This window comes from Carcharodon carcharias, chromosome 28 (genome assembly GCF_017639515.1).
Source record: "Carcharodon carcharias isolate sCarCar2 chromosome 28, sCarCar2.pri, whole genome shotgun sequence".
In the NCBI taxonomy this organism is placed as follows: Eukaryota; Metazoa; Chordata; class Chondrichthyes; order Lamniformes; family Lamnidae; genus Carcharodon; species Carcharodon carcharias.
This window is the reverse complement of record NC_054494.1, coordinates 25,041,744-25,173,703: the sequence shown is the minus strand read 5'-3', so window position 1 is coordinate 25,173,703 and position 131,960 is coordinate 25,041,744. Positions and strand designations below refer to the sequence as shown.

At 42.3% G+C, this 131,960-nt stretch overlaps 1 protein-coding gene across 1 annotated transcript; it reads right to left on the bottom strand.

Moving 5' to 3' along the window:
• Window positions 1–12,179: 12,179 nt before the first annotated feature.
• Window positions 12,180–115,861, bottom strand: LOC121270852 (elongation of very long chain fatty acids protein 6-like). The gene is made up of 4 exons (XM_041176391.1): window positions 115,678–115,861; window positions 28,614–28,745; window positions 15,444–15,595; window positions 12,180–12,601 (listed from the first exon to the last, which is right to left on the bottom strand). The coding sequence occupies exons 1-4, from the start codon at window positions 115,764–115,766 to the stop codon at window positions 12,180–12,182; spliced, it is 795 nt and encodes a 264-aa protein (XP_041032325.1). The 5' UTR covers window positions 115,767–115,861.
• Window positions 115,862–131,960: the final 16,099 nt, after the last annotated feature.

The following is a 131,960-nucleotide window of genomic DNA, read 5'->3' as shown; positions in this document are numbered from 1 at the left end:
TGGCCTTTCAATAGTTGGGTAGGTGATGGGCCTTCATGAACTGCTGCAGCCTTTGAGGTGATGGTCTGCCAACCATAGTGTTCGAGTAGTCTAGGATTTCTACCCAGAGATGATGGAAAGATTGAGGATTGGCAATGTATATCCAAGTCATGGTGGTGTGAGATTTGGAGGCGATGGTATTCCCCAAACGTTCATTCTCAATGGTAGTGTTGCAGGGGAAAGAGGTCTGTAGTGTATCTGGTAGATCATACAAACTACAGTCAGAGCATGCTAGCAATTAAGATGATGTTGAGTCCATTCTCAACCATTATTTTCCCATGAAATTTCAAGTGATTTTTTTTGTGACAAACTATTTTCATGCAAGAAAATTGCCAGGCTTTTTAAAATATTGGTCAGCAACTTTTTTTTCATCAGCTTATTATATTTGTGCATATCAAAGTATTGAATAGGTAATTCTATAGACTTTATCCTAAATCACTTTACACTACTAAAGATACACACCCACTCCTCTCCTGATTAGTTGATTATTGCCACCTCTCCTGATTAGCTGATCATTGCCATCTCTTCTGATATGGACACGTCATGTACCAACTCCAGTCTAATCTTGCCAGAGCATTCAACCTTAAATTACCACCAGGGAAGAAGTCACATAGCAAGAACAAAATGGAAGGATGGCAAACAAGTGTTCTGATGAAGAGTCATACGGACTCAAAACATTAACTGTGTTCCTCTTCGCAGATGCTGTCAGACCTGCTGCGTTTTTCCAGCTATTTTTGTTACTGTTTCTTAACAGCACTGGCCTATACTGCTGATGCAGAGATGAGAGCGTTGAACTGCAAAAGCAAGATTATGCTGGGAGAGATAATATCCTCTTGTGAATAATTCCCTAGATGATATTAGGAATTGCATTTCCAGATAAAATCAAACAATGAAATCTCACAGCTTTGAAGTTTTATAGTATGTATGTACTTAAAAGCAAACGTAACTTTCGCCACAAACACACCTCTTCTATAGGCTATTTTTTCTATATAACGGTGGGGATGTATAGTAATAATGGAAATTGAGCCTACAATATGTTGCATTCAGGGCCATCTAGAAACCACTAGTAATATTTCTGCAGTCCAGATAGTTAATTGTCAGGATGTGGGTTATGGTCTGCAATTTGGCTCTGAGCAGAGTGCAGTGGCAAACCTGGCTGCTGCATGGATTCATAATAATAACTTGTATTTAATTAGCACCTTTAATGTAATAAAACATCCCAAGGCCCATCAAAGCATTATAAAGCACCATTTGATACTGCACCACAAAAGCAGATAGTTGGGTAGATAATCAAAAACCATGACAAAAAGGTAGACTTTAAGGAGTGTCTTAGTGAGGAAAGAGGGGCAGTGTGCTTTAGGGAGGGAATTCCAGAGCTTAGGGCTTCAGCAGCTGAAGGTGCAGCCACCAATAGTTGAACAATTATAATTGGCAACTCTGGGCCAAAATTAGAAGGGTACAGATATCTCAGACTTAAATTTTCTTATGTTAATTGGTTGAGTAAAAAACAAATTTCCTTATATTCTTTCGTCCCTCAGATTATCAGAGGACTTATTTCACTTTTAGCTCCATCTTGGCGCAAAATAAACAGTCTGACTCTTCTGGAAAACTTTATTAGTTTGTCAGATTTACAAATTGAAGTACCCAACTTCATTTACAAAGCAAATGAATCAATCCCAGAGAGACAGATTCATTGCATTTCATTCCTTTAGTTTGAATGGACTGATATCACTGGACTAAATTGTGCTGTTCTGCATTCTTTTCAAGCATTTTGATTTATCACTCTAACTGTCCAGCATACATAGAACAAGGAAATGTAAGACCGAAAATATATTTAACACCTATTGCAGGACACCAGTTACATTATATTAATACACTATTCTTAGCTTTAGTTGGAAACAATTGTTTAACGTATCATTGCAACCTGAGTAGTAGCTGCACTGATGCCTCAAATACCTTACATTGTCTACTTTGTCTAGATCTGGTCTTGATGTCTTTGTTATTTTGTGTGTGTTTCATTATCTTATTTCTGGTGGGCCTCAATTTTAAAATTCTCATCCTTATTTACAAATCATTCCATGGCCTCACCCTGTCTCTGTAAACTCCTCCAACCCTATAACTATCCCAAGTTTCAGAATTCCTCAGATTCTGGCCTCTTGCAGAGATTTTAACCGATCCACTATTGGCAGCCATACCTTCAGCTGCCTAGGCCCCAAGCCAGTGCTTTGGGTCATGTTACTACATTAAAGGTGCTATATAAATGTAAGATGTTGTTGGTGGTGTATTGTGATAGCTATGAGACTTCTGGTCCCTTCAGGTGTTTGAGTAACACCTGCTGGTAGCACATGTGCAGCAGACCCTGGATACTAAAATTGTATTTGCATAAAACTTTTGATCATAATTATTATAATTCTCCACCTTCAGTTTGGGGAGGGTTTGATGTATCTGCAGGTTCTACAAAGCATTTCTGGAATCTTTTGTCCTGAAACATCGTTGGTTCTTTTGTTTGCGATTTTTGGTTTTGCTGATACACTGGGGCCACTCCTTCAACAGCTGAGTTTAAAATAGTTTAACTGGACTTACACAAATGTTACACAAACAAGGTTGTGCTTCTGGTTTTAAGAACAAATTTGGTGCTGCAGTTTTTCCATTTACAGGAGATTAAACTTGCTTGATTAAATATGCTTGAAGATGTAAGAGGTTTTTGCCAAATTGGGATATTTCTGCTCTGAGCTATTACTTTAGGACATTAATTCCCTGCAGTCTGTTTTGTTTCCATTGTGTTAATAGCTCCCTTCAGCAAATATATTTCATACACACTGACCTTTAGTCATTGTTAACATGTCATCGTTGCTTGCTAAGTGATCGTTGGTGCAGCAAAATACAATATTCTCCATTTTTATTCAGCGACTAAAACTTCAATTGCGTAAAAACGAAGACATCAAATCTGCATTGTAATTTCCACACCTTATTAAAAGTAACTTTAAAGTTGGATACCAATTATTCCAACACCCCATTGAATTGTGTTAATCTGAATTATAAACTCTTGTCAATTTATGACCTGAATTGCAAGGTTTGGAAATGTGCAGCCACAAAATCATACTTCAGATAGTTTGTTAAAGGGATTTTTCTTATGCTCAGGAAAACCAAGAAAAAAAACAGAACAAGTTAATCTTTGAAAAAGTCCAGTCTTGAAGCAGGAGCACACTTCGTACATGTGGTTTAGCTACCAACGGAGCTCAGTGCTGTAGCCACCCTACTCAATGCATTGCTGGAGGTTTGCCCAGGCACAAGGGGCTTAGATAACTTTGAAGCCCAGAATTATTGATGTCAGTAGGTGAGTCCTAATATAGTAGTGATTCTGGACAAGGGTCCTTGTTAGTGAAGTGTTTTATCGTGAGGTTTTGATTTCTGCAACACTCATGTTTGCTGACTTTTGCTCTGTCAAGCTCTCACCTACTGCTCAGATTTGTTTCTAACTGAATAGTATTGGCATACTGATATTATTGAAATTAGGTGCGAATAACTAACCTGAATGCAGCAGCAAGCAAAACTCCAGTTATACAGAAATTCTTGCATACAGCACATGATTCAGAAATACTTGCAATTGCTGCTGGAGCGCTTGAATTGTTGATGCTGTCAATGCGTAGGTGAAATAATTAGCAGTAGCACACAGGGTGTCCATACAGTTTCAATGTATTCCAACTGTTTCTTAATATTCAAAATAAATGTAATGAAAGAAATCCAGAAAGTTTTTTCTCTTTAAAAAATAAAACACGATGAAATTGTTTTACGTTTTAATGAAGATATTGATGACAATGAATTAGCCATTCTTAAAACACAAATGCATACAGAATGGATATGTACAGAAGTTTTAGTACATTAAAACACATTTGAACAACATGTTGAACAGCAGATTTAAGGAAATAAATGGTGTTGTCTTTGTGGACGTAATGGCACATTAAAACAACATCTCTTGGACCAGCTTATTTCCTGACAATTTGTGACACTAAGACAGACTCTTACTGAAACAACCACGTTTAAACATTTTTTTCCCCTGGCTCCATTGATTGCCGAGTGGGCTGGAGTACAAGATGCGGGGGAGAAATTGGGCTTTTTTTTATTTCTCCCATTTGTGTATTCATCATTTTATGGTGTGTGTCTGCACCTGAGCTGGTAAGGCACCACACTGAACAAGCTAAAAAGGGTCTACGTTTATAATTTGCAACTTAGACAAGAATTATTTCCAGATTTAAAATGTTGCTAGGTACACAGTATAAAGTGCTTTTCCTTCTGATTGAGAGCGATTTGTTTATATAATTGTGATGACATCTGATAAGGAACCTCAATTGGAATGGAAGATGGATGTGTTAGAATACTTAGATGATAAGATCTGAGCTCTGAATTTCAGTGATCTGTTTAAAGATATGGGGGGAGGGGAGTTGAAGTAGTAATCTCAGGTTTTGAAATATGATTTTGAGACTTTTCTCAGCCCTCTGATACTTGATGCAGGCTCAAAATGCAGTTTTTTTGGCACATTATATAGTGGGAGGGCAACACAGTGTTCCTCACACATGGTGTAGGATCCAGGTTCTTTCTCCCAATTCACCATAGAAAAGACACCATTTGGTATCTTTAGCACATTGATCGGGAGTCCTGGCTAGTGCCTTGGGCAGCAGGTAAAGAAATCTTCAGAGAAACTAAGGATTCACAGTACATGTTTAAATAAAATTACCAAATATGCTGTAAAGCCTTTTCAGGAGCTACTTTGGCATTTTAACATTCAAAAGATCTTGAATATTCTAAAAGGAATGTGAAATTATAACAAAGACTAAAATAGACTGTACTGTGATTAGTACAGGGATGTACATGATTCTGTGGATGCCTGGTTTTCTTGTCCACAGTGGCTCTTAGTTCTGAGGTTCTTTATTTGCTCCTGCAGAATGACCAAGTCCCAAATAAGACACATGGACTAGGTACAATAGATGCGCATTAAACATTTCATGTATATTTGTTCAGAAATATTTCAAGTCACCAGTAAGATTAACAGATTCAACCATTTGTTTACCTGTGTATTTATAAACATTTGGCTTTCGTACATACTATTTTCACTTTGGTTTATGTTGTGAGTTAAGAACAGATGATAGTTATACTGCAAATTTAGTGTCAACTGGAACAGATTGACAATTGCTCCATATCTTGGGCATGAGATGGAAAGCAGTCCTATTAGAGATGATACTATATTGAAAAGCTACAGGACATTGAAGCTGATCTCAAAAAGAAAACAAAGGTCATCAGAAGAGTAGCTCTACTAGGACAAATATATACTGTACAGAATGGAATAAGACAAGGTGGAATATGAACTGTTCACATAAGCATGGTAAACAAAATTATTCTTAATCAATTTTCTCATTGTTTTAATTTGTTTTACAAAAACCATAATCCAACTATTTTTCAGACTGATTTTTGTTAAATATGAGCTTGTAGAGTCGTTGAAGGGAAACTGAATAGCTCTAAGATGTTTCCAATATTCACATTTAAAGGACCATAAGCTTTTTGGGGAGCGGATAGGAAAGGTGTCATTTTGACTTTGTGATACAAAGTTTTAATGTCACCAAGGGAATGCAGATCAGGAGGATGGAAGTACCAAACACATTTTAGTTGACGAATATACCCTGTTAGGCGTTCTTATTTGAGCACCAATGTGCAACTTGTATAATGTAAAATTCAGTTGTCTCTCCTTTGCAAATCAGGAATATTGAATAGTAACACTGCCTTTTTAAGTTGTTTGTATTGAAGTTTTAGAAGATATGGCTTCTTGTTCTCCTGTTACAACTTTTATTTTCAGAAATTTAAAAGTTCATCTCCCCTACTACAAAAATCTGTTCACTGAAAAACCACATCCCTTCCTAATAATAGGCTGCAAGATACAAAACTGGGGTCAGGTATCTGTGTAACATATATTTAGTGCTATGCATTTAAGCATATGGAGGAATAGCTTTGTGCGTGCTTTTCTCATTTCCTGTTACAGGTAATGTTAGAGATTAATATTTGACCAATAGTTTAACTGCCACAACCTCACACTGTCTGAATATATATGATATTACACAGGATTCACAATACAGAAACAGGCCATTTGGCCCAACAGGTTCAAGCCAGTGCCTTATGCTTCACACAAGCCTCCACCCACCCTGCTTCATCCAACACAATCAACTTTTGCTCTCTACCTCAGATGTTTATTTAAATCATCTATGCTTATTGCCTCAACCACTCCTTGTGGTAGCACGTTCCATATTCTGACAACCCTGTGGCTAGGAAAGTTTCTTTACTTACTGGATTTATTAGTGACTGTCTTATACTTATGCCCCTAATTCTCATGTCACCCTGCAAATGGAAACATCTTGGTCTATCCTAACAAACCCTTTTATCATCTTAAAGTCCTCTATTAATTTAATAACTTCGTGCTTGATACCAATGGAGCTGCTTCATGAACACCCACAGCTATTAATAGTAAACCTATGTAAAACTGCAATATTTTATGGCTTTTATATTCCAAAGAAAGGTATAAAACTCAAGTATAAACTCTGAATTGGCCAAAAGCCCACAACCCATAAAACAAAATATCAGAAACAATACACAGTTCTGCATAAATGCATTCAAGTAATGAAAATTCACAAGTTTCATAGATTTAAACAAACCGTGCAATTTGGCATGAGATGATTGCAGACAGGCTGTGGAAATACTGACTTCCTGTTGATAGGTAGCAAGTTGTGTTTCATGGCAACCCTCTGTTATATCTGTGGAAACTTTCCTTTTCCTTTTTGGTTCAATTACTCTCAGCATTCATCAAGTCTCTTGAGGTGCATTTACATTTAACCTGTATAATCTGCAATGTAAGTTGAGTCAGGCCTGAGCTGATTCTAGAGAGAAGTGATGGGAGACTGTTGGAAAGGTTCAGTTTCAGTCTGACACTGCAGGGAGTGCAAATTCAGTGCGGTATCAAACTGGGTTCAAAAAGTGTCCGATCAGGAGTTTTTTCTCTTGGATCTCCTGCATGCTTTGTAACTGCACTTAACATAAACATTTAGACAGTACAGATATGTCTTCCCACATAGTCTAACCATTTAAAATGTGACTGCATGCCTGTAACTACACAGGTGAAGTATTCTCTCCTGGGCAGAAATCCAGTCAGACAGAACCCAGACAGTGTGAATGCAGTACTGTCTTGCTGAAACTTGTACCAGCTTGCTAGCTGTAGTGCAAATGCTCCCTCCCTCCCTTTCTCTCTGTCTTTCTAGCTGTATGTGATAACTAGCAGAATTGTTATGTTAAGTTGGTAACTACAATTCTTTAGGAGTGTATGGTTACACATTGTGTGTGTCTGTTTATTCTGTTACTTTAGGACTAACTATAACTAATTCAGACAACTGTATTGCTGTCAGCAGCTAGTGTTGATCTGTTGGTTCGATTTAATTTTTTTCTTTCAGAGTCAATGTCTAGGCATTGCTTTTGTGGTGCAGTAGTAGTACATGCAGGCACAAAGTTGTCTCAGGACAGTGGCCTTGAAATTACCCTGTGTATGTTTAATATGGTCACATAAAATTTGTTCATGGAATTTCCAAGAGGCAGTTTAAAAGAAATAGCTTCAGTTAAAACAGAAGAAATTTCACATGATCATGTTGTGTTTAGACACTAATATCCTCAGTCATTTTAAACTGTAGTGTGTTTTTTTTTGGTTGTCATGAATTGTTACGGTTTAGCATCGTTGTGGTGGATTTCAGATAGAAGAACATTACATCTCCATTCTGGTTATAGTAATAATCAGCTTTGAGTTTTCAGGACTTATTCCAGCACCAATGCAATAACTGAACTCATTTCCAGGCTCTACAATAGCTTGAAGTTTATATAAGATACATAGAATAAAACATTTATTACAAGGATATGTAAAGATTAGGGCAGTCATTTGACTTATTTCGCTCAGCCTCTCAAGAGAGCTATAATTTATCCCATCACAGCAACAAACTACCTCCTGAATGATTCCAAACTATTGGCCTTCACTACCCTATCTGAAAAGTTATTCTAGGTGTGAATCACTCTTGGCATGAAGCTGTGCTTTTTCACATCACTCCTGAACCTGCCTTTCACTGGCTTGTAACTTCTTTGTTACTTGTTACTGAACCTCAAACAATGTATCAGATTAAAATGCCAATTCCATGTGTTACCTTCTACCCCTCCTGTAAAGTCCCCTCTCATTTGCCTCCTTTGACAGCTGTAGAGTCATGGGTTGCAAACTATGTGTCTTAAATTAAAATAATTGCATTGAAAAGAAAAGAGTTACATTCACCTAGCAACTGGATAATACAAGCTCTTTTTTTTAAGTCGGTTACTGTGAAGCTCTTACAATAAGTACACACATGTTATACAGAAAATCATTTCTTCAGATTAGAAAGAACTGTTAATGTCTTTAAAAAAAACAGTTCAGTCCTTGGAAACCTTTTTTAATGAGATGGGAGAACACAGTTACTTTGTTCTGGCTAAATGCTCTAGCTGCCCTCACATATATAAAAAAAATTGCAAGACAAAATTAACAAGCTCTGGGTATCAAAGCAAAAAGCACTTTTTTTATATTTTTACCTTTTATTTTTTTCTGTAAAAATAAACAAATTTTTTAAAACCTCTTCAAATGATTTCAACATAAAGAAAAATACAATAAAAATGAACCCAAAACTAGCAATAAATATTAAATGCACATTTGTTTTCAGTCAAGTGTCTATTCTACCCCTATTGTTGTTCTATGGGAAAGCAGCTTTTAAGAATATTCAAAGGGACATCTTCTTTGCACCTTAAGTGCAATTAGCCACTATTTTCATGAACCAAGATGCAAATTTTGAAACTTATATGTATAATGAGAAATTGTTCTATATACATCTCATGTTTATAGATTTGTCAATTTCTCACCAAGAATGCTTTTTCCTCCTGACTACTGACATGGCTTTTGGTTATATCATCATTCTTTACACACCCCACAACATGGATATTCACCCACAGTAACTCCAGCCACTGACAAACAAAATTGAAATGGAAATCAGCTCCCACTCTGGCTACCGGCACATGCGTGATTTCTCCAACTGCTTTTGCCATTATTATGCATCCTGAAACCTCAGCTGCCGCTCTTCCTGTTTCCCTCGTCATTCTCCTTGCTTGCCCCGCCACCCTCCATTCCAGAAGCAAGCTAGTGGAGAGGGGACATGTGGGGAGATGGAGGGAATAGTGAGATGTGAGGACAATGGCGAAGGAATCAGTTGAAGTGAAGAAAGTGGCAGGGAAATCAAGGAGAGTGGCAAGGGGAGCAGAGGAAACGGTGAGGGACTGTCAGTAAACGCTTTTAAAAGCTAATAAAACTCTCTTATGTTTCCAATTGGGTGTCAATTGCCAGTTCTTCAGGCAGCATTGAGTCGGGTCAGTGCTTGCACTGGGAAACTCCCTAGGATTATCCAAGTTACCGTAGCTGCAGTGTTTGATGTTACTTTCCATGACATCACAGGCACTAACACAGCATCTGTGCATGTGCAAGAAATGTTGTGGCACAAATAAACACAACCTTTTCACCTATGCCATACACTTTTTGAAGTACATTTAGTTTAAAATCATTGTTTTCTTTTTCCTTACAGTTAACCACTCCTAATAATTCATTTGCCAATAAAATCAATTTATAACAATCTAAATTGATACACTTTTCACTCCAAAAGGACTCAAAAAACACTGGAAAACCACCAAAATGAACTAACAGTGGCTAATCACAAAATTATACAAGAGGTTATTTCTTAAATAATTAAACCATGGCTGTTGCAAAATTAACAACAATGACTACAAAAAAACTGCAGTTAGAGGGCAACTTATCTATTTGTGGGTTTCTTCAAAATAACCCATTAAATCTGTTATCATTTGCAGGGTTTCTCAATCCACTGAGAGTACAAAGGACAGAAGCGCCCCCCCCCCCCCCCGCCCCCAAACAAAATTCCAGCAAGTTTTGTGCAGTCATTTCTGACAGGAAACACTTTTGTTGCTTTTTAGCAAAATCTATTTTGTCAAACTGCTGCTGTACAGCTAAATCCATCTTTTGTCTGAATCAGGGCTCATAGACTTCTTTGGCATGGGAAAGTTAGCTTGGCACAATGAGCAATGGACTGCACTGCTTTACGGACTGGGAGACCAGCTTTCAACTCCCAATCTCAGATTATATCTGCATTTGAGTTTCCTCAATAATTGGCTCAAGAACCCAACAGAGTTGAGATGCTTAGCTCAACTCGAGTATTGCTTCAGCACCTTGCACTGCACAACCATGTTAGGGCATTGGTGGACATACGAAGATCCCGCAGATTCTCTCCGAGCTCACTGTTAATAAATTACAGTGAACAGGAATGAGAATAAATATACTGAATGATCTTTTGTACCTTGTCAGGTTGATTAAATTGTCACGAATAAAGTTATACACTCCGTCCTTAATATAAAAGTTGTCAGGAGCTGACCGTTGTACCTGGACTACTGAGAATGTTGTACTAATGAGTCCAGTACAGCAGTGCCTGTCCTGTAAGTGTCAAAATACGTCAGGAGGCCAAGCTTTATAAGGACTAAGACTTTTATAATGAGGGTGCATTTTTGGAAATGAAACACAGACATCTACATGATTTTCTTTTCTAAAAGATGACAGGTTGTGGTGGGTGGGCAAGACTTAGTGTATTAAGTGAATGATATTAAGAACACTGCATTGGAATGACTTTGGCAAGTCAAAAGATGGCAATTTTTATACTGCACGGGAACATTTCCAGGTCTTTAAGTCAGCATGTTAACTATCCAATAATTAAAGTATACATATTACTGTTTGTGATATTAGTGGATAAATGCTTAGTATGTCTATGTGACAATCCTTTGTCTGCTATTTTAATGGATTCTAGCCTGTTTAGGTTAATTTGGTTGACTCTCCACTAAAAAAGCAGGCAAAGGATGTGCTATGGATTTGTATACTAATGTAAAGTGTAATGTTGCCAACAATAATTTATTAAATATTTAATAAGTTTAACTATTAAAAATAAGCAAACTCTGAAGTGCTTCCTGACCCTCCCCCATTCCAAGATAAAAGCTATTATTTTAAAAAGGTTTTTATGTTTGGGCTGGCAGTTTTATATAATGGGGTTTGGTACACTGGAAATCTATGTATAACCCAACTATTCATTCACCTAGAGTCAACAACAAACATGACAAGGGATATCTGTCTTGTATCTGTTGTTTGTATAAATAGAAGAAAAGCCCTCTAAGTCTTGTACAATTGATTACCTAAATTCTGTTACAATGTCAAACTTATGAAGGACTAAATCCAGTACCCCTTGAAGATATCCCCAGTCAGCAGGACCAACACTGTAGAATGCTAAATCCTGCATCTAATTGCCTCATACGAAAAGGGTCTATCATAAGTATCGGGAAAAATGACAATGAGATTTCGTTGTGGGGAAAGATTAGTGTCTTCAGAACGTTCCACACACGATAAAGCGGTTAGTGCACAAGCTGGACTGCAGTGAAACTGGAAGTCTCTAAAATCCTGAACAAATTATTTTTGAATTTGTCATAAATTCTCTATATTTCCACTCTTCCCTGTCCCTTATCCTTGTGCTTTGGTCTCAAATAACACAAGAAGCTCAACTAGGCTTGTGAAACAAGTCTAAATATGGCTTCTTCCAATCTTTCATTTATAATCTCCATATCAAACACTCTAAATCCATAACTAAACTCCTCTGCGTGCTTTGAAATGGTCCCACACAACTCCACTTATTGCTTCTCCACCTTTTGCGTGGTTCAAATCGTGCAGTTTGTACAAAACAGGGGAAGGATAAGGTTCAAGTTTTCTGGGATCTGCCAGCACTGACACCTTCACTGTTTCCTGGAGATGGTGCCAGTTAACAGGCTCTAATGGAGAGAGCAGTAGGAAGTGTGAACATGGAGAGTGTGATCCTATAAAAATCTACAGCATTCCACAGTTAATATCAAATAACTCCATACCGTTTTGACAAAACCACAACACCATCCATGTTTGTGCATTAACCACTGACTGACACTACTCGTTCAATTTGTTCATCACCCTGAGATTAATCTGCCTTTAAACCCTTCTTCCTATTTAAGTAGGTTTCGTAGAAGAAACAGCAAAAGAGAAGGAAGTAGCTAAAGTACATAATGGAAGACAAGACGATATTTGCAAAGAAAGAAGGGCAATGACCCTCGTGCATCCACATGTAAATCAGCACGTTCACCACCATGCCCATTATCATCTGCATGATCTGGGTGAGGGTAATAAACATGGCAAACCTACGTGGCACATGAAAGCCTGCAGCGCGAAGGGTATAGTATGAGTACATAAAGGCATGGACACCATAATTCATAGTCATGAACCAGCCGCCACCAGCTACCATATCTTTGTAGGAATACCAGGAGTACAGCAACACTGTGATGTGGTGATACCAGTGCAGGAATATCAGCTTCTGTTTCCGTAAAACGATGAATATAGTGTCACCTGTAATAGAAGGTATCAGACATTTCAGCAAATCTTAGCAAAATGTGGAGCCTGGCTGTGAGATGAGAGTGCTACCAACTGAGCCATGGCTGCCACTTAAGTATTAAAAAATTGCACATTTATACTTGTGAAAAAAACCATATCCAAAATGTGCCTTAAAGTGCTAACAACATAAATCACTGTTTATAATTTTGGTTACATATGTTACAATAGAGTTGCCACTTTGGATGTAATTGGTGATCTGGATGCAAATTGCACCCAAAGTTTCACTAGTTTTAATTGTTTTTTTTTCTTCCATTTCCACTCAAGCTCGTTTGCATTTCTCTGAACGTAAAGCACAAAGCAATAAAAAAAATGTTGATAAAAAATATTCCTCAGTATACTTGAATGCTGGTAACTTGTTTCAATTTGATTACTACAGCAGAAAATGGGCTTATCACAAAATAAGCATTTTAAGCAGAATATCTAGTCTACAACCTGGGAGTAAACTGACTTTAAATAGCTGAAAATGACTTTTAAAACACTATGCAGAACATAGCAGGAATAGTCCCCATTCGATAAGATCCTGGCTTAACTTCTGCATCAACTCCATTTTCCCAGATTATTCTTACATTGCTTGATTTCTTTGAATGGATTCAATAACTGAGTATCCATAGCCCACTGGGGTAGAGACTTCTAAAGATTCGAAACCCAGTGCGTGAAGAAATTTCTCTTTATCTGAGTCGTGAGTAGCCTTACGCTGAGACTCATTCTTGACTTTTCAGTCTGGGGAAACAGCTTCTCAGCATCTACCCTGTCAAGTCCTCTCAGAATTCCAATAAGATCACCATTCATTCTGCTAAACTCCAGGGAACATAGGTCTACGTGTGGTGGTGTAGTGGTAATGTCACTAGACTAGCAATTCAATTAATAAAATCTGGAATATAAAGCTAGCCTTGGTAACAGTGACCATGAAACTATCGATTGTTGTAAAAACTTCTGGTTCACTAGCGTCCTTTAGGGAGGGAAATCTGTCATTCTTACCTGATCTAGCCCACATGTTCCTGATCCACAGCAATGTGATTGGCTCTTAACTATCCTCTGAAATAGCCTAGCAAGCCTCTCAGTTCAAGACAATTTAGGGATGGGGAACAAATGCTGGCCTTGCCAGCAACGCCCACATCCCTTGAAAGAATAAAATACTCTACTCAATCTCTCCTCATTTTCAGTCTTCTCATTCCAGAAACCAAAATAACGAACTACCTCTGTACCCCCTCTAAGGCAAGTATATCCTTCTTTAGGTAATGAGACTAAAACTATACACAGTAATTCAGGTGAGATCTCAGACTTCATACTCTCACACATCTCAACTCACTTGCATTAACGGCTAGCATTCCATTTATCTTCCTAATTTCTTGCTATACATGCATGCAAACTTGTTGTGCTTTGTGTACATGACACACAAATCCCTCTAAATGCCAACAGTTACTGGTCTCTCATCCTTAAAAAAAAATTCTGCTTTTCCATTCTTTCTACCCAAATGGATAATGTCTCATTTTCCCACATTGTACTCCTTTTGTCACCTTCCTGCCCAATCATTTAACTGGTCTATTTTCCTTTGCAGCCTCTTTGTGTCCTCCTCACAGCTTACTTTCCCACTCAATTTTGTATCATTAGCAAACTTGGACATATTATGCTCAGTCTCCTCATCTAAGTCAGTTATACAGATTTTAAATTGCTGACCCAAGCACTGAACCTTGCACCACTCCATTAGTTTTATGCTCTGCCATTTGAAAATGACCTGTTTATTCCTACTTTCAGTTTTCTGTCCTTTAACCAATTCTCAATCCATGCTAATTATATCCAATATCATGAGCTCTAATCTTGAGTAACAACCTCTTGCGTAACATTTCATTAAATGCCTTCGAAAAATTCAAATATACTACATTCACGATTTCACCCCTATCTACCCTGCTAGTTACACCATCAAAAGACTAATACATTTGTCAAATACTGTTTCCCTTTCCTAATACCATGTTGATTCTGCTAATTATATTGGTATGCAGCAGTCAGTTTCTTAGTAAGTTTAAAAAATATATCCAAAATCTTTTGAAATGCATCTATTAGTGTCCTTGCATCCTAAAAAAATCAGTTTAATTTTAAGATCCTCCTCAAAGGTTTGCAAACCAATGCAATTAATGGAAACTCCCAGTGGTGACTGATTAAGTCTGGGGGCATGGCCAGTTTTGCTTCTTGCACAATGTTCTGTAAACTAGCACAAAAGATTGCAGAAAGTTGACTTGCGCCGAATGTAATCTGCGCTTAAAGTTATGTGATATTTTGCACTAATTTGGCCAATTTTGGGCGAATTATACCATAACAACACAGCTGAGCGGAAACTCCAGGCCTTTGTTCCAGCATGCACAGAGGAGAAAAGCTGTGCAACATCACAATGCAGCGCATCTGCTTAAAAAAATGCTGCCAGGAAAGGCAAAAATCAGGCCATTGACAACTTAGTGAAATAGGGGCTTTTCCCTACTTCTACGGCACACTAACTGTAATAAACAACATAAGCAGAGACTACACCAAAGATATGTTTGACTGCACTGTTGGGAGAGTTTTTTAAAAAAAAAATCAAACTTACTTGGAAGGAGGAGGGACAGAAGAGAGGTAGAATCATTGGCTACAACCTGAACCCAAAGGTAGCTAATTATTTGTAGTTTGCTCATTTTACCTTGCAGCAAAGGGAGAGTAGAGGTTTATCTCACAAAATCGGGTGAACGATTCTGACAAAACACACAAAATCAGAACAAATGGGCTGGCAGTGACATGGACACAATTCTGTGACGTCTTTTTTTCTCACCTAGTTCTGGAGCCTTGCTCAAGACAAATGCATATGCCCAGAATTTGCTCACAGGTCCATTGTAGAAGCTCTGGTCACACACGGATTGCTTGAAGCCACTGGTGTACAGCACATGCCACATATACCACCCTGTTCTGAAAGCACCAAGTATACTGTGGGGGAAGAAAAGTTTCACTATTATTTTCACAACACTTCATATCCCAATTATTGTATAGGTACAATACATATTTTAGTTATAGTGAGAGTTAGTTAACTGGTAATATACTCCATCTTTTTCAGCCTATTGTCTCATCTCCTTCTGGAATTACCTGTCTGACACTTCACAGCAATGTGCACCTTCTTAATGATGCAAGTTTGTAACATTATTAAGAGGTGTACGTTAGGCCTGTAGGATTTTTAATTGAGCATAGGAAGGCAACAGCAGAACAGATTTTTCCCTGTTGAGATGAGGAATTAATATGTTTCAGGGATAGGATCATGAGCTTCTTTTAGCATATTGCGAAGCTTTATTTCAAGTTGGACCTACTTCTGATTTACAATGGCTTATTTTGAATATGCTATGTAGACGCTCAGTTTTATTGTTAGATTATTTGCTCATAGAATTTGTAACTGATCAAACTATTTTTGAAATCTGAATGACTCATTCCTGTTCAGTCTTGTGCTCACTTGATATTTTCAAATATAGAACCAGTTGTCAAAATATTTGGGTGATTTTACTGCGTGTAAGTGCAAGCTCCATTACCAGGGAAGCAACAATCACTTGCATTTATATAGCACCTTTAACACAGGAGTAAATCCCACACCAAGGCACTTCACAGATGTAGAGCTCTGTCCTCCTTTTAAAAATATTTTCTCTGTATTGAAAAAGGAATAAAATCCATATTTCAACATAAAAAAACCTTGTTAAAAACTGATAGCCAGAGAAGATTCCAATTCAGAGGGTCATCTTATACTTAAGTGCCAACACTCTCGCCTGAGTCACAAAGTTGAGTTCAAGTCCCGAGCACAAAAATCAAGGCTGACGCTCCATTGCAGTAATGAGGATATGTTGCACCGTTGAAGGTGCGGTCTTTTGGATGAGTTGTGAAACAGAGGTCCCATCTGCCCCCTCAGGTGAGCATAAAGGATCCCAGGGCCTTATTTTGAAGAAGGGAGTTTTCCTGGCCAATATTTACCCTTCAATCAACATCACAAGAACAGATTGGTCACTATCACATTGCTGTTTGTGGGAGCTTGATGTCTGCAAATTAACTGCTGCGTTTCCTACATTACAATGGTAGCTACTACTTCAAAAGTACTTATTTGGCTGTAAATCACTTTTGGACATCCTGTATTCATAAAGGCACTATTTAAATACAACACTTTACTTTTTTGAAAGATCTTCTAAACTACGATATGCTATTCCACTGCAATAGCTTATTAAGGGCAACAGGACCATTTCTTCCCAATTTAATTGGGTGTGCTAAAGTAAAAGCTTCAGATTGTCCAACAGATGGCTCATTTATCACTCAATTAAACTCCTTTCACACAATTAAAACAACACTAAAGTCACACTTTGTGTGTGTGCAGTTTTACTGAAATGCCTTGGTGTTAGCTGGAATATGTGAGCGACATTCAAAAATGCTGGTTGTGAAAGCAGTTACTGCAGAAAGTTGTCAAACTGCTCCAGGCAGTCAATAGAGAAAAGGTCGAACAGAGAATTGCAGATGTTCATGTGAATCCAAGTTTGCAAAAATTGTCACACCAATAAATAGGGTTGCCATGTTATCTGCTCTGTGCCAAGCCTTTGTACAGCCTTATCACGTCACTTATTTGGGTATTATTTAAGCAGCTAGATGCAAGCTTAACATGATGAAAACCAGTAGTTTCAATGTCCAGTTTCATTTTAATGTTAATTTTATATAGTAGCCAAACTGAACAGTGCACTTTAATCTCTCCTCCCCATTAATGAGAGGGTGGTTCGCTACATAACATTCTACTGTACAAAGGGTAGGGACAAGCATATTGCCACTAGCCCAGCATTTTGAACTGCCACAGCCCTAACATTACAAAGCATTCTAAACTCATGACTCTATGGGCCTTTGGGCTGCTTCCAGCATTTCCCTGCCTGGTGCCCCTGACTGAAAACAAATGACTGCTTTGAAACTACCCGTCATTTTGAGATAATTTCTCCTCTGCTTTCACACAACACCTACGTCAAACTAGGAAGAATTATTTTGACCTACACTGTCATCAGCCCTGATAGAAAATTAAACACCTATGAATCGCACAATACTAGTAAACTTCAGCCCTAGGCCTTTAGCTTATTACGGTCCCCACTGTGCTCAGACTGTAAAAGAAGTCATTATGGAAAGTTATAGAAGAGCATCAAAATTACAAATAAATGCAAATATTGAAAAGAAATATCAAAATATGACTGTAAATGGCTTTTTATTCTCTCATGAAGTGTGTTGGGGCATATATACACAGACACACACAATATATGTAAGCAGTTGTCATAAAACAAGAATTTCACCTCTCAATAACTGAAGGAAGGAACCAGGAATCTGCAATAAGTATTTCAATCAGACGTAGTGAAAATTCAGAAAACTGAGAGGGTCGTCTGGCTGAGAATGATTTAGAAATTAACACTACCTCAGAGAGAGAGAGAGATAAGGGAATATTTTACAAAGCCAGCACAGAGGTAGGAGGAATGAAGCATTGCTGGCTTTTAATTTTCACAAACTGTTCCCTCCGGACATTCCAGAGTTGGCCCGATTTTGTATATCAGGCACTTGCTAAAATGGGGTTTAAGGACAGTGTGGGATGGTAGTTAGGAAGCAGTACGCATAAAGAACCCTTAAGGGCTGCAAGTGTGACCTCAAGCTTCTCAGTAATTTGATATTAATGGAACAGTCAAAAAAGAAAATAAATCCAAAATGGTACATACCAACAAAGTGGCAAAACTGCCATTATTTGAACAATGGTAATCAAAACAAATATCTACATCTTTCTTTTTTAAGGCATGTCTAGGGGGAGAAGTTTGATCATGAAGTATCTCCCTTGATTTCCTTCCCCTGAACAAGTATCACTCAACATTGAAAAGGAACAGATATCCAAAAGTCTTGGAATCTGATAGCCTGGAATTGTTAAACAGAATTATTGCAAGAAAGCGGGAAAAGAAACATCCTGCACACATTGCAACGGATAGCAGCGTAAACAAAAAACATCTTTATTCCAAGAAGAGAAAGCTTACATTGCTGCTGTTATACCAGGTATGGGCAGGATGTGTCAACCTATATGAAATGCCTCATCCTGCTTTATTTGAGTGATGCACAGAATTGGCACTTATTTAATTTGAGTCAGACCCCTGTCAAAGTACAGATAAGAAACAATGATGCCTCTCGTGATGTGCAATGCATTCAGGGCATTATGTCACCTTGCATTACATGACAGTTGACTTAAAAATATTCCATTGCTTTAAGCATGTTTGTTGGAGCAAAGGGACAGCGGGCTCACTACCGGGATCTTTATGCTGTATTTAGGATCACAGCAGACACACAAACACACCTAGAAAAAAGCTGTGAAGTCAATACAGCTATCCAATCCTATCGGAATTCAATCAACTACAAAAATTCAGATGCATTTCATTAACAGGCACCATATCTACAAGTTTCTTTCTACACAAAATGGGATGTCGGCAAATAATTTTGACTGACAATTAAGTCCAATTTTGCCATTATGAGGATCTGTTGTGGCCACACAGACCTAACATTTGCTAATGCTGGTTCATATGGTGAAAGGTTTACATTTGGTTAATCTTACAAATCAATTCTTATCAAAGCATAATTATATTTTTAAAAGGCTGATGGTTGAATGTGGATCCACAACAGCATTTTCTTACTGGTTAATCCTAAGCGTAGTGTTGAAAAAAATCAACAGTTAAGTGCCTGAAAAATCACCAAGTTTTGCTTCTTTTCCTCAAGGTGAGCGAAGGTCAGTGCTTTAACAACAAATGCTGATTCTTTTCTCTCCTGAAAGCATTAGCTGCAATTTGCAAATAAGTTAGTGAAGTTGAAACTGTTCCCTTTCAGTATTTTATATTGAAGTCCAATATTTGCCAAAGGAATAAGTAAAGTGAAAAATGTAGCTATGTTTGTTTATGCTTTGAACAACCTCTTGAAATCCAATTGGTGGATCTGTTTTTCTTTGCAGAATCTGACGATCTGTGCAGGAAATCTGACAAATATTTAATGGAAATATCACACATGTACTGCAATTTATGTAATGGGGCCTTTATCAGATTCTTTGTTAATTACACACAATTTCTCAAGTTACTTCTAAATGTTAAAAATTCTACTTGGCACTCCAGTTTAGATTATTGGTAACTCTATGAAAGCCATTATGAGCTTGCAAGCTTTATAGTGTGTCAACCTGGAGTGGTAGGTGTAACAGGGAAGATGTAAAAATATTTATACTGGGCAATGACTGACTCAATTGGAATGTGAAACCAGCTCTGTGATAAATTAGCTTTTGGTTATTGGTAGCTTTCCCAGGAATTGTGAGGAGGAAAAGGACACTTGAGATTGCTTCCATGGCAACAATCTAGTGACCAATTCAAATGATGTCCTGAACTGTTATCTCCACTTTTACATCTATTACCTGGAACATTATTATTCTCCTGTGCCAATTGGTTAGTTTGCTGACACACAATGTGAGATGTTTAATGTTATTGTGTTCAAAGACAGCAGTGCTTTCTCAGGGTATGTTTTTATTGAACTGATTGTAAGAAAGCAGCTTACAGAGGTCACATGACTGTAGCAAGCCAGGTCAGACATATAGAACTATTGCATTTCAAAACATCCCACTTTACATAACGAACAAGAGATCCAAACATCCCCCCCTTTTCCTATCGAACAGAAGACACACTTACATGCACGTTCAGGTGTAACTGAGTTACCCAAGTTACCCACTATTCTCATGCATTAACAACTCTTTGTTCTACTAGTCAGTCTCTGCATCTGCATTTCATACATAGTCTTTAAATCATGCAGGTCTCTTAATGGCACACATGTGCATTGTCATTGGCTGTTTTTCTGGGTGATGTTCCTTGTCTGGAGAGTGTCATTCCTGTAGCACGTTTTTGCCGTGGTACCTGTGTTATTCCATGTCCATTGTTGGGATCAACTGGACCTCTGGAAGCGATGGTCGTTCTGTGCTCTGTACAGCTGATGAGATCCCATCTTCTTGGCCGACAGTGAAGCAAGTGAAGAAACACCTTTGTTATTTGTTCGTACGTGCCTGCAGTTGCACCAGTATATTTGGTCGTTAGCTTCCACTGCATGTGATCAAGCTGACAATTTCTCTACATATATCCCAAGTTTCCATGTGGGCTGGCTACTGTTGAGAGCTTTGAAGTTTTGTACTCTGACTGGCTCTCCATTGCTCAGATCTGACAACGGCAGTCTTCTCAAAATGAAATTTGGCTTTCTGCTGTTTCAGCTTGATTTTTTCACTCAAGGCTGTTACTACTTCTGGTTTCAGTAGCTTTTTTTGCTATTAGAAGAGTAGCTTAGGTGCAGTGCGACATTAGTCTTTGGACTCAACTACTTTCCATACCTTCAGTCAGTGCATTTGTCCCCTCAAGGATTGCCTCGTGTACATCTGTGCTAGATTTGCTCATTTCTTAATGATTCCTTTGGCAATTTTCAATGCCACCTCAGGCTTTCCATTCAACTGGGGATAGTGCAGAAATGATGTGTAGTATTGAGTTTTCCAATCCTTTGTGAAATGTCTGAATTCTTCACTGGGGGCCACTGTCACTCATCACAATGTCTAGAATGCCATAATGGCTGAAGTGTGCTTTCAGGCATTCTGCTATTTCTCTTGTCGTTACTAAAGTCAGCTGGTCTAACTCCCAGTAGTCAGAATAGTAGTCTACAGTGAAAAGATAATCAGTTCCTGTTATAACACAAAGGTCCACTCCAAGCTTCATCCATGGTCTGTCTGGGATGTTGTGTGTCACCAACAGCTTTCTAGCTTGTTTAGCATGGTAATCGTTACAAGCACCACACTGGCCAATATGGTCTTTAATTTCATTGCTCATGTTTGGCCAGTAGAGCAATTCTGTTGCCTTCCCCAGACTCAATTCAATTCCTTGATGGCTTGCAGGATGTGCTGCAGCATATCTCCTCTCATCTACTGAGGAATGATAGCTCTATTTCCTTTGTACATTTTGGGCTGTTAGTTCATCTCGGTATGCCCAATATGCTCGTGACCATAGTTGTGTCCTTATGCTCTCAGGCCATCCTTTCATTACCACTTCCCATAGCACTTGAAGAATTGCATCTTCTTGGGTAGTTCACTTGATTTGAGCAAGGCGCTTGTATGTCAGATTCGATGCTTCTGCTGGGTTGATGACTTCCAGATCAAGCTGCTGCTTCACATTGAATCTGGAAGATTTCACATTCTGTTGTAGCATCCTCAACTTTCTTCATGGGAAGTGCTGCTCTTGACAACATGTCTGCAATGTACTTTCCCTTCCTTGTATGTCACATCCAGATAATATCTCTGTAAAAGGAAGTAACATTCTTTGCAGACGCTTTACAGCAGATGGCAGCAGTTTGAGAAAAATGCTTTGAAGTGGCTTGTGGCCAGGCTCCACTGTTACTTTGTCTCTCCCAAGCAGGTATTAATGAAAATGTTCACAAGCAAAAACAATAGCCAGGAACCTTTCTCGATCTGAACGTAGCATCATTCAGTCTGCATTAGTACCCTAGATGCAAATGTAACTGGTTGTCCTTGCTGCATTAGGGTTGCTCCAAGACCTGTCTCACTGGCATCATACTGCAATTGATGTCTTAGTACTTCAGCACAGGTCTGTGAAGGTCACGATGGTTGCATAATGCCCCACTGTCTATTGACATTTCTTGTTTGCTTGATACTCTCCTTCTGCCGTCATCATTGTAACAGGCGTCACACTGACATTGATGTCTTAGCACTTCAGCACTGGTGTGGTCATCACTAGCAGTTTGATTTTAGCGAATGCTGCTTCTTGTTCAGTGCCCCAATACCACTGCACCTCCCTGGCAGTGAGCTTGTGTAATGGTTCATACGCCAATGGCAGATTAGACAAAAATTTTGCTAAATAATTCATGAATCCAACAAACTGTTGCACCACTTTCATATCTATTGACCACTGCATCGCTGCTACAGTTCTCACCTTGTCAAGATTTGGGCAAAGACCTTTTGCTGTCAGTAACTGGCCTATATACTTGACTTCAGGCATCTTTAATTGCAATTTTTTCTTGCTCAGCTTCAGGTTCATCTGATGAGCTCTCTCTTGCAGTCATATTAAATTCTGATCATGGTCAGCCATGGCTTTTTCCATTGTGTCTCCACATCCATAGACTGGAAGATCAACCACAACTGCTTCCACTCCAGGAAGATCACTGGCTATCTCATGCTGTCTGCGTTAATACTCTTCTAGTAGGGATGGTTGGCAGGGGGTAGTGAGATCTCTTCAGCTCTTTATTTAGATCCTTTGGGTCTAAGCGTACTCGCAGCTTTCCAGGTTGTTTTACTGCTACCATTCTGCTAATCCAGTCTGTAGGAGTTGTCACTTTCTTGATTACTCCTCTCTTTTCCAGCTCTTCTCTCTTGTCTTTTAGGCTTGACTTAAGGGCAGCTGGAACTCTTCCTGACAGATGCTGAATTGGTCTTACATTCTCATCTACTTCTAGATTACATTCTCCTGGTAGACATCCCAGCACTGTAAACACATCATTGTACTCCTCCAGGAACTTTCAGCAGTCATTGGTTTTTGCATACAGCGACAGGTTGTAAACCTCTGTTGGTATGTTCAAGGTTACCAGTCCAAGCTTTAGACTTGCTTCAGTTGAGGTGAGGGACCTATGATCTGGAACTCTAGAATTCCCTTCTTGCTACTGCATTGGGCTCTCAGATTAGTGTGTCCTCTTGGTATGAGTATCATGCCAACATTTAGCTTCAATATTAATTTCGAGGACTTCATTTTTGGATCACCATGTTGAGCCACTTCACACAGGTCTGTGAAGGTCATGATGTGGCATGATGCACCAGTGTATATATGATACTTCTTGTTCACTTGATACAACGATGACCACAAAGGAGAGTAACAGCCACAAGCCATTTATCACCTATAGACTTGATGGAATCAACCTGTTGTATCATACATAGTGCTTCATCAGAATCTTCTGCTGATATCTCTCCAGTGGTCACCTGTATAGGCTTGTTTCAACGCCAGCATGAAAGCGCGGAGCGGAGCTGATCGTGGGTAGTGGTTGGCTTCCTGCCCACCCCCGCCGAGCACTCCCGCCAAGGGCAAAATCCTGTCCGTGGTTACAAGGAGATCAAAGCTGGGATCTAAATATTCCAGGGTATGTGACTTTTCAAAAGGACAGGCAAGAAGGAAGGGGTGGTGTGGTAGCTTTGTTAGTATGAGATGGAATAAGTACAATAGCAAGAAATTATCTTGGACCGGAAGATGTGGAATCCATATTGGCAGAGTTAAGAAATAACATGGGGAAGACGACACTGGTGGGAGTAGTCTATAGACCCCCTGGCAGTAGCTATACTGTAGGACAGAGAATAAATCAGGAGATAATGAGGGCATGTAAAAAAAGGCAGTACATTAATCATGGGTGACTTTAATCTTCATGTAGATTGGGAAACTCAAATTGGCAGAGGTAGACACAAGCAACAATTCATAGTGTGTATTCGGGACAGTTTCTTGGAACAATATGTTGTGAATCCAATCAAGAATCAGGCTATTTTTGATCTGGTAATGTATGAGGCAGATTTAATAAGTGATCTCAGAGTAAAGGATCACCTAGGAAACAGTGACCATAATATGGTAGAATTCAGCATTCAGTTTGAGTGAGAGAAACTTGGGTTAGAAACAACTGTGCTAAACTTAAATAAAGGTAATTACAATGGAATGAGGGGAGTTGGCTGGAGTGGATTGGGAAAGCAGTTTAGCAGAAAAGATGGTTGATGAACAATGGTAGACGGTTAAGAAAATAGTTCATGACTCACAACAAAGATATATCCCAGTGAGGAAGAAGGATTCAAGGAAGGGGATAAACCAACCATGGTTAACCAAGGAAGTTAAGGACAGCATCAAATTGAAAGAAAAAACATACAATGTGGCAAAGATTAGTGGTAAGCCAGAGGATTGGGAAAATTTTAAAACCAACAAAAGATGACCAAAAAAAAAATAAAGAGGGAGAAAATAAATTTTGTGGGCAAACAAGTAATATAGAAACAGACAGTAAGAGCTCCTTTAAATATATAAAAAGGAAGAGGGAGGCCAAAGTGAACATAGGCCCCTCAGAGAATGAGGCTGGGGAAATAATAATGGGGAACCAGGGAATGGCAGAGGAGTTAAATAAATATTTTGCTTCAGTCTTCATAGTAGAAGATACTGATAGCATTCCAAAAATACTAAAGAATCATGGAGCAAAAGGCGGGGAGGAAATAAATATAATAGCTATCACTAGGGAAAAAGTACTAGGGGAACTAATGGGGCTAAAGGCCAGTAAGTCCCCTGGACCTGATGGGTTGCATCCTAGGATATTAAAGCCTCAGAAACAGTGGATGTACTGGTAATAATCTTCCAAGAATCCTTAGATTTTGGAAAAGTCCCTGAAGATTGGAAAACTGCCAATGTAACGCCTTTATTCAAAAAGGGAGACAAAAGCCAACGGCAGAATTTTGCCCTTGGCACGTGGGCTTGGTGGGAAGCCGCCCACGATCAGGCCTAGAAGGCAATTTCACGCTGGCAGGCCAATTAAGGCCCGCTCAGTGTGAAACGCGAGCAGCAATGCTCAGCACTGCCTGTATGGGCAGGGGGAGAATGCGAGCATGCGCCCGAGTACACACTACCTAATCTGCCTGAGGCAGAACTGTCTCAGGGAGATGAACTGATTTCAAAAGAAATATTAAAGATTTTAAAAATTTATGAAACATGTCCCCTCATGTGACTCTGGCACATGAGCAAGAACATGTTATTAATGAAAAAATAAAGTTTTCATTTGATTTTTATTTGCTATTCCGCCTGTGGAATGAGGTTTCCAAAAAAGTCTTTTCGGCTGCCTGCCAACCATAAGGTTGGATGAGCAGCGAAATATTTCTTTTAATTAACTTTTTAATGGTTTTAATAGGCCTTTTAATTGTCGGTGGGCACGCTGCCAACTCCGGCGTGTGCTCACCAAACGAAATACCGCGTGACATTATACACTCGGTCGGGTCGGGCCTAGCATGCCCCTGCCTGCCGAGCCTAAAATTTTACCCCAGGTAACTATAGGCCAATTAGCTTAACATCCGTCGATGGGAAAACGTTAGAATCTATCATAAAGGATATGACAGAACATTTGGAAATGCAAAATATAATCAAGCAGAGTCAGCATGGCTTCATGAAGGAGAAACAATGCCTGACAAATTTATTAGAATTCTTTGAGGCGGTAACAAGCAGAATAGATAAAGGGAAACCAGTAGGTGTAATATATTTGGATTTCCAAAAGGCGTTCAATAAGGTACTACACATAAGGCTACTTAATAAGAGCCCATGGTATTGGGGGTAGTATATTAGCATGAATAGAGGATTGGCTAACTAATAGAGGACAGAATTGGGATATGGGGGGCATTTTCAGGATGGCAACCTGTAACTAGTGGAGTGCCACAGGGATCAATGCTGGGACCACAATTATTTACAATATATATTAATGAGTTAGATGAGGGAAGTGAATGTACAATTGCCAAGTTTGCAGATGACACAAAAATAGGTGGGAAGGCAAGTGGTGAGGATGACACAAGGAGTCTACAGAGGGATACAGACAGGTTAAGTGAGTGGGCAAAAACTTGGCAGATGGATACAGGCCTGAAATCTGAAATTTTCCCGCGTCAGGCAGGCTCAGCGGGAGCAATCGCGGAGCCGACCGCGATCAGCTCGGCGCCGCCATTTTACACGGGCAGGCCAATTAAGGCCACCCAGCATAATATGCGAGCAGTAGCACGCTATTTGTGCAGGCGGGGGGGGGGGGGGGAGGGAAGAGAGTCGGGGCCAGCGCTCCTCTGTGTGCGCTTCAATCTCCTTGAGGCACAGAACTGCCTCAGGGAGATTGAAGCGCTTGTGAAAACAATAAATAAAATCAATAAAAATTTAATGAAATATGTCCCCTCATGTAACTGTTTCACATCAGATGGGATATGTTTTTATTTTTTGGAAAAACTTTTAAAATTTAATTCATTAAAGCTTTAGGAAACCTCATCCCTCTCCTGGATGAGGTTTCCTAAAAATCATAAAGGCCGCTTGGCCGTTTCGCCTGCCTGCCAACTGTAAGGTTGCACAGGCAGCGTAAACTTGACATTAATTACTTCATTAATGGCCTTAATAGGCCAACGATTATTGGCGAGCATGCAGCTGACTCCGGCCGCGCCTGCCGAACGAAACAACACAAGACGGCGCCTGACGTTTCGGGCCCACGCCTGCACGCCTACTGTAAAATCCTGGTCATTATGTTGGAAAATGTGAGGTTATGTATTTTGGCAGGAAGAATAGAGGAGCTGAATATTATTTAAATGAAGAAAGACTGCAGAAAGCTGCAGCACAGAGGGATTTGGGAGTCCTTGTGCATGAATCCCAAAAAGCTAACATACAAGTCCAGCAGGTAATAGGGAAGGCAAATGGAATTTTATTTCAAAGGAAATGAAGTATAAAAATAGGGAAGTCTTGCTAAAACTCTACGAGGCACTAGTTAGACCGCACCTAGAATACTGTGAATATTTTTGGTTCCTTTATTTAAGGAAAGATATATTGGCATTGGAAGCGATCCAGAGAAGGTTCACTAGATTGATCCCAGGTACAGAGGGATTTTCTCATGAGGAGAGGTTGAGTAGGTTGGATCTGTGCTCTTTGGAGTTTAGAAGAATGAGAGGCGATCTTATTGAAACATGTAAGATTCTTAGGGGGCTTGACAGCATAGACATTGAAAGGCTGTTTCCCCTTGTGGGAGAGTCTAGGGCCAGAGGGCATAATCTCAGAGTAAGGGGTCACCCATTTAAGACAGAGATGAGGAGGAGTTTCTTCTCTGAGGGTAGTGAATCTGTGGAATTCTTTATCACAAAGGGCTGTAGAGGCTGGGTTGTTAAGTATATTCAAGGTAGACAGATTTTTAATCAGTAAGGGAGTCAAGGGTTATGAGGAAAAGGCAGGAAAGTGGAATTGAGGATTATCAGATCAGCCATGATCTCACTGAAAGGTGGAGCAGACTCGATTTGCCAAATGGCTTACTTCTGCTCCTAAGTCTTATGGTCAATGCACCAACTACAGCCAAGAGAGATTGGGTTACTGAACTGCTTCCAGGTTGTCACTTGGGCACATCCAAACCAACAGCAGAATAGTGCTCCACTTCTTGTGGATAAGAGACTTCCTTTTTCTTGGCACTTTCCCATTGCGAGACAGCTAAAATCGAGACCTCAGTCTTGCCCAGTATGATGGGCACAAACCTGTTCTCCATTTGGAGGCCTCTGATATTGATACCGTGTGCTTTTCCAAAGAAACCTTAATGTAGAATCCTTCAAATGCAATCCCCACTTCTGTTAACCTAATTGATTCCCAATGCCTAATTTGTTAAGAATCATGTGAACTTCTTAGTAAATTTAAAAAGCCAACTGGACGTTAAACCTCTACCCTTCATTCAATTTGTTTACTGCTTCTATCAACATTTTTATAGAAATTTATGAATCACTGGACCTGACATAGAAAATTTTCATTACACAAACTACCAGTTTCACAATTTTTGCAAACTGATTATGTTACCCTCTGATGAAAACAATAATCTTTTATCAAAACTCTTAGCTGGTCTTTCCTTGGGCCACTTAACTGCTATGTTCAAAGAACTGAGTGATCATCAAAATCTCATAAACCGCACTTGGCCACTCCTGTCCTTACAGTTGGCCCGTGGAGATTCCTTTACTATTTTCTCTCTTAATTCTGCTCCACGTTTCCCTTCTCTATTCAGCATGTCTGAGACCGTAATCTCAGGAATAAGGGATCGATTCTTTGTCAGCCCCTGCGCAGTGGAACACAATGATCTGTGCTACTTATCATTTAAAAAAAGTATAAATTGCTATGACATTTCAGTCACCCACCTGAATAAAGCAAGGGTCAGTGACCACAAGACTAATGGTTTCCGAAGTTCAAATTTCTTCCGCTCTCTCATGTAATACTGCCCTGCAAAGATCAATGCAGCATAAACTGCAGAAAACAGGAACGACTTGCTCCTAATAAGAAACAGGGGAAAAAGTAATTAATGTTAGATTTTGCATACAGGAGCCTGTGTATACCATCAGCTGATGCCCTGGTGACTTCAATTTCCAGCAAAATTGGAATAACAAACACACCATTCAAATTGATTTGACTGTATTTTTAAGCTTATATATGCAATGAGATACAGGAGTGCCACAGCTCATGGGAGCACTGGTAGGTTGGACTACAGAATAGCAAACTGTGGGCTCTTCGATGGTGATTTACTGATCTCAGCTATTCTGTTACAGGAAGGTGAAGAAACGAATAGAGGCCAAGGACTGCCCGCAAGGAGAAAAATGTTCTCTTCCCCTTGACCTGGTAACAAGAAAAACTTATAAGCTTGAGGTATTGTTCTCAATTATGTCCCATGCCTGAATATTTTCAATCCTTTCCAGTCTAATTTTTATTAAATTGTTTTTCGAGCAGTTAGGTAACTTGGTGTTAATGTAAGCGCAATAGTTACATCTCTCCTTATTACTTTGGTTTTTAACTAAGTAATTTGTTAGTGTCAATGATAATGGTACAAGTCATCATTTTCCACTGTTTCATTTTTAATAGTTTTATGGCATTGCTTCAGGTATGTTCTCTATTTGTTGGCTTCTAACTCATGCGCATCACATTAATTCCAGCAAGTAAGTTGCCCAGGAATTAAGTTAAAATTTCCAATGTGTTTATCCATAATTCTAAACTATTCTCTTTAATTTTCCTCATTTAGCTGTTTTAATTGTAACACATCCAAGCTTTCCCACCCGCACAACCACCCCCACCCCCAAATGGTTTAGTAATTTATCCAGTAGGTATCTGAACCATAATAATCACTGTTTGCATGGCAACTTTTACACTGAAATGTCTCAAAACACTTGGCACAAATAATTATTTTTTGAAGTGCAGTGACTACTGTCATGTAGCCACACAGACTTTGAAGGCAAGTGGTATAAAACACCTCTAGCACAGCCTCACCTGCCAGATACCATTCAGTAGATCTGCTCCATTTTTTCCAGATACCTCAGATAGAGGGATTTCTAATGAGAGGCCCACCCATTACCAGCAAAAGGCTAAATGTCTAAAAAATACTACAACACACAAAAACTATGAGGGGTTTTGATAGAGTAAATAAGGATAAACTGTTTCCACTGCGAACAGGATCAATATTCAGAGTACAAAGATTTAAGATAATTGCCAAAAGAATCTGAGGAGAGATCAGGAGACATTTCTTTGCCCAGCAAGTTGTTATAATCTGAAATACAATGCCTGAAAGGATGGTGAAAGTAGATTCAATAGTAACTTTCAAAAGAGAACTTGATATATAATTGAAAAAGAGAAATATTTATGGGGAAAGAGCAGGGGAGTTGGTCTAATTGGATTGCTATTTCAAAGTGTTGACATAGGCACGATGAGCCTGTGTTGCTTGTATGCTGTATGAGATGATCCTATGAAAGGCTCATGAGAACCTAACTGCTGACGGAAAAGTGGTTAATGATATTCTTCAGGCATTCTAATTTGTTCAGGCAGAAGTCATAAGTGAAATTATATAGCAGAAGGGTGTAATTCCATTGACTGGTGAGATGTGGGTTCTTACTTCCATGTAAGTCCTAATCCCAGTTGAGCCATCAAGGGAGATAGAAAGCAGAATTTGAATGGTTCTCCAAAGGAAAGGAAAGGAAAACAATAACTTACAATAACTCACAAACCCACCATACTCCAAATCAAACAAATTACATTTATACCTTTAAATGTTCCAAGGCAACTTACAGCAGCAACTGTCAAACAAAATTTATCACCGAGGCACATAACAAGACAGTACAATAGGTTGATCAAAGGCTTAAAATTGGTAGTTTTTCAGGAAATAATATTTGAAAAATCCCAAAAGTTTCCTAAAATGTCAAAGTAGTTTAACTCCCCCCCCCCCCCCCAGCCCCCAACACTCCGATTTAAACTGGAAGCTATAAGTTTTTCAAGTCTGGTTCTCCGTTCTTCACAAAAGGCAAATGAGGCAGGAAAATAGGTTAAGAAACTCCAGGTTTTTGAAGTAAACATTGTTTATCTTTCAGTTTTCTTTAAATGGACCATTATTCAATGTCGAGTGCAGCTTGTTCAGCAGTTTACAACTAAAAGTATAATTAGTCATGCTGACATGTAGGAACTTATTGCTTAGGATCTGAAGAATAAGACAGATGGAGGAATTCACTGAGCCCTGCCCCCAAAGTCTTATCACCGTGGTAATAAATCTAATCTTGCATTGTCCAAGCAGACATGAATGGTTGTTCAGCCATTTTCTTCCCTATTATTAGTGAGCAAACTGCACCCTGTTGTTTATACTCCATTTTCTTTATAATAGTTGACATCTGCAATGAAACAGCTGATCTCTTATCACACTGTGAAGAGAGGAGTACACTACTAAAACATGTGCAACAGGTAAAGGAAGTAGATGTAAGATGTTATCATCAGGAACAGGTTCAGCAGCTGTCACATGGCCCGATGATGCACTCTGTAGATTTTGTGAGACGTGCTTGCACCAAGTTTCCCACAGGTGCCACATTGAGCAAATTCCACTGACAGTCTATCTCCAACTTTTGGCAGCATTTAATGATGATCACCTTAAGGGTACAAATTTGTACTCTGCCTTTCCTGAGGAACATTCCTTCAATCGTAGCATTACAATTGTTTTTAGAATCTGTCTTTATTTTTGCTGCAAAAATGCTTTTTCAACAACTCCAACATAAGAAAAATGACCCCCAGCTCCTCGCAGGAAATTATAAGGAGAACCAGCATTGAGCTGGAGTGGAGAAACTAGACAGAGGGGAGAGATTAGACAGAGGGAAGATTAGGAGTAGTGACCAAGAGTTTAATCAAAATGATAGGGTCTGAGAGGTCTTTAAAGGCAGACTGAGAAGTGGAAAGGCAGGGGCATTTAGATAGGGATTTCCAAAAAGTAGGATTGTGGTAGCATTGGGCCACCAGTGGTGGGCTGAAAAGGTAGATGGTTACTCAAAAGCCTGTGTCAGAAGAAACAAATGTTGGGGAGATTGCAGCAAAAGGGATCGGGCAAAAAACAGGGAAGGACAATTAACTGGAGAGACAACAGAAAAAACTTAAATTTATATAGTACCTTACACAACTTCAGGATGTGCCAAAGCGTTTTACTGCCAATGAAGTGTAGTCATGTAAAGAACTGCAGCAGCCAATTTGTGTGCAGCAAGCTTCCACAGAATAATTAGATATAAGACCAGATGATCTATTTTAGTGATGCTTGCTGAGTGAGATTGAACTGAACACAGGGGAGAACTCCCTTCTCTTTGAAACAATACCATGGGATCCACCTCAAGTAACCTCAATGAGTATATCTTTACATTTCCAGTCCTTGCTTTCTGCTGCCTCTGATCTTTCCTGACCCATTATAAGCTTTTCCTGCCTCACTTACTGGAATTATTTTCACCTAATTAAAGTTAATAAGAGTTGCATGGGCTGGAGGTTTGGTACACGTCAGGAACCACCCCCTCAGCTGTTATAGGTGAGGAGCTCCCTCTACTGCACAACCCAACAATTTAACTCTTCACATTGGTAGACCTTAAGGTTCTGTTCAGAACACTATTTTACTTGTGAAGCTTCACAGCAGTCCTTCCCCTTCCCTGTCATTATGCATTAGGCAAGGTTGAAGTCAGTCTTTTGAGGTGAAGAGCAATCTCCAAGCAGTTCTTTAACCAATGGCATTCTAACTTCACAGAAACAAAACAAAGCTGTCACATGCTTAAAATTTGATAATCCTGTAATAATCTAATAAAACACATGGGGCAGATTTTCCGGGTCTTGCTTCTAAGGATACTGGATTGCTTGGCTCCCTTCTGGGCACACTCTTCTCCTTGCTCAATTTTTCTGCACTGCCCGCATCCTTCAGGCACAGGAATAGAGCCCACAATGTGACATCCCCGTAACCCTTACTGAATCAGCCGTAACTCAGTGATAGCACTTTCCCTAGCCAGATTAACAGAATATCTGATCACTTAGCTCCTTACTGGATCTTACATTGTGCAAACTGGTTGCTGCATTTCCTGACATTAAGACCTGTGCCTACACTTCTAAGGTACTTCACTGGCTATGAGGCACTCTGGGCCATGTTGAATACATGAAAGGCACTATAATAAATGCAAGTCCTCTCTTTCTTAAAAGCAGACAATCATCAGCAGTGATTTTAAGGCTTTCTTGCTGCAAGATGATGAATTAAAATTAAGATAATTTCCTGTAGACCTTCAGAGGACAACACCACAGTCCAGCAATCAACTTATGAAAACTGAATAAATAAATTAAATTTCAGCACTCCCTTTCATAAAGGTTTCAGACCTTAAAATGATCTTAATGCTTTATGCTTCATTATTTCTAGGTCTCAATTTATTTTTCTGAGGGGAGGTAGAAAATTGATGCAACTCCAAAGTTTCAAGATTTTGATATCAATGATGATAATGGTGTTACAGATCTCTCTACCCTGCTATTAAATCCCATTTGGGATGATGCATGCAATATTATTAATTGCATGGGATGCCCTTACTGCTAGTTAAATTCCAGAGGTCTTTTAGATTGCTCCTTTTTTTGCGTAGCTGTAACATTACATTTAGTCAGGAAAACATCAGCATTTTTTGAATTCCATTTCATTTAAGGTATCAGGTGCATAACATGCACATCATGCTGAAATTGCAAACTGAAGCTGAAGTTATTGTGCAAGAAGATTGACTTATTTTGAATTAGATTATACTGACACAATAAACTTGTTATTTGCCATAATTGGAGTTTTTACTAAGTATTACAAAGCATTTACAGCACATAAACAGGCCACTCAGCCCAATGGGTCTCTGCTCTACACAAGCCTCTTCCCACCCTTCATCTAATCCCAACAACATAACCTTCTATTCTTTACTCCATCATGTGTTATCTAGATTCTGCTTAAATGCTAATCTTATGTTAGCGAGTTGCACATTCTAACCACCCTAAGGGTAAAGAATTTCTCCAGAATTTCTTACTGGACCTATTAGTGGCTTTCCAATATTTACAGCCCTAGTTCTGGTCTCCCCTGCAATTGGCAACATCTTCTCTATGTCTACCTTATCAAATTCTTTCATAATATTAAAAACCTCCATTAGGTCATCCCTCAGGAGCTGAAACCTTTGAAGGTGATGGTATCCTCATAACTCATGACTGCTGCCAGGATACCAGACATTGCCCTACTTGACTCACTGCTCATTGTTACACACCAGCTGGACACTGAGGGAGTGAAATTCCTTTTGGTTCCTGTATAGAACAGAGCTGACATGCTGCATCTGCAAAGCATACAATCGATAACAGCCTGCACCACAGGGGAGCCTGCAATCCTTGCTAAGCCCAGAGCTCATTCCACCTGCTAAGCTCTGGCAAGAGAGAATGAAATGTAAAAAAATAAAAACAAAAAAACTGCGGATGCTGGAAATCCAAAACAAAAACAGAATTACCTGGAAAAACTCAGCAGGTCTGGCAGCATCGGCGGAGAAGAAAAGAGTTGACGTTTCGAGTCCTCATGACCCTTCGACAGAAGGGTCATGAGGACTCGAAACGTCAACTCTTTTCTTCTCCGCCGATGCTGCCAGACCTGCTGAGTTTTTCCAGGTAATTCTGAGAATGAAATGTAGTTAGCTCTTGAGTACAGAACCTCAATGACCTCCCTTATGCAACAGTGGATGACAAACTGCAAGGTGTTGTAAATATCTCCAGCTACAACTGGTAAAGAGTCAGACACATCGCTATGATTACACCTTCACAGAAACTAGCAACGTGGTCCTTGCCCTATTCTTGAGGTTGCAGTTGTGGCTACAGCAGATGCCATATTGTAATGAGAATGCCCTTACTGAAGTGCAGACATCTCAAACATTGTTCTGCGCTGAGATTTAGGTTGGAGAATTGCTCTCTGAACACAGTGGGTGGATATGGCCTCCTGCTGAGAGCCCTTCTCCATTAGTCTAGCCTGCTCTGCTCATCCTCTGCTTATTCTCCGAGTCATGTCATATTCTAAGGCGTATGTCTAACATTGTACCCATATCTGACAGCAACTGGTTTGTACAGAAGCTTTGAAGTGAGCAAAAAGTCCTTCAGCACCTGCCTCAACATTCCCTGTAGACTTTTGCAACTTGAAACAGCTACAGAAAACACTAAACATTTATAGAATTGAAGCAACATCCAGAATAAGTCAACCAACAACTAACCTGTTAGTAGCTGAGAATCCCTTAAATACTGCTTCCCACTGATCATGTGATCTGCCTGCTCTATATTTCTGGCAAATGTTAAACGTGTGCACACTGATGTTCTCACCAATATGGCATCTGGTGATTCGCCACACAAGCGTGCACACACAAACATCATTTTGGACCTTTTAAGGGCAATTGTAGCACCAAAACAATGTGTGCTAACGAGTCCATTTTCTCATCCTTTCAGTTTGGCAGTCTCAAAAAAAAACACAATAAAAGCAGTAGACAGTGCAAGTTTAGTCAGGTCAGCTTCTATAGCTCCCATTTGTTTTCTTTTCCATAAATCTACAGGTCAGTACTTTCGCTTCCTCATTTTAACTGCAGGAACATTCTATTTGTTTTGTTACGGTACAGCCTCATTTAAAGTTGTATGTCCCTTTAAGATCACAAAGTCTAATAGTGGAGCCCCCTCCAAGAGCAGGTCTTGCAGCAACTTACTTCCTTTCTTCCTCAGAGCTTAAGATTCTCTTTGAATGAGAAACCATAGTAACTGAAGTCCACAGGCTTTACACCTATTGCTCATCAGACGCCAAGACCTTGATTTTAGCCAAGATTGGGAGCCATTGAGAGAATGTGTGACATTTCTCTGCTGAAAAAGAGACATTGAAGCATACTTGCTTGTGGCAGGCTCAGGGGGACAGCTACAGCAGAAGCCTGCACACAGAGTGTTTCTTCACCCTCTTGGCCATGGAAATGGCACTGAGGATTGCAAAGAGGAAAGAAGGAATAAACTTAAGAATGAAATTCACCAGCTTTTGCAGTATGAAGGAATTTGTGTCTTTTTTTGTTATTGTTAGGAACTAGAGATAGTTTTAAGCGATTTATATTTGTATTTCTAGGAACAAGATATAGCTTTAAGTTTATTTTTTTTATTTTTCAGTTAAATGGGTGAAACCTGGGTTTAGTTTCATTCAGAATGTTGCCTGCAAGTCTGTGGGTTTATTTGTAAAGCTGTATTTTAATGAGGTTTTACAACCCTTGAAGTGGTTTAGGGAAGTTAAAACAAAGTAGAAAAACTGGGCTGTTACCTAGCAACAGGAGGCTCACAGAGAGAGAGAGACAGAGAAACAGAAAGTTTGTGTTCAGTTGGTGATTATGATCCAAGGTAAAGGGAGCAGTTTAAGTCTCTCGCTAGCTGGAATACTAGCAGATTGCTGAGGAAAATAAGTCTAAGGATCTTAGATTAATTGCTCTAAAGTTAAAATAACAGTGAATGTCAAATGAGTTCTGTATCTCATGGGAGATATCCAGTTGCCAGCAATCTACTGGGAGGGGGAACTGCAGGGGGCAAGTCCTAAAAGGAAAAGGAGAAAAGTCCCAAGACTTTTTAAAGTTAAATCAGAGGCCCAGGACAGCAATCTGGAACAAAATCCTAAACAAAGACAGAATTACCTGGAAAAGCTCAGCAGGTCCGGCAGCATCGGCGGAGAAGAAAAGAGCTGATGTTTCGAGTCCTCATGACCCTTCAACAGAACTGAGTGAATATTAGGAGAGGGATGAAATATAAGCTGGTTTAAGGTGGGGGTGTGTGCGTGGTTGTGGGGGGAGCAAGCAGTGATAGCAGATAATCAAAAGATGTCACAAAAGATGGAACAAGATCCTGTTCAGTGAAGTTAAAGTAAGGAGCTGAGGAAAAGGTTCCGTATTAAAGAGAGAAGGCTGCTTGGAGCAAAATCAAGGCAAAGTGGGCTTGCAAGAAGCCAAAAGATCCAAGGAGACAGCCAAAGGTTGATGACTACTTACTATGGGCACATGAAGCACTGGTGTTCTGTTGGTACGGCTTAGTATCTGAGCGAGAGTGCATGGAAGGTGAAGCTTAAATGCACGTGGCAATCCAGGGGAGAGGAACATCAGAAGTAGAAATCGAAACCCTCCTGGAGGTGGAACCTTGTGGAAGGTGTCTGAGAAAAAGTGTCATTTGGGAGAAGATTCCGAAGTGACTTCAAGAGTGGAGATTGGAACCCCTCGTGTGAAAGATGGAGTTCAGTGAGACCCAAAGCCATGAGGTTGGCTCACGCTGTGGCAAGCATCTGTGGGGTGGGTGGGTGAGGTGAAACAGAACTGATGAGAGATCCATAGCATCTGCTTGGGGTGGCATTTGATACTTGGTTTCAAATGAGGTCTGTCTGATCACAGGTCACCTATTAGTTTACATAGACTGTGTACTTACTGTGAACATTAGAGAATAAGATAGCTTTTGTAACTTGTGTTATCCTACAAATCTGTATACATCAGTAAAGCTAGAGTTATGGGTGAAGGAGTATTGTAATATAGTTCATCTTTTTTTGTTTAATAAATATTCTATTCTTTGGTTAAAAATTCATCAGCTGACTCCAATGACTCTGTTCGGTAGCCACCCTCGATGTTTCTAAACACAAAATAAAAGCTAGGATCTATCAAGCCATACTGCACCCTGACTTGTCCAGTAGTAACATCAGCTGGGATCATAAGATGATTCAGAATATGAAGTGAACAGCAAAGATAGGCTACTAGATAGGTTGAAGAGTCAAATATAATAGAAATAAATAACACATCACACATATTAAAGCCTGAAAATTGTAGGAAGAAGAAAAGCCTTCAGGACACAAGAAAACTGAGATTTTAGAATCTGTTAAACACAGATTAATATTAGACATAGTGCTTAACTTGCTGACATTGCCTGGGGTAGGTGATTAAATACAGGTAAAACATTCTATAAGCCAATACTGAGAGTGGTAAGAATGTGGAAGATGCGACCACAAACAATAGTTCAAATAACAAAACAAATTTAAGGGAAAGTAGGTAAGCATCTGAGGGGAGAAAGAAATAAAAGGATATATTGATTGGGTTAGATGAAGAGGAGTGTGGAACATAAAAGCCAGAATAGATCAATTGGGACGAATGGCTTGTTGGATGATGGAGCAATATTAACTTTCCTTTTGATGGACAGGAGAGGTTTGGTAGGAGGTGGGGTGGAGGGAGTTCAACTGTTTGAAATCAGCAACCCAAGCCCAAACCACTGCAAGAATACTTAAATCCAAATCAGCCACAGTGGAGTTGTTGGGGAGCGGGGTTGGTTCGGAGTATTCTGCGCTGGAAACCTGGGTCAGTGAGTTTAATAACATTACTGAGGCTGGTTCCTCAAATTTTCATGGCTGTCAAATTTGAATGGCTGAGGTTCAGGTTTTCCAGGAGCAGCATTTTCCCGTCAGGGCCTGCTTGCCAACACGTAAAATGACACATGGTGACGTCAGGCATGCATCCCGATGCCAAGTCCGCTGCGCGCCCACTGAACTGTCAAAGGCCTATTAAGGCCTGTTAAAAACTAATTAAAACAATTAAATGAGCTGTCCATCCAAACTTAAGGTTGGCAGGCAGGTGAAGAGTCCAGGTGGACTTCAGAAAAAACATGAAACCTCGTCCACGGGTGGGATTAGGTTTCATGAGGGATTTAAAATGTGTATAAAATTTTTAGACAAAAGTAATCAACATGTCCCTGCTCATGAGGGGACATGTCAGGGATATTTTTTTCTCCCTTGAGTAAATTTTTCAAACTTGAGCCGATCTCCCTGAAGCAGCATTTTGCCTCAGGGAGATCTGTGCTCTCTCACACGCATGTGCAAGAGAGCACATTCACAGCTGAGGGAAACCGTATAGCCCCAGCCTGCACAGGGAGCACGTAGCACTTCCGGGCAGATTTCACGCTGGTCGGGCCTTAATTGGCTCGTCCACAAAGAATGGCGGCGCACCCCCAACTGGGGGGCGCCGATCAGGAATCTGCCCACCCACTCACAACACCCCCACCCACCCCCCATGGGGGGAAAATGCTGCCCCAGGGCTTGTTCCAGGACTTGCATAAACCTGGCAAATAAGGGGAGACAGAAGCTGCCAGATCCAGCAGGTAAGTGCTTTTCCAGCACCGCTTTTGGGTCAAGTACTTATTTCCAAACCCCTCAAAGCAAAGTGCTGCAATCTGTGATATTCCCCCTACCCCCAATTAGCTGAATCCACCACAATATCTCCCTCCATCAATCTCTCCCTCTCACAATCTCTCCAACTCTGCAGACTCTCACTCCATCCTCACTGCTATGCTCCAAGGCAACCCACCGTTCCCCGATCTTTTCAATTTCTGGGTATCATCCCCAATGGTCCTCAGCTGCAGCTCTGTACTACTGCCTTTCCAGTGCGTCAGTCTCTCAATCTGGCCAGCTGCCAGACAGGAAAGAGAGTAAAAATAGTACAATAAAGTCTGGCTATTAAATTTGGCAGCACCTCCTCCTTCCCAGTATTGCCGGGTTTCCCTGCCCTGACACTGCTGCTTCCCCATAAATATCAGGCCCCATGTGAAATCTGAACTTCAACACAATGAAAACATATGCAGGGAGGGCAAGCATTCTACGATGAACACATTGTATGCTGCAAATGAGGGAGATGGGCTGAAAAAGGCACAATATAAAATATGAAGCACTTCATATATTGACTTGTAGTTGTGGGAGCCTTCCTTCTTGCATCCCCAGCATTGCACAAATCAGCAACAATGATCAGCAATGGTCAATCAGCAAAACTCAGTGATGCTAAACTGCAAATAAATAGGGATGAGTCAGACTGTGGGAGACTATGTTCAGTGAAACTAATTGACTATAAAGACACAAGGGAAGGGTCTGGTGGAGAGGACTGTATCATTAATAAAACTAACTGCACTACTGGACAAAAGGACTAAAAACAGCTCATTAATAAAATATCAAAGAACTGATTTTACTTTACTCACAATGTGAGCTCGATAATGCCCCATCTCCTGAATAATCCAGATAGCCCCCTACCCTCTAAAAGCTTCATGCCCTGGAGTTTCTGCTTGAATGCACTGCTTTGTTCAGCATCATACCCCTAATATCAGAGTAACCAGTGCAAAAGATTGTGGAATTTTAACTGCGAACTGCAAACAGCACAATGTAAATTAGCATGCTTTTTTAAGTTAGTTTAAAGAACACTGCATTAGGAGCAGGCCCCACTCACTAAACATGGCCACATTCCCAAAGGTGAATTAATCATTATTGGGAGTTTCTGCTAAACGTTCTTGTTTGCTGGCCTTCGAGGACAATCCAAAAATTAAGCTGGGATATTTAGGTGCAAGGCCACTATTATGAATGTTAGTAGGGGTGTTTTGAAAGGTTTTGAATGTTTGTTTTAAATTTGCTAAGGAATTGACTACTGCATCCCAAACTAATGAGAAAATAGTTTTGACATTTTTTTTAAAAAAGGAAGTAATTGGCCAGGATTTTGTGCAACCTAGCAGGGAGGCGAAGGCAGACTGGAAGCAAGGCCCTCCCATTCCAACTCCCGTTTCCAGAGCCATTTTGCTCCAGTCGGCCAATTAATGCCCAGCAGGCAGGGTGGCTGACCATTCACCAGCTGGAAGCAGAGAATGAGGCAGTGGCCATATTGTCAGTTGACACAGTCAGTTGTTTAAAAGGCCGCTCGCAACGGCACGCTGCCTCAGACCACCTTTGCTGCACCCTTCAGCCCAGCAGTCTCTGAAGAACTCCTGAGAAAAGATGCTCTTGTGAGCATGGTAGACAGAAGATTCCATGTTACCCCACAGTTCAGTGATGACTCTGCCTGTGCTCCTCCAAGCTAAGGGTAAGGCGGAATGTCATCTTTCTCCAGGAACAGAAGGTGGAGATCACCGCAAAAGATAAAAGGTGGAGACACCTCCCACTCCACCAAACCAAGCAAGCATGGAGGGGGATTGTGGAGGAGGTCAGCAGCCGTGAGGTTGTCCAGAGTACCATGCTGCAGTGCCTCAAGTGTGTCAACCATCTTCTTTGCTCCACACCTCAATTCCCTTGGGAGGCAGTAACTGGACAAGTATGAGGGTTTGGATGCTGGAGAGGGAGTGTCCACCATGAAGCTGGCAACTGATTGAGGCTGCAGCATGAGCCTGGCACTGCCAAAGTTGCTCCAGACTCCAGAGTGTACCATCAACTAACATGCTTGCTGAACAGGTGTTGTGTCTGCTCTTGTGGAGCGACTGACATTCTTCCGTTTCCCACTGGAAAGAAGAGCTCAAAACTTCAAGAGAAGGGCCCAAACTAATGGTGGAATCCCAATTCATGCAATCCTAATGCCCACGGAGGAGACAACTCTAGAGTTGGCAGGGCATTACAGTGACGCTCCATCACAGACGATGAGAACGAAGCTCAGTTACATGAGGGTGGGTAACCTCATGACCTGGCACAAGGGTACCTCAGACGATCACAAGGGATGGTATTACTGTGTCCTCCACTGGACATACATCAATCTGAATAACAGCTGACTCTGTACGCTCACATCTGGAGGGGTGAAAACTACTGATCCTTCTGTTCTCTTGCACAGGTCAGCATTGAAATACCAAGCTGCCATTTCCAGGGAGCATTTGTTCCAAAAAAGCTTTCCATGAAGGTCACTAGTCTCTTGATAGAGGAGGCCATGTGCACTGATGAAGGGAAATGCCATCACTCATGGCCTGGATGGACTCCTCTACTGTCCGGGCCAGGGTGCACATGCCCTCTGGAAGTTCCACCAGATCTTCATGCTGAACGTCCAGCATCTGCCTCCCTATTTGACTACTCTAGAGATGCATCATCAGCTCAAGGCTCAGTATGAGGAGGAGGGGGTTCCAGAGGCTGAAGTGTCATATCATTCCCTTACAACCTTGAGCAGCTCAGATACTTCACCTCTGTGGATCTAGGTTTGCAAGTAGATTCGGGCTCAAAATCTCAGGCAAGCACCACACACGTGCCTGATAAGCTGTTGGAGGCTATGTCAGCCAAGGCCAAAGACATTCGGAGGAATGGTTGTGGCTGTTGGAGGTTGGTCATCTCAGCTCCAGGACATCACTGCAAGAGTTCCTCAGGGCAATGTCCTCAACCCAACCATCTTCAGCTGCTTCATCAATGACCTTTCTTTCATCATAAGGTCAGAAGTGGGGATTTTCTCTGATGATTGCACAATGTTCAGCACTATTCGTGGCTCCTGAAACAGTCCAGGTCCAAATGCAGCAAGACTTGGACAACATCCAGGCTTGGGTTAACAGATGGCAAGTAATATTTGTGCCACACAAGTGCCAGGCAATGACCATCTCCAACAAGAGAGAATCCAACCATCGCTCCATGATGTTCAATGGCATTCCAATCACTGAATCCCCCACTATCAACATCCCGGGGGTTACCATTGACCAAAAACTGAACTGTACTAGCCATATAAATACTGTGGTTACAAGAGCAGGTCAGAGGCTAGCAATCGTGCAACAAGTAATTCACCTGCTGACTTCCCAAAGCCTGTCCACCATCTACAAGGCACAAGTCAGGAGTGTGATGGAATACTCCCCACTTGCCTGGATGAGTGCAGCTCCCCTAACACTCAGGAAGCTTGACACCATTCACAACAAAGCAGCCTGCGTGATTGGCACCACATCCACAAACATTCGCCCCCTCCACCACCGATGCACAGTAGCAGCAGTGTGTATCATCTACAAGATGTAATGCTGGAATTCACCAAGGTTCCTTCAACAGCTTCTTCCAAACCCACAATCACTATCAACAAGGAGGACATGGGGCAGCAGATAGCTGGTAACACCACCATCTGGAAGTTCCCCAAGTCACTCACCATCCTGACTTGGAAATATATTGCAATTCCTTCACTGTTGCTGGGTCAAAATCCTGGAACTCCCTTCCTAACAGCACTCTGGATGTACCTACACCACATGGACTGCAGCGGTTCAAGAAGGCAGCTCACCACCACCTTCTCAAGGGCAGCAAGGGATGGGCTATAAATGCTGGCCCAGCCAGCGAAGCCCACACCCATGGATGAATAATAAAAACGTGGGAAGCCAGGCTCATACTGAGCCTCGAGCTGATGATGCACCTCTAGAGTAGTCAAATAGGGATGTTCAGCATGAAGATCTGGTGGAACTTCCAGAGGGCAAGTGCACCCTGGCCCAGACAGTAGAGGAGTCCATCCAGGCATGAGAGATGGCATTTCCCTTCATCGGTGCACATGGCCTCCTCTATCAAGAGACTAGTGACCTTCATGGAGAGCCAGATTTTTTTTTTCTTTATTTTTTTCATGGGATGTGGGTGTCACTGGCAAGGCCAGCATTTGTTGCCCATCCCTAATTTAACTGAGTAGCTTGTTAGGCCATTGCAGAGGGCAGTTAAGAGTCAACCACACTGCTGTGGGTCTGAAGTCACATGTAGGCCAGACCAGGTAAGAATGGCAGATTTCCTTCCTTAAAGCGAACTGGATGGGTTTTTTTTAAAACAAGAATCAAATGATAATTGTCATGGTCACCATCACTGAGACTACCTTTTTTACCCCAGGTTTATTGATTGAATTTAAATTCCACCAAGCCCCCAGAGCATTAGCTATGACCTCTGGATAACTAGTTCAGTGACATCACCACTACATCATCGTCTCCTGTAGATCCAGCAGACCAGTTGGTGGATGCTGGACATGCACACCGACCTGCATGCCATCATATTATCCATAAGATCAAGGGATCAGTGAAAAGGCAGAGGGGAATGAGACAGCTGAATTCTTTCCAGGTCCCTTCCTTCTCAGCAGCGAGGTACAGGTGTGCAGCACAAGAGAGAGGAGAAGGAATGCCTGCCTTCCACATCTGGGAGCTCCTCTTGCGGCCCTCCTGCCATGAACAGCAGCTCCTCAGCCCTTCTGTCAGTGACACCATTGCCCCAAGCTGCACCTCAGGCAGCCAGAGGACAGCCGCCACTGCAGCTGCCAGTGAGGGAGATACACCACATGGGGACACTGGTAAAAGAATTAAGCAACAACACAAGATGCATTTGGGCCTCAAGAGTGAATAGACAGTTAAGGTTTTTCTGCTTCTGTCCGATGACATATGTAATAAAGGTCATACTGTTTCCTGGAAATTTTCATCTATTGTTGGTGTCCCTCTGGCAATGTAAGTATGCCTTCGGCTGTCCCAAAGGCTGGTTGGGACCATGACAGGTGTGGTCATCTTTCGCATGTTCCAGAAGGACCAAGCAGGAGTGAGCAAGGAACCTGGACTTGGAACCGAGGTAAAAGGCAACATTGTAGGTTGAATGTGGATCTTTATTTGGTTGGATGGCTGCAGTGGGGAGGATCATCTGAACTGAGTGCATACAAGAGTCTCCCATGTCTCCTTTGCACTTACATTTTGGTGCCCTCCGTTTGGCCCCTCACACAGACCAGGATGATGCAGGCGGTCACCAGCTTCCTTGTCCTCATCTGAGGATACCGTGTGCTCCACTAATTCCTTAATGTCCAGGACCACCCCACTCTGCAGCCCAGAGTGTGTAACGTGTAGCAGATGTCAGCAATATAGGAGACCCTCACTGGGATATACTGAGGTGCCCCTGAACGGCCCAGGCACCTGAATCTTATTTTGAGACCACTTGTGATCTAATTGATGGTGGCTTAGGTCACCACATGGCTAGTGTTCTATCATTCCTCCGCCTCCGTCCTAGGGTTCTGTAGTAAATTTAGGTATAGCCTCTCCTGCTGTCTATCAGGGGTCACGTGATGTTCTGGGAGGCCTAAGCGTGGGAAATATTGGGTGTGGGGCTTCCTGATGAGAGTCCTAATCAAACAGATAGCACCTGAAAAGCTCTCTGTAATAAAGTTCATCTGTTTCTTGTTGAAAGCTGCCCGTTCCTTCAAGGCAACAAGAGTAAAATAGCTCTGATGCTGCAGCTCGCCTGGTTACTGCGAGTACATTGAATCTTAAGACAAAGAAAAGGCTACTCACCAGTCATATCACTCTTTGACAGAATCGATCCTTGTGATGCGGCTATGGATGACTGAAGCCAGTATGTCAAGCGCCTTGGGTTTTATTTCGTAGCAAATGAAATTACCATGGAGGAAAAGCAGAAAGACATCCTTTTGAGTGTATGTGGCAGTAAGGCATATAATCTCATTCGCAACCTGATGGCTCTGAGCCCGCCCAATTCTAAGTCCAATGATCGGTGGACCTCATGAAAATGCATTTCCAGCTGAAGCCACCTATAGTAATGCATCATTTTAAATTTAATTTCAGAGTTAGGGCCCCGGGAGAGTCCACTGCAATCTATGTAGTGAACCTAAAGCAAATGACAGGACACTGCGACTTTGGGAACATGTTAAATGATATGCTACGGGACTGATTCGTTTGTGGAGTTCACAATGACGCCATACAGCGCCGTTTACCTGTTGACGTCGACATCAACTTTAAGCATGCCCTAGGGATCTCCCTTGCCATGGAAAGTGTTGCAAGAGACTCAAGCTTTCTAACACATACATGGCGCTGTTCTTCAGGTGTTGCAGGAACCTACTGCCCAGCGTGGTGCGAAAACCAGACCCACAACATCAAAGCAAGATGCAATGTCTGCTGTTAGAAGCATGAAAAGACCTAGTAGAGACACTTCAGGAGCAACTCCAAGAGTGAGTTGTTATAGATGTGGAGGTGACCATGGACCAAACACCTGTAAATTTAAGGAGGCAGAATGTCATTACTGCCATAAGAAAGGTCACGTGGAAAGGCAATGCAGGGCAAACTTGGTGCAGCCCATAAAGCAGCATACCAACATGACTGAATTAAAGAATACAACAGAACCTGAAGCTGGTGACACCGACATTTATTCCCTGTATAACATCACCGCTGCACAAACTGAACCTATTACTGTCACAATCCAAGTTAACGAGAAGCCACTAATATTAGAGGTGGATATGAGTGCCTCTGATGGGAGAGTACATCTTCAAATACCTTAACGAAGGTAGAAAGCCAGTAAACCTGGAGTGGACAACCATTGAATTAAAGACATACACTGGAGAACCTATTCAGGTAAAGGGCATCACCACAGTACCAGTGTCTAACAGGCAACAGACAGTCCAGCTGCCTGTAATAATAGTGAAAGGAAAAGAGCCCAGTCTTTTAGGGCGGGACTGGCTGCATAAGATCAAGCTTGACTGGTCGGAGATATTTCACCTGAAAACAGGAGGAGTTCCTGAACTGCTAAGGAAATATGATATGCTATTTCAAGATGAATTAGGGAAGTCAAAAGGACTGCAGGCCAAGATCTATGTGGATCCTCAGGCGACACCATGTTTCTTCAAGGGCAGACCTGTGTCTTATACGTTGAAGGAGAAGGTGGATGCAGAACTGTGCCGGTTAGAAAAGCTAGGCATCATCCAACCTGTCCAATTCTCAGAATGGGCAGCACCCATAGTTCCAGTGGTTAAGTCTGACCAAACCATATGCATTTGTGGGGACGATAAATTGACCATAATAACGCTGCAAAACTAGACAAGTACCCCATTCCAAGGCTAGATGACTTATGTGCAAGCTGGCTGGAGGCAAGTCCTATACAAAATTGGATATGAGCCATGCTTACCAACAATTAGAATTGAATAGCATGTTAAGAGAATATGTGACTATAAACACATGCGCAAGGGTCTTTATCAGTACACTCGTCCACCCTTTGGAACATTGTCTGCATGCGCTATCTTCCAGAGAAAAATGGAGAGTCTTTTGCAAGGACTTCCCCGAGTGGTAGTATACCTAGATGATGTTCTGATCACAGGGTCAACTGAGACCGAACACTTGGCCAACCTGGAGGAGGTGGTAAGAAGACTCATGGAAGCCATCATGTGATTAAAGAAGGAAAAGTGCACATTTCAAGCATCAGATGTTACTTACTTAGGTCACAGGGTGGATGCCATGGGTTTGCATTCATTAGAAGAGAAAGCTCGGGCAATAAAAGATGCACGCTCACCATCCAATGCAACCAAAGTCAAGTCCTTTCTGGGTATGATCAACTACTATAGCCTCTTCTTGCCTAACTTATCAACTGTGTTGGCACCATTACACGTCTGTTAAAAAAGAATCAACGTTGATTGTGGGATTCACAACAGGAAAAAAACCTTTGTAAAAGTAAAGAAACTGTTTCATTCGTTGTATTTATTGGTATATTGAGACCCATTAAAAGAGTTGGTATTAACATGTCATGCCTCTCCTAATGATGTACGGAGTGTTATCATGTAGAATGGAGAATGGATCAGAAAGGCTCATTGGCTATGTCTTGAGAACCCTCCGCACAGCCGAGAAGGGTTATTCCCAGCTAGAAAAGCATGGTTTAATCGGTGGTATTCGGAGTGAAGAAATTCCACCAGTACCTACATGGACGACATTGCACCATCGTGTTGGACCATAAACCATTAATGGGTTTATTCTATGAGGATAATGCCATTCTGCCAATAGCCTCAGCAAGGATATAACATTGGGCGCTGATATTATCTGCAAATGTGTATATTTTTATGTACTGCCTGTTAATATGGCAATCATCTTGTTAAAACCAACAGGTAGTTAAACAGGTGATGGGTATTAATTATTCCAACTGAATAGAATAAAATGTACAGCTGGAACACACTGTGTGGAAGCCACTAGGAAGTTAAGTGGCACTGAGGAATTGTCCTGGAAATAAACCAGCTCTAACCAAGAGACCTGCCTGGATTAATTCTTCCACCACAACCTCTTATTGTAAGTAACACCACCCTGGCTTACACATTGCAAATGTGGACGCACTCAGTCATCTCCTGTTAACAGATAGCATTGTACATGCTCTGGATCCTTCGCCTGTGTGTGCAAAGCAAATTAGAAATTGGACGAACAGAGATCCAATATTGTCGAAAGTCAGAGATTGTGTTTTGCAAGGATAGTCAAATTTACCTGCATCTGAAGGCTTGAGATCGCTCCATGCCAAAAACACAGGGTTAGGCTGTCAACAAGGATTTTGTTGTGGACATCAAGAGTTGTCGTCCCATCACAAGGTGGAGAATCAATCTTGACAGAGCTTCACAGTGCACATCCAGGAAGATCAAAGATGAAAATGCTTGCATGAAGCTATGTCTGGTGGCTAGGCATTGACAGTGACATTGAAAGAATGGTCAAGCACTGTCTCCATTGTTAGCAACAACAGAAGTTGCCTGTTTCAGCTCCACTGCATCCATGGAGTGGCCTGGTCGACCTTGGGTTAGAGTAAATATCGATATGTAGGACCATTCTTACATACCACGCTTTTGTTGATTGTAGATACACATTCTAAATAAATAGATGTGTATGAAGTCAAATCGCCAACATCGAGCGCAACTATCAAGAAGCTGTGTCACTATTTTAGCATACATTGCCTACCTGAAATCATAATTTCTGATAACAGTACAGCCTTTACCAGCACAGAGTTTCAGAAATTCATGAACCTGAATGAAATTAGACATATCAAAACAGCCCCTTCCCATCCCTCATCAAATGGTTTAGCCGAGAGAGCTGTACAAACTTTCAAGTCTGGTATGAAGAGGTTATCAGAAGGTATTCTTGAATTTCAACTTTCCCACCTTCTTCTCAGTTATCATACAACGCCACATTCGACTACGGGTTCAACACCATCTGAATTATTGATGAAATGGTGCCAACATACATAATTAAACCTGGTGTTTCCAGATTTATAGGGGAAGATGGAGCAGAATCAGAGTAATCAAAAATTGAATCACAATATGCACAGCAAAACTTGCAGAGTGTAGTTAACAATATTCGTGTGAAATTTCAGAAGTGGACCTTGTCGGGTTCCTGAAACCATGTCCTGGAGACTGGTCCATTATCTTTCCAAGTACCAGTGGAAGATAGGATCATTCATAGGCACGTAGATCATATTGGTGTTAGAGAGACATTCCAACAACCAACTGTTCCGTCTGTGATTAATGTTGAAATGTCAATTCCCAAGGTGACAGATCAACCTAGAAGGCATGCCCAATGTCTCTGGAGTTGCCAAAACCAGAACTGCCACTTTCTAATGACGTGTCTCATGCTGCAGTTCCAGTCAATCCTATTAAGAAACCTCAAGTGGTTGGGCTATGCCACTCTAGCCATATAAGGAGAGCACCTCAGAGAATTGATCTTTAACTACCTGAAGCTATACATATGTACATGTTGTTTGATATTCAATGTTTCCCTGTAAGTAGAAATTGTAAAAAAAAAACTAAAGGGAGAGGAAATGTAGTAACTTTGGTCAATAGCCTCTCCTGCTGTCTATCAGGGGTTATGTGATGTTCTGGAAAGCTCTGATCAATGAGCCCTAAGCATGGGCAATCCAGGGAATGGGGCATCCTGAGGAGAATCCTGTAGAACCGCATAAGCTCTCTGTAACAAAGCTTATCTGTTTCCTTTTGAAACCTGTTCGCTCTAAGTCATTACAGGTTCCTCGCTTGTGTCAGCAGGCATCTCTGCGATATCCCTTATTGGCAAGAATCCATCCTTGAAGATGCAAAAGGAGGGCTGAAATGTATGACACCTGGGAGTACTGCAATACTTATGCATTGTGGATGCCCCAGGGTACCATGCACATGCCTGCAGGATTGGTGGTCACACATCAGTTGCATGTTTATGGAGTGAAATTCTTTCCTCTTAATGAAGGCTGCTGGATGGCCTGTGGGGGCCTGAATGGCCACACGCCTACAGTCTGAGACACCTTGCTGGATTCCCCTAACTGCAACGGCCCTGAATCCTCCAGCTCTCTCGGCCAGACTGTCTATATCAGTTTGGTGATACATGGATTGGCTGGCCCTCCTGAAGAGGGTGCCAATCACCACTTTGATGCAGTGATGTGCAGCTGATTGGAAGGTGACACACATTTTCCCAGTGGGTCCTGGGAAGAGCCAGGCACATAGAAATTTAGAGCAAAGGTTACCTTAACAGTCACTGACACAGACCACCTCGTCCGCCAACATGGCTTAAAAATTGCTTATGGCCTCTCGGGAGAGGTGAAGTCTACAGCGATACTTCCTCACTAGCATCAGGTAGCTCATCCATTGTCTGTATATCCTTGCTACAGGGTGGCATCTTCTCTGCACTGGCACCTGTTTGCAGTCCCCTCTCCAGCCCTCTGCTGCTTCCCCATCCCAAGACTGCATCTAAGGGGCCAGGAGGTTGCTGCAACCCCCATCCTCTAAAGGTTCTCCTTCTTGCTGGAGGACCCTCCTCCCAAAAAGGAGTATGCCCAGTCTGTCAGTCTGAACAATTCCCCAACTTAGTAAACCTCTGCAAATTGTGCTATGTAGCCAGCTTCCAAGAAGCACGCAAGAGTAGTCATGATTGATTCATTTTTCGATATTTAAAAACAAACCCTTCATTCCAACTCTTCCTCCTCCCCACCTAACTCCAATTTTCATTTTTCAAGGCACAGATCAGACGATGGTGTGAGATAGTTACAGGGCTGCTCCCACATATGATTGGCCTCCAACTGGAGCTGTGTACCATCATAGTAGAAATCCGCTACTAACGTTACAATTCTGAACGAAAGTGAGGGAGGATGATTAATTTTGAGAAGACAATAAATTAAGGAACAGAAACAGAAAATGCTGGAAAAACTCAGGTCGAGCAGCATCTGTGGAGGGAGAAACAAAGTTAACGTTTCGAGTCCGTATGATTCTTCTTCAGACATATGAACTCGAAACATTAACTGTTTCTATCTTCACAGATGCTGCTGAGTGTTTCCAGCATTATCTGTTTTTGTTTCAGATTTCCAGCATCTGCAGTATTTTGATTTTAATAAATTAAGGAACGCTGACACTGGGCTTCCGTACAATCCTCTGCTTTTATTTGTTTACAATGAATTACATTTATAATCTGGATTAGAGAAAAATCACTTTCATGATTCCTTTGCATGGCTGAAAACAAATATTTTCTGACAGCTGTAAAGACATTTAGTTCTCCATGACCTAGATGTATTGGACAGGGTTCAGAAAAGTGACAGCAATGATTCTGGAAAACGAAATTCAAAATTATATGTGTAGGCTGACAAGACTAAAATGGAAAACATTTTTTTTATTGAAGATTGATAGACATGGTCCAAGTCTTTGAAATATTGTAAGGATGGGATCATATTGATGTGAAGAGTTTTTAAATTCAACTGGGATTGCAGAATTTAAAAGGCATAAATACAAAACAGTCAAGCCTCGTGCCAGGCTAGCACCTTATGGAAAACAAAAACAGAATTACCTGGAAAAACTCAGCAGGTCTGGTAGCATCGGTGGAGAAGAAAAGAGTTGACGTTTCGAGTCCTCATGACCCTTCATCAGTTCTGTTCTCAACCCATTGAGCCCACGCCAGCTCTCTGTGGAGCAATTCAGTCAATCTCATTACCCTACTCTATCCCCATAGCCCTATAGGTTTCATTTGAAATCATTAATTGTCTCTGCTTCCAACACCCTCGTAGGCAGTAGGTTCCAGGTTATCATCACTTGCTGCGTAACAATGTTCTTCCTCACATTCCCCCTGCCCTCACCCTGATGGTAGACTCCTTGCTATTTGAGTATGTCCAAGCTGTAAATGATTTCATCATGTTCTATGGGGCCTCTCATGACTGACGCGGGATCAGCATGGACGTCCACTGAAATGACAGTCTCCATGGGGTTGAGCTCACTGTTTGTGATTTTGTCCTGAAGGACCTCAGATGTCTTTAGAGGAGGTGTTCCAGATGTTTGATGTGGCGCTTATTATACACCCAGGGTTCTGCTCAACAGGGTAGTAAGAACAATGGTCCAGTACAGTTTGAGCTGTTTCCAGACATGATCATGGAGTCTGGATGCATGCATGCACTGATATCTTTCTGGAAACATGCACAGATATCTTTATCAACATCCCCCTTGCATCTCTTGCCCAAAACCTTAAACCCAGGTCCCCTAGTCTTTGTACCAATAAATGTTGGCCTAGCCAGTGATGCCCACATCCTGTAAATTAATTTTAAAGAATAGTCACAGCTTTTCTTCATATACTTTATTTAAACCTGTCAAAGATCTGTCAAACCTCCACTTAACCTGCTTTGCTCCAAGGAGAACAACTCTCACTTCTCTAACCAAACCATTCTGGTGAATCTCCTCTGCATCCTCTCAAGCACCCTCAAATCTTCCCTAAAGTGTGGTGGCCAGAACTGAATGCAACAGTCTGATCTGGTCTGATCAAAGTAATTTTCTATCATTATGTCGCCTCTGGTTCTTGCTCTTTTTGATGCATGACACTGAATATACAAGATAAATGACATGTCAGTCAAAACAATCTAGCTCTGTCCAGTGGGTGTTCATTGTGCTAACCTCATTTGGAGGAAGTGTGGGTGTGGGATGGCAACATTCACTTCCTCCTTCCTTCATCACCATATTTATTTCTTCTTTTCAGGCAAAGGCTTGCTGGTTAATGATCTTAATATATACATTGAAATACTGCCTTAAGTTTATAAAACAAGAGACGAAGAATTGCAAAGTGGTTTGTGGAACCATGTCCATAAATCCACATCCTACTATTCCATGACATGAACAGCTGAGGTATTTTGCTGCAAGGTATTTTGTTTGAGGTCCTCATGAGGTTCAGAGATGCCACCTCCTTCAGGGCAAAAGGTTGCCAGTTCTATAAGTATTCCACTTGGCCCAGTTTAGAATTGCCAGCAAAGTTAAATAGCTTATAAGCAGAACCACATCCACTCCCCTTATTGATGAAAATATGCAGATGATTATATGTTAAAGGGAGAAACAAATAGACACCTTGAAATTCAACACTCTCCAACAGAATGAAGGATATCTCCAACAGTCATGGAAATAATCTGATTGGTTTGTTCAACATAAAGATCCACTTTTGTAATATAGCAAAATAAAATGATGCAATATTCAAGTTCATTTAAACAAAAAAATGTTTGACTTTTCACCACTTCTACTGCATAATGCTACATTTATGTTTGAGTGAGATGTAGACTGCGGAATGTGTTGATAATATTTGAACATTTGTTCACTTTATATTATTTATGTAGAATACCTACTATGTCTTTATCTAAGCGTGGCATTTTTCAGATGGATTTGCATTACTGTGTTTTCCTTGTAAATTAGTGATAACAAGGAATAATTTGCATTTATATCACATCTTATTACTTCTTTTGAATGTCTCTATTCCTCAGACCAGGGCAGAGTAAAGTCAGCATTGCTACGAATGTCCTCTGTCCAGTAACCTGTGTCAAAAATTTTATTTGCGTGGACATAAAGTGAGAATAGAATCGGGATCAGCTGTAATGAAATGTATAGGGAGTGGGCTGATGACACACACTGCCTCAGTTTTCACAAGAGCACCACTTAGTCAGGGCACAAGGGACTGCCTATGTCTGTGAATCTACACATACTCCAAACATACCATGCCTATGCATAGAAGGATCAGCTTTAACCTGTTCTGATTGCTAAGCACGACTGTATATATTTGTGCTTAATTTGGCAGCTTAATGCTGCAAATAAAATGGCTAAAGAAATCAAAGGTTTGTACTTTTTATGGTTTGAGTGACGTTTTTTTTTAAAACTCCATTTCAAAGCAATGGACGTGTATTGTGATTTTTTGACACCTACCATAAGGTGCTATACGAATGTTCAGTTTAAGTATTTCATTTTCATATTTTACATGGGCTTTGTGTTGCTGAGGGAGTCACTGACAATGTCTGCAACCCCAGAAGGAGTAAGGGTAGACCTGCCAGCAGCAGAAGGAAGGGAAATGAATGGAGACATACGATTCAGGTGAGTAGGCATTGGGCCTTCCCCATTCAGCAATTCCCTCTGCCCGTAATTTCCTAACTAAATAATTTTTAATGCACAAAGGTCTTGCATGAACTGTTGTTCCAATGAAGTGAACGCATGTTTTCCCAGAAATTTCACTGACACTACACATCACACTTGGCAGTCTCATTTAAAACTGGAGATGCTGTGAAGCTGTGTTCTATACCTTGGCTTTGATCTTTCAGATGGAAGTCATTCTTCTTTTCTGCAGGTTGGATCCCATAATTTACACTTACAGTATTGCTTTTCTTGTATTATTTTTGTTTCTTAGTTTATTTCATTTTGCCTCAGCATTATTGGAGTTTGAAAAATTGCAGTTGCAGAAAACACAGATGATGCAAATTTCTGTCAATATTCTTTTCCGGATGTTTGTTTTCAAGAGAAAAGGAGGACTTGGAGGGTGGTCTGCTTATATAAAGGCCAAATGGCCATGCCTTTTGTTAATCAATCTTTAAAGCTGTTGCTTTGCTAATATCCTGCCGTTGCAATGAGCATCTTCCTGCTCCAACAACAGCAATATCAACTTGCATTTATATAGTATCTTTAACACAGTAAGACATCCCAAAGCACCCGACAGGAGCATTAAACAAAAGTTCACACCGAGTCACATATGCAGGTATTAGGGCAGATGGCCAAATGCTTAGCCAAAGAGCTAGATTTAAAGAAGCATCTTAAAGGAGGTGAGGTAGAGAGACATGAGGAAAAAATTTCCGTCAGGGAGCTTGTGCGGGGGCGGGCGCAAACCCAATCGGCGCCACCATTTTACGTGGGTGGGTCAATTAAGGCCCGTCCATCGTGACGCGCGCCCGGAAGCGCTGAGCGCTCCCTGTGCACTAAAGAGCACAGAGATCTCCTCGAGGCACGGAAGTACCTCAGGGAGATCAGTTTAGGGTTTTAAAATTTAAATAAACTGGAAAAAAACTTTTAAAACACGTCCCCTCATGTGACAATGTCACATGTCAATGAACTTTTTCAAAAAATTTTATTCAATTAATAAATCCTTCATGGAACCTCATCCCGCCCGTGTCAGCGAGCAGGCCCTGCCCCCCCTGCTTGCCGACGGGAAAATGCTGCCCATAAAGGTTTAGCCAGGCCCAATTCATGCACGGAATTCTCTCAAAATTAATAAGGCTGACCTCACATTATCATATGACAGGAAATCAGTAAGCATTTCACTCACTCTAATCCTATCTTGCCACCTCTGAGCCGAACCAGAAAGTTCATATTTATCATATTTAGGATTGTTTTATATTGGGATCTATTTCATTACTGTATTTTACTCCGAAAAAAATGTCTGTCTTTCTTATAGAATCTAAAATCTGTCATACATTTCCCAAAGTTCTGAAATGTCAGGTTTTTTTTTAAACTGTTGTATCCAATCAATTTTCTACTGGTTACAACACAATGACATTCTGGAATTGTGCCATAAAACCTGTCTGCGGAACAGGCAGCTGACTGAAGTCTTGCCAAAATAAACTTAAGCTTGCTTAAAGTCACAGCCCTGCATTATTAATTTCTACATAGAGATGCATGCTAAATAATCCAACCTGGGGTGAGGGATTTGCCAACTCAAGCAACTTCAGATAAAGGTTTTTATCAGTTTTCCTATCTGGATTGATAACATGTGGTTTGTTGACTGACATTCTAACCTCCTGCGCTAGTCAAAGCCATGGGAGAGTGAGAAAGAACAGCAGCAGTACATTAACTTTTCTACGTTACAGCAGTGACTAGGCTTCAAAAGAAGTTCACTGGCTGTGAGGCACTTATTGACATCCAGAGGTTATGAGAAGTCCTATATAAATGCAAGTTTGTTCTTTCTTTTATTAATAACCTGACCTCTACTCACAAAGTAAGTGCAGCCCCATTGATAATACTGTACCTTTCTGGATTGACAATCTTATCATCTTTCCATTGCAGCATCTGTTTTTAAGTGAGTCGACTACTGCATGATCACCTCAACCATCTTCCTGACAACCAATTCTATTTCATCGCCCGGGGTTGGAAGATGGGGGGAAAGAAATTTCTTCCACATGCCGTATGTAGCCACCTTAACTTGTTTGGTAACAGCTCCAACCCTGAAATACCTCCTGATCACTGTCCTAAACAATTCTGAATTTGCACCCTCATCTTGCTGCCCAAATGTATTAAAAAGTTCTGTTCCAGCTTCATTTTCTCTAAGCTGTTAAATACCTTGAAAGGTTTCTCAGGTTCCCTCAGAGATGTTGCAGCCCATAATGCTAACTCACTCTTCATAGCTCTTTCTTTTCATACTGGTGTTGAGCTTTGACAATCCCCTCTGCAGGGAACGAGATGTATTCCATATCTCCTCCTGCTTTAGCTGAGTTGGCATCACAGACTAATATCCATAATTGGCCAACATTTATATAGGTAGCACTAGCTAAACCAGGCATGATCTGCTCAGATATAGTCCTGATAATGGAAACTTATAAATGGAAATCTAAAGATGGGTCTTGAAGATTTCAAGTGATGTGGCTGTGACTAATTCTTTTGACAGCTTGTGGGATCACCTCACATTATCTGTGACCAGAACGGTTTACAGTACTCCAAGGGTGGAGCCTGTTGCAAGTTACAGCTTCATCAGGGCTTCTGACAATTTGAAATCACCCGACTGACAATGTAACCCAGCATCCTATGTGATTTATACAAGAACTGAAGTAGCCATTCAACCTGTCTGGTTTGTATTTTGATAGCCATTGTAACTTAATCTTTTTAATTCCAATTCCCTGCCATTTCTTCCGTCTATCCCTTACTGCCCCAACTTCTCAAGTAATTATCTACTTTTGTTTTAAATATTTCCATTGGTAATTGCATCAATGGCCTTCAGTGACAGTGCACTCCATATTCTCTCCAATTTAGTGAGAAGTTTCCCTCTTTCTGGGTTTAGGTCAAACTCTAAGATTAAGGCCCCTCTGTTTTGGTTCCCTACAGCATGAAACAGTGCCTGCCTAATGTGTCAATTTCTTTCATTTATTTTAAAGCATCTTGACTTCCAGGAGTTAGAACCCATGTTTTTCCAGGCCCCATGGTCACCTCAAATTCAATCCTGCTCACTTACAAAAACTGTCTATTACCCCATTTGGAAACTTGGGATGCATGAGAAATTCTATGCAGTGGCCTCTGATTCTCTGTTGCCAGTATAATAACAGTACCAGAGACCTGGAGCCCTTTCCTGCCACAACACTGAAGTCATAAATCTTTGATATACATCTTTCAGATGGTTATTCTTACATGCATATTTCTCACAAATCCAGAAAATATATGCATTCTTCAGAAGTAGTGCCTCAGAAGGCCAATCATCTCAGCCCCATGACATCTCTGCAGACATTCCTCAGGGTAATGTTCTCGATCCAACAATCTTCAGCTGTTTCACCAATGACCTTCCTTCCACCATAAAGTCAGAAGTGGGGATATTCACTGATGATTGCAGAGCATTCAGTACAATTTATGACTTCTCAGATATTGAAGCAGTCATGTCCATACACAGCAGGTCCTGGATAGCTTTTAGAGGTGGGCTGATAAGTGGCAAGTGACATTCATGTCACACAAGTGCCAGGCAATGACCATCTCCAACAAGAGAGAATCTAACCATCTCCCCTTGAGACTCAATGGCATTACCTTTGCTGAATTCCCCCATAATAAACATTCTGCACTTTACCATGAACCAAGAAAATTAATTGGACCAGCCATATAAATACTGTGGCTACAAGAGCAGGTCAGATGCAGGGAATTCTGCAGAGAATAACTCATCTCCTGACTCCCTAAAGCCTGTCCGCAAATTTTACAAGGCAAAAGTCAGGCATGTGACTGAATGCTCTTCATTTGCCTGGATGAGTGCAATGCCAACAACACAATAGGGGGAGGCGATGGTGTACTGGTATTGTCGCTGGACTAATAATCCAGAGACCCAGGGTAATGCTCTGGGGCTACAAGGTTCTGGGGACAAAAACAGAATTACCTGGAAAAACTCAGCAGGTCTGGCAGCACGGCGGAGAAGAAAAGAGTTGACGTTTCGAGTCCTCATGACCTTTTAACAGAATTCCAGGTAATTCTGTTTTTGTTTTGGATTTCCAGCATCTGCAGTTTTTTTGTTTTTATCTCAAAGTTCTGGGGACCTGGGTTCAAATCCTGCCACGGCAGATGGTGAAATTTGAAATCAATACAAGTCTGATGACTGAAACCATTGTTGTGAAGATTAAACCATCTGGTTCACTAATGCCCTTAGGGCTAGTCAAGGGCCCTTCAGGGCTAGTCAAGCGTTATCCTGACTATAACCTGACGATAATGTCCCAGACACCACCTTCACTATCACCATCCCTGACTATGTCCTATCCCACTGGCCCAGCAGATATGGCAGCACAGTAGTATACAATTGGGAGCGAGTTGCCTGGGAGTCCTCAACATAGACTCTGGGCCCCATGAAGTTTCAGGTCAAACATGGGCAAGGAAATCCCCTAATTACCATGTACCACCCTCCGTCAGCTGATGAATCAGTGTTCCTCCGTGTTGAACACCACTTGGAGGAAGCACAGAGGGCAAAGGCGCAGAACGTACTCTGGGTGGAGGACTTCAATGTCCACCACAACTGACCGAGCTAGCTGAATCCTAAATAACATAGCTGCTAGACTGGGCCTGCAGCAGGTGGTGAGGGAACCAACACGAGGGAAAAACATTCTTGACCTCATCCATGTCCATAACAGTGTCAGTAGGAGTGACCACCGCACAGCCATTGTGGAGACAAAGTCCAGCCTTCACATTGAGGATACCCTTCATCGTGTTGTGTGGCACTACCACTGTGCTAAATGGGATAGATTTTGAACAGATCTAGCACCTCAAGACTGAGTATCCATGAGGCGCTGTGGGCCATCAGCAGCAGAATTGTAGTCGAACATAATCTGTAACTTCAGGGCCCGGCATATCCTCCACTCTACCATCACCATCAAGCCAGGGGTTCAACCCTGGTTCAAAGAAAAGTGCAGGAGGGCATGCCAGCAGCAGCACCAGGCATACCTAAAAATGAGCTGTCAACCTAGTGAAGCTATAACACGGCAAGTGATAGACAGGGCTAGGCGATCCCACAACCAATGAATCAGATCTAAGCTATGCAGTCCTGCCACATCCAGTCATGAATGGTGGTGGACAATTAAACAACTCACTGGAGGAGGAAGCTCCACAAATATCCCCATTCTCAATGATAGAGGAGCCTAGCACATCAGTGCAAAAGATAAGGCATTTGCTACAATCTTCAGAAGTGCCAAGCGGATGATCCACCTCAGCCTCTCCGAAGGTCCCCAGTATCACAGATGCCAGTCTTCGGCCAATTCAATTCACTCCACATGATATCAAGAAACGACCGAAGGCACTGGATACTGCAAACTCTACGGGCCCTGATAATATTTCAGCAATAGTACTGAAGACTTGTGCTCCAGAACCTACCGCGCCCCTAGCCAAGCTGTTCAAGTACAGCTACAACATTGGCATCTACCCAGCTATCTGGAAAATTGCCCAGGTATGTCCTGTACAGAAAAAGCAGAATAAATTGAATCCCGCCAATTACCGCGCCATCAGTCTACTCTCCATCATCAGTAAAGTAATGGAAGGGGTCATCAACAGTGCTATCAAATGGCATTTGCTTAGCAATAACCTGCTCACTGATGCCCAGTTTGGGTTCTGTCAGGGCCACTCAACTCCTGATGTCATAACAGCCTTGGTTCAAACTTGGACAAAAGAGCTGAACTCTCAAGGTGTGCCCTTAACATCAAGGCAGCATTTGACAGAGTGTGGCATCAAGGAGGCCTAGCAAAATGGGAGTCAATAGGAATCAGGGGAAAATTCTCTGCTGGTTGGATTCATACCTAGCACAAAGGAAGCTGGTTGTGGTTGTTGGAGGTCAGTCATCTCAGCTCCAGGACATCACCGCAGGAGTTTCTCAGGGTAGGGTCTTCAACCCAATCATCTTCAGCTGTTTCATTAATGACCTTCCTTCCATAAGGTCAGAAATGGGGATGTTCCCTGTCACTGCGCGATGTTCAGCACCATTCGTTACTGCTCAGATGCTGAAGCAGTTGATGTCCAAATTCAGTAAGGCTTGGACTGACAAGTGGCAATTAACATTCGCACCATACAAGTGTCAGGCAATGACCATCTCCAACAAGAGAGAATCCAACCATCATCCCTTGATGTTCAATGGCATTACCATCACTGAATCCCCCACTATCAACATCCTGGGGGTTGCCATTGACCAGGAACTGAACTGGACTGGCCATTTAATTACAGTGGCTACAAGAGCAGATCAGAGGCTAGAAATCATGCGAGAAGTAACTCAGCTCCCCCCTCACCCCCGACTCCCCAAAGTACGTCCACCATCTACATGGCACAGGTCAGGAGCGTGAAGGAATACTCCCCACTTGCCTGGATGAGTGTAGCTCCCACAACACTCAGGAAGTTTGACACCATCCAGGACAAAGCAGCCTGCTTGATTGGCACCACATCCACAAACATTTACTCCCTCCACCACTGACTCACAACAGCAGCATTGTGTGCCATCTACGAGATGCTCTGCAGGAATTCACCAAGGCTCCTTCAACAGCACCTTCCAAACCCACGGCCACTACCATCTAGAAGGACAAGGGCAGCAGATACATGGGAACACCGCCACCTAGAAGTTCCCCTCTAAGTCATTCACCATCCTACCTTGGAAATATAGCGACATTCCTTCACTATCAATGGGTCAAAATCCTGGAACTCCTTTCCTAACAGCACTGTGGGTGTAGCTCCACCACATGGACTGCAGTGCTTCAAGAAGGGAGCTCACCACCACCTTCTCAAGGGAAATAAGGGATGGGCAATAAATACTGGCCCAGCCAACATAGCCCACTTCCCATGTATAAATTTTTAAAAAACACTCAAGAAGTTCCATCCAGGATGAGGCAACCACTTGACCAAATTAAACATTCAACCCCTCCACCAACGATGTACAGTGGCAGCTGTGTACACCATATATAAGATGCACTGCAGCAACTCACCAGGCTCCTTCGACAGCACCTTCCAAACCCACAACCTCTACCACATATAAGGACAAGGGCAGCAGATGCATGAGAATACCACCGCCTCCAACTTTCCCGTCAAGCCAGACACCATCCTGACATATCAATGTTCCTTCACTGTTGCATGGTCAAAATCCTGGAACTCATGTTCTAACAGTACTGTGGGTGTACCTACACCACAAGGACTGCAGCTGTTCAAGAACATGGCTCATCACCACCTTCTTGAGGGCAATTAGGGATGGACAATAAATGCTGGCCTTGCCAGCGATGCTGACATCCCATGATAAAAGGTGCTATATAACTACAAGTTGTTGCTGACTTTCAATAAAAACTATTAAAGGTGCTATATAACCACAAGTTGTTGCTGACTTTCAAAAGTGGTCTCTACTAATGATTCTTTTGTCACAAAATATAGCTGTGTTTTGGGGCTATGTGAAACCCACTCTCATTGTAGTGACTCTCTCCTAGAATTCATCTTACTGAAACAATCATTCTCCCCAGCTGAGTCCTGAATTTGGGTGTATAGGCTTTTCTAAGAGTGCTATCCAGAATGATGAAGCAATTTTAAAATGTGTTTTGTAAGTCTCATCATTTTGCAGCTGTGTTTCCAGGTGAGGTTTTTCTCAAGGGAGAAAAAGGACATATTGTCCTACTCAACTTGTAAGCATAGATTCTGCCTAGTTTCAAACAGCTGCAGAGAGCCATATCTATTTATTTAAAAGGATTTCTGCTGGTCGTAGCGTTGCTCCTAATGGAAAATTGAAGTTTTTTATTAACTGATTCTATTATAGGAACAAAAAAAATTGCTCCAGCTGTCAATTACAATATTTTTCTTTTTACCAATATGACAATGGCCTACAGGTACATAACGGCATATAATTCTGGAGAGGATAAACAGTGAATCCCATTAAAAATGAAGAATCATTCTCCACATTGAGGACACATGTTCTGTACTGATGACTTTTAACTATATACCCTTAATCCAACAACAACTCTCACAGAGACTGAATTTTCAAAAGTATTCTAAAGGGTTTAGAATCAGCCCCATAAAAAACGGTTTGCATTTTACACAGCGCATTGCGCAATCTCAGGACATCCCAAAACGCTTTACAGCAAATGAAGTACTTTTGAAGTGAAGTAATTTTTGCAACAAAGGAATCCAGTAGCCAATTTACACATGCAAATATTCCACAAACAATAACGCAATGACACCAATGATGCTGATTGAGGGATAAATATTGGCCAAGACACCCTGCCCTTCTTCAAAATAGTGCCATGTTAACTTTTATGTCCACCTGAGTTTTAGCATCTCATTCAAAATATGCCTCTAACAGTGTAACACTCCCTCAGGACCGCACTGGATTGCAAGCCTAGATTTTTGTGCTCAACTCTCTGGAGTGGGACCTGAATCCACAAACTTCTGACCCAAAAGATAGAGTGCCACCACTGAGTACCAGCTGACATCATCATGATGTCTTGAATCATGAATGTTTGATTTCAACATGGAAAGATACAAATAACAGATACTGGTGTAAAGTCTGCAGAAAATAGATATGCCATTCAGATTCTTATTGCCTGATTTGAGAACAATAGCTTGCATTTAGGAAGCACATTTGGTAAACCAATCAAAGGTTCTTCACAGGAGCGTTATCAAAGAAGAAAGATCTGTTGGCCAATGCATTTTGTCAAATGCTGTAACCACAGGAAATAATTAATCTTCAAGGACTAAGAACATTCTGTAAGAATTTCCTTTTTTTTTTAAAAAAGACACTGTCACTTCAAAGGTTAATGCAAGGAGTCTGGTTGCTACTGCTCCTAGAAGAGACAGAATTGTACAAGAAATTCAGCAGTTTTAAAAAAGCTGGAAACCTCTTGACTCAGGTGGACTGCTTACAAAAGGTCACATGGTGGCTTATGGCTTTGGGGAAAAAAACCATGCCTGGAAAACTGTTCAAAAACTGGTAGAAGGATCAACTGCTCGGGTAAACATATTAACAGCTTCTGAAGCTCCAGACCAGTCGAAAGCAAAAAGTGAACAGCTCTGAAGTCGCTCTATGTTCCAAAATCGACTGACTGCAAGTTTTCCACGATGTCTGCCTGAAAAGTAGCACAAGAGTCATCGATTGTTTCGCAGACCAGTGCTGAGACACCAACCATATAACCCAGGCACCATTCAAGGACTTCATCATCTATCCTTTTCCCGAGAGCCATTGATTTTTAGCCTTTTAGCAGAATACCCCTTATTTTTGGTGTGTCTATCTGTGTGGGAGTGAATTAGGGAATTTAGAAAGAAGGTAATTCTTCTTTCATATTTCATACTGTATGTTAATAAACCTTGTCTTCTACTTTGACAAGTCTGGTTTTATAATAATGTTGCTGTTTATTGAAGAAACCTGGGCATTGAGTGGCCATTCTGAGATTCATAGGTAAAGCACATATATTTGACTGCATAGCTCACTGGAGAAATCATTTAAATATATGTTGTGACCCGTGGAGTGGTGGAACTAGAATAGGACAGTGCACTCTTCCCATCTCAGTCGTAACGATATTATTAATGACGATACAAACATGCATTTTGCAAGTATGCAGCTCATTTGAAAAATTCAAAGCAATAACTTAGGATTTCTTGTCCTGCACTGGAAACCAGACCTCATTCTGTTAAATATAAATTTTCCAACCTCACAGCATGGCTTTCTTCCCACTGAGAACTTGACAACTGAGAATGAAAAGATATGTTCAATGTAGTGATTTTATCAGATTAGAGGGATCAGCAAGGGATGCTGTAGCACATTCCCATTTGTTAAAATAAGTGTTGCAACAAACCTCAGAGATATTCAAACACATGGAAATCTAACAGAATAATTAAACAGCCCAATTTGTATTTGATTTTATCTAATTAAGTTGATTCATGGGCCTTTAATTTAAACTATTCTATGGTACCAAAGCAACAAATGTACATGAAAGTATGTTAAATCAGTTATAATAACATAATTTTTAATTCACATTGGTATTTTAAAATAGGTTTTGTAGATCCAAGTGGCTTTTACATAAAAGGACGGATTTATGCAATGGAGTTCTATCTTTCCACAATGACCTAAACACTCAGTTGAACTGCTAAAACTAAAATTAACTCAAGATTCAGGCCTGCTGCTCAGATTTACCTGCTAAAATCTTTTCGCACCTCAAAGGCAAGATAAAAAAAGGCATAATAGACAAAGATCTCATTAATGGTATATCTACGGTTGGATCAGCTAGCTGACAGCCCTGTCTCTTTCTCAAAGGCCTGGTAATCAAGGTTGAGTGGGTGGTGTTACGATCCCAGCTGACGTAAATACTGGACAAGTCAGATCCCAGAGTGAAACCTGGGATAGATCCTAATTTGTTTTTTTTTTTAAAGAAACCATGGAGGAAAGTCACTGAACAAATTCACAGGAGTTAAAAACAGAAAATGTTGGAAAAACTCTGCAGGTCTGGCAGCATCCGTGGAGAGAGAAACAGAGTTAACGATGAGTCCGTATGACTCACACCAAGAGGCCCTCACTTTTCAATCCACCAGGCTCCACATTCAAAGGATTATCTTCCGCCATTTCCGCCAACTCCAGCATGATGCCACCACCAAACACCTTTTCCCCTCACCATTCCATAGGGACTGTTCCTGTGACACTCTGGTTCACTCCTCCATCACCCCCAACTCCTCATCCTCTCCCTACAGCATCCTCTCATGCAATCGCAGAAGGTGCAACACCTGCTCCTTCACTTTCTCTCTCCTCACCCGTCCAAGGCCCCAAACATCCCTTTCAAGTGAAGCAGCACTTCACTTGCATCTCCTTCAATCTGATCTACTGTATTCGCTGCTCCCAATGCGGTTTCCTCTATACTGGGAAGACTAAACAGACTGAGTGACTGCTTTGTAGAACACCTTCGCTCAGACCGCAAGCAGGACCCAGGCCTTCCTGTCGCTTGCCATTTCAACTCACCATCCTGCTCTCATGCCCACAGGTCTATCCTTGGCCTGCTGCAATGTTCCAGTGAAGCCCAACACAAACTGGAGGAACAGCACCTCATTTTCCGATTAGGCACTTTACAGCCTTCTAGATTTAACATTGAGTTCAACAACTTCAGACGATGAATTCTCTCTTCCATCTTGACTCCTTTTTTAAGTCCATTTTATTAAAACATTTATTAAACAAGGAAAAATGAACTATATTCCAGTCAAAAAAAAGATTGGGTTGATCTCAAAACACACACAAGAAAATAATTCAAATTCACAATATTCCTTTTATCCCAGCAATACTCTTACAAACACAAAACCCCAGTGAAGATTTACCACAACCTTAACACCAAGGTTTCTTGCTTGGGCTGGCTCAGTTGCAAATGGTTTTCATCCAGCAGATTTCTAAGCACTCACTAGAGGCTTTTTCCCCAACTCATATATCTCCCTGAGATACAAAACCACACTCTAAACTCACTATTACTTCAAGCGCAGAGCAAACACATGAGCTCCCTAAACTCAGTCCCCAAGCAGCCTTGAAGGATTTCTTACTAGGTAGCTTAGAACTCCTGTCTTCTCACACTGACACGCACTCAATTTCTCTTCTGTCTTTCCTTGTGTCTCCATTTATCACTGGACCTCTGTCACTAGGCAACTGCACAGTTTTTTATACTTTGAGTTTTTTCCCCAAAATCACTAAACAACAAACTCAGGCTTGTCCAACCTTTTCATTCAGTGTGGGGTGGAGGGGGATTTCTCACTTATGGGGCCAATGAGCAAATTTCGGAAAGATATGGTTTGGCACAACAATAACCTGAAAAAATTGAGATATTGAGGAAAAAAAACAGGTGCTGAGCAAAAGTAAAGCAATGTCGTTGCAATAAACTGTTAAGTAAAAAAGAGTAATTAATAAAGTTGCGCAGAATGTAACTGTGTGTGTGTGTGTGTGTGTGTGTGTGTGTGTGCGTGCGTGCGCGTGTGCATGTGTCTGGCTCAATCACTCACGCTCGCCGACTGTGACTGGGTGTGTGGTGGTGAATGTGAATGAGAAACCGGAGACTAGCAGTAAGGCAGGCACTTACTCACTCACTCTCCCCAACACTCATCACGGTACCATCTCCTCCCTGGGCCCACCAAAATTTCACCCTCCCCAGACCCGCCAAAACTTTGCCGGTCCCCCGCCGCACCTTCTCTTCCCTTGGGCCCAGAGCCCTCAGCCCATTCGCCACCGCCAGTGTTCACTGCTCTTCCAATCAGAAACTGCTTCTCTCCCTCACTGGTGAGCCTATCAGCAGCAAGCATAGGAATGGAATGACCAGTGATTGAAGGGGCAGCCTGTGCAAAATTTTGAATTTCACTTACCTGCAATTTGAACTTACCAGACTGTCTGACCAGCTTTTGAACAGTGGCTCCGGGGATCACATACAGGGGCTTTGCAGGCTGCAGTTGGACAAGCCTGCACTAACGCCTTTGTAACCCTTGTATTCACTTCAAGAGTTGTAAAACATCATTAAAAATGCATGTATGCAAACAAATTCAGAAAATCTGACCTTTATATGCTAGGAGGCCCTCCAGACTTCCTGGCACCAAGCTCACAAAAAAACTTTAAAAAACTGAAACCATGTTCCATCTTTCTTAACACATAAATATAAATTAAAAGTTATACAATGCTCCTGACAGTGGGTAAAAACCATTATAAATGGGTTGGTTATCTAGTCACACTTGAGACAAAGCCCACTGAAATTTGCATGTGGGAACCCAGGAAATGCTCAGACATGTGTTTTTTTTTTGCAAAAAATAAATGTGATTTCCACAAGCAATCTGTGTATTTGGGCCAACAAAAGACATTTCAGAATGCAGACATGCTGGGGTTTATTTAAAAATTTGTTATTGTGTTTACTCATTTCAAGTTCCCATTAAATATACAAGTTAAAAAAGTTAGAAACCTGAAACCAGAAACGCTTCCACCACAGACCTCTATCAGTGATTTATATCCTGAAAACCAGAAATAACTCATCAACTAGCTTTACTCCAGAACTATAACAGGAAAAGACTTGAGTACGCTTACAAAACATATTTTAAAAGATATGGGGACTGAAAGTCCAGTTTCTATAATCAGTGGTTAATGTGAGCTAGATTGTCTTAACAAGCATTCTAATTCTCAGCTCATTCAGTTTATAGTACTACTTCTTGTTCATATTAAGAGGTTTGCAATTCTCTTCTGCAGCAATATGCCTCCTGCTCCCACTTTCTCTTTGCGCCTCCTCCCTCTTTCCCATTTCAGAGAGTCTCCTGCTGTTTTGCATTTTCAGCCCCGTCTATTGTATAACTGCCTACCATGACAGTGATCATCATCACTTTGGGCAGGGATTGAGGCAGGTGGGCAATTAACTTCCTGACTCTGTTCAGATGGTCAGTGACAAGTTGGGAAGGCAGGACCTTCAACCGCTCGATTCTGAGCAATGACCAATTAAGCTATGAACAAGCTTTTTTTGTTAGCTCGTTAAGGGCTAGTCTGCATTTTTTGTGACAAGACACAGGATCCATGCTGGATCTGAAACAGGCCAAGTAGAAGCAGCTGGCAATGCAGCAGGGAGCCCATCAACTACGACATTCAATAAAATAGGCTCGTAAAAGGATACACAGTTGAGAGGGACGCTTATCCATGGGGACACAGTTACCAACGGGTAAGCAGAGTTGCGGAGCAAGTGGTCAGTGCAAGCTCAGTCAGCTGAGGGAGTTGTGATCCTCCAGGCATTGTGGGCCAGAGGTGGGGGTACAGTAAGCGTTGAGTGGAGCTGACTGCAAGTGAGGAGACAGCTGGACATAGATTAAGATACTCGGGGATAGGGACAAGTAGCAAGGAGGATCAACACCCTCAGCAGCAGATGCAGAGCTGCAGGTTTGAGGAAGACAGAGGACAGGAGAGGAGCAAGGGACAAGATGACAATGAAGGCCATACCCTCAACATTGAGAGTACACCGAAGAAGCAGCTACCTGAACATGTCAAAGAATCAGTGCCATAGGAGATGACGCCCAACCAGGCAGACGATATCTGAAATTTGTGTCCTCGTTGAGGAGCCTAACAGCTCACAGTACTATTCACTATGCCCTGGCACGTGGCCTTAAGAATAACGGTCGCCTTGAACTTCTTTGCCTCTGACTAGTTTCAAGAATCAGCAGCAGCAGACCTTGGTGGCATCTTCCAAGAAGCAGCACACCACTGCATCTTGCAGGTCACTGATGCTCTATTTGTGAAAGTAGGGTAGTACATACAATCTCAAACAGATGAGCTTTCAAGCACAAAGGGAGGATTCCTGTAGGTGCAGGGCATTATGGATTTCACACACATAGCCATCAAGATGCCAAGTGGGCAGACAGTGAGATTCTTCAAGCCAGGAAGGGCTTCCACTCCCTAAACATTCAGCTGATATGTGATCACATGCTTTATGCATGTGTATGTTCACTATCCTGGCAGCTACCATAACACCTGCAACCTCCAGCAATTGAGATTGGCCCTGCTCTTCATGTCACCACTGAAACTCTGCAGATAGCTTTCGGGACAAGGGATATTCCCTTGAAGAAATGATTACTCACAACTTTACATCAACTGGAGACAGAGGCGCAAATTTACTACAACTGAAGCCATCTGCCAACAAGGACCATCATCAAATAGGGCATCGGGTTTCTGAAGATGTATTTTCCTGTGCATGAACCAGTAGGGTGGTAGCCTGCAGTACACTCCAGTAAGGGCCTTGCACATTCTTGTAGTTCACTGCACTTTCCTCAACATGGCCCTCCAGAGAGGTGTGAACTTCAAAGAGGGTGAAGCACTCCAAGAGTACTGTTCAGCAGAGGCCAGGGCTGTCAGGAGTCAGGATGGAGTGGATGCCAGGACACAACTGATCCAGGCACGTTTCACCTGAAATTCCATCCCTAGTGTACCTACACCACATGGACTGCAACAGTTCAAGGAGATAGCTCACCACCACCTTCCCAAGGGCAATTAGGGATGGGCAATAAACGCTTGCCTAGCCAACAGCACCCGCATCCTGTAAAAAGAATTTTTTTCAAAATTCTGGCATGCTGCTGCACAGCGAGGAGTCCACTCCATCCCTTCAACCTTTAGAATTCAATGTCTTTTTTCACACTTCTACAGGCATTCTCATCCTTCCCTTGCCCATTCCTCATGTGATGACACGAATGCAATGTCAAGTGGCACCTACTGCACTGCAGTAATGATGGCAAGTTGGGAGACTCCTCCTCCTGCACAAGTTCTCTCCTAGCACTATGCACCCTCCGCTCCTGTAAGGAGAAAAGAGAGAGAAATAGGCAATGCTGGACTCTCATCGGCTCCAGTGGCACATTCAAATGAGATACTGCAATTATCAGCGCTGCCAGCACCCTGTAGCACTAGAGATTTGAGTGTTGCTCATGGTTCAGTAATTATCCTGGGCACACATTTCTCTCATGTTCAGGAGCATCATGCTTTTTTTTCCCCATTCGTTCATGGGATTGGCCAGCATTTATTGCCCATCCCTAACTGCCCTTGGTCAGAGAGCATTTAAGAGTCAACCACAATGCTGCGGGTCTGGAGTCAAATGTAGGCGAGGCCAGGTAAGGATAGCAGATTTCCTTCCCTAAGGGATATTAATAGACTTTTAATTTAATTTATTTATTGAATTCAAATTCCACCATCTGCCGATTTGAACCTGATTCCCCAGAGCACTACCTGGGTCTCGAGAATACTAGTCCAGTGACAATAGTAGTACGCCACTGCCTCACTCAGGCTGCTCAGCTAGCATGTCTGTAGACTTGAAGGCCTGTCATCCTGGTGTCACGTTGCATTCACCTTGCCTAAACAACTCATTGAAACTCTCATGTCACTGCAACCTGGTCCTCACCACAACACAGAGGCTCCTCACATGCTTTGCTACCTCCAGGCCATGTCTGCTTGGTTTGGGCTGGGTGGCCTTCTCCTTCCACTCTCCGGGAACAAGACATCTCGTTTTCCCCAAACTGCCTCCAGCATCACCTCAGGGGTGGCATCACTAAACCTTGGGGCAGCTCTGCCCTGGTGCCTCCCTTCTGCCTCTCCTCCTACTCACTTCTGCCTGCCATTGTGTTACAAGACAGCTGCCATCATCCCTTTAAATCACACCCACAACTTCAACCTGCCACCTCCTTCCCGCATCTGCTAATTGGCTGTCAAACCCAACCTCTAGTTATTTAGGCCTCCAGAAAAATTTCCACATGATTGCTTGCCCCTCAGAACAGAGGCAGGACCCATGAATGGTCCCAACTCCAACCAGAAAATTCATCCCCATTTCTGGCTGGTCTAACTGAACATTCTCCTGCCAAAACAACCCACTACTCCAGAATCATCTTGAAAAGCAATAGTAACATCAGCACTTTTTCTGCCACTACCAAGCCTTTCCCCTGCTCATTCCATTTTGTATCCATAAATTAAGTACAGTAATTTCACCATGTGTTTTAGTGCTGAGTTGCTGGAGAAGGTACTGGTGCAGCACAGCTCCTGGAGTAGCCAGAGGGCAACTTGGACAGCAACTTCCTGACCTCCACATTTAACTACATGTGCACAGTTGCTCAAAATTGATGTCCAATTTATTCTTTAATAACAGTGAGCACTCATGGCTTCATTGTTATTCTTACCACAAAATCCAGACCATGATGAGAATTCCAACCCAGAGTGTGAAATGCATTTAAAATAGAGCAACAGGAAGAGATAAGAACTGTTAGCAGGCAAGGTGGAGCAGCTGGGGTTTTTGCTGTGTTGCTGGGAGAGTGGAGATTTGGCAGGGTGGAGGGTGGGGTGATATTCCACGTACTTAAAGTAGACAGCTGGATCCACACACCTTTGATGTAGATCAGTGAGGAAACAGTTTTTTCCACTAAATGTGGTCCAGGGAGTTTAAAATGCTGCAACTGACCAGAAGATAGCAACTTCAGGTGGCTTTCAGTACAGAAGGGGTAGAAGCATTGAGTGGATTAGCCACCAAATTATAGGCTGGCAGTGGACAGTAGAGGAGCAGTCTAGAGAAAGATAAGACAAGAGCACCAGCTGAATCTGGGATACAGACAACATTAGTCAGCCAATAGATAAAAACAAAAAAAACTGCTGATGCTGGAAATCTAAAACAAAAACAGAATTACCTGGAAAAACTCAGCAGGTCTGGCAGCATCGGCGGAGAAGAAAAGAGTTGACGTTTCGAGTCCTCATGACCCTTCGACAGAACTCCAAGTTCTGTCAAAGGGTCATGAGGACTCGAAACGTCAACTCTTTTCTTCTCCGCCGATGCTGCCAGACCTGCTGAGTTTTTCCAGGTAATTCTGTTTTTGTATTAGTCAGCCAATGTTTGTGTAAGGAAAACTACATGGAGATAAATGAACATGAATATCAGTGCAAAACAGATGTTGCTAACACTCAAAATCCTGTGATAGTTGAAATACTTTCATAGTACATATGAAAATATTTTATTGGAAAGAAAGTGTTATGTTGAACGTAGTGTTTAATTACTGGAGACAAGCAGTCAGGAAGGGTGTGGGAAAAGCAGAGGGTAAAATAGATGACCAGATGGTGGAAAAGAGAGCCTGCTGGGAAGAAAAATCATTAGTCGGCCTCAGGCCACTACTATTCACCTGTGCCAGCTGCAAAAGGGATTGACACTCATGAATCAGCCTCTTTAGCCACAACAAATGATGTTCAATACAGGAGTGACGTACACCCTGGACGCAGTACATCGTCCCCCGAAGATGGATGGATGCCTAACTAAATTGGTCAGAATTCTGAATGACTCAAATGTGATGTAATCTTATGTAACCTACTAACTAGTCATGCTGGTAATCCAGCCCCTGCTTCAAATGCCTGGTCATCCTTGTGTTCCAAGATATCCTGCACATTTTTCTGTACTGACAATTTTGAGTAAAATATTGGTTCCTGTGTTTATTATACATCCCTTTGCGCAAAAGCATTGTTAATCACAGTGTTAGTTGGCACTATTAACAGGATTGTTACATGAGTTTAATGAAGTGTTGATGAATGTTTTAGCTTTAAATTCACACCCTATTCAGGTGTGGGCAGCAGAACAATGGAAATGACCACAGGACATGGATTGAGCATTTTTGTAAATACTCTATAGATAAAAACTATACTCCATGGCTGTATGGCTGTTTACACATTTTATTCCAATAGCCTAAGGGTGTCCAACCTGCAGTCCTGTGGCGCCCCTAGCCCTAGCAATTTAGCCATGAAAGCCTGAGCAATTTGATCCTATTTGTTCCAATATTGCCCTATACACTGGCTTATTTTGTTTGCATTTTATGTGGCGAGCAGTTTGAAAAGGACTACTTTTAGCACTGCTTCCCCAAAAATCCTGAACAGAACACCAGAATTTGTTTGCACCAGCAACTCGAGATATAAAGAAAATGGTCAAAAATTTTACGTACAAAATATTCAACATTATTGCTTACTTGGGGGCTGTACATTGATAGTGGGGGAGCTTGTGAGGTACTGGGAAGAAACATTGCTGCTCCCCTTAGCCTACAAGCAGTGCTGTAAAGGAACTTGCCTTTTTCCCAAGGCTGCCCCCGCCTTGCTGCAGCTTTTTTTTTCATTCATTCATGGGATATGAGCATCACTGGCTAAGCCAGCATTTATTGCCCATCCCTAACTGCCCTTGAGAACACACTGGCAAGCTGCCTTCTTGAACCGCTGCAGTCCAGTGCAGGTATCCCCACAGTGCTGTTAGGGAGTTCCAGGATCTTGACCCAGCAGTGAAGGAACAGCGATATATTTCCAAGTCAGGATGGTGACTGGCTCCGAGGGGAACTTCCAGGTGGTTGTTTTCCCATGTGTCTGCTGCCCTTGTCCTTCTAGATTGGTAGTGGTCATGGGTTTAGAAGGTGCTGCATAAGGAGCCTCGGTGAGTTCCTGCAGTGCATCTTGTTGACAGTACACACTGCTGCCACTGTGCGTCGGTAGACAGGTGGAGGGCGTGAATGTTTGTGGAAGGGGTGCTAATCAAGAGGGCTGCTTTGTCCTGGGTGGTGTCAAGCTTGAGTGTCGTTGGAGCTGCATTCATCCAGGCAAGTGAAGAGTATTCAATCACATTCCTGTTTTGTGCCTTGTAGATGGTGGATAGACTTTGGGGAGTCAGGAGGCGAGCTACTCACTGCAGGATTCCTAGCCTCTGACCTGCTCTTGAGCCACAATATTTATATGGCTAGTTCAGTTCAGTTTCTGGTCAATGGTAACCCCCTGGATGTCGATAGTAGGAAATTCAGCGAGGGCAATGCCATTGAATATCAAGGAGTGATGGTTAGATTCTCTCTTGTTGGGGATGGACATTGCCTGGCACTTGTGTGGCACAAATGTTACATGCTGCTTGTCAGCCCAAGCCTGGAAATTGTCCGGGTCTTGCTTCATTCGGACATCGGCTGCTTCAGTATCTGAGGAGTTGTGAATGGTGAACATTGTGCAATCATCAGCAAACATCCCCACTTATCACCTTATGTTAGAAGGAAGGTCATTGATGAAGCAGCTGAAGATGGTTGGGCCGAGGACACTACCCTGAGGAACTCCTGCAGCAATGTCCTGGAAGTAAGATGCCTGACCTCAAACAATCACAACCATCTTCCTTTGTGCTAGGTATGACTCCAACCAGTGGAGAGTTTTCCCCCTAAGTCCCTTTGACTCCAGTTTTGCTAGGGTTCCCTGATGCCACACTCGGTCAAATGCTCCTGCGATGTCAAGGGCATTCACTCTGGCCTCATCTTTGGAGTTCAGCCCTTTGTCCATGTTTGAACCAAGGATGTAATGAGGTCAGTAGCTGAGTGGCCCTGACAGAACACAAATTGAACGTCAGTGAGCAGGTTATTGCTAAGTGCCGCTGAATCGCACTGTTGATGACCCCTTCCATCACTTTACTGATGATCGAGTGTAGACTGACAGGGAGGTAATTGGTCGGGTTGGATTTGCCCAGCTTTTTGGATGCAGGACATACCTGAGCAATTTTTCACACTGACATCTAAACACCTCGGCTAGAAGCACAGCACGTTCTGGAACACAAGTCTACAGTACTATTATCGGAATATTGTCAAGGCCCATAGTCTTGGCAGTATCCAGTGCCCTAGGCTATTTCTTGACATACATGGAGTGAATTGGATTAGCTGAAAACCTGCATCTGTGGTGCTGAGGACCTCCGGACGAGGCTCCAATGGATCATCCGCTCAGCATTTCTGGCTGAAGATTGTTGCAAATTCTATGCCGTGTTTCTAAGGCTGGGAGACACTTTGGTCATAGTTAAAACCTGCAAAAAAAATCAGCAGCTTCCAACCTCATTAACAATTTTTAAATGTTAAGCCACTTCCTGGCAGCGGGTTTGACTGTCCACCCAACCTTAGTTAAACCCAGAAGTTCACAGATTGGAACCAGCTTCCTGATGCAGTTGGAATTTTTCCCCATTTAACATCCCACAACCTGTACCCAATCCCACATGTCACTCGTGTTAAAACTCGCCCCACAGAATTAGGAAGGTATGCTAAAACTTGAAGTGCACTTCTTAGACCACATTTAGCTCTACTAATAATAAATATAAGCAGGAGAAATGTACAGAGAGGAACATTATGACTTACCAGAAGTGTAAAGAGTGAGCTGTGCAAGAAGTTTTTTTAAAAAGTTAAAGGCGCACAGAAATGAAAGGTGGTACAATTGGGGACCTAAAATGGCAGAGATAAGATAAACTCAGAGAAATCTTTCAGAGTACACCAGGAAAACAGGACCAGAGAGCACACATTTAAACTAGTGAAGAATACATCAATATTAGAATACTTTTTACTCTGTGATAAGTGCTTAAAATAAATAGAGAAAGGGAGGCGAGCCAAAAACATGAGGATCATTCAGCATGTAGTTAGATGGCAAGCTGGAAGAATTAGTGTACTCAAGGCAAGAGGACTGACGGACTGAAGAGCCTTTTCACAACCTTGAACTTTTGTTCTTATGTACGCTTTATTACTTAAATGAGTTCAGATGTAGTTTGAGCGGACAGTGTTAGGTTCCACCCATATCTGATTTGTGCAACAGTAATTGCACTAATTGAAAGAGGGTTGTGGCTGCTTCTCTTGTGTCTGTGATTCATCCATGATTAAAATTACAATAAGTTTGCTTGTCCAGTTCAGGGTTGCATGCATTTGCTGCATTGCTGTTATTTACAATTACAACTTTTTCAAAGAATTGCCATGAAATAAACTAATGTGAACTGAACTGATTTCATCACATAACTGCACTTCTTCTAACTGGCGGTATTAACCAAAAGCTTAAACAAAAAACCTTGCAAAACCCACTGTAGTCTGTCTTAATTCTCTAAATTGAAATTTACTCTTTTGGTATGTTCTTTTAGGACCAGTTATTGTGGTGGAACTCCAGTGTGCTTTCACATTGGGCAGTGCAAGCTACTCACAAGCTTTGAAACATAAACATTTCTTTTTATTCAGTTCCAATTCACATACTTGCCACATTGTAATCACTGAACATTAGAAGAACCTCATGCTGCACAATCTGTTTTTCATTCAACAGCGAATGCCAAGGAAATGTACCTACAACCACATGGTTCAAGGCAGCTCACCACCACCTTCTCAAGAGCAATTAGGGATGAGCAATAAATGCTGGCCTAGCCAGCGATGCCCACATGCCATGAATGAATAAAAAAATTCCAAGCACTCCAGGCAACTGTTTCCAATGCCAACATTCAATGCTTCTAAAGAAACACATTCCTCAATTTTGCTATTCTGGGATTGAACAGCAGTGATGCCAATGCCTATTTCCTCATAGGAAGGTGCCTGGATTACAATAGGAGTATAGTCTTTCTGTACCAAAACCCTTCTCTCCAATGGCATATGGCTCTGTTTATGCCAACCTTTGCTATTCACACAAGATTTTAAATTGATTATGGCTGCCATCCATCCATAATTAGCCATAGTCCATGAGGGCCATTTCTCTCTGTTCACCGCAATTCTGCACACCACTGTCATTCCCCTGTTCGTCTAGTTTCTGATGTTGGCCACCTTCCCTAACTAGCCTGTTCTTTCCTGATGGTTCACATCTATTTTCACCAACACTAGACTCTCATCCCACCTTCTCCAGTGGTCATACTTTCTCAATTTCCACTTCTTCACTTCAGCTAAAAGCCTTTGAGATGCTGAGACTCCAATTTTCCTGCAGAGAAATTCATAGGTCCTTCTCTGTTCAGCTGATTCTAAGGACCCTTCACCACAGCCACATTTCAAAAGCTTTAATCCTCTTCCCATCAGCCTTATTTAGGGTCCAGATCTCACACCCATACAGTGCAATTCTCCACACCAGGGATTTTGCAAGTTGCTTTTTTCAGTGCAGCCTGATGCTGGATGCCCTCCACATTCCATTCAGCTGAAGAGTTGTAGAGCAGGCATTGCTAACCTTGCCTTTATTTCAGCACTGCTTTCCCCATTTATTGTTGCACATGGGGGGAGGGGGGAAAGAAGTAAACATTTGGAAAATGTGAATCCTGGTCTCTCTCAAATTCATAACTGTTCCCTAACATTCAGGAATCAGCCCTGATACAATGATGTAGCTTGTTACTAATACTCTGTTTATCCAGCATCAGTGCCTCAGTCAACTGAACGAAGAAATAGTAACGTTAGTGGAATCCATGCCCGTAGCTTGGAGCTAACTTATAAATAGGAGTTGGTATTTGCAGGGGGAGAAATTCCTCCTGTGATGCCTATTGATCGCAGAGCCACAAGTTTAGGAAGTTAATGGCTGTAATGCACTGGAGTAACAGGATTCCAGCCCCAACTTCCTCACTTCAATTTGAAATATCATTAGCTTTAAACAAAAGAAGATTGTTTCTTATTGGTGATACTTCCATTTAATTGTAACATTTTATGCTTAGAAAATATTGATGGACTACCACATTGAATACACTGAAGACTTCAAAGATAATGACAAATTTTTTCAAATAAAATGAATTACAAAACTGAGACTTGCCCTCCCTCAACCACTTCCCCTTCAGAAAAAATCCTTTTACATTGAGCTACAATGTACAGTACAGAAATAAGACATTCAGCCCAACAGGTGTTCTTATTCCACAAAACCCTACTTTCAAACCTCTTCGTGCACCATATGAGCACAACCTTCTAATCTTTGCACCCTGATATGTTTATCTAGCTTCCCCTTAAATTAATTTATGCTTTTGGCTCAGCTACTCCTGTGGTAGCGAGAATAATCAAATGCAGTATTTACTTGCAGGAGGATTGGTGGGCTCTGGTTGACTTAAAATGACAACTTTCCTTTCTACAGTACCTTTTATGCAACAAGACTCCTTACAGGGGAAGGAAGGAGGGCTGATGACCAATGTTCTAGTTAAAGAGGCAAGTTTTGAGAAGGGTTTGGAAGATGAAAGAAGTAGCATGGTAGAAGTTTAGCAAGAGTTCCAGAGTGCAGTGCATCATAAGAGAAGCATGTGCCATCAATAGTTGCACAGGGTTGAGCAGGGCCAGCTTTTAGACCCAAGCTGATAGACTGAAAGGTATTACTTGCTGTAGGAGCCATCGAGCCCAGGAATGACGCATAGACTGTATTTTGTGTGAGTTAGGATACAGGACACTAAGATCTGAAGGGTCATGAGGACTCGAAGCGTCAACTCTTTTCTTCTCCGCCGATGCTGCCAGACCTGCTGAGTTTTTTCCAGGTAATTATGTTTTTGTTTAAGATCTGAATGTTGTATGGTAGAGCAGGAGTGTCAGAAAGAAAAGCATTGGTGAAAATAAGGTCTTAATTTGATGGGTACGATTGAAAATTTTGACGATTCTGGGGATGAAGTGCGGCTGTAGATGGGTGATGTTCTGAAGGTTGTACACGTATCTGTTTAGTCTGAGCACACAGGCAGGGTGGGTAATGGATTTGATACCTAAAACACATGGTTTCTGGTGGGAGCTAAACAACAAGACTTCAGTCTTGTTGCTGCTAAGATGAAGTTCTGGTTCATCCAGGATTTGACATCCAACAGGTAGTTGAACACCAAGGCAACAATTATGGAACCAAGTGTGGCAAAGGAGAGATCGTGCTGATTGTAAATGGTAAATCATGTGAAAACTGAATTCAGGGTGATGCCCCTGAGCTGATAATGCTGGATTTACATGCTCAGCGATCAGCAACTTTTACTGTCAATCAGGCCCTGGCATCCTTAGTAGATTTCAGTAACCCCAAAGGAAAATTGAGAGGAGAGCCAGATGGCGTGATTCCAGCACCTTATGCTGTTATTGTATTCACATTTCTTGGTGGCACTGTGTCATCTTTTATCAATTCCATATAGTGCCCTGTAATTCAACTGATTTCCTTCCCATCTGAAATGATGCAAATAATGATTTGAATCGATTTCTGTTAGTACAGTTGCTCTATGACAGCATACAAAGTAAACAACCACTTCAGCCCAGAATCCTAGGTTACTGGAACATTGCAATAGTTTTATTTCAAAATACATAGCATGCTGTGATTTTTTTTCAGTATTGCTTTGATGCTTGTTATATATTTGAGGGATAAATGTTGGAAAAGGCCTTTACACCCACCTGAGAGGACAGACAGGGCCTCATCATAGCTCATCCAAAAGACAACACCTCAAGCAGTGTGGTACTCCCTCAGTAGTGTACTGATATGTCAACCTGGATTGTATGTTCAAGACTTGGAATGGGGCTAGAATCCAAAACTCTCCGACAAGATACTAGTATTACATGGCTGATACCAACTGAGTACACTTCTGCAAAGACTATACTGAAAACTTATCAATAATCCAATTTTGCCAATTCAAATTGTCCAGCACAAATTGTTATGGTGGGCTGAGAGAGAAGTATCCATATAGGCAATTCAGAGGACAATTAGGGTGATTTTATATTTACAGGGAGAATTACCAGTAAATGTAGATTCCTTGAGTAGGCTATTTGCTCTGTACTTGTACTCTGTACAAATCAGCATGAAGTCCTCCCTTAGGATGGGTTTCAAATTACATTGACACTGGATTGGAACACTATTTTCCTGAATGCAGAGAATTTGAGATCTGATTTGAGCTTATTTTTCTGGACCAACTGATGGCTCAAATTCAGGATAAGGTTGGATATAATGTCCTCTGATTCAACTTTATGAAGGAGTGCCGCATCCTATTTGATAAACAAAATAAGCTTCATTGCATCCCAGCACCCAAACTTATTTGGACCTTCACTTGGTTATCCTATTGCAAAGAGACTCTTCTAGCACACAAGCTTTAAACCTTTTCACTAGTACACGATTTGTTGGAGTTGCCATCTTTTGGAGGTGATCTTAAACAATTACCCACCTGCACTCTCAGATGGATGTAAAAGACTCTTTCCCAGGTGTCCTGGACAATATTTATAAATCAGATTATCTAGTCATTATCTCAATGCGGTTTGTGGGACCTTGCCGTGCACAAATTGGCTGCCACATTTCCTACATTACAACAGTGACTACACTTCCAAAGTGCTTCATTAGCTGAAATGGCTTTGGGACATCCTGAGGTTGGCAAGGTGCTATATAAATGCAAGTCTTTCTTTCTTACTGAACAGTCCAAAGCCAGCGACAAGGTTTAAAGTTAAAAGTAGATCCTTAATTTTTTTTTGTAAAGTATGTTCAAAAAGATGGCCATGCTAAGGAGGTTTCTGTGAAACATCCAAATTATGTGACCTGTTGTATTGAAAGGTATTCTGAGTGGAACAGAACTAACTCAACCATTGATTATACTGCATCTACTTTTGCATTAACATAATATTTAAAGGGTTACACATTCTGAAACTACTTAAGCACTTTTTTTTCTGTATTCTAGAATTAATCGTAAAACACTTCTGAAACTAGCTTCCTTGCTCAGAATAAAAAGTATAGAGGCCAGATCGCTTTTGGGTACACCATACCTACATTGAAGTTAGAACTTGCTCCTATACAATTGTGTACTTTCTAGATCCTTCCTTTTTTCAAATGACAACTAAATGATGTTTTTAAAAATGAACAGAACTATGAAATATTTTTCTCAGTGCCTAGGAAGCACACTGTTCTTGTAGAAGGGAAGACAGGACTGAATTGATTGCCTGCCAAAAGACATGCTGATGTTAACAGAAGTTGCCTACAGTGGAACAAGCATTCCTACTGCTGCAGGTAACATGCTGGGAAACCGCTGAATGGGATCTTTTAAAAACTAAGAAACATGTGCAAATTAATGATCTAACAGCTCCTTCATAATCAGTGCCCTTCTTAGATGAAAGCAAAGTCACCTAAATGCATCACTAACTCCTGCCTACACAAGATGGCCACCAACAACATTTCTGCATGTGCAGAAATCCAATGTTGTCATTATGCTGCATCCAGAATGCCAGGGCCTCTTTGCTCTTGTGCCGATGATGTCACTGCGCACAGATGTGCGGACTGCAGAAGGATCGCGCCTGTGCAAACTTCAAAATTCAGCGTTTTTTTTAAGCCATGGAGAGAGAGGCCTGTTCTCTCTCGGTTTCTCCACTGGCAGATTCTCTGCAAGTTCATGGCAAAAGAGGCCACCAAACAGTGCAACTGAGTCAACAGCAGGCACCACGCACATCCACCATGAAATCTGACACTCCGTCGGGGAGCCTTACTGTACCCCTCTATCTCCGATACTTTCTCCAGCCCCTACAAACCTTACTACCTGCTCCAGACCCCACGTTTCCTATCTCTGTGACCTCCTCCAACCCTCTTATGATTTGCATGTTACTACAATTCTGGCATCTCAGCATTCTTCATTGCTCCTCAATTGGCACCCATGTTTTCAGCTGCTAAACCTTATGCCTTGAATTAACCTCCTTTGGTTGATTACAAATTCATACAGTTCACAATTCTGCTCCGAGTGCACTTTAAAAAGGTGTTGCTGCCCAACCGTGATGATTTTAGCAGTGCCATTTTTGGTCCTGGCCACTGCCTGTCACTTCAAATTACATCACAAGGAAACATGTTTGAACTGCACATGCACAGAGCAGGAAACACAGCCTAAATGCAAAGAGCCACATTAATTGAAGGGCAAGCAAGAGGTGGGTGGGAAAATGTGAAAAATGCTAGGGTGACCTGAAAGGTGAAGGCAAAGAGAGGAAGAGTCAGTGAACTGAGAAGGAGGCAGAGAAGTGCCTATGTGTCATTGTTAAAATCCCGTCAACAATTTTAAAATCAATTTACCAGATCTGGTACATGTATCAATGTTTATCCACAATTTCCCCACAAAAGTAAAGGAAAATTCTCCCCAAATTTTTGCTATATAATGGAGAGCTTATAACATCAGAAAAGAAGGAACAGATGGGAGCTCTTTTGTCGAGGAAAGAGAAGGCTGAACTAATCAATGTTATTAAGATTATGAAAGAGTTACGACAGGGTGGGCATGGAGATTCCATTTGTGGGGGAGTGCAAAATTAGGCATCATAAATATAAAATAGTCACTAATAAATCCAATAAGCAATTCAGGAGATAGAATGTAGAACCTGGGGAACCTACCACAGGGAGTAGGTTGAGGTTAATAGCATAGATGCTTTTTAGGGGTGTAACAACCACGCTGAGAGGAGTGCACAGTTTTTCTAGTCCCACTACTCCACAGGTTGTCCCATTAGTGTAAATGTTTAACACAAGAACAGCATTACCTGGAAAAACTCAGCAGGTCTGGCAGCATCGGCGGAGAAGTGTTTAGTTCGCTTACCAAAATGCAAAATGGTCAATTATTTACCATCACTACTTTTAGACCCAGTAGAAAAGAGACTTTAACCAGGCTTCCTTCAATAAACTCAGAATGTTTCATTTATTGTAAAAAAAAACCTTTTTTTAAAAAAACAAGCTGCAAGAACTGGTTAGCGCACAATTTATAAGCTGAAAGTGTAACTATCTACCACTTTTAAAATTCTGCATACGCGCAAGCACGCACACACACACAAATGATAAATGAATAGGGTCACTGCAAAGATGGGCGGTTGAAGAAAAAAACTTTATAAAAAAAGGATAAAATTTGCAGGGATTTGATGCAGTCGATCAGCTCAACTGTCTTCAGCTGCTTCGTCAGTGACCGTCCTTCCATCATAAGGACAGAAGTGGGGAAGTTCGCTGATGATTGCACAATGTTCAGGACCATTCGCGACTCCTCAGATACTGAAGCTGTCCATCTCCAAATGCAGCATGACCTAGACAATATCCAGGCCTGGGCTGTCAAGTGGCAAGTAACATTCAAGCCACACAAGTGTCAGGCAATAACCATCTCCAACAAGAGAGAATCTAAACATTGCCCCTTGACATTCAATGGCATAACCATCACTGAATTCCCCACTATCAACATCCTGGGGGTTACCACTGAACCAGCCATATAAATACCGTGGCTACAAGAGCAGGTCAGAGGCTAGGAATCACGTGACGAATAACTCACCTCCTGACTCTCCAAAGCCTGTCCACCATCTACAAATCACAAGTCAGGAGTGTGATGGAACACTCCCCCCTTGCCTGGATGAGTGCAGCATCCACAACACTAAAGAAGCTTGACACCATCCAGGACAAAGCAGCCCACTTCATTGACACCACACCAACAAACATTCATTCCATCCATCACCAACGCACAGTTGCAGCAGTATGTACCATCTACGAGATGCACTGCAAAAATTCACTAGGGCTCCTTCAACAGAACCTTACAAACCCAAGACCACCACCATCTAGAAGGACAAAGGCAGCAGGCAGATGGGAACACCACCATCTGGAAGTTCCCTTCCAAGTCAATCACCATCCTGACTTGGGAAATATATCGCCGTTCCTTCACTGTCGCTGGGTCTCCCTTCCAAACAGCACTGTAGGTGTACCTACACCACATGGACTGCAACAGTTCAAGAAGGCAGCTCACCGCCACCTTCTCAAGGGCAACTAGGGATAGGCAATAATTGCTGGCTGGGCCAGCAAAGCCCACATCCTGTGAATGAATTTTTAAAAATCTGGTGCTCCCCCAAGATGACAGGTCACTAGTCCCAATGGATATTTGGAGGTTCTCACCAACAGAGCTTCAGCGTGGAGGAAAATGGAGCTGGGTCAATCTTTCTCGTCTCAGCCTCTCCAGTTTCCAAATACAGACAAGTTCCCCTGAGGTGAGGATTCCTCACTGGATACTAATAACCACACTATTTCAAGCATGGCAAGGAGAGCGCAAGCTGGGCAACTTTTCCCCTTCTCAGTTCTTCCCAACTGAGTTCAAAGCATCAAGTTCAAAACATAAAGCTCCACCATCAGGTAATTTCCAGTAAATCACCAGGCCTATGGGTGGAATCATCCCAGATTTGCAATAAATACAGTAGCAGGCATGAAAAAGAATGTTTCACCCGCCAGCTGCAATAGCAGCTTTTCATCCTGTATTGTCCAAATTCCACCTCATGAATCAAGCATTCCCAGGAAATGCGCCGTTTTAATAGCAGGCAGGCTCTCATTCACCCACCACGCTCTCACCTTGTCGCTTTCTCACACTAGGTGCCATATTTAAAGTGCAGCCATGGGCACACCTCTCAATGCTCCAGCCCAGCACTGCTGCACAGAAGACATGGCCCCGAAAAGCAAGAAGACTACAACCCCCCCGAATCAGTGACACATCCCAGACAACTTCTGGACACTGTTGGAGCCCACCACAATGTTTTCTACCCCCTCTCTGGTCGCAGGAGGCCCATCACTGTCACAACTGGCTTGGGAGGCAGTGGCAGAGGTGGTCAGTGCCAATGCTGCAGAGAGGTTTGCCATCCAATACTGAAAGAGGATGAATGATCTCATCCATGCCACTAGGGTGAGGCAACCAGCTCATCACTCTAAACTCTCACACTCACAAAGCCATCACATATTCAACTCACTCACTGCAAGCTCAAGCAACGTCACCACTCATTCTCTCACACACCCTCAACTTCATCTGGCCTTATCTCCTCTAGAGACTGCCATCTCAGCCCTCACCCTCATGAGGCCACTTACACAGATCACACACACACCATGGGATAGCTCCCTCCCCCAGTAATGCCTTAGCCCTGCAGCCTCTTCCCTTGCCTGAGGCCATTTCTCCCCATACCCCAAGCAAGCCCTAAGCCCTGCACTCGTCGAAAAGTCATCACTGCCTTACAGCTGGTCTCATGCCCGTGAGTCCCTCTAAAAGTGATGTTGTGCTGCCTACGAAGCCTGGCGCTGATGACCACGGGTGCTGCCTAAAGCAAGGTAGACAAACAAGCCTCAAAAGTCGCAAGTGAGATGCAGCTCGCCAAGTGCACGTCGCTTATGTTCAGTTGTGAAACATGTTGGCGTGATGTGCTCGGATGATCCAGCATGGGGGAATGATTCCAACAAGCTGAGCTTATAATGATATGCAGATGTATTACAATGAAATTCTCGACATGCAGTGGCAGGAAACACAGCCCGCCAATAACAAGTGAAGTGGACAACTGCAAACTGGTTTCACAATGTCATGAAACCGAATTTTGGTCTTCCCACCACATTGTCCACTCATGTGTGCCATGATGCCAACAGGCATGAAAAATTCTGCCCTTTGTGTTTAAAACAGTTTTTTTTTCCCCCCATCATTTAAAATTATTGCAGTTCAAATACACAAATAGCTCTCCTCCAAAATTGTCATGTTGGTCATTTAGCTGATGTCATGCGATTTCTTAGAAAAGGCATGCTTGCTCTAGTCCAACCTATTGTAACTCTTTTGAGTACAAACACATTTCCATCTGTTCCTATTCAGACAAAGTTACATTGTTTCATAGTTTTGCCATTGTGAGATTTGAACTCTTGATACTCTTTTGAGTAAACCTGTTTCCATCTGTTTCAGATGAAGTTACATTGTTTCATAGTTTGCCATTGTGAGATTTGAACTCTTGATCTTGGGGTTACAAACCCAGTACCATAACCACTTGGCTATTTAGGCCAAGCCTGTACTAGGTGTAACTCTTTCAAGTACAAACATGTTTCCATCTGTTTCAGATGAAGTTACATTATTTCATAGTTTGCCATTGTGAGATTTGAACTCTTGATCTCTTGATGAAGTTACATTGTTTCATAGTTTACCATTGTGAGATTTGAACTCTTGATACTCTTTTTGAGTAAACCTGTTTCCATCTGTTTCAGATGAAGTTATATTGTTTCATAGTTTGCCATTGTGAGATTTGAACTCTTGATACTCTTTTGAGTAAACCTGTTTCCATCTGTTTCAGATGAAGTTACATTGTTTCATAGTTTGCCATTGTGAGATTTGAACTCTTGATCTGGGGGTTACAAACCCAGTACCATAACCACTTGGCTATTTAGGCCAAGCATTACATTATTTCATAGTTCGCCATTGTGAGATTTGAACTCTTGATCTTGGGGTTACAAACCCAGTACCATAACCACTTGGCTATTTAGGCCAAGCTCATGAAGTTACATTGTTTCATAGTTTGCCATTATGAGATTTGAACTCTTGATCTTGGGGTTACAAGCCCAGTACCATAACCACTTGGCTATTTAGGCCAAGCCTTTTGATCTTAGGGTTACAAACCCAGTACCATAACCACTTGGCTATTTAGGCCAAGCCTATTACACATTTCCATCTGTTTCAGATGAAGTTACATTGTTCGCCATTGTGAGATTTGAACTCTTGATCTTAGGGTTACAAACCCAGTACCATAACCACTTGGCTATTTAGGCCAAGCCTTGCTCTAATCTAAGATTAATTTATTGATAATCACAATGTACTAATGAGTCCAAAGCTAGCCTTTTACCTCAAACAGGTTTATTCTCAAGGCAGCTCTGCAGTGTAGCAGACTCTCCCAGTTCCTTCCACACGAGTGTTACAGCTGTACTCATTTATGTGTGAGCCAATGCCCATCGCCCATTTTAACGATGCAATTGTCTTAACAATGTAACTGCTATTCCAGTCATCAAGGTGATTGTTATTGGATCTTGACAATACAATTACTGATACATTAACACTTATGACCTTTAAGAATTTGGGTCAGCTCCCAAGTATTCAAGTAATGCAATGCCCTTCCAAACTTTAAAAAAAATTATAGTTCTTGTAGATATGGTTCTAATAGGGAAATGTGTATAAAAACATGGAGAAAGGAATAGGAAGATATGCTAATGGTGTTAGATTAAGAGGTAGGAGGAGGTCTGAGTGGAGCATAAACTTCGACATGGCCCTACTGAGCCGAATGAATTTACAGCACAGAAAAAAAAAGCCAATGTAATTCCATGATGCAGCTTCTGCCTCAGTAGGAATATGATAATAAATTCAATATTCTAATCAGCCCCAGTTTTGACAGGAAGGGAATCACCCTGCATATACTTCTGTTCTTACAATGTTCCTGAATATATGCCCCTAACGATTCAACATTCACTAGAAACAATCTTTCACTATTTAACCGCTTAATATCTTTCAAAATTTTTGAAACCTTTATTACAACTCTGTCCCACGCTCTTCTCTCTCTCTCCTCCTCCACCCCCCACCCCCACCCCCCAACCTTTTTGGTTCCAGTGAGAAAACAACTAAATTTTTTGAGCATTTCATCATAACCATTAACCCTCATACATGGTCACATTCTGGTGAACCTTTGCTGTTCTTTTTCAATGGTTCAAATATTCTACTTCTAACAAGGTGCCCACAACTAGGATTGACAAATTCTCCCAAAAGGGCATGGGGTTCTTTCAGAAAAACTGTGTGTGTGTGGTGGTGGGGGGGGGGGGTGGCATTGAGAATACAAGGCTATGGATTAATTCACGTATAGCCAATCTGCCTCTGCCCAAGACTGCATGTAACACTCCACCTGTGACCTAACTATCATCTTATACAAATTCAATATCATATCCTTGTTTTATATTCACTGTCACTGCTATAAAATCCAGAATCCCATTTGCCTTTTACCATCTTTTCTACCCGCACTCTCAAATTTTAAAATCTATTTTCTGTGCTCTTGGCACCTTCACCTTAGTCTCCGCTTTGTTTTTTTTGATCTATTTACAATGTGAATTTGATCAGAACATGTGAACCGGAAATCGGAGCAGGAGAAGGCCATTCAGCCCATCAAGCCTGCTCTGCCATTCAATATGATCATGGCTGATCGAACACTTCAATGCCTTTTACCCACGCTATCCCCATAGCCTTTGACATTATTTGTTAATCAGAAATCTGTCAATCTCTACCTTAAACATACTCAATGACTAAGCTTCCATAGCCCTCTGGGGTAGAGAATTCCCAAGATTCACAACACTGAGTAAAGAAATTTCTCCTCATCTTGGTCCTAAGTGGCTTCCCCTTTATTTTGAAATTGTGTCCCCTGGTTCTAGATTCCCCAACCAGGGGAAACATCTTACTAGTCCTGCAGCATTACTCTTGTACATCAAGTAATCAGTTTTAAAACCTGTCATTCATAAGGAGGGATGGGAGGTAGAGAGTTCCCACAAATTTCCTATCAACAACCTGGGGGAAAACGTTGCATAGAAATTTAGTAATTAAGACTCAATATTAGAACTTAAATTCACTTCATGTGTGCTGTCTGGTTACGCACATATTTCACCTTAGGCATTTGTAGGCTTTAGAAGAGGCATTATTTTTGAACAGATTGTATAAATTTTTAATTAAATGTATGCTACAAAACAACGTATCAATATCACAACGGAAACTCACTTTATTTGTATATGTTCCAGTAAAATGAAAGTTGAGCTTTTTTAAAAAAAAATTCTTTTCAAAGCTTTTTGCTATCTGGTCCAGGCTATAGTCAGCAAGATTTGGGTAATATTAAATTATGCAGATTTCTAACAAAATTGCATTCTCCGAGTAGATTGAGCATTGACATCAACTAAAGACAACTTTTTAAAAAACCCTCTGAAACCCTAAATACCTTTAAAGCTGCCATGTATTGCAATTTTGAAGTAATTGTTAAAGGACCAATTCCCAGTCTAGAATTGGTCCAGTCAGCCAAGAAAACACAAGTCTGTGAGAAAGAAGTTCTAGCAAAAGCAGACCATTTCAGCGACAAAGCTATTTATGCAAGAGGGTGAGTTAAGAAGTCAGAAAAGTTCAGTTTAGAGAGAGGAAACTGAATTGTCAATTCAAAGGAAACACTGACAAGTATGAATGAAAAACTAGGAATGCCAGATGATAGCAGAAAACTCAGACATTATCTAGGTGCCATTACCAGCGTACCTCAGAGTGATTTGGAGCAAATTGCTGTTGGGAGTCTTTGTGTGAGGGTGTATTACATTGTTGGAGGTGCTGACTTTCAGGTGAGACAGTAAACTGAGGCCATTTTTGCCTATCTATATCCGCCATAACAGATATCATGACGCAGAGGAGTTGTCTTGGCCAGCATTTATCCATCAGCATACACTACTGTAACAGATTAATTGGTCCTTTATCTCACTGCTGTTTGTGGAAGCTTGCTATGTGCAAACTGGCAACAGTTTATATATAATAGGAATAGTAAGTGCACCGATATGTGCTTTACAAACTTGTTCTTTTGTCCTAATACTACAGACTTAATAGAAGTATCTGATTATGCTGCTACAAAACGACAAGGGACCAAATGCAGTGTATTCCTTAAGGCTATAATTTTTAAACTGAGTGAGACTATGAGCCTATTATGCTGACTGAGCTGAAACAAGCTTGTGTTGTGCTTTATTAATCGGAGACCATTATTATACTATTTCAAGTTATTACTCTGATAATTGTTATATTTCATGTGCTGACTTAGGAAAATGAAGTTCTGTTAGACATACCACTGATGAAGAAAGGAATTCAGAATTGTCAGCTGAGAGTTGAATAGTTTTTAAAACAATGCTGCACTTAGCTGAAGCAGTTGCCAATGTTTAAAAAAAGGTATTAACTTAAATTCCAAACCTTTGTGAAAGCTTGCAAAGACACACAATAATCATTTTTCCATATTAGTTTAAGTTTATTTAGTTCTTTACAAAAACCCATGCAAAGAACAGGAATGATAATAGAAAGACATGCTTCCTTATAATATATACAGAGATTTATTCTTATCGAAGCATTTCTATCTGAAGCAGGTACAAAAAGATACTTTCCAAGTGTCAGATAAAAATAATTTTCTCTGGGGAGATGTCTTAGAATTTGGAAAGAAGTTCTTTCATTCCCCGATTCCATAGCCCACCACCCCTTGCAACAACTTAGGCTGAATAGTTGCCAAGGAGGCAAGAAACAGGAGCGGTGTCCGTTCAAGTCAGAAACACACTTCCGGTGTGAAAATGATTAAAGTTCAGATGATATACAAATATGAGCACTTAACTGATATGGAGCCCGGTTTCTTGTCTGTCCACTTAGAGCCAGTGGGGGCGGGAATGGAGAGAGGGCAGAGGAAGTGTGGGACTCATTTAGACACCCCACTACAGCCTTCACTGAGGCTAATGGTTGTCCCAAGGGAGATATCTGCTGTTTGTGCCAAAGCCTTCCACTGCACCAGGGGGAAGGAAGAGGTTGCAGGAGAGACAGAGGCCTGGCACCTGGGATACATCAGACTCTGACTTCATCGATGCTGACCTGGATTTAAGACTAGAGGCTGTGAGGAGGAGAGGGAGATCCTTTTCCCAGAGGGTGGCAGGAGGAGGCCAGCTCGTCATGCAGCAGCGGCATCTTTCAGTCCAGTATCATCACATTCTGCCTCTAATCCCTCCTTCTCTCTTACTTCCTGCTCCTTCCCCGATGGACTGTCTCCTGCCAGGGCCTCACTGTCCTCAAGGTCCACACCTCTCTGGGGGATTATGTTAAGCAAAACGCAGCAGACCACCAAAATGACCGAGACACTTACAGCTTGGGACTGGAGGGCACCAACTGAGTTGCACCTTGAGAAGCCCAACAGCCTACTTAATGATTGCCCCACTGAGCAGACAGCATTGGTTAAAACGCCTCTGCCTCTGTCTGGGACCCCCGTAGACATACCAGTAGCCATCTCTTGAAGGGAATGCCCTTGTCCCCTGGGATCCATCCACACACATTTTGAGGTGGAGCGGAGATCTGAGGCAACCTCGACTGGCAGAGTACGAAAAATTCATGACAGCTACCAGGAAAGCGTGTGCACACATGGAGGAAGCACTTGTTTTGGTTGCAGACCTGTTGAACGTTGAGGGAATGGAAACCCTTCCTGTTGATGTATCTCACTGGCTGGTCACAGAGATTTGATGGTCACATTTTTCATATTCATTCATGGGATGCGGGCATCGATGCCTAGGCCAGCATTTATTGTCCTTCCCTAATTGCCCTTGAGAAGGTGGCAGTGAGCTGTCTTCTTGAACCACGCTACAGTCCATGTGGTGTAGGTACACCCACAGTACTGTTGGGTAGAGGGGGGTGGTGAGTTCCAAGATTTTGACCCAGTGACATTGAAGGAACAGCAATATATTCCTAGTCAGGGTGGGGTGAGAGATTTGGAGGGGACCCTCAAGGTGGTGGAGTTCCCATGTGTCTGCTGCCCTTGTCCTTCTAGATGGTAGTGGTCATGGGTTTGGAAGGTGCTGTTTAAAGGAGACTTAGTGAGTTCTTGCAGTGCATCTTGTAGATGGTACACACTGCTGCCACTGTGCATCGGCGGTGGAGGAAGTGACTATTTGTGGATGGGCTGCTAATCAAGAGGGCTGCTTTGTCCTGGATGGTGTCAAGCTTCTTGAGTGTTGTTGGAGCTGCGCTCGTCCAGGCAAGTGGAAGATATTCCATCACACACCTGGCTTGTGCGTTGTAGATGGTGGACATGCTTTGGAGAGGCAGGAGGCAAGTTACTCATCGCACGATCCCTAGCCTCTGACCTGCTCTTGTAGCCACAGTATTTATATGGCTAGTACAGTTCAGTTTCTGGTCAACGGGTAACCCCCAGGATGTTGATAGTGGGGAATTCAGCGATGGTAATGCCATTGAATGTCATGGGGTGATGTTTAGATTCTCTCTTGTTGGAGATGGTCATTGCCTGGTACTTGAGTGGCACGAATGTTACTTGTCACATCAGCTCAAGCCTGCATATTGTGCAAGTCTTGCTGCATTTGGACATCGACTGCTTCAGTATCGCGAATGGTGCAATCATCAGCAAACATCCCCATATCTGACCGAATGATGGAAGGTCATCGATGAAGCAGGAAAAGATGGTTGGGCCAAGGACACTACCCTGAGGAACTCCTGCAGTGATGCCCTGGAACTGAGATGATTGACCTCAAACAACCACAGCCATCTTCCTTTGTGCTAGGTATGACTCCAAACAGTTTTCTACCTGATGCTACGGCTCTTTGATGCCACAATCGGTCAAATGCTGCCTTGATGTCAAGGGCTGTCCCTCTCATCTCACCTCTGGAGTTCAGTTCTTTTGTCCATGTTTGAACCAAGGATGTAATGAGGTCAGGAATGAGTGGCCCTAGTGGAACCCAAACTGAGCGTCAGTGAGCAGGTTATTGCTAAGCAACTGCCACTTGATAGCACTGTTGATGACTCTTTCATCATTTACTGATGAGAGTAGACTGATAGGGCGGTAATCAGCCAGGCTGGATTTGTCTTGCTTTTTGTGTAGAGGACATACCTGGCAACGTTACACATTGCTGGATAGATGTCAGTGTTTTAGCTGTACTGGAACAACTTGACTCGGAGCATGGCAAGTTTGAGCACAAGTCTTCAGTACTATTGCCAGGGCTCATAACCTTTGCGGTATCAAGTGCCTTCAGCCGTTTCTTGATATCACATGGAGTGAATCGAATTGGCTGAGGACTGGCATCTGCGATGCTGTGGGCCTCCAGGAGGAAGCTGAGATGGATCTTCCACTCGGCAAATCTGGCTGAAACTTATTTTTAAAAATTTATTCATGGGATATGAACTTCGCTGGCTGGACCAGCATTTATTGCACATCCGCAGTTGCCCTTGAGAAGGTGGTGGTGAACTGCCTTCTTGAACCGCTGCAGTCCATGTGGTGTAGGTACACCCATAGTGCCGTTAGGAAGGAAGTTCCAGGATTTTGACCCAGCTTCAGCCTTATCTTTTGTTCCCACTTCATCAAGGATGGGGATATTGGTGGAACCTCCTCCTCTAGTTAGGGGACACCCAGTTTGATTTCCGCCAAGGCCATCAGCTCCTGACCTGGTTACAGTCTTGGTTCAAACATGGACAAAAAAGAGCTAAGGTGAAAGTGACTGCCCTTGACAGCAAGGCCGCATTTGAACAAGTGTGGCATCAAGGAGCTCTCAGAAAACAGGAGTCAATGGGAATCAGGGGGAAAACTCTCCACTGGTTGAAGTCATACCTAGCACCAAGGAAGATGGTTGTGGTTGTTGGGAGGTCAGTCGTCTCAACTCCAGGACATCACTGCAGGAGTTCCTCAGGATAGTGTCCTGGGCCAACTATCTTCAGTTGATCTGGAGAGAAAGACAGAGTTAATGCTTCGAGTCCAGATGACCCTTCTAAACTCCCTCCACCACCAGCGCACGGTAGCAGCAGTGCGTACCATCTGTTAGATGCACTGCAGGAATTCACCAAGGCTCCTTTGACAGAACATTCCAAACCCAAGACCACTACCATCTAGAAGGACAAGGGCAGCAGATAGATGGGAACACCACCACCTGGACGTTCTCCAAGTCACTCACCATCCTGACTTGGAAATAAATCACCATTCCTTCACTATTGCTGAGTCAAAATCCTGGAACTTCCTTCCTAACAGCACTGTGGGTGCCCCTAAACCACATGGACTGCAGCAGTTCAAGAAGGCAGCTCACCATCACCTTAAGGGTAACTTGGGATGGGCAATAAATGCTGGCCCAGTCAGTGATACCACATCCCCTTAATTAAAAACATTGTCCGCTATCATCCACAACTGGATGTTGCAGGATGGCAGAGCTTAGATCTGATCCACTGGTTGTGGAATTGCTTAGCTCAGTCTATCACTTGCTGCTTATGCTGTATGGCCCACACGTAGTCCTATGTTGTAGCTTCACCAGGTTGACACCTCATTTTTAAGTATGTCTGCTGCTGCTCCTGGCATGCCCTCCTGCACTCTCATTGAACCAGGTCTGATCCCCTGGCTTGGTGGTAATGGTAGAGTGAGGAATATGCCGGGCCATGAAGTTACAGGTTGTGGTTGAGAACAATTCTGCTGCTGCTGATGGCTGACAGCGCCGCATTAGTTGCCCAGTTTTGAGTTACTAGATCTGTTCGCAATCTATCCCATTTCGCACAGTGGTAGTGCCACGCAACAGGATGGAGGGTATCCTCAATGTGAGGACAGGACTTCATCTCCAAAAAGGACTGAGCGGTGGTCACTCCTACCAATACTGTCATGGACAGATGTATCTCCAGCAGGCAGTTTGGTGAGGTTGAAGTCAAGTATGCTTTTCCCTCCCATTGGTTCCCTCATCACCTGCCACAGGCAGAGTTTAGCAGCTATGTCCTTTCGGACTTCACCAGCTTAGTCTGTAGTGGTGCTATCGAGCCATTCTTTGTGATGAACATTGATGTCCCCCACCCAGAGAACATTCTGCGCCCTTGCCACCCTCAGTGCTTCCTCCAAGTGGTGCTCAACATGAGGAGTACGGATTCATCGGGGGGGGGGGGGGTGTGTGTGTGTGTGTGTGTGTGTGTGTGCGCGTGCGCAGCAGCAGTATGTAGTAATCAGCAGGAGGTTTCCTTGCCCATCTGATGCCATGAAACCTCATGGAGTCCGGAGTCAATCTTGAGGGCTCCAGGGCAACTCCCTCCCAACTGTATACCACTGTGCTGCCACCTCTGCTGGGTCTGTCCTGCTGGTGGAACAGGACATAGCCAGGGCTGGTGATGGTGGTGTCTGGGAATTTGTCTGTAAGGTATGATTTTGTGAGTACGACTATGTCAGGCTGTTGCTTGGCTAGTCTGTGAGATAGCTCTCCCAATTTTGGTAATAGCCCCCAGATGTTAGTAAGGGGGGTTTTACAGAGTTGACAGGGCTGAGTTTGCTGTCATTCCCAGCACTTAGGTTGATGCTAAGTGGTCTGTCCAGTTCCATTCCTTTTAGACTTATTAGCGATTTGATACAATCGAGTGGCTTGCTAGGCCATTGACAGGGCATTTAAGAGTCAACCACATTACTGTGGATCTGGAGTCACATGTAGGCCAGACCAGGTAAGGACAGCAGATTTCCTTCCCTAAAGGGAATTCCTGAGCCAGATGGGTTTTTACGACAATCAACAAGGGTTTCATGGTCACCATTAGACTTTTAATTCCAGATTTTTATTGAATTCAAATTTCATCATCTGGCGTGGTGGGATTTGAATCTAATCCAGTGACAATACCACTGCACTACCACCTCCCTCACATAGGTGTAATCGGTGATGTCCTGTCCCTGGGGAATCCCTGTGAAGCCACGTCTGTTGTTAAATGAAGATGCTGTCCAGCTCTGGCAAAGCAGTCATCTGTGCTGAATGTGCAGCACTGTGAGGTCTTCAGCGATGAGGACACAGGTTTTGTGACCATCTACCTGAAGAGTTAAGTCTACTGTGGCACTGGTTCTTGGTCATCTTCAGGTAGCTGTTTCTTCGGTTGAGGGTTTGGGTCTAGTTCCTCATCACCACTGGCCCCAAATGCTCCTATTGCTAAGCCTTCCTTCTAGGTAGGTGGCTGCCTAAATGCCTTTGGCAGCCTTGCCCCGGTTCTTCTGCCCCCTCAACACCATTTGGTTGCTGACCCTGTTCAAAACCCAGGCACTATGCCCACTTTCCCTACCACCTGCACAGTGTCAATCTCTTTCCAAGTGTCCAGTACGCCTTTGCCCTGTCTACCCGCTCGTGGGGCTGGAATGGTGACATGGGGCAGCTATGCCTGGCTCCACTTTGTACCTGAAGAAAAGAGTTGACATTTTGAGTCCTCATGACCCTTCAACAGGGTCATGAGGACTCAAAACGTCAACTCTTTTCTTCTCCGCCGATGCTGCCAGACCTGCTGAGTTTTTCCAGGTAATTCTGTTTTTGTTTTGGATTTCCAGCATCCGCAGTTTTTTTGTTTTTATCCACTTTGTACCTGCTTCTCCTCAGCTGTTCAGAAACTGACAGCTTCTGAAAGCCATGCACCTCTTTATATATCCCACTGTCCTCATTCAACAAGCTTTTTAAGTGGCCTCACGCTGCCCTGGTGAACAATGCCACGCTGGGGTGGCTTCCAGCACCGGTATTTTTGGAGACCCCCCCCCCATCCAACATTACGGTTGGCAGGCGGGTGATTCAGCTAGGTGGCCTTTGGATTCTTTTAGGAAACCTCATCCATGGATGGGATGACATTTCTCATATTAATTAAACATAAAACGTTTTGACATTATTTTTATTATATTCCTGCTCATGTGAGTGAGTCCTATGTGGGGACACCTTCTTCCAATTTTCAAAATCTTTAATTTTGATTTTAAAATTCTTCAGCTCCCCGAGGCAGCTCCCTGCCTTCAGGGAGCTTTCAGTGTGCGCTTCCCTATGCATGCGCAGAGTTGTGCGCTCGCCCTTCCCCTGCCCCCACCCCGGCAGTGCTGAGCTTCTCAGCATACCTTCTCAGCGTGCCAATTAACGGTCAGCCAGCGTGAAATCGCGAACTGGGGCTGATCAGGGGTGGCGGGCCGTTTCCCAGCCGCTTCCAGGTCTGCCTGCTGCGCCCACACGACGACCCAAAAATCCTGCTCCTGGAAAAAGGCGAAGTCAGGGCCACTAATGTAAAGTAATATCAGTAAAGGAAAGCAAAATTAAGTTAATTTAAGGGAAGTAAAGTTAAGGCAAAGCAGGGCAGCTCAGCCATGTGGAATACGTGTCCTGTAATATGTGGTAAGTCGCGGACACTACTGGTGACCTAGGTGACAATATATGCAGGAAATGTGCCAGCTGCAGAAACATGAGCTCCGGGTTTTGGAGCTCGAGTGGCGGCAGGAGTCACTGTGGCGCATCTGCGAGGCTGAGAGCTACATGGATAGCTTGTTCAAAGAGGTGGTCACACCGCTGGTTAGGAACATGGAGGCAGAAAGGGAATGGGTGACTGCCAGGTAGTCCAAGAGAACCAGGCAGGTAGTGCAGGAGTCCCCTGGGTCCCGCTCGCTAATCGGTTTTCCATTTTAGATACCGGTGAGGGCATTGGTTCCTCAGAGGAGTGCAGTCAGAGCCAAGTTTGTGGCACCACAAGCGGCTTGGCAGTATAGGAGAGGACGAAGGAAGAATAAGATAGGGGATTCGTTGGTTAGGGGAACAGGGAGACGTTTCAGCGGCCATAGATGAGACTCCAGGATGGTATGTTGCCTCCCTTGTGCCAGAGTCAAGGAAGGCACCGAGTGGCTGCAGGACATTCTTCTGGGGGAGGTGAACAGCCAGAGGTCATGGTCCACGTTGGTAACAATGACTTAGGTAGGAAAGGGGGTGTGGTCCTGCAGACAGAGCTAGGTAGAAAATTAGCAAGCAGGACTTCAAATGTAGTAATCTCCAGATTACTCCCAGTGCCACATGCATGTGAGTACAGGAATAGGAGGATAAGGCAGATGGATGCGTGGTCGGAAAGATGGTGCAGGAGGGAGGGCTTTAGATTCCTGGGGCACTGGGACTGGCTCTGGGGGAGGTGGCACCTGTACAAGCTGGGCTGGTTGCACCTGAACAGAGCCTTAACGGAGTTCCATGTGGAGAGTTTTGCTAATGCTGTTGGGGGGGGGGGGGGGGGGGGGGGGGGGGCTTTAAACTAACTCGGCAGAGGTGTGGGAACCAGAAGAGAATACTAGAGAGTAATACCAAGGTGCACAAAATACTGGGAGAGACAAAGAGCACTAGAATAGAGAATAGTAAATTAATAGGTGGAGTCGGAGTAAGGGAGAAAGTAGTGAAGTCTAAATCTGAGCTATACTGCACGTATGTGAATGCACAGAGTATAGTAAATAAGAATAGTGAGTTGCAGGTGCAGGTTGCCATGCAGAATTATGATGTTGTAGCGATAACAGAGACCTGGTTCAAGGAAGGGCAGGACTGCATATTAAATATCCCTGGGTACAAGGTGCTCAGGAAAAATAGGGCAAGAAGAAAAGGAGGAGGGGTGGCTGTATTGGTTGAGAGCATCGCAGTGCTGGAGAAAAAGGATGTCCCAGAGAGGTCAAGGACAGAATCAATTTGGCTAGAGCAAAGGAAAACAAAAAGGGTGTAATTACATTGCTTGGTGTAGTCTATAGGCCACCAACCAGTGGGAGGGATATAGAGGAACAAATCTGCAGGGGAATTACAGAGTAGTGCAAACATTATAGAGTAGTTATTATGGGGGACTTTAATTACCCAAATATAGATTGGGATAGTGGCAATGTAAAGGGCAAAGAGGAGCAAGAGTTCCTAGAGTATGTTCACGAAAACTTTCTACAACAGTATGTGTCCAGTCCAACAAGAAAAGGTGGCACTGCTAGACCTGGGTCTTGGAAACGAGATGGGCCAAGTAAATCAACTGTCACGAGGGAACATTTAGGAGAGAGTGATCATTGTATCATTAGGTTTAGGGTGGCAGTAGAAAAAGGACAATGGGCAATCCAGAGTAAAACTTAGTTAACTTGGGGAGAGCTGACTTCAATGGGGCAAGAACGGAACTGGGCCAGAGAGACCTGGAACCAAAGATTGGCTGGGAAAACCGTAGTTGAACCATGGGCTACCTTCAAAGAAGAAATGGGTCAGGTACAGTCAAGGTATATCCCCTCAAAAGAGAAAGGTAGGGCAAACAAATCCAGACCTCCCTGGATGAAAAAGGAGATAGAAATTAAGGTAAAGAAGAAAAAGTGTATTTATGACAGGCGTCAGATAAAAAATACAATTGAGAACCAAGCTGAATACAGAAGGTTCAGTGGAGAGGTGAAGAAAATAAGAGAAGTGAAAAAGGATTATGAGAAAAGCCTGGCAGCCGACATAAATGGAATCCCAAAGTTTTCTATAGGCACATAGATAGTAAAAAGGTGGTAAAAGGAGTATGGCCGATTAGGGACCAAAAAGGGGATTTACACATGGAGGCAGAGGGAATGACTGGGGTGTTAAATAAATACTTTGTATCTGTCTTTACCAAGGAAGCAGATGCTACCCAGACCATGGTAACAGGAGGAAACACTGTCACCAGAATGGTTCAAAGTTAATAAGGAGGACGTATTGGATAAACTGTCAGTTGACAAGACACCTGGACCAGTAAAGCTGCAACCAAGGATATTGAAGGAAGTGACGGTGGAAATTGTAGAGGCACTGGCCATAATCTTTCAGTCTTCCCTCAATTCAGGGGAGGTGCCAACGGACTGGGGAATTGCAAACGTAACACCCTTGTTCAAAAAAGGTTGTAAGGATAAGCCCAGCAATTACAAACCAGTCAGCTTAGCTTCGGTGGTGGGGAAGCTTCTAGAAACAATTATTTGGGATAGAATTAATAGTCAAGTGAAAAAATGTGGGTTGATTAGGAAGATCCAGCATGGATTTCTTAAGGGAAAATCATGTTTAACTAGCTTGCTGGAGATTTTTGAAGCGGTAACATAGAGGGTCGATAAGGGTAATGCTGTTGATGTGGTGTACGTGGACTTCTAAAAGGCATTTGATACAGTTCCGCATATCAGGCTAGAGAGAAAAGTTATAGCCCATGGAATAAAAGGGACAGTAGCAACGGGATTACAAAACTGGCTGAGTGATAGGAAACAGCAAGTAATGGTTAACGGCTATTTTTCGGGCTGGAGGAAGTTTGTAGTGGAGTCCCCCAGGGATCGGTATTGGAACCCTTGCTTTTTTTGATATATACTGATGATCTAGATATTGGTGTGCGGGGAACAATTTCAAAGTTTTTGGATGATACAAACTTGGAAGCATTGTAAACTGTGAGAACTTCAAAAAGGACATGGACGAGTTGATGGATTCAATAGAATTTCAATAGAAGAAGTGTGAGGTGATTCATTTTGGTAGGAAGAACATGGAGAGGCAATATAAAATAAAGGATACAGCTTGTGCAGGAGCAGAGGGACCTGGGTATATGTGCATAAGTCATTAAAGATGGCAGAACAGGTGGAGAGCGAGTTAATAAAGCATACAGGCATAGAGTACAAGAGCAGGGAGGTTATGCTGAACTCATAGGACACTAGTTAGACCTCAACTGGGAGTATTGTGTACAGTTCTGGATGCCATCCTTTAGGAAGGATGTGAACACATTGGAGAGAGTGCAGAAGAGGTATGCAAAAATGCTTCAGGGATGAGAAATTTGAAGATTGAAGAGGTTGGGACTGTTTTCCTTGGAGAGGGGAAGGCTAAGAAGAGATTTGATGGAGGTGTTCAAAATCATAAGGGGGCTGGACAGAGTTGATAGGGAGAAACTGTTGCCGCTCGTAAAAGGATCGAGAACAAGAGGGCACAGATTTAAAGTAATTTGCAAAAGAAGCAAATACGACGTGATTCAGGTCTGCAATGCGCTACCTGGAAGTGTAGTGGAGGCAGGTTCAATCAAGGCATTCAAGAGGGCATTAGGTGATTATTTAAATAGAAACCATGTGCACGGTTACAGAGAAGAAACAGAAAAATGGCACTGAGTCATAATGCTCACATGGAGAGCTAGTGCAGATAGGATGGGCCAAATGGCCTCCCTCTGCACCATAACAATTCTGTGATTCTGTGGTGAGCACAACTAAGGTTGGCACAACCAAAAACGTACATCAGCACAGCCTTAGTTGCATAGCCACCTATGGAAGCTTAAAGGCATCGCTTTTTTTAATCACAAACAGAATAGCATATCACATTGAATCAATGATGACTGCATCAGCAAAGTAATTTGCAAGCTACAGTTGTCTCTGCTTGAAGTAATCTCAGCTTCCATCAATGGACAATCAAAGAATACAATGATTACAACAAATTGGACTCGGGGTCCTTTAAAATTTTGCTTATTGCATGTCTGGAAAATACAGCCTTTTATTCAGGCAATCTCTCAAAAATAACTAACACTTTAGGGCCATTTTACAATTCAGCTCCAATAAATTAACCCAATAGGATTTATGTGGTTAATAAATATGAAAACAAGTTTGGCACTTTATCTGTTTTGGCATCAGCTCTTCTAACTGAACCATAAATAAAGAATCTGTTTACTCTCCCATTAATGATGATGAATGGTTGACTGAGGGACTCCACCTACAATCCTCTCCTTCAAATCAATTTTCTATAACTTGCAGGTTGTCCATGTTTGCCCAACAAAAGGAATGATTGCAGAAATCAGGTTCAACATTTGAAATCTTTCCATGTCTCTATCATAAGAGAACCTGTCAGATTAAGTAATATCATTTATAAAATTATTTGAGCACTGAAAATAAGCATATGGACAAACAACCCAGTGACTACTTGCAAAATGAGGTATTCTGGAGAATTAAAATCCAGCCTGTCAAAGAATACAGAGTGCTGGATTTTTCTCTTGGTGTTGGGAAGCACAAGTTTGGCCATTTTCCAACGTTGCGCTCCCGACTTCTTAAAGTGAGCCCATACACAAGTCATTTTGATTTTGAGAGTCGGTAGCAGGCTGGAGTGGGGACCGCACGTCCCGAATAAATGCGGATGCATCTGTGGGCCCAGAAGGCGTTGGGCACTGAAGCAGGTGCTTCCCTTCCCTGGCCTAATAAAAGGCCCAACAACAACAGTGTCATAATGCTTCTCTTGCCTAGCAATGACTCTGAAATGTGAACCCTCATAGGACAGTGGACAAGGAAGCTAAGCTTCAACTGCTAAGAACTGTCAGTACTCATGGAATTAATGGCTAAAACACTGATGTTCTGGTAAAGTTAGCCCAGAAACAACATTCCCTTAGTGAACTCAAAACCAACTGTTATACTCCTATCATGCCTCTAAACACCTCACCTCCAGTCACTCTCTAGCACCAGCTTTTTGATGCTCTCCCCTGCAATGTAACAAATTAACATACAACATCTCACAGCACAGCTATGCAAGTGGCCACAGCAGCCCAGTTCAGCTGCTTCACCCCACACTCAGACCTCAAAGCCCCTACCACTCTGAATGTAACCTCAGCACAGGAGGAAACACACTACCACCCCTTTGCTCACACCCAGCATTAACTCAAACCAATTGAGGTCATTCTCTGCGAATGGAGCAACCCATAGTGGTGATGAGCACGACCATGTCTCAGACTTTCAAGCACATGTGCTCCGCCCATGGGAGTGGCCAACTTCATGGAAAGCCACATGTAGCTGCAGTTGCAGTGCATGCAAAAGTAACAAGATCTTCTGCACAGAGTGCATGGCTCTGCACTGGTGTACCAGCAGAATTCAGGGACCTGAACAGGACAATTTTGCAGGTGGCCCAATGGTGGCTGGAAGGAATGCCAGCTTTGGCCTAGCAGCATAACCCTTCAAGCCAGCATGATGCCACACCAGGGTCAGGCTTCCCTGCACTGAGGGAATCTCACCATCCTTGGCTCCAGTCAAGGGAAACATCTGGGCCAGGCCCAAATGACGATGGCAGCCCTTGTAGATATGCAGGCAGTGCAGTTGCAGGAAGGGCCCCAACAGGTGCCAGCGCAACAAGACCAACCGCCATGGTCCTCAGAGCCACACAGCCAGAAACTTGAGCAGGCTGTCTCCACCCCTTCCAAGGCAACAAGCGGAGCACTGCATAGAGTGTCCAACTGCAGAGGACACCACATTGGTTAGATCACTAAATGGGCCACTGTGTTGTTTAGAACATTGATGTGCTTAAGAAAAGTTGCAGAATAATTTTTAAAGTGTAAAAGACACTTTGCTGTATATGAGGAGGCAGTGGGGTAATGGTAATATCATTGGACTAGTTATTCAGAGGGCCAGGCTAATGCTCTGGGGATTCGGGTTCAAATCCCACAACAGCAGCTGGTGGCATTTAAATTCAATAAATAAATCTGGGATATAAAGTTAACTTCAGTAATAGTGACCGTGAAATATCATTGATTGTCATAAAACCCACATGATTCACTAATGTTCTTTAAGGAAGAAAAGCTGCCATTCTTAAGTCTGGCCTATATTTGACTCCAAACCCACAGCAATGTGCTTGGCTCTTAATTGCCCTCTGAAATGGCCTAGCAAGCCCCTCAGTTCAAGGGCAATTCGGGAGGGGCAACAAATGCTGGCCTTCCCAGTAACACCCACGTCTCAAGATAGTTGTATCTATAAATTAGAAAAAAATTCTATTTACACAGAGGATATTATCTCACCGAAGCAATTGCCTTCAAGAAGGTGGTGGTGAGCTGCCTTCTTGAACTGATCCAGTCCATGTGGTGTAGGTACACCCATAGTGCTGTTAAGGAGTTGTTCCAGGGTTTTTGACCCAGCAGCAATGAAGGAACAGCGATATATTTCCAAGTCAGGATGGTGTGTAGCTTGGAGGGGAACTTAGAGGTGGTAGTCATGCATCTGATGCCCTTGTCTTTCTAGATGGTAGCAGTTGGGGATTTGGAAGGCGCTGTTGAAAGAACCTTGCTGAACTCCTGCAGTGCATCTTGTAGATGGTACACACTGCTGCTACTGTGCATCGGTGCTGGAGGGAGTGAATGTTTGTAGATGTGGTGCCAATCAAGTGGGCTACTTTGTCCTGGACAGCGTCAAGCTTCCAGTGTTGTGGGAGCTGCACTCATCCAGGCAAGTGGGAAGTATTCTATCACACTCCTGACTTTTGCCTTTTAGATAGTGGGCATGTTTTGGGGAGTCAGGAGGTGAGTTACTCGTCACAGGATTCCTAGCCTCTGACCTGCTCTTGTAGCCAAAGTATTTATATGGCTAGTCCAGTTCAATTTCTTGTCAATGCTAACTCCCAGGATGTTGATAGTGAGAGATTCAGTGATGGTAATGCCATTGAATGTCCAGGGGCGATGGTTAAATTGTCTCTTATGGGAGATGGTCATTGCCCGCCACGTGTGGCGTGAATGTTATTTGCCATTTGCCAACCCAATCCTGGATATTGTCCGGCTCCTGCTGCATTTGGACATTGGCTGCTTCAGCATCTGAGGGGTCGCAAATGGTGAACATTGTGAAATCATCAGCAAACATCCCCACTTCTGACCTTATGATGAAAGGAAGGTTATTGATGAAGCAGCTGAAGATGGCTGGGCCTAAGACACTACCCCAAGGAACTCCTGCAGTGATGTTCTGGAACTGAGATGATCAACCTCCAACAACCACAGCCATCTTCCTTTGTGTTAGGTATGACTCCAACAGAGGAGACATTTTCCCGATTCCCATTGACTCCACTTTTGCTAGGGCTCCCTGATGCCACACTCGGTCAAATGCTGTCTTGATGTCAAGGCCAATCACTCTCACCTCATCTCTGAAATTTAGCTCTTTTGTTCATGTTTGAACCAAGGCTCTAATGAGGTCAGGAGCTGAATGACTGACAGGACACAAACTGAGAGTCAGTGAGCAAGTTATTGCTAAGCAAGTGCCGCTTGATAGCACTTACTGACCCCTTCCATCACATTACTCGTGATGATTAAGAGTAGACAGATGGGGCAGTAATTAGCCAGGTTAGATTTGTCCTGCTTTTTGTGTACAGGACATACCTGGGCAATTTTCAACATTACCAGGTAGATGCCAGTCTTATAGCTATACTTGAACTGCTTGGCTAGGGGCACAGCAAGTTCTGGAGCACAAGTCTTCAGTACTATTGCTGGAATATTATCAGGGCCCATAGCCTTTGCAGTAACCAGTACCTTCAGCCGTTCCTTGGTATCACATGCAGTGAATCAAATTAGCTGAAGACTAGCATCTATGAGGCTGAGGACCTCCAGAGGAGGCGGAGATGGATCATCCGCTTGGCAATCTGGCTGAAGACTGTTGCAAATGCTTCAGGCTTACCTTTTGCACTGATGTGCTGGGGTCCCCCATTATTGAGGGTGGGGATACTTGTGGGGCTTCCTCCTCGTGAGTTGTTTAATTGTCCACCACCATTCATGACTGGATGTGGCAGGACTGCAGCGCTTAGATCTCATCTGTTGTGGGATCACTTAGCTCTGTTTATCCTTCCCCTCTTGAGAAGATGGGCCCTTCCTCACATGCTTCCTCACTGAGTGCCACATGTCTCCTCAGTTCCAGGTTATGCAGCATGCAGCAAGCTGCTATCATTCTGGAAACCCTGGCAGGTGATTATTGGACAGCATTTGAGCAGTGGAGGCATTTAATCTAATTTTGAGAAGGCCTATTGCCTGCTCAATGAGTGTCTTGGTATGGAGGCAGCTTTCATTGCATTGTGATGCTTCTTCCCAAGGATGCCTAAATGGTGTTAGCAGCCACCCCTTCAAAGGGTAGCCTTGTCACCCAGTGTCCATCTATGGAGATGTGGGGTGGAATAGAATGATGCAGCTTTGAAGCCCACACAATCAATGAGTCTTGGCAGCTCCTTGGGTAACAGACACAGATGTGCATGAATACTTGCAGTGGTCGCAAACCAACTGCACATTTAAGAAATAGTTCTGAGTGGTCTGGATTCTCTGTTGGTGCCCTGATGGTGCCAGTCAACGACACCCTGGACCTGGGGGAAGCTGGCTCTAGAGATGAAATCACTTGCCCTTAGAGTTTGAGAGTCTGCATCAGTCTGGTAACTTATGAAATCGCCAATCCTGGAGAAGAGAGTATCAATAGCTTGGATACAGCTGTAAGCAGCATATTGGGAGATTCCACACAAGTCTGCAGCTGAACCCTGTAAAGAGCCTGAAGCAAAGAACAGCCACAGTTCTTCAGCACAACATTCAACATATATCCCAGAGTGGATCTTGGCACCAAGTCATTGTAGTAGGGTACAGAGGTCAGTGACAATCACCCTTGAGGGATGAAGGCTTTTCCTGCACTGTCGCTCTGTCATCTCCAAGTAGGTGAACCTATTCCATTAGACCTGGTTCTCGGGGTATTTCCTTGTCCTTTTCAGTCTCCCAGTTGCCCAAAGATGTTTTACATCTTGCTGCTTGGGGACCCTGCATCTTGGTGCACAAGGTTGCTGTTTCTGGACTTCAATCAGCTGCAGGGGACCTGGAGCTGCACCAACCTCCACTGGCAGACTTGAAGTAGTGATGAAGAATGTTGCAGCACTACTGCCACATTGGTGGCAGTTTTATGGGAAGGCTGCCTCCTCTACCTCCTCCCCCTCACAATGGTGCAGATTCTAGGTGATTCCTGGCACTTGCAGAGTTGAAAAAGTAGTTTAAAAAAAAATCGTTACCAGGACAGAGTACTTTTCTACACTTCTGAAGGCACTCTTGTTTAATTCACAACCTGATGAACTTGGTTCCCTCAAGCTTCTGAAACAGTTCCTCCATGACAAAAAAATGCCAGTGGGGATGAAAATTGGATTTTCAGCAGTCTTTTATAATGGCAACCATGACGCCACTTTATCTAAGCGTTGGTCACAACCACTTCCCGCCCAGGGGGAAATGGCATTGTCAGGAAAGCCTCACATGCCTCCAACGTGAACCTCCCGAGACAGGTTCAGTCAGCATCGGGAAGGGAAAATCCAGCCCATTATCTCTCTATCGCTATTTCCCTCAACTCGTGTTCTCTGTCCCTCCAGAAAAACATTTTTTTGAAGTAACTTTATGCAACACAGGAGAAGGAAGCAGAAGGGCATTGTTCCTCTTAAGTGGGAAAGGTGACAAGATTTTTGGGCATTTTTATTTTGGAGAGGCAGCTCCAGGAACAGAATCAGGAGATCCTGGGGTCACATCCATACCTGCAAGCCCACAGACAGGCTATGACCTCAACTGCCAGTTCCAGTGAGAGAAATGGATGAGACACCTAGCCTCTCTGCTAGGTGCCCATCCATCAAATAGTGAGCAGGGAACATGAGCTGCCTTTCATCTCCATGGATTCCTCTCACAGCTCTCCGGAGGAGGGCAGCAGCTCCTCCACCCCTCTGCCAGTGACTATGGCATCTTCTGAGGCCATGACGAAAGAAGAATGTCCAGCCATGCTGCTGGTCATACCCTCCAGGCAACGCCTGCTCAGGCCCCGCTAGCCAGGGAGCAATGGCCAAGATCATCAGGGCCATCACGCGACAGCAGAGGCAGCAATCGGCCTCCAATGCTACTGCTGGCAGGGGGGGGTGGCACCAAGATGTAGCACTCACAAGTCTAAGTTTAAAGGCACTGTGAGCACAATATGGGGTATTTTTCATGGGTGACGTGTTCATTTCTTCAGTGCTATGTATTTTTTCATACGACTTTGACAACCATACCATGTTTTGTTCCTTGTTTGCAACTCTGGTAAAGATATAAAGCAAGATTTTGTTTCAATGCCCTGAATGGCCCTCATGTTTTCCATAGGTGCAAGCCTCATCAATGCCTCATGATAGGTGGCAGGGGCAGCAAACTTTATTACAGAGGTTGTGAAGCGACAGTGGGGTATGGCATTGCCTTCTCAAAGTTGTGTGTAATGGAAGAGATGCCCCTGCCCCCGAATGGAAGCCAAGCCTTGGCAACCTAGCTGAAGGAGTGTTGAATCAAGGCCGCTCCAGTGTCCCTCCCTCCCTGAAAGGTTCATCAAGTCTGCCTCCTCATCCTCAACCTCTATCCACCTAAGCTCATCAGACATAGGATCTTTGAGGTGTGTGGAGCTGCCTCGGTATCCTTATCCTCGAGTGGGTCCCCATATTGCCAGTGCCACATTGCGGTTTGCTGCGCTCTGCACAGTGATAAGTGACACACATTCTGGAGGGTATTGCAAGGAACTCCCGGAACAGTCCAGGCAGCAGAACCTCATCTGCAGAGGCCCTACTGTTCTCTCAACCACCGATTGCACCTCTCTTCCACCTGTGTCCTCGGGTGCAGGAGTAGTGTCATAAGCCACATTTTCAACCTATACCCTTTGTCACCCAGAAACCAACCATCCAACTAAGCTGGAGCCATGAGCAACCTTAGCACCTGGGAGTGTCGCAGGATGTATGCAAGGTATGCATAGTCTTGCAGAATCTGGGTCCTGTGGTGGCATACTATGTGCACGTTCATGAAGTGGTAACCCTTGCTATTCACAAAGGCACCCAGCTGACATACTGGTGCCTTGATGGCTACATGAGTGTAGTCTATGGCACCCTGGATGCAGGGAAACCCAGCATTAGCTGCAAAGCCTCTGGCTGGCTCAGTTCATCCGGTAATGAATGAATGCCAATTAAGGCCCGCCCAGCATGACATCCACCAGGAAGCACTATTCCTGTACAGGCGGGGGATTCCCTGAGCTGGGAGTGCATGCAAAAGAGCGCGCAGATCTCCCTGAGGCAAAGTACTGCCTGAGGGTGATCGGCTCAGGTTGGAAACATTAAAGATGAGAAAAAAGTTGCGCTGCCATATCCCAACTCATGTGACAGTGTCACATGAGGGGACATGTCCATAACTTTTATTTAAAATATTCTGAAATTTTAAAATCCCTCATGAAACCTCATCCCACCCACCAGGGCTCCCGGCCTGCTCTCCAACCTTAAGGTTGCTTGGGCAGGTCCATTAATGATTTCAATTACTTTTTTAATGACCTTAATAGGCCGTTGACAGGTGGGAGGGCGCGCAGCCGAGTCAGCTGCGCACCCACCGGCCTGACAATGTAAATGACACGGAGTGAAGTTGGGACGCCCACCCGATGTCACTCATTTTCACATCAGCGAACAGGCTCCGCCCCCCCAAATTGTCAACCAGAAGATGCAGCCCCATCTGAACAGAGCATCAGCTACAGGTTTGACACAGCTATGGACAGCTGACTGGGACACTCCACACAGATCCGCTACTGACCCGGGTACATAAGAATTGAGGGCTACTATGACCTTCGCAATCACTGGCAGGGGATGCCCACTCACATAGTTGGAGGCGATCTCTGGCCCAATCATCTGGCATTATGGTTTCATGGTGTCCCTAGAGCCTCCTGCAGCACCAGACCTCCGACATGTTGTGGTAGCTGGATCACTGCCTGTACACACTGGTAGCAGGATAGCGGCATCTTCTATGGTCCAGTCTGCCTTGCTGTGCCTGCACCTCTCCTCCCTCAGATCTCTCCCTGTGACACTGCCTGCAGACAGCTAGCCCCCTCTCCCTTCTGCCTCCTCAGAGGAGGTGCTCCCAGTGGAGTACACAATCCTCAACTGCTGAGATGCAGATGCCACTGCCCCATGTACTGAAGGCTGCACAGAAATGCTCCAAAAGAGTTGACAAGACGAAAGAGTCCTCAGAACAAGGCTAACAAAGCAAATGGTTCAGAAGAAACCAGAGGAAAAAGGTCTGAAATCTCAACAATAAAGCAACAGCAAACCCTCACCTGAACTCCTAACAACTCACACTGCCAATGCTCCTGCCCCCTTTTATCCCACCCTTGGATGAGAAAAGTGAAAAAACAGGATGGCCACCTCCCATGTTGCCCATGTGCCAACCAAAAAACCCCCAAGGGCAACATAAAATTCCAGTCAATTGCACTTCTAATTGCCTTAAGTGTTTTATTAGTTGTCGGCGGGTGCACTGCTGACTCCCACATGCGCCTGCCGACCATAATATCATGCAATAATATCAGGACACGCTGATGTCATCACACACAATTTAATGTTCCTCTGGGTTGGCTGTGCACCCTAAACTAACATTCTGACCTCAAGCATTTTCAGATTTGGCTTACTGCCATGTTTCAGGAGCATATCAACTTCAGTATTCCGAAGGGACTATTCCACCCCGTGATGCCCTGGTTCACATCTCAATCAACACCCTTCCCTTTCCCAGAGCATCTTTCTATCCAAACATTGAAGATGCAACACCTGCTTTTTTCCCTCTTCCCTTCCCATCATTCCTGCTCCCAAACACTCCTTTTAGACCTTGCAGCAGTTTGATAGAACGGAGTGGCTTTTTAGGCAAAACACTGACACGGACACTGGTGAACCAGATGGGTTTTTACAACAATCAATGATAGTTTTATGGTCACCATTATTGAGACTAGCTTTATATTCCAGATTTATTAACTGAATTTAAATTCCACCAGCTGTGGTGAGATTTGAGCCCATATGCCAGAGAATTAGCCTGGGCATCTGGATTACTAGTCCAGTGACATTGCCACTGCGACACTGCCTTCCATGTGCAATCAGCATGAACAGATGGAGAATTGTGCCCACTCCCACACTGAAAGATCAGGCCAAACGAATTTCTAACCCTGTATCTATGTGATTCAAGGAACTCTAGCTTTGGATATAATTTCTTCCTCTAGTGGGAATGTGCCTGTATCTGAGTCATTTCCTCTTCAAAGAACTCACATTGTGCAACTGTTGGAAAATATGCTGGAAAATATTAGGATTAGGCCAGTGGCTCATTTTTCAATCAGCACAGACAGGATAGGCAAAGTAGCCTCCTTCTGTGCCATAAATTTTCCTACATTTTCTAAATATCTATAAAGGAGGAATGTGCAGGGATGTGGGAGGGGGCAGGAGAGTGATATGTGAATTGCTCCTGAGGCAGCACAGACACGGTGAGCCAAATGTCCTCTTTCTGTGCTGTACTGATCCTATGATTCTTCCAGATGACACAGCCATTTACTTGTACTTCTCATCAATTTGGTATTCTTTATTCAATGCTCATGATGCCTTCTCCTCTACACTGGGGAGACCAAATCCAGAATGGGAAACAACTTTGCAGAATGCTTCCATCCAGCCTTAGAGTATCCACTCTGACCTCTCTATCCTCGGTCTCCTATACTGTACCAATGAAGCTCACTATAAGCTCGAGGAACAGTAGCTCATTTCTCGATTAGGCAGTTTACAGCCTTCCAGCCTAAAATACTGAGCTCAACAATTTCATATCATAATCCTTCACCTATTATTTTTTCAGACAACAGTTATTGGTAATGATTCTGCTATTCCCATTTACACCTCCTTCAGAGCCATCTTATTTCTCTATTAATTCTATCACTACCTCCTTTCGCCTTGTATCATCATCTGTTTTGTCCACTATATCACAGACCTTTCCTTTCATTCTTCTCCCTGTCCCAAAGCCTTTCTCTGTCTCTGTGCTTGCATAAGACCTAATCTGGCTCCACTTTTTTCACTAGGTCATGGGTGTGAAAGGTTAACTCCGTTTCCCTCTCCACAAATGCTGCCTGACCTGCTGAGAATTGTCAGCATTTTCTGTTTTTTATTTTAATTATTGAGGTAATTCACTGCCTTGAATATGAAGACTTTCTTACAGGTGATAATGAGAATCTGTGTTTGAATTTATTGGCACAATAAATTTATTTGAACAGGATTTTATTTCAAAGTCTGATCTGCAGCAATAGGCCTGTTGATGGGAATGGTTCTGAAAGATAAAATTGCATCAATGCCTTATGATGAATTTATTTTGATTATGGCGCATTGGTAAATGTGCAACATACACTACATTTACCACATTTCACCACCCAGCGTTTCTTTGCTTTGCCACAAAAATATTTTGATCATGTAATGCTGTTTCTATACTCCAGTTAAACAGAATCTAATTAGAAGATATATGTGTAATGCTGATTACATATTAGATTTAACTTAATGAAAAAATGATGCAAAATAACATTGATAAAACATTTCAATTCCCCTCGCTACTAATTCTTTTATTTGGTATGTGGGGATACAACACTTCCTTACTACAACAAGCCATTTTGTGCTCATTATTTTTCTTCACATTTCAAAGATCTATTCTGTCATTTTCTCTCTTGAACTATCAGCTAATTAACAACTAAACTAATATGAACAAATCACATTCCCATGCAAATTGATCTAGAACTGGAAATAAACATTAAACTTACAGATGGAGTTATCCATAAACAGAAATTAAATTACAGCTTAATGTTGTATTAATAATTTATTGAAAACTTTGAAACAAAATATTTTCTATTTTAAAGCAACTATGGACACAAAAAACAATTCATCATGGGGTGTAGAAAATAATCTATATATTAATGCTACTAGTGTGTGGCATAAACATGGAGCTGTTGGGCCAAATGGCCCGCTTCTGTGTTGTAAATATTGCTTAATATATAAAAGTAATTGTTTCAGCTTAAAGTTCCTTATTACAGTGTAACAGTCAAAGAATAATGAATGAGATACTGCATATTAACACCGCCCTAATAATTCAATTCAATGAGATACATTGCTACTTTACTTGCTCACAAAGATCGTTATGTTCAAATAGAATTTGAGAAAGCATAATTACTGCTTTTCACTTTTTAAAAAATGCCCAGGTAGGATTGGTTACTTCCTGTAATGAAGCTATTGGTAGTACAAAGCTTAGTAGTACAGAGCTGGAATAGTGCTGAAAAGACCGACATATTGCCAAAAAGCTTTTTGTCGGGACAAACGCAAGAATGACAAATTTCAAATGATCACAACAATTTATACTACAGGAGAAAAGGGTGGTGATTGGCCGGTGAGTTGACTCTGATTGACCAAGGCATTGCCACCGAGAAAGCAAAAGGAATGGCTCCCCAAGCTCCCGGGTTAATTCAAAAATATACCATTGCATAACCAATGCATAGTAGCAGCGTGAAATGGCTTGCTTAACCTGTTTTGAGATACTTTGCCTTTCCAGGGTATTTTCGATTAACTGGATGCTGCCATAAATAAAAGATGTTCTGCCTACCATACAATTGAGCAATGTTGTGTTCGAATTTCAGTGCCAGTGTGAAGCCAGATATGTGGGCCGTATGTCCCAATGATCAGCTGATTCAAATAGCATGTTCCTTCAGCTGTTTGCATTGCACAGAGTAGAGACTGTACTCAACCAGTCCATGCTTGCAAAACCCAAAACAAAACGTCTATTGTTAGATGTGATTCCTTGATTGGGCAGCATTTGCTGAACAATCCTGAGTGCGCTAATAGCTACACTACCAATTTAAGATAGTCAGTTGAGCTTGTAACGTGGCAATAGTTTACACTTGCTAGAAACAACATACATTCATATGCAAAGACTCGCTCTCTGCGAACAAAAGGAATATGTTCAAGCCTTGTGTCTTTGTTTAAAATTGTCCAGGAGCTTATGGAGCCTATCATCCTCCGTTGTTTTCTCCATGTCAATACTTCAGCCAGAGTTGACTTTCTAATCAATCACCACCGTATTCTCCTGTGATGTTTTGAAATTTGGCATTCTTCCATTTGTCCTGATAAGCGCAAGACAAAAAGCTTTTGGCAACATGTCTCTTGTTTCAGAAAACGATCACCTTCTGCAACAAATATTTTTAGTTTTCATTTTGACAGTTCTGAAGTTTATCCTTCAGATTGAAATTGAAAGTAACTTTATTTACAAAAACTTGATTTTTAGTTTATCTCCAATGGCTGACTGAATTCATCCAGTGAGCTATGCAGAATAGGATGCTCACAAATTTGATCCCCAGTCTATGATGAGATAGTGGATCTCTGCTCTGGTTAGAAAATTGACAGAGAAAACTAAAGTACTGAAACTCCTCCCACCCCGATCCTGTGACTCACCTCCAATTCCCCCCCACCCTCCAACACCCCTACCACCCTGCTACTCTACTCAGCTGGCATCATACCCATCCTGCCACCCTAATTACCCTACCCACTTATCTCACTCACGCTCATTCACTAACACACTGAAAAGCAATTTAAATGCCCCAAAGCTTTTCAGCATGTTAATGAATGAAGACTTGCTACAGCTAGTGCTGTGCAAAGAAGGCATGGCTTGGCTTCCCCTGATGATCCTGCAATAAGGATGGACTCCAAGAACCAGTACACTCCGCATTTCAGAAGAGGCCTGATTTGGAACTCCAGGCCAGAAATGCAGTTCCGGCAATGGGTAACAAAATAAGAGCAGAGTGGCAATCCAACAGGGACTGCCACTCCTCAGGAGAATATGCTCATGATTTATTAAAACATTTGCACAGGTTGAAAGATACTGCGACTGAAATTATGATTATTTTACCTCTAGGGTAATACTATTAAATCGAATCATATGGTGTGCCAGACAAAGCAGCATTTCAATTCAACAACCAAGTTACAGATAAAGCACTACACACAGCTCAAATCTGATTTTCAAGATTTCCTTTGCAAGAGATAATTTCATAGCACTTGCACCAGATTAATGTTTTTTTTCATTTCAATGTTCTCATTCCCATTTATTTGTGTTTAATATGCAGTTGGCATTGCACTGCCACTCAAAACCAATCTATTTATTTGCTTTATGTTGCTGGCAGGAAGGTAGAAAAGTTAAAAGGTTAGACTGTAGATTTTGGCTATTAAATTCACAAGGAATAACATAACTGGTTCCCAGGTTTAGGTGTAATACAACAGTAACATAAATTGACGAAGAGACCTTGGGACAGTTAAAATTACATATAAAACCATCCTCTAAGACAAAGATAGTTTGCAGTCATACATGCATTTTTAAACCAAAATGCAGCACTATCACACATCAAAAAAAATGTTAAAGAAAACTACTTATAATTATTGGTTGGAATGCTTACTTGTTCAGTGTGAAGACCTTAAAGCTTCTGCAAATGTATCTAAAGATAGAAATTACTATACAATAGCAATAATGCATCTTATAAAGGCATAGGCGGCTATTCGGACCATCAAGTCCATGCCAGTTCTCTGTAGGCAATCCAATCAGTCACATTCCCCCACTCTTTTTCTACAACCCTGCAGGTTTATTTCCTCGAATTACAATGCTAAAGGAACTGTTCGCTATAATTCTCATTCCTAATAATAGTCAAATCTTTTTAGGATGCAAATAAATGAGCTCCTATCTGCTGATCCAATCTGCCCAACATCAGCTCAGCCAGCAACGGATGAGACTGAATTGTCACTGTATCCGGTCTTCCCCGAAAATGTGATTAGCTTGTAGCTGAAAACATGCAAAAAGTGGAAACACTCAGCAGGTTTGTGGAAAAGCAGAAAGCAGATAATAATTGAGGTGCTGAGGTAGGGTTTTAAGAACTGAAACATCATCTGACTTCTGTTTCCTGATGTTGCCTGATCTGCTGAGTAATTCCAGCTTTTTTTTTAAAAAAAAGTTCTGAGATTTACATTTTACTTTGTGTGAGTCTGTGCTGGGTTGCCTCCCAAAGTTCAGAAGCCTCAAAAATTGCAGCAGTAAAGGAGGGAAAGGAAGAGCAATTGACACATATTCCTGTGGCGCTGTAAAATCCAAAAGACTGTTTGTTGTATTCAGTGAATAGAAGACATCTCTTCCCCAGGGCCGCAGAATTATTAGTCCAACTAAAACTTTCTTTCACAGGTATTTTGTGACAGAACTGCAATATTGATGATTCTGTCATTAATAATGCTCAAGTGCACAGTTCCTCTAGTTGCTAATGCTTCAATCTATACAGTACACAGTAGAAATATGCAATGGCTTGAACTTCTGTAAATGAATTTCATTTATAATTATAATCCTACAACTGATCCCATCAGTATCAAAAAATGCCATGATACAATGTAATTTACAGTGCTTTCCCTTTAATGTTAGGGGAGCCCAGTTCCACAATGTCAACTGAATTTTGCAGAACTAGAGTAGTCTTCTGCCAATAATATATTAAATTATAAGTATTGCTATTGATGTTTGAGACAAATAAAAACATTTCCAAAAAGTGTATAAACCGAGGTTGCCATGACATTCTTTGTAAAAAATTCCACTTGTACATTTGCACTGCATTAACCCACTTATGATTTCTTCACTTGTGGATTACAAAATCAGGGTCACTTATGGATTATCTACATCCCACAGTAACCTCGAGGTAGTCGCTTCATCACGCCTGAGATATTATCTTGTCCAGAAATAGATTTAATGACTAGACATAATGACTAGCCAGGAAAACAGTAATGTTACTTATCTGCAGACAAACAACACTGTTTCTGATATGATGGATGAGTGCAGGATGAAATATGTACTATAGTTAAACTAATGTCATACTCACATGGTTTGGTTGCTAAGTAAAGCGATTTATATCAACATTCACCTTTGCTGCAAAGTAGTTGGACACAGGACAAAAGACTGTCCATGCAGTTACCATTCCAAACACGTTCATCTAATAACAGGTCATATAATCTCTTCATAATTGGGGACTACTAATGCAGCATCAATACACACATTTACTTACATTCATAAGGTAAACATTAAGTACACATGCTGCAAATTATCACAGTAAGTATCAGGTTAGATAATTATGGGCCCACTTAACCATATATATTACTTTATAAAAGCAAAATACTGCAGATGCTGGAAACCTGAAATAGAAAAAAAAAACAAATGCTGAAAACAATCAGGTCAGACAGCCTCTTTACAGGGAGAAACTTATAAAGGTTTCAGGTTGACAAAGGGTCACTGACCTGAAACATTAACTTTGTTTCTCTCTCCAGAGATGCTGCCTGATCTAAATATTTCCAGCATTTTCTCTTTTTAATTCTGCACATTACTTCAGTCCATCTAGGCAAAGTGAAAGTTAGCAATCGATGCTCTTCTGTACCACATAGAATACTTCAATCCAGCTCTGTGGCTCCCGAATAACACCAGTTGAGCAATTAGTATCACCATATGGACTGCCTGTTGCTGTAATGAATGCTTTTACTGAGTCTAATGTCTGCATTATATTGAGTGTACCCACCCATTTTCAATCTCTTCACCTGAGCCCCTGTTACACTGAGGCACACAGTTACACCCTGATTACCCCACACTGTCAAATAAAATTAGGTCACAGACCTAAGCTTTATTTGTAAGGGAGGCTTTTAGGATGCAAAATATAACACACAAATAGCTCCATGGGTCTTCCATCAGCTGCTCCTACTCTTCGGGGGCAGATGGATCCCATCTTTCCATGAATATTGATCAAGCCAAACCCATCTGAGACCTATTTGATAAAACGTTAGTAAGTGTACGCATATCTTAAATGAGATTTAAAAAGATAATAATAATAAAGCGCCATAGGCTTTATACACCTGCAATGCCTGGCTTTCACTCACCAGTTCTCCTGCATCCATTCTATGGCTCCCCTCTCATCGAACTGTTTCTCAAAGTCATACTCCTGTAGAGAAATCACTGACATGTTCATCCTCCTCCTCGCTGCTTGGTTTCCTTGCCCCCAATTTCTACAGAAAACCGTTTGATTTTTTTCCCCCTAAAAATTGAGAGAGAGAGAGAGAGAGAGAAAAAGAGAGATAGAAATGGGGTGGGGGGTGGGGGGGGGGGGGGTAGGGGGTTGGGGGGGAAAAAGAGGGATGGAAGCGGTTGAGTGTGTTGTGGTGCTGAGGCGGCACGATGACTTTGAGCGACGCCGATTAAAGGACAACAGGGGCCAGAGCTGAGGTAGTCCCTGCTGGACTGCGCTGCGTCGCCGCTCCGTCTCCCCGCGCGCGCGCACACACAGCCCCGGCTCGTGCCGCCTGTCAGCCCACCCGCCCGCGCGCGAGCGCCGCATGGAACCACGCCCAGATCGCACCTACCACTGAGAGAAAGAGGGGGGGGGTGGAAGGGGGGGGGGGAGAGAGAGAAATCCTCTCAGCTCACCTTCCCTCCCTAAACTCCAACTCCCTCGACCTCTTATGCTTATTTCCCACTCGTCGTTAGCTTTTTGTTCCTTTTCCATCCTTTTCTCGCTCTCCTTCCTCCCTCCCCTCACCAATTCCACCTTTTGGAAGATGGCGCAAGCTTGATTGACAGTTCCACCCCTGGGCGCGCGTGCGCATTTGTCCCAGTTTGTTCCCGTCACGAGCTGTTGCTGATGGGGTGCTAGTGAGGTGGTGTTGCTGTTTGATGCAATCTTCTTAAAAAAAACACAAAAACACGATGAATGCGAGTTAAGCTGCCTGGTTTTGGTTATAGCTTTGCTGCAATTTTGCAAAAGTAGCTACCTGTTGCAGGGACGGAAAGCAAATTATATTATTTCGTTTCTCACTGTCACACTGATAAATACTGTACCCTAAGTATCGCTCATTAATACTCCTAAAGCTCATGGTGCTTATTTCTTTAACCTATATTGCCAATGGTAAGGTTTCAGAATCAATTGAGTGTGCTACCATGTTAATGAATGGGACAGCTTAGTTTAGCTTCAGTACAGCAATAGAGTATCTCAAATAAGGGGCTTGACAGACCCGATACAACTTTGTGCCTTTATGTGCAGGTGTTTGTTTTAAATTTCTGCTTAGTGAATATTTTTAAAATGAACAAATGCAATCATTTTTACTGCAGATACTATTAATTGCTATTGTTTTAAAATCATGATCTTTTAATAAGGACGTAGTCAGCAAATTGAAATTTAAATGCGCTAATTCGAAATTGGGCCATTCTATTCTCTGCGCACCCAGTGTATTTTCTATACTTAAGGGATATATACCCATCCCATACGTGTTTTTGTATTTTATATTAAATTTTATATTAAAACAAGTTATTACTACATTTTGCTCAACAGCTGACTTTCTAATGAGGAACCTCACATAAATTTACATGGATTTTTTTTATATGAAAAATCTACATCACTTGGAAAGGTTCCTCACTACCTTCAATTAGACTTTCAGTTATAAGGATGGAGGACATTCTTGACAAATGTCTGAAAATGGGCACCAAAATTAAACTGTATTAGCACAGGGCATGATATAACACAATATAGTCAAACAATTAACATTAAATCAAAGACTGAGTTTATTGTACATTTGAAAATAATAAAGTATGAAGAAACTAAAGACTCTAAATACTTGAACAATGTTAACATGAACGATAGCATAGTGGCAATGTTATTGTAATCTCAAGGCCTGAACTAATAATCCAGAGGCATGAGGTAACATTCCATCATAGAAGACAGGGAAGTTAAATTCAATTAATTAAATAAATCTGGGATAAAAAGCTAGTATCGGTAATGGGGGCCATGTAACAACCAAACAGTCACAAAAAATTGTTTGGTTTACTAAAGTTCTTTATGGAAGGAAATCTACCATTCTTACCTGGTCTGGCCTATATATGACTCCAGACCCACAAAAATGGATTAATTCTTAACTGTCCTTTGAAATGGCCTAATCTGCCAATCAATCATCAAGAAAGTGGCTCTCCACCACCTTTAAGGACAACTAAGGATGGGCAATAAATGCTGGCTTTGCCGGTGATGCCCATATCCTGTGGATGAATAATAAAGTACTAAAAGAATGCACACACATTTACTCCTGTCTGTTATTACTGTCCCTTCCTCTCATTCCCTTAGAACTGTTTATTTTTTTCAACTGATCACATCCTTTGCTACTTTTATGTTGTCTGGGACCCAGTGGCTCTTTCCAGCTTTAGCAAATTCAAGAAATGTATTTTAGGATTGCCACAGGCTACCAGGACTTGTGTGCCTGGAAGCAATTGTGCTAGCATGGCAAATAACTTAATATGAAAACAGCTATCCTTATTCAGCATCTCTCACATAATAATTGAACATGCAAATATGCCGATGTAAATAGTCACAAAGAACTGCATGCACCTTGGAAATGTTAGTTATTTATCCCTGCATATTATAGACTGGAAATAGAGCCATGTTTTCTGAGCAAAACCAGGTGGGGGGCAGGTTAGACTGGCCTTTTTCTGCCCATCATTTTCAAATCTTGATGCAATATTTATTGCTCTAATCTGATTTAACAATTAGGTTATCCGTAGAGTCCACATGGTAACAAACTACATGATTTGAGATGATCCAGATATACAGCATGTCACTTTGAATGGGCTAATTTGTATGTGATTAATCTATCCATTTTTGGTGGTTATTGGATAAATTTAAAGAGCCAACTGCAAGCATATTTAAATTTTCCAAGGGTTATTGTATGTCCAATACTGCCCAGGTTTCCAAACTAGAGATACACAGGAGGTACAAGTGATCTGTGGGGTGAACAGATTAATGTCAGTCTTGATCTCAGAATGAGGTGAGCACCACGCTTTGAGAATTTTTATATATGTTGACTGACAAGTGCATTATTTCTGTTGGTGTACACTAAAATAAAGTTTTGTAGAATGATACCAGTCTTCTCCTTCGGCTAGTTGACACTTTCCTTCAGAAATAAGGACACAGCATCCCCAGAAATTTGTCAATATTTGCACTGATCCTCAAAATAGCTATATGGCATTGAAAAGGTTTGTGAAAGGGCTGAACCATTTTCTCCATTTAATCCAATCTCAACAAGCAATCAGACACTGTTTTAAACCTAACAACAAGTCTGAGGAACTCATGGATCACTTGTCACTAAGATTGAGACCATTCATCAGCTGCCTCTGCTGCATCCCTCCTTACCTTGCCCTCCGAACCAAACTTCCTCTAAGATTTCTCCCTTCACCAGTCCTAAACTTGCATCTTTCTCTAGCTTCTCTTCTATCTCTTCTGATGCTCTCTCCAAGATCTCCATGCTCTACTTGTCTATGAGACCCACCTCCTGTTTCCCTCTCTTGACTAAACTGGTGCCTGCTCAACTTCCCTCCCGATCCTCATGCTAGCTGATATTGTAAACTGTTCCGTTTTGTCATTTTTTTTATCTCTCCCTTTCAAATCTGCTGTCATTCAACAATCCTTAATAGTCCCAACCTTGACTTGTCTATCTACGCAAGCTACCCCCATCTCCAACATCCCTTTCCTCTCCAAAATTCTTGTACATGTTGTCATCTCCAAATCTGTTTTCTTTTCCGCAACTCCATATTTGAACTTCTCAAATCAGGTTTCTGCCCCTGCCCCACCTCTGAAATTACTTAATCAAGAAATCCTCTGTGATTGTGATCATGGTGCACTGATGTGACTATAAATTTTCTTCTGAGTTTGACATGGTTGGACCACATCATCTTTTCCAATTTCTCTTGTCCACTGCCTAGCTGAGTGGGACTGCATGTTTCAATTATTACCTATCCAATTGTAGCCAAAGAATCTTCAATATTGACTTGTCTTCCACACTGTTAGCCCTGGAGACCCCAAGGATCTATCCTTGGCCCGCTCTTGGTTCTTATCTACATTCTGTCCCTTGGCAACATCATCCAAAGACATGACATCAGGTCCATATGTATGCTGATGATTCCCAACTCAAATTCACCACTACCTCTCTTCAATCTTCCACTGCCTCTATATCATAAGACTTCTTGTTTACCATCCATTCTGGCTGAGCCACAATTCCTTCCAATTAAAAATTGGGAAGGCCAAAGTCAATGTCTTCAGCTCTCACAAAAAATCCATTCCCCTCTTTCACCAGTGTTGCAGTGTGAACCAGGTTGTTCACAAGCTTGGTATTCTATTTCAGCCCAAATCTTAGCTTCAAATCCCATATCTTCTCCATCACAATGGCTGCCTATTTCCACCTCCATAATGACCCCCATCTCTGCTCCTGCATCAGTTTATCTACTGTTGAAAACCTCATCCATCCTTTTGTTACCTCCCACAGATGTGACTATTCCAATGTTTTGTTGGTTGGCCTTCCATCTTCTATCATTTGTAAGCTTAAGCTTATCAAAAACTCTGCTGCTCATGACCTAACCCGCACCAAGTTTTTCTCATCTATCACCCCTGTGCAACTTGACCTACATTGGCATCCCTCCATCAATCCGTGGAATGTAAAATACTCAACCTCATGTTCAAATAAGTAAGTATTGGGGTTTTTGTAAGAAGTTTGTGAGGGATAGTACACTGCAAAGCCACACATCCATGTCTAAAGGAGTGGGGGTAGGGGAAACTGGTGTCCCACAGCTTTCCAACTTTCACTTATAACTCCAAGTAGCTGGTTGTGCATACCAGCAGCCATAACCCTAGATCTTGACTTGGCAATCATGCAAAACTAAGTGAGGGGCCCATCGGCTTCAGCTGGTATGGTGTGGGGACATCGTCCCTTCTAATCTGCTTGAAGACTGGGAACAGGGGAAGAGGCAGAAGATTTCTAGAAGATAGTAGGACAATGGCTCAGAAGGCAGAGACCAACAAGATGGATGACACACCCAAGGGCACAGTCATAACACTTAGTAAGGCAATGTGGCCAGTCCCCTGTGAAGTGTCTGGGACCTCACACAGTATAAGTCCCATATTTAGTCATGGAAAGTCATAGTTGAATAATAGGAGGTACAGGAGGGGTGGGCCTTTTCTAGCCGATTCTGTTGCAAAAAGTGACAAGGAAGGAGAAGCCCTTGCCCAACAAAGTAACTTAAAACTTTATGAAAAAGTTAACCGAAACTTACAAGAGGGGTCAGCTTCTGTGCTTATTAGACTCAATGGAAGAGGTAGCTTCTTGAGAATAGGACCATGGAATATAAAGACTTTATATCAGACTGGAAAGCTTGATAATTGCGTACAGGTAATGGATAGACACTATACTGACTTACTGGGACTTGCAGAACTAAGATGGTTAGAATCTGATTAGATGGGAAAAAAAGAATCTCAGGAAGTAAAGAAAAAGCATAGGAATAGAGTAGGAATCTTAGTAAACATAAAGATCAGTTCAAGGTTACTGGCCAATCTCAGGAAGAGTGATCAAGATTAAGATCAAAGGAAAGCCTTTTGATCTGATTGCCATACAAGATTATGACCCGACACAGTGAGTAGGAAATAGAGGCATTTTATGGTGATACCTGATGTATTATAAACAAGTTAAACCAAGGGGCTTGGTAATTGGAATGGCTGACTTAAATGCTCAAGTCGGTGAAAGAATATCAGGAATGCATGTCGGTCAATATGGCCTTGGATCAAGAAATGAAAGAGGAGAGAGACTGATAGAATTTTGTCAAGAAAATGATCTGATGGTGGAAAACACTTTGTTTAAACAACAGAAAAGAAGACTGTATACTTGGAAAAGTCCAGGCAATGTATATATAAATTAAAGAGATCATGTGATGGTGAAACAACATTTTAGAAGCAGTATAAAGAACATTCATATGTATCCTGGCATGGATATAAATTCAGATCATTGTCTCCATGTGGCAAAAGTTAAGATGAATTTAAAAATAACAAAAAAAGAAAAGATGTGTGACTATTAGGCTTTAACATGTTGAAGCATGAGAACATCAGAGAGGCATTCAATCTTAAGATAAAAAATAAGTATGAATGTCTCAGGATGAGGAATCAGAACAAACAGAGGTCTCAGAAGCAGTAATAGAAAGTAAATGGAAAAACATGAAAGAAGAATACAATGTGCTGCAAAGGAGATAATACAAAAACAGAAAAGAAAAGGGGACAAGGAGTGGATGACAGATGAGATGCTAATAATAGTGATAGCAAGGGGAAAGAAAAGAAACGCACCTTAAATTGAAAAAAAAAGTAAAGAATGCATGTAGGCGGTCTAAAGAGAAATGATATAATGAGATGCGTGATGAAGTATTAGAGCTGGAAAGAAATCACAAAATGAGAATTATGCATCAGCAGGTGAAATCTTTGACAGATAGAAAGAAAGAAATAAAAACCACTGTAACTCCTGCCAACACAAGATGGCCACCGACAGTGCTTCTGCGCAGGCGCATGGCTCCATACACGTGCAGAAATCCAACGTTGTCACTATGCTGCACCCAGCCTGTCAGGACTGCTTCGCACATGCACCAATGATGTCACTGTGCATGGGCATGCTGATGGCAGAAGGATCGCCCATGCATGAATTTCAAAATTTGGCAGTTCTTTAGCTGTGGACAGTGAGAGAGCGGCCTGGTTTCTCTCTCTCTCGCTTACTCCATTGGCAGGCTCTCTGCAAGTTCACAACAAAAGAGGTCACCGAGCGATGCAACCAAGTCGACAATGGACACCATGCGCATCCACGATGAAATCTGACACACTCCACGGGGAGCCCACCTGTATCTCTGATACTTTTTCCAGCCCCTACACGCCTTACTAACCTGCCCCAGACCCCACATGCTTCCCTATCTCTGTGACCTCCTCCGACCCCAGTGATTTGCGTGTTACTACAATTCTGGCCTCTCAGCATTCTTCATTGCTCCTAAATTGGCACTCGTGTTTTCAGCTGCTAAATCCCTCATGCCTAGAGTTAATCTCCTTTGGATGATTACAAATTCATACGTTTTACAATTCTGCTCCGAGTGCACGTTACAAGGCCGCCGCTGCCCAACCACAATGATTTCAGCAGCACCATCTTTGGTCCTGGCAGCTGCCTGTCACTTCAAATTACATCACGAAGCAAAACACTTGAACTGCACATGTACGGTGTTGGCAGGAAACGCAGCTGATTAAAAAAAAGACAATGGGTGAATTAAAGACAAAGATGGTAAAATATTGTTAGAAAGGAATGCAGTGGCAAAAAGATGGATAGAATATACATGAATTGTATGATGATCCAAATTGAGGGAGCCCTCAAGATATAGAGGCAAGTGAAGGACCAAACATTATGATATCAGAGGTAGAGAATGCTTTGAAATTGATGAGTACAGGAAAAGTTCTGGGATAGATGAAGTAATAACAGAGCATCTAAAAGCCCTTGAAAAAACAGAATTAGGAATGATAACAGAAATTTGTGATTAAATCTATACTAAAGGATACAAAGGAGACATTTAGTATTCGTTAAGTTACCTAAGAAACCTAAAGCAATTTAGAACTATAAGCTTAATGAGTCACCTCATTAAACTGATTTTGAAATCATAATAGAAATAAATAATAATTTATTTGAAGCAGAAATTTGAAACACGGTCTGGATTTAGACCTAGAGTAGGAACAAGAGAGGGAATATTTAACCTAAGAACAATATCTGATAAATATCTAAGTGTAAGCAAGAACATACATATATATACTTCACAGCACAAACGCACTGATGATATGTGACATTGATAGGAAAGATGTGAGATTTATCTAGCACCTCTATTGGGAACAAATAGCAAGCATCTGGCTAGTAGAAGATGGACAATAGACATGTTTCAAACGAAGACAGGGTAATGACAAGACTGTGGTACTGTTGCCAAAAACATTCAATCTGCAAACATAACAAATATTCGTAGAACTTTCAGGGGTAAAAATTGGAGGCATGAACATAACAAACTTGTGGTACACTGACGAAATAGCGTGACATGCAGAATCAGAAGAGACCCTACAAAATATCATAGATCAAGTAAAATCTAAAAGTTTAGAATATGGATTGAGCATAAGCACCAGAAAGACAAAAACAATGGTAGTTAGAAGGAATACGTTGGAAGAAACTGGAGTGAAGATTAAGTGGATGGTGTCACACTGGAACAAGTAGATAAATTTGCATATTTAGGACAAATTAAAGCAGAAGATGGCAGATGTGAAGCAGAAGTTAGAAGAAGGATAGAGATAGCCAGAAGTAATTTTGTGATGATGAAGGATGTGTTAACAACAAGAAAACACAAGCTTGTAACGAGAAGAAAACTCATAAGATGTCACATCCTATCTACTTTGCTGTCTGCCTCAGACACCTGAACAATAAATAATGATCTGTGGAAGAAAATATAGGCCAAGACGTTCGCTAAAAATCCATATACAGACCATGAGACTAATGAAGAGGTGCTTGAAATTGCAAGAAGAAAAATAACTCTAAAATGTCACATCCAGAAAAGGAAATGTCAATATTTTGGCCATTTAATCAGAGCTGAAAAGCTACAGAGATCTCTTCTAGAGGGCAAAGTGGAGGGCAGCAGAAAGAGGGGTCGATCTAGGCATAGTTGGAAGACGGACATCACAGAGCAGTTGCTGATGAGCTACAGTGGAGATGTGAAGATGGGACAAAACAGGCGAGTGTGACTTACAATGACAATAGATTTCCTGGTGGGAGTAGCTACAAGCAGCATGTTCAAATCTCTCCACAGCCTCAGCTTCTCCTAATCCTGTGACCACCTCCAGAGCTACAACTCTCCGAGAACCCAGCATTCCTCCAAATCAGGCTTTTAGTGAATTACCCCATTCCCTTCACCTACAACGTGAGTGACCATACTTTCAACCATTTCACATGTATAATTTACTCCCGAAGCCTCTCAGCCTCTCTACCAAGCTTTGTCCTCTTTAAAGACCATCCCAAAATCTAACTCTTTAACTAAGATTTTAGGCACCTATCATATTAGCTTCTTTGGCTTGGTGTCATTTTTTGTCAGATTGGGCCCTGTAAAGCACTTTGGGATCTTTCTGCATTAAAGGCACTATATAAATACAAGATGCTGCTCAATACAAGCTCAGTTGAATTGGTTTTGGCTTAAGTGACAGTCCATTGGAAATGCATCACCTACAAGTGAAAGATAAAAATCTTGTACTTATATAGAACCTTATCACATCCCTCAGGTATACTACAAAAAATGTCAGCAAAATGAGTTACTTTGAAGTGCTTATGTAAGCAAATACAGCAACCATATTGCACAAAATGAGAGTACTGAAACTACAATGAGACATCGATTGGTGCCGCTGTTCATAGTATTAACTGCAAAGAACAATTCACTTGATTGCTTCACGATTAAGATGATAACAGTTTTATTCCACGAACTGTTAATTTATTTCATATTTGTAAATAATGTAACTAGTTTAATTCTTCTCTGTATAAGTTTCCAAGTTGAATTGGGGAAGTGAATGTTTTTCGCTGCAAGGATAACAATAAAATTGATTGAATACTGAAACCACAGACTCAAAAATTGAAATGATAGTTTCCTAAACAGATCAGTTTGTCATATCAGAATTCTTATGATTATGAACAACCAAAGTCTTAGTTACAGTTGCCTTGGAAACAATGTATTTTATAATCTATAATAAAAAATATTTTGTAATTTTACCAGCCAATATAAATGGGAAAATAGCACTTCTGGTCACAATGATACTTATACAGAATTACTAATGCTTCATGTCTGATAATATAGATTTGAGATGGTGATAAGTGCCAGTGAATTAGATAGACCAATTAGTACAGGATAGATTGGATTAATGTATAGTATGTGTGTCACCATTTACACCATCAGTCCTATGAGTTCTCATCTGAACAGATCTTGAAATATGAAATGGGCTGCTTTACAATTTATGATTTATCATTAAGTAAAAAATAAGCAGTCTTCCTTCCATTTTAACCCAACTAATTGACATGTCATGAATTAACTGTAGTAAATTAACTACTTATTACTGCAAGAAGACTTAGTGCTGTCTTCAACCATCTTGAAATATTCCAATGCCAGTTGGCATCCTTTTTCTGAAAAGTAAAGCTAATGATGAATATATTTAAATAATATTAATCCTATGTGCTTTCTAACTGACACCCCTTGAAATTTTACTATAAGAAGGGTTTTTTAAGTTCAACGTATGAATTGCAATATTTTAATCTTGAATTCGGCACCCATCTCATCGACTTTTCATCATAGTTGCATGGACTGATCATAGCTATAGGATAATTTCTTAAAATAACTTCTGTAAAACAACTTCTTAAACTTATATTCTTTCCTGGCAGAGGAAGGTTAAAGAAGAAATGAAGACTTGCATTTACATAGTGCTCTTCACAGCCACCGGAAGTCTCAAAGCGCTTTACAGCCAATGAAGCATTTTTGAAGTGTAGTCACTGGTGCAGTGTATGAAATGTGGACAGCCAATTTGCACACAGCAAATTTACACAAAAGCAATGTGATAATGACCAGATGATCTATTTTTGTGATGTTGATTGAAGAATAAATATTGACCAGGACACCAGGGATAACTCCTTGGCACTTCGACAAAATAATGCCGTGGAATCTTTTACATTCACCTGAGCAGGCAGATGGGGCCTCAACTTAATGTCTCATCCTAAAGGTACATTCCCACGGTACTGCACTGGGTTTATAAGACTTTTGCAATTTAATATCTAGTGATTATATATCAAACATCAGATTTTGCTTTCTAGGCTGTGGTGCTGAATATTTAAGATTCTCCAATCCCCTGCCACAGTACTCTTGAGCTGTGGTTTTATTCATGTTATTTCACATTTCTGGCCTGCTTTATTTTCTCTCTTGCACTTTTTACAAGCATGCCCTGCAAATGTAACTTATGTGTATGAAATAAAACAGGGATATAATTTAAATAAACTGATATTAAAGATGGCTCCAGAAAATGATACATACAGGAAGCTCTTATAATAGAAGAGGTGATGGCGTAGTGGTATTGTCGCTGGATTAGTAATCCAGAGATCCAGGGTAATGCTCTGGGGACCCAGGTTCAAATCCTGCCATGAAGATGGTGGAATTAAATTCAATAAAAATCTGAAATTAAAAATCCAACAATGACCATTAAAGCATTGTTGTAAAAAAAACCCATCTGGTTCATTAAGGAAATCTGCTGTCCTTTCCTAGTCTGGTCTGGCCTACATGTGACTCCAGGTCTATAGCAATGTGGTTGACTCTTAAATGCCCTCTGAAATGGCCTAGCAAGCCACTCAGCTGTATCAAAAAGTGCTACAAAGTCACACACAAAAAAAAACCAAACGGACCACCCAGCATTGACCTAGGCACCAAAAAGGACAATGGCAAACTCAGCCCTGTCAACACTGCAAAGTCCTCCTTACTAACATCTGGGAACTAGTGCCAACATTGGGAGGGCTGTCTCACAGACTAGTCAAGCAACAGCCTGACATAGTCATCCTCACAGAATCATACCTTACAGTTAATGTCCCAGACACCACCATCACCATCCCTGGGCAGAGATAGCACCACAGTGGTATACAGTCGGGAGGGAGTTGTCCTGGGAGCCCTCAACCTTGACTCTGGACCCTATGAAGTCTCATGGCATCAGGCCAAACATGGGCAAGGAAACCTTCTGCTGATTACCACTTACCATCCTCCCTCAGCTGATCAATCAGTACTCCTCCATGTTGAACACCACTTGGAGGAAGCACTAAGGATGGCAAGGGTGCAGAATGTACTCTGGGTGGGGGACTTCAATGTCCATCACCAAGAGTGGCTTGGTAGCACAACTACAGATTGAGCTGGCCAAATCCTAATGGACAAAGCTGCTAGACTGGGTCTGCGACAGGTGGCGAGGGAACCAACAAGAGGTAAAAACATACTTGACCTCATCCTTGCCAACCTGCTTGCTGCAAATGCATCTGTCCTTGATAATATTGGTAAGAGTGACCACCACACAATCCGTGTGGAGACAAAATCCTGCCTTCACACTGAGGATACGCTCTATCGTGTTGTGTGGCACTACCACTATGCTAAATGGGATAGATTTTGAACAGATCTAGCAATTCAAAAATAGGCATCCATGAGGTGCTGTGGGCCATCAGCAGCAGCAGCAGAATTATACTCGAATGCAATCTGTAACCTCGTGGCCCAGCATATCCCCCACTCTACCATTACCATCAAGCCAGGGGATCAACCCTGGTTCAATAAAGAGTGCAGGATGGCATGCCAGGAGCAGCACCTGTCATACCTAAAAATGAGGTGTCAACCTGGGTGAAGCTATAACACAAGACTACTTGCACGCCAAACAGCATAAGCAGCAAGCAATAGACAGAGCTAAGCAATCTCACAACTAACAGATCAGATCTAAGCTCCAGTCCTGCCACATCCAGTCGTGAATGGTGATGGGCAATTAAACAACACACTGGAGGAGGAGGCTCCACAAATATCCACATCTTCAATGATGAGGGAGCACAGCACATTAGTGCAAAAGACAAGGCTGAAGCATTTGCTACAACCTTCAGCCAGAAGTGCCAAGTGGATGATCCATCTTGGCCTCCTCTAAAGGTCCCCAGCATCACAGATGCCAGAAGTTCCCCTCCAAGTCACTCACCATCCTGACTTGGAAATATATTGCCATTCCTTCATTGTTGCTGGGTCCAAATCCTGGAACTCTCTTCCTAATAGCACTGTGGATGTACCTACACCACATGGTCTGCAGAGGTTCAAGTAGGCAGCTCACCACCACCTTCTCAAGGGCAACTAGGGATGGGCAACAAATGCTGGCCCACATCCCATGAATGAATTATTAAAAAAAATTAAATAGAAATTTTATTCCTAATTTCTTTAGATGCCTGTAGTGAGTGTTTTTTTGTGGGGAGTGGAGGTGGGTGATGGGAGGAAGACAAACTGGAATAGCTGAAAATTCCAAGCTCCAGAGGATGCACTTAAAAGTCAATCTGGCCTCTCTTTTGGGAGACTTCAAACTCATGTGGTATAATGTTACTTCCCAAATTATGTGCATTTTCAAACAGGACCAAGAGTCAAGTTTGAGGATTGAAAATTGCAGGATATTCCATTCTTCATGTTTCCATGATAGCTGATGGGAAAACAACATTTTTTTTAAAACCAAGAATAATTCTTAATGATAAAATTCCAAATGCTCTTAATATCTGAAATCATTCTCTCAGGATCATTTGATAATTAGCATGCATAAATCATGGTTTACTCCTTAACTAACAATAGTTCTGGAATGGACCTACTATAAGATAAAGTCATTTGAATACTGTCATTTTCAAATAATAATTTTAGGCCGGCTCTGCAGTATATCCAGTGGATGGCCTGCTAGTACCTTAATATCGACTGGTGTTGAGGCCAAAAGAGAAGCTAAAGATGAGCAACACCATTGATGGTGCCAAAAGGTAAGGATTGCTTAATAACAGCTCTGAAGCAGAAAAATAATTAGACAGTACAATATGAATTGAAAGCCCTACTCAGGTTTATGTGACACAGAGCCACTGCCAATAATTGTATGTCGGCAAGGGAAAAAGATGTGGGAGAGAGAGGGAATGATAGAGGGATGGAAAGAGGGAATGACAAAGACCAGGAGGGAAAGCGTAAGAGAAAAACAATGGAAGGAATGAGAGAAAGGGAAAAGAGGGGCTGATGATGAAAGACAGAATGATCGAGAAGGAGGGAAAATGTTTTAAGAACAGAGAGAATCAGAAACAGAGATAATGAGGGATGGGAAAAGGAGAAAGACAGATAAAATGGAGAAAAAAAGTGATTGAAAGAATCATGTAGAGAGGAAATGACAAATACTTGTATTGAGAGAGAAGCATTTGTGAGTAACAGAACAAAAGATTAACTTTTCTAATGGAATATAATCCAGATTTCAAGTTGGAAATGAAGCTTTTCAAAAGTAACACTGAGGGCGGATGTGTGGGAGATGGGCCGGACACGGTTAAGGAAGAAGGAAGACATGTCAGAGGAACTGTTTTTGAAAGTGGTATCATCAGAACAGATGCGACGGAGGCGAAGGAACTGAGAGAATGGGATGGAGTCCTTACAGGAAGCAGGGTTTGAGAAGCTGTAGTCGAGGTAGCTGTGGGAGTCGGTAGGCTTGTAATGGATATTCGTGGACAGTCTATCACCAGAAATTGAGACAGAGAGGTCAAGGAAGGGAAGGGAAGTGTCAGAGATGGACCACGTGAAAATGATGGAGGGGTGGAAATTGGAAGCAAAATTAATACATTTTTCCAGATCCAGACAAGAGCATGAAGCAGCACCAAAGCAGTCATCGATGTACCGGAGAAAGAGTTGTGGAAGGGGGCCGGAGTAGGACTGGAACAAGGAATGTTCCACATACCCCTTAAAGAGACAGGCATAGCTGGGGCCCATACAGGTACCCATAGCCACACCTTTTATTTGGAGGAAGTGAAACAAGTTCAAGGAGAAATTGTTCAGTGAGAGAACAAGTTCAGCCAGACAGAGGATAGTAGTGGTAGATGGGGATTGTTTGGGCCTCTGTTCAAGGAAGAAGCGCAGAGACCTCAGACCATCCCGGTGGAGAATGGAGGTGTAGAGGGATTGGACGTCCATGGTGAGGAGGAGGTGGTTGGGGCCAGGGAACTGGAAATTGTTGATATGATGTAGGAAGTGGGAGGAATCATGGATGTAGGTGGGAAGAGACTGGACAAGGGGAGAGAGAATGGAGTCAAGATAACAAGAAATTAGTTCCGTGGGGGAGGAACAGGCTGACACAATCGGTCTGCCGGGACAGTCCTGTTTGTGGATTTTGGGTAGGAGGTAGAAGCGGGCCGTCCGAGGTTGGGAGACTATCAGGTTGGAAGCTGTGGAGGGAAGATCTCCAGAGGAGATGAGGTCAGTGACAGTCCTGGAAACAATGGCTTGATGTTCAGTGGTGGGGTCATGGTCCAGTGGGAGGTAGGAAGAAGTGTCTGCGAGTTGACGTTCAGCCTCTGCGAGGTAGAGGTCAGTGCGCCAGACAACAACAGCACCACCCTTGTCAGCGGGTTTGATGACAAAGTCAGGGTTGGGCCTGAGAGAACAGAGTGCAGCAAATTCAGAAAGAGACTGGTTAGAGTGGGTGAGAGGAGCAGAGAAATTGAGACGACTGATGTCACGCTGACAGTTCTCAATGAAAAGATCAAGAGCAGGTAAAAATCCAGAGGGAGGGGTCCAGGTGGAGGTAGAATATTGGAGGCGGGTAAAAGGATTTGTTGAACGGGGAGAGGACTCCTGCCCAAAGAAGTGAGCCCGGAGACGAAGGCAGTGGAAGAAGAGTTCAGCATCATGCCGAGCCCAAAATTCATTGAGGTGAAGGCGTAAGGGTATGAAACTGAGCCCTTTGCTGAGCACTGAATGTTCAGCATCAGAGAGGGGTCAGAGTGTATGGTGAATACACGGCTGGGGCTGGGATTGGAAGACGGGATGGGGATAAAGGGACAGGCAGGGGTGAAGGGTCCTGGATGGGCGTTGGTGTCGATGAGTTGTTGGAGCTTGCATTCCTTTGCATCTGAAAGAAAGTGACAAAGTTTCTTGTTGAGGCATCGGATGAGATGAAGAATAAAATGAAACTGGGGGCAAGGACAGCTTAGAAATAGGGTGCGTCGGCGCTGCTGGAGGGAGAGGTCGAGTGTGTTCATATGGTGGCGCATGACATTGAGTGTGGATCTTAGGATGCGACGAGAACAGCAGTCCGAGGAGCGTTGTATTTCCTGGAGATACCTGTAATCTGGGTGGGTTCGAAACATAAGGGGTGGAACTTCAATTGGAATCCATGTGGGATAAGTCGGAGACGGCAACAGTCACTGAGGAATGAAATATGGCTGTGAAAGCGAGTTTTAGAAAAGATCTTGTCAAACACCAGGAGAGAAATGGAAAGCAATGAAGGTGAACAAGGCAAAAGAGATAGGCAGAAATCCTGTCGGAGAGAAGAGCGATATTTCTTTAAGGTAGACATTCCTTGAAGAGAGGAGGCAGTCAAATTAAACACTAGGATAAAAGCAAAATACTATAGATGCTGGAAATCTAGTACAAAAACAAAAATACCTGGAAAAACTCAGCAGGCATCTCGAGGGCCAGTTATTGAGTTTGAGACTATGGAATGCTGTTGCACAGTTGTACAGCTATTCTCTAGCGACAGGATTAGTGTGATAAAAAGACC

Excerpts from the sequence above, each read along its gene's own strand:
- LOC121270852 (XM_041176391.1), bottom strand. The coding sequence starts at position 115,766 with ATGAACATGTCAGTGATTTCTCTACAGGAGTATGACTTTGAGAAACAG. Across the intron at positions 28,746-115,677 it reads GAATGGATGCAGGAGAACTG|GAGCAAGTCGTTCCTGTTTT; the intron begins GTGAGTGAAAGC and ends GTTTCTTATTAG. Across the intron at positions 15,596-28,613 it reads CTGACCCTTGCTTTATTCAG|TATACTTGGTGCTTTCAGAA; the intron begins GTGGGTGACTGA and ends CTTCCCCCACAG.